Here is a 144179-nt window from a genome sequence, read left to right as displayed (position 1 = left end):
AATAACAAGTTGGGAAGTCATGTTGAGGATGTTTCTTAGAAAGCAAAACAAACAAACAAAAACAGATACAGCATGAAAACAGGAGGAAAAAAAGAAAGAAAACCAAATTAGAAGTTTCAACATCCATTAGTAAACATTCCAAAAAGCTACAGTATATTAAATAATAAATAGAGTGTGATTCAAGCTTTTACTGGGGGGATGGGGGCCTGGAAGTGCTGTTTTGACAGGGTAAAAATGAAACCGACAGATTACCTATGTGCTCAGTTCTATTAATAGGAGTTTTAAAGATCTAGCAAACAGTTTGGAAACAAGTTAACCAGAAGAACATAGAAAACAAGTTCATGAATAAAATTAGGCAACTTTTAGAAGTGAAGTCGTATAAGAAAGAAAATGTAATTATGCTACAATATATCATTTTACTGTGGAAGACTTTAATAATGTAGCACTGAAAATATTTTTAACCCAAACATGATATGATTTGAGGGGAATGAAGTAAGGGACAATGGAAGATGGTATGGGGTGGGGTATAAACTTCCATCCTCTACAGCAGAACCTCTTTATCAATAGATAATGTCACAAATTAGAAATACAAGAAATAGTATTAGTTTGTTATTAGAATATAGAATTAAAAACCAGAAGAAGGAGCCAAAAGAACTGAAATACCTAAAGGAAATGGGAATCAGATGTGTGGGAGAGATGAACAGAGGCCAGGGAAATGGCTCACAAATTTAGAAGTACTATTTTATTTTAAATACTGTTGTTATTTTGCTTAAAAGCTAATTTGAAAATACAAGTAACAGTGATAACAATGTACAGCAAGAACATGTGAGCAATACAGAAGTGTATTCAAAAAATTAAGATTTAGCCATGGTCCAGGGTGACATATTCCTCTCTATCTACAAAGATTCTAGTGTATAACTTCCAGCCATTTTTCTTTGAACTCCCAAACTGACAGAAAACTAAAAGCAATACCTCTGGGCTGGGCCTGTAGCTCAGTGGTGGACTGCTTGTCTAGCATGGTGAGGTATTGGGTTCCATCATCAGCACCACATAAAAATAAATAAAGGTATTTTGTCCATCTACAACCAAATATATATATTTTATATATATATATAATGTATACATTATATAATGTATATACATTATATATATATATATATATAAAATATATATACACTCATAAAGCAGTACCTCAGCACTAAGTAGCTGTAATGGTTAATTTTAAGGTCAAATCGGCTAGGCCAAGGTAGCCAAAATTTGGTTAAATAGTATTTTAGATGTTTCTGTGAAGGTATTTTTGGAATGGAATCAACATTTAAATCAGCAGACTGAATAAAATAGATTCCCCAAATAGTTTTTCATTGCTGTGACAAAATACCTGAGAAGATTAACTTAATGAAGGAAAGATTTGTTTTGGATCATGGTTTCAGTCCATAATTACGTGGGGTCATCATATTGCCTGTGGTGAGGCAAAATATCATGGACCACATTGTAGAACAAAACTGCTTCTATCATGATGATCAAGAAGCAGAAAAGGGAGTGGGAAAAGTAAGGAAAGGTCCAGGATCAACATACACCCTTCAAAGACACATCTCCACTGACCCACCTCTTCCAACAAGGCTTCACGTTCTAAAGTTTCAACCACCTCACAATAACATGACCAGGTGCAGACCAAGCCTTCAACACATGAGTCTTTGGAGGACATTCCCAATCCAAACTGTAACTCCATAAGCCTCATTCAATCGGTGGAAGACTTTAAGAGTAGGTAAACTGAGGTCTTCAAAAAAAGAATTCTACCTCTGAACTGTCTTCAAATTCCAAGAGCAACTCTCCTTCGGGTCTGCAGTCAGCCAGTCTATGCTGCAGACTTTGAACTTGTCTACCCCCATAATCACATAAGTTAATTTCATAAAAACTGTCTCTCCTCATACGGTTTGATTCTCTCTGGAGTGGTATTTAAACAGTAGTGTTTAAAGACACACAGAGAATGGACGACTGAAAGAAATGAGTTTGAACTGAGTAATAAGGAATATGCTCTAAAGAAACCTTTAGAGAGAAAATGGGAAGATTAACTGGTTAAGTGGTTTCCATGACCAGAGCACAGAGGAAGGCATAACAAGCCTCATTAATATGAGGCATATTAGTTGAAAGATTTAAATTTTACTACTTTAGAGCTGACATTTTGCTGGTAATTCTCACAGTAAAGGAGCTGCAATTCTTTTAGTCAAGTCAAAAATTAAGGAAAAATTTTGGAGAAAATAGTAGCAACTAGTAAGGAATCAGACTAACTCACTTTGAAATCCCTGAAGAGTTGGTTTCAAATCCCCACTGCCTTGAATTTGCCGTATTGTCTTGGACAGGTTATTTCATTTCTCTAATCTTGTGTTCCCACATCTATCAAAATAGGGATAATTATACCTCTCATATGGCTATGGAGATAATTAAATAAGAGGATGTATGTGAATATAAAACCCACATTATGTTGGACAAGAAGTCGTTAAAGAATAATGAATATTAGTTGCTTCTAGGGAGCAGTTTAAAGGACATCAGGTCTTAAAATGACTCTTTCTGACAAAGACAGTTTAATATCTCCCTCTCAATCACAGGGGAGGGAGTAGGTAGAAAGGAGAGAGGAGGTGGGGAAGAAAGAGTACTGATGACCCAGAAACCAAATAACAGCCACGTGGAAAGAAAATGTGGGTGGAGTGTTCTCAATGGGGAGGTACAGAGCTCCAGCTACAGAACAAGAAAGGAGAAACTGAAATAATTTTGTCTGTCATCGTATGGGTGATGAGGTTAAAATATTAGAATTTTAATGCACCAGAATTTCTCTTAGGAATAGAACTATCTTTGTTCAGGAAAATACCTTAATTGGTCACTTTTTCCCCATATGGTACAGACTATGGGTATTAACAGAAAATAAGATACCATTGGAGGCTCTGCAGAAGGGAGAGTTTTCTCATTTACTTGTTTTTTCCTCCCTGGATAAAAGGAGAGGAAATGAACAAAGGTCAGAGAAAAGAAGGGAAGAAGTCAGCAAGATAAAAAAAAAAAAAAAAAAAAAAAACACCTGGGAGGAGGCAAGATGAAGAATCAATGAGCCTTCAGGTAGGAGAGTACCCAAAGAACGGGAAACCAAGGGTGCGGGCTTTTGTTAAGCTGAAGAAACTAATGGATGCTAAGGGCTCACATCTGTTCATTGGCACTTCTAGTCTCAGGAACAAACCTTTTGAAGTCCCCAGCACACAGGTGTTGTTTGAATCCCTTAAGTGCCAAGGAACCCACTGGTTTTCAATGAATTTACTTTTCAAAACTTATTCCTTCTCAACACATATTCTCCTACAACTATTTTTAAGCACCTCATCAACTAAATGCATTCTTCCATTATCATCAGAGGTATTTCTACTGTCTTGCCCAATCTTCTGTTCCTTAATTTAATCCTGTACAAGATTTAGTTCAATGGTTTCTTCTTCCAGGAAGTCTTCTTGGTTACTGTAGCCCAGAGCTACCTTCTTTTTAATGTCTTTAGGATACAGTATGTCATTAATTTGATGACATTATCTTTTCAGATGCATGAGTTTTAGCTAAAAAAAAAAAAAAAATACCCTTTAAACTACTTCAGAGAAGTGGCTGGTAAATTCAGTAAAAGTAACTGGAAAAATCGGAGTGTCATAGCTTAATGTTGTAGGCAAATAACGAGTCTGCCTGAGTTTTTCAACTTTTTGCTCTGTTTTAAGCAGCTATGTGTTTTAAGCAGAACTACATTATGTTTAATAACATGCAATTTGGTTATCACTTCTTTGAAAACTTATACTAATGCTGGGCCACAATGACTAATAAATATTTATTATTAATTTTCATAAGCCATAAAACATTTAATTTTGGAAGGTCAGGACTCAGCCTCACCAATGAGTCAAGCATATCTATTGTGCTTGTTTATCAAATGCTCAATAAACTCTTTAAAGTATTCTCTATTAGCACTGTGTCCTGGGTACAACGTATTTTTGGCAGAAGTCTCCAATCAACAATGGAATAAAATTATTTTGTTGATCTAAGTGTAAAAATAACAGAATTTTGGAAACACCAAGTCATCCCCAAAAAACATTTTGCTCTGCTTTTTCTTGGTCAGTTGTTTCACATGTTTAAGAAATCAGGGTGATTGTGGAAAGATGTGCTCCCTACAGGAAATATTTTGGCTCCCTGTTTCATTGAAGATGGTTGTACTGGGGCAACACTGCCCAGCATTCCCAGTATTACTTGGGAGAGAAATATTCTTGACTAACTCCATAAAAACAAAAATAAAAAAATAAATCACCCAAGATTGCCACTACAGAAATATAATAATGCTATAAAAATTGAACCTCAGCATTTGTAACACAAAATAACCCTCTAAACTTCTAATCAGCAAAGGCATCCTTTTGGTGGGCTGTCCCTTTAACACAGGTGTGAAATGCAACAGTGATGCTTAGCAAATAAAAATGACAACTTCTTCTTTCTGTGCCCCTATCTCAAAATGTACAGAAGAAAAATGAACAACAAATGATTGTAGAGAAGCTATTTCTAGGGACCTGTTTTCACCTACTATCCTGGTCTCCCAGGATCCCCCTGCTGTTGAATAGCACCATATTGTAACAATGGGCTGTCTACATCTTACTCATCATTTAAAACACTAGTGTGTGTAAAAATCACATTGAATGTTTATTAAGATGCAGATTCTTGAACTGTTTTGCAATTTCTGTTACAGAAGATTTGGAGCAAGGTCCAGGCACCTATGTATTTACTATCACCTCAAATGTGAGTTGCTGGATCACTGCTTTGGATCTTGTACAATGTAGGTTCTATGTTCTTTATGATAGGAAATGGAAATTATGCTGATGAATCTCCTCCAGTATTGTTTAGGAGTTGGGCCAATTTGGGTTCTAAGGCAGTTAATTATGTCTAAAGCTACATATTGAACTAGGTTAAAAAAATTTGAATACAAAATTTCTAGGAAGGTTCAGTATATAAACCTTATGAACCTTATGAAGGGCTTATGGCTAGCTGGTCAGTATAGGAAAATCTGATACTCAGTTTCAAGGTCTGTAGGCAAATTAATAATTATCAAAACAGCAGCTGGGCATGGTAGTATACCCCTGTAGTCCCAGTGGCTCAGGAGATTGAGACAGGAGGATCCCAAGTTCAAAACCAGCCTCAGCAACTAAATAAGATCCTAAGCAACTTAGACCCTATCTCAAAATAAAAAAATTTAAAAGGCTGGGGATGTGGCTCAGTGGTTAGGCATTCCTGGATTCAATCCATGGTACTGAAAAGAATAAAGTAAAAACAGTAAAACACTTCAGGGCTGTATTTTTAGTGAATTGTGTACCTGCTCCTCTTTAAATATTCAGTGTTTGATGCAAATGAGAAAGTACAACTGATAGGTTGTTGCAGACAGAATCCTTGCCATGATTATTATTGCTTTTGGTATAGTACAGGTACATTCAGTAGATTTTTTTTTTCCCCCCAGCTGGGGCAGAGCACTAGCAGCATAAGCACAGGTCTTACTAAGAGTGGCTTACATGTGTGTTCACCAGGACATTGTAACAAAAGGCTCTGCAGTTAGATCTTCCAACACCCAAATTGTGGTTCCATGGCTTTATTTGTTAACATCAGGAATATTAGTCACAGTAAAATCTCCTATATTGAAATTTTTAAAAAGGAATCAAAGAAACCACATCCACGAATGGGCAGGCACAGTCATAGTTGAATTCTCTCTTTCCTGCACTCCCTCTGTTCCCAGTAATCCTTCCTTTCTTCAGTGATGTACAAGTCACCTGAACTAGAAGATTCAGGGTTATTTTTAAAAATCCACCTTCCTCTTTGCTTCTTATCTAAATAGTCATGAGATCTGTCTACTCTGCTCCTAAAAGTGACTGCCATCCACTGCATCAGGCCTCCACTTGATCCATTTTTTAATTAGAACATCATTCCCCCTCTATTCCTCCATAACCCAGACAGAAACGTGGTTTCGTGATTTCACAGTGTCACAAAGTCTCTGATTACTCAAAACCTCACAGGTTTCTCCAGGGTTACAAGGCAGCTGAGTGACACAGTGCTAGGCAAGACTGTGATCCTGTGCTTCTTGGTTACTCCCTACAGCTGTTCCTTTCTCCCTGGACCACTGAGGGAAGGAGTATAATCAATACCCAACCCTGCCCTCTCAGGTGCCCACTAAGACCATCTGCACAAAAAAGAAAAAAACAGAAAGTCCATTGCTAGCTCACCCTTTGGCAAAGATAATCAACCTTTCACAGGTATCATAGACTAGATAAAGTGAAGTCATTGTTTTAGTCTGTTTATCGAAGGGAATCAAGATGCAAACGATTGGAAATGTAGCTTAATAAGGAATGAGGAAGCCTAGAAAAACAGAATCTACAGACAATTTCAGAGAAAAAAATTCTCTAAAACAAAATAACTGAAGAATGTATTTAAAGATGAGTAACATTTCAAATGATGTACCTTAAAGAATAGTTACCCTAAGTTTCTTACCTTTGTTCACACAATTTCTAAAAGTTCAACAAAGACTACATATCACAAAACTAGTAACACTTATTAAATAAATGACTTCCAGAAATCAATGTATATGTTGTGATGGATTTATATTAAAGAGCACGATTAGGCAAACTATAAGGTGATCATCAAAAATCAAGGAATTCGTTGCCTTCTTCTTGATGTTGCCAATTCCAAGAACTAAGGTTTGAAGTTTTGATGTTGATTATTGAGAGCACAGTTATAAAATTCACAGTGGCACACTCAGAACTACTGGCAAAGGAAAAGCAGGGTGCTGAGGCCCAGAAACAGGATTGCTACATATGATCCAAAGCCTGTCCTCAGAAGCATTAAACACAGTTAGGACTTAACAGTGATTAACAGATTTATTCAGACATGTGCCAAGTACAAGGTAGTTTCATGAGGTTATCACAAGAACATGCTCTGGGATTTAGACAGAGCCATGGGTCCTTCTGCCTAAAGGACGACAAGGTTTTTCATGACACGTTACTTGACTGCTTGAATCTTTGATCTTCTATAGCATTTTGCTTAAGTTGATCTATGGTTGGAAATGCTTATGCCAAATTAAAAAAAAATAAGTCAGTGATAAGCTGAGAAAGTTTCAGTTAATCATGAGATTCTGGCAGAAAAAGAACTGGTCAGATAGTTAAAGAAAGAGAGCTCTATTTCCAAAAACAGAGACTTTAAAGAGCTGTTTAAAATTATGTTTTTATAATCATTATCCCATTTGATTCTTACAACCACTGCACGTAATAAGTATTGTTACTTGCATTCTACACATGAAAAATTTAATCCACAGAAAGGTTAAGCCATGAACCCAAGCTTAAACAGTCAAAGCAGAATGGAGAGGTTAAACTGTTAACCACCACCCTAGATGCCAAGGCTTAATCAGCAGCTTCACCTAAGCAAAAGTTGTCTCCTTCTCAGAAACTGGAACAACCAAACTCTTAAAAGGTGGAGGATAACTATTAGATCACTCTTCCTCTCAAATAAAACTAAAGAATTAATCCAGTTAAGTGGATTACACTGTAAAAAAAAATTCCATACAAATTAGACAAAAACCAGGATGGGGACGAACAGTGTTCTTAAGATCTAAACTAAAGTTGTACTTTCTAAAAACAAACTGTAGAGATGCTACAATATAAGACCTGGTTAACATATCTTTTTACTTTAAACTCATAAACTGTTAGTTTCACATCTACACCCCCCAATAACACCACTAAATGCAAAAATGAATTTGATGACAAATATTTGTTAGTATATATCCCCTCAATGTCACATTTTAAGATATGAATTAATGCTTCTATAGTCCAGAATGCTTTCTCCCACAGGAAATGCTATCAGGAAGTGAGATACACCAGGCTAGAAAGCAGAGGATACAAAACATGGTGAGGTAGCACTGTGGGAGACAGAGAATTCTGAGGCTGGGCTGGGAACAGGAAGAAACAGTTGGAGGACACCTTCAGAAGCAGCAGGAACAGTGGATCTAGATGGCCCCTTGTGATGGGCTCTGTGGGTTTCAAGTTTACCAGGGGGAACAAAATCAAAAATCTCAAGCTTCTGGCAGAGAAGCAGAAACAAAACAAAACAAAAAAGCCTCAAATACATTTTATGCACAAAAATGTATTAGTCACCAGGCTAGATGCTGATTTTTTTAATTTTATTTTTTAAAAAATGCAACCTTTTGTGTCTGAGGAGCCTATCTGGAATCCAGGATGAGAGGCACACAAGATCCTCAACAGTTCCTAGCTATGGAGGGTTACAAACTTGCAGGAAATGGAAACAGGGAAGTGTGGTTTCAGGATACTGAGGGGGTTCACTGTCTCATCTCAGTGTTCCTGTGAATATCTAATGGTGCAGGGGTGGAGCTCTGTGGCAGGTGGCAGGTGGCAGCCATAGCCTGTGAGTTCTGCGGGCCACTGATGGGAAATCAGACATTGTAATGGGAGGAACATGGCAGTTGGGAGATTTCTAAGCAATCACCCCTCCTTTATTTAAATAAGGGGGGAGAAATTTTGAGGGTCCTAGATACAAAATAATTGTTAATGCACTTTTTTTTTTTTTTTTTTTTTTTTTTTGGTGCTGGGGATCGAACCCAGGGCCTTGTGCTTACAAGACAAGCACTCTACCAACTGAGCTATCTCCCCAGCCCCTATTAATGCACTTTCTGATTGGTCCCCAAAGCTGACAGTCTAGGGAAATAATACCTGTTACATAAATGTAGAAAATCCTTAATAGGAAATAACTAATAAGTACTTATTGAGCTACTATGAAGTCAGACCCTGTGTGGGGCCCTGGGGATGTAATAAAGAATAAGAAGTCTTGGTTCTTGCACTCATGTGCTTCAGAAGTTCAGACAGGGAAAATAATGCAATCAAATAGTCACACACATGAGGAAATAGTAAGGTACAGACCTAAGTGACTTCTATTAGGGAGTCTGATTATACAAAAGAAATTGGTCAAAGTGGGAGGGCGTGAAGGAGGTTTCCCATTTAGAATTTTCACATGGTGACAATCTAACTTGTAATTGAACTATCAAAATTGAAAGCAGTAACTTAAGAGGTTTTTATAGGAGAAAAGAAAAAGGTGCTTTAGATAGATCTGTTGAGGATTGTATTGCTAAGTAGACCAGCCACTAACAAGCAATATTTGGTGAATCTTATTATACTTCTTATGTAGCACATGTTTATATGAACCTGTGGTTGCTGAGCTGTTGCTAATTCTAATACCCACCTGTGGCATGGGGGTACTTTATTAGTTGTTTCCCAAGTCTCCAATGAGGGAAGCTAATTTTCTTAAATATATACTGACTAAGAGAAATTTTACAAATCACAGAATACTACAGCTCAAATGGGATGGCTCTATATTAATGAAAGGTATAAAATTTCTTTTTAAAATGCACAAACATGTAATCACCACAATATGTTCAAATATGTTTGCAAACAAAATATTCAACATAATTAATCTTCCAGGCAAATTATCATACTGCTACCTGAAGGTCAAGCAAATCTAACTGTATTTTTTTTCCACAGTAACAGTAGTAAGAACAATATATTCAAAGACACTGAGGAAGAGAGAACTGATTAAAATTGAGAAGAAACTGGAGATAAAATTCTGAGTTAAGTTTTGTATTTTAAGCTATTGTAAAAATAAGACTAAAAATTTATTTTCATGCTAACTTATTTTACATTAAAATATTTCCACATTTAGCCCCATCTTTATCATTTAACAAGAATGGAATAAGTATTGCTCTAAAGAGATAAGAACTTTTTTCAGATGTTTCTCCTAGTTGCTTTGATATGTTTTTTCAATACATTTCCAGGTTCTTAAAATATTCCTAAGTTTTAAAAAGTTTTTCAAGAAAAGCCTGTAACATTTAAAACAGTATCATTGCCATCTTTTGCTGAATGTCCTTATGCAAGTTCTTGGATTTCCAACAATTCAACCCACCAGAGTCAGAAATTGATTAAAATGGTTCTGAAGCCCAGAGCCTACTAAAGTTCTTTTTATCCTTCTGATAATAGGTAAGTCATCAGAACATCTTGATTTCCTGCATGTGGTTAAGTTTACAAAGACAAGAAAGACAACATCACAGCTTGAATAGGTTTTGCAGGCTATTACTTTTAGCAACATAAAAATGCTGGCTCACCTTTCAAGCTGTAGCTTAGAGTGCTCAGGATTTCTATTTGCTCTCCTTCAAAATCCTCACTTATTCAACAACTCGCTTCAAACAGGGTAGAGGTATTAATTTTTGTCAGCTAAATAGCTTCTAGTCACTGATAAAACTATTGATCCTTGTAATATCAACATTAAAAGGATTTCTGAAGATGACTGTATTTTAAGCCAAAGAATGAATCTCTAATGGTAAAATTCTAAGCACAGTTGAGAAACTAGTAAACTAAGTTTTGTAGGAGCTGGAGTTTTGAATACTCTACAGATATATGAGGTAGGTTGGTTTGGTCTTGGTTTTTCCACCTGAATTCTTTCACTTAGATTTAACAAGAATTGAACAAAGAATTCACAGTCACTGACCTACCATCTAGATTTGCTTCAATGATGTAACTCCAGACTAGTGTAAACTCAGTATTTTAGGATTTTTAGCCAAATAACATTTTAATGGTTCTGGGTATCTAAGGGTTAACTTAAGTATTTGCCTGGTGGTGGTGTGTTGATTTAGAAGATTATATATGCACCAGTCAATCCTATATCCACATTAGAGCACCTTTAAAAGTCCTGGAATTGTAGAACACTTAATCCTCCATCCACCACTCACAAGTCTGGAAGTCCAGATTCCCAAATATGATTACATGATGGAGATGGTGGCAAGGAACACAGATGATTTTAAAGTTTTCTAGACAATTCTAATACAGGCCTGACTTCCTCAGCTGATAATCACTAATCAGATGTACAAGTTTTATTGTGCATTAAGTTTTCATACATGATTCAACAGTGGCTTCACTGTCATTTGAATGAGACAAAAGCACAAGTTTTCTTTTATACACAAAAGATGTTATAATTTTATACCTCAATTTGATTCATGCACAATTTGGCATACAAAAGTTTCAAATCAAAACATAGATCTAAGCATGCAAAAGTCAAGTTACTGTGATTTTGGTAATCTCTTGAGCTTTGCTGGTAACCCTTTAGACCTTACACCATTTAAAATAACACAAAATGAGGATGGTTATATTTTAAACACTTCAACATTAACTTTACACCAATAATGCACTAAATGCCATAGCAAACAGCCTTCTCAGATTAAGACATTAATTTATTTTCACTTAAAACTTAAAGTTTGAAAATTTGACTCTGTCCCTGTGCTGCTGCTAGATTAAGCCTCGATCTTTATGATTTAACTGAAACACTGGTAAACAAAACCACCATTAAATCCTTTTTCTTGAATTACATTTGTTTTCAATATACCTGGTTTGAGTAATCCCTTCTAAAACTGAGATTTGTTGTAGCAAATTTGCAAAATGTGGACAATAAAGAAGAAAACATTGTTTCTCTTTATTATAAAAATAATATTGTAGGGTTGAGTTTATAGCTCAGTGGTAGATCACTTGCCTAGCATGTGTGAGGCACTGGATTTGATCCTCAGCACCACATATAAATAAATAAAATAGAGGTATTATGTCCATCTACAACTAAAAAGATACTTGAAACAAACCCAACATTGCTACATCAAGTATCAGTTAAATTTACCCTAATTTCTTATCTGTGTATTCAAAAAATTTTTATCAACAAACATTTTTTACATTGTTACAAACTGTGTATGCAACTTAGGGAAAAATCACTACTTAAATTCTAATATATAGGATTATATATATAGGATTATATATATATTAGCTATAGTGTAAAACATGCAATGTGTGATATGTACCATAATCCCCAAATACCTAAGAATTTCAACCTTCCATTCCAAATCACACTTTCCTTTTCCCCTTGAATAAATGAACCAAGATGGGGCTCTTGTTAGTCTGATTTCACAATCTATAAAGCAGTACATACAGAAAATTATAATTGTCTTAGTTGGTTAGCAGTCTCTGTGCAATCATTGTAAAATTAAAGGGTTTTCCCCCCTTTGGTATAAACATCCTCTTATCAACAACTAATTATCTCAAAGGTTCCTAAATTGTATTCTACTCTTTTTAAAAATATTTTTATTAGTTGTTGATGAATCTTTATTTATTTGTATGCAGTACTGAGAACTGAACCGAGTGTTTCACACATACTAGGCAAGTGCTCTACCATTGAGCCACAATCCCAGCCCCTATGTTCTACTCTTACTGAACTTGTTTTATAGGGAAGGTAGGTAGTTCAAATGACAGGCTTCTCCAAAGAGAAAATGCACCTAAATATACTACAGATACCAGAAGAGGAGCAGGATATAGATGGAGTATCTTGTGGTTACAGAAATATCAGTCTGCATCCTACCACAGTGATCTCAGGACAGTCACTGTGTCCCTGCAATTCTGATTACTATAATATGAATGCCATATTCCATCTCTTCTGTGGATATTATGGCAAAAAAACTAGTAATATATGTAATAATTTTGAAATCTTCAGATGAATGGTACTATATTTTTAAAATATTTCTAATATCCAATAGGAAAAATAGGACTTATTTCTAACCAACACCGCTGGTTAGAAATTGATAATGAATTCACCTTTCCAATAGGTTTAAATACCAGTTCTGGAGAGCATGCCGAACTGGTTTCATTTAGTAACACACTGACATCTAGTGGAGATTTATGGTGTGCTATGGATTACCTTAGACCCCAAAATAACCACAGTTCTGATGGGGGTAGAGAAAAAATTAAAAGCACCTTTTAGTCTTTAGGCAAAGCATCAACAAGATACAAAACAAAAAAAACACAAAAATATCCACAAAGGTGCATTTTCTGTATACTTAAGTTCTTGATTAATTATAAATATTTTTCTTATTTAATTCACCAGACATAATCAAAATGGGGTGGTGGAGGTGGGAGAGGTGAAGCACTATTTAGTATTGTGATTTAAGAGGTTCCCCAAAACCTCCCCCTAACTCAGAATTTTAAGGAACCAATAATGTATAACTACGTGCTTACCTGCTCTTGTACTTCAACCGTGACTGCAAGCAAAGGTGGAGAAAAGGGAAAAGGGAAGGAGGGGCACTGAAAGAAGGGGAAGAGGGAAGCAAGTCTTACAGGTTTCCCACCACATCCTTTGAATTAATTTCTATACCTTTGTGTGGTTAGAATTTTGTTAATTTTGGAAGAAAAGTTCCTTTATGCAACTAACTGTGTAAGCTTTTTGGCATGTCACTAAGCACTTATCTAAACCTGCTTATTTAACACACTGTATTTACTCTGGAATAAAAATGTAAAATAGAATGTTTCTACTACCCTAAGCTTCCAAAATATCTAGCATCATCAGTAAAAACACAGCTTCTTTCTGTCCCATCCAAAGGTTGCAGTTAATAAATGATAAGTGACCCCAGGAGGAAGGCAACTTAACACTTACATATTTAACATGATTAGAAAAAAGTTTTAACAAATATTAGAAGACTGCCACAATCATGATATCTGCTACAGTACAAATTAAAACGAGGACCCTCCTCCCCCTTTAGTGAACCTGGGACGCACTCAGAGTACAGGTATCTATTTGATCTACACCAGCCTACTTCCTTGTTTTCTACTGAGCTTCAAATACTGGATGGAGCTTCTTTACACCATCATGTAATAGCTTCTTTATTCCAATGAACAGGAAAAGCTGAAGAGGAGGAATTCTGGAAGCTGGAATAAAGATTTTTTTTTTTTTTAATACATCTGTGTGTTTTAGCCTCTGGTTCTGGCAGACCCTTTTCCACCACAACTCTTCTGAGGGGGAAAAAAAAAAAAAGGAAGAAAGAAGAAAAATGAAAACATTTTACTGTTGGTCTTCAGGAAATATGGAACTAAAAGAAATTCTCAAAGACTAGGAAATGTGTGATTTTTCTCATGAAGAAGGTATGTAAGTTTGTTCCCACCACATCCAATATGCTTCTAATTCTTAACTCCTTCACTCTTTCATTGATGTCTGGGAATCAGAAGAATTACCTAGAAATGATTGGACAAGACCAGTTCCCAAGCTGAAAGTCCTAGAGGAATCTTAAGACAGCCATGTTGCTTAGTTACAAACAAAACATCCTTAAAACAGTCTTAAACAAATGTGTAACCATTGTTGGTGTTGTTAAATTTTTAAAAAGAAATATACTCACTTTGTTCTTCTTGGCAATTAATAAACTTCAATCTTCAGAGCCCAGAGACAAAAACAAACAAAAAAACAACAAAAAAAGATGCGACACAACCTATTAGCACAAGCAAAAACAATGTTCTAACAGTGAAGTTTCATGCTGCACTCACTCAAACATGTAATTATCCATACAAATTCATTGTATTTTACTGCTTAAAAAGTCTTTCCAAGTATTTCATGCTGCCTGTTTTGTCACTAAATAAATTATTCCCTCACTAAATTTTAACAGTGTTGTTGACTGCTTTTAGTTCAATTATATGATTGAGAAAATTCAGGCCTAGAAGTAGAAAAAAATTCCTAGTTGCAAAAAAGCAAATAAGAGAGATTTGAAAGATTATTATATGATGCTGATTAAATTATTTAAACTAATTTGACTCTAGAGTTTAGCATACTAAAGACTGAGAAGTCAGAATTGAAATATCAGTTATCGGAGTATTTTACTCACAAACTATTGTGATAAATCAATAGTCCCTAAATATTCTAAAAATACACGTGAAATTTTAAAGTTATCCTTTCTCTGTTTCAAGAGGAAGTGTCAAAAACATGACATGGCAACCCTTGGTAATTAGTTTCCATATATGTATAATATGTTTTTATTGGATGATGGGTTTTATTTTAGAAATGGTGATTTAAGGCTTCCTGGGAAGGCCCTCAATTTTGGCACTAAAGCTACTATCCCTACTGTGAAGAATAAGCAGATTTCAGTGATTTTTTTCAGAGAAGTCTTCAGTCATTTTGGGGAATGTGGGTGTGTATAACATGTTGTACTAAATCAGTCTTCTAGTTTCATTCTCCCAGGATGTGCAGCTATGTTGTAGACAGGAACTGAGTTTTCCAGGCATGTTCAAGGCTGCAGATGCTAAAGAAGAGGCGACTATTAAAAGATCAACCATGGTACATTATATAAAATGAATCTAGAGATGTGGTCAGAGTGCCTGTGCACAATGTTTAATCTCAAAGAGAATTTACAATAACACTACAGAATCAATACCAAAAGTTCTACAGCCAGAATGCACCGCTTTCTATAAAGATCTTGGCTTCCCTGGAATGTTAAAAAAAAAAAAAAAAACAGAAACAAGACTGACTTACAGAATCTGAGGAAACTTTATTGATCTCTTTATCCTTTCAACATTACAAGAACAAGCAAGGCAATATTTTTAACCCAAGTTCAAGGGAGTAAACCTTTTTCCAAAGCTTAAATAGGCTGGACGTTTTCCCCACAGCATAATACCCTCCCATAAATCAACCCTCCTCCTCCTCCTCCATCACTTTAACAACCGCAACTCAAGAGTACAGAATGGGAAACTTTTGCTCTTTCTCTTCAGGAGTTCCCACTGCTGTGTCTTGTCTTCTTGTGGCTTTTGGCTTCCTATATTTAACACTTGTGTTCCTCAAATGATAACCAGAGTTACCTTAATCCTACTTGGAAAATAAATTAAGAGAAAAAAAAAAAACATTTCTAACTAATCACTAAGAGGGTTCTAACAAGCTGCAAGTAAAAAGGAATACAAAACAATTTCTAATTTTAGTTAATAAAATGTAAGATTTCAGAGACACTAAAGGACTTTAGAGATGCTATTCTCTAGATACCATTTGAGATACTATTCTTGTAATCTTTCAGCCAGCCTTAAATAAGGAAATGCTGTTTAAGCAAAGTGCCTGAGAAGAGGCATTAACCAAAGGAATGAAATGACCAATGTGTGATTTAAAACTCTGTTCCTTTAAATTCAGTTTGAAAGGACTCCTTTAAGCTTAGCTAACAATTAACTTTAAACCCAGATTGTTTTGTGCCCATGTTTAAACATAGTCAAATACTTTATTAGTTTTAATGGAAACATCACTACAATAAAAATAAAAACAAGTGGCACCATATGCCAAACTGAAACATACATGTCCATGACTGCAGTGCCATTTTATTACAGTGCTTAGGTATAGTTAATGTTAAGCTAAAACACTTCCAAATACTCAAATCCAGGGGGGGAAAAAAAAAATCAAAGTACAAAGTTGCCCACTCATCACTGAATTATTTTGGACTGAACAGAAGGCTCAGTTTCAGCACTGCCAAATGCTCTTAGGCACAGAAGCAATGCACCATCTGTCTTGAAGCACAAGTGCATCAGTTCACGTTTAAAATACTGGTGTGCCTAGCAAAGAATCTTGAGCAATCCATTTTCGGATGCTTGACTGAAAATTAACATGGCAGCAACAAGGTTACATGAACTAATACTTTGAACTGATGGTAACAAAATAAATTCTAAAAATGTTGGTGCATCAGAGTGTTGTAGTCCTGTGAGCAGAAAGCCTTAAAGAAGTCAGTGGTTTAAGGAGTGTTTGTCACTACTGCTATTTCTCTGAGAAAAAATAAATTTTTTTAAAAGCAGACTTTTTTTTTTTTTAATTTGTAGATGAACATAGAACCTTTATTTTAGTTATATATGTTGCTGAGGATTAAACCCAGTGCCTCACATGTGCCAGGCAAGTGCTCTACCACGGAGCTACAGCCCCAGCCCTCTGAAGAAACATTTTTAAGTGATAGATGCAACTGCTGCTATTGACAGTGACTCTGGTATGTCACTACAAAACAAGTGTATCTTAAATTGTGACTTCCATAGATGCTGCTTCATCATGCAGCACACTACAGTCATGCAGTGACAGAAAGCCAGGTTTCTAAGAAATAGGGACTTGAATTTGGTAAAGAATGGGCAACCACTGAAGTCTGTGAGCAAGCAGACTGTCCTGGCAGAGCTTACTCTGGGAAGATGAATGTGACAGTTGTGTGAAGAATGGATTTTAAACAGTTCCTATAGATAAGGGATATCCAAGCACCTGGATAAAATAGGACTGGAAGAAAAGAACAAAATCAAGACTCGAATGCCTTTACAAATCAGGCAAATTTAAAACAACTACCACCTGTCATTGTGTGAAATATTCTAAAGAATACTGTTATAATCAACTTATCTTAGGAAAGAACACTCATTCTGTAAGTTGAAGGGGAAAAGTTTAGCTTAAATGTGCAATAATCACAGCAAAAGTACTATCTCAAATTTTTCTCCTTTGGTGCCATCTCCAATCAAGCTTGGATCTCATCACTCCCAACAAAACTGTGCTTGTATGGGTCACCAACTACCACCCTGGTATTGCTAAGTAACATGGTTATTCCGGCCCTCATCTTATTTACCAGATCATTCATACTTCCTTGGAAGTTTTCACTTCTATCCTAGGTTCTTACCCTCCTGGATTTCCTTTTATTTTTTCACTGTTCTTTCCTGGGTTCCTTGCTAATTCCTCATCTCCTCAATATTGCAGTGCTAAGACCTCTTTCTTCTATAGCAGCACTCAGTCCCATGATAAGCCTATACACTCTCAAAGCTATAAATGCCATTTACTGAAGTCCCAAATGTACAACCCTGGACCAGAACTAATTCCTGAATCAGATTTGTATATCCACTGTCCTGGCACCTCCATTTCAATGTTTAATAGGCATTTCAAACAACCTGTCAAAAACTAAGCTGTTAATTTTCTCCCAATCCTGTTCTATCCCCAAGTTTCTCAGCTTATGAAAACTATACCCTTCAATTTGCTCAAGTCATACATGTGTGATTCCTTTTTCACACCAGGTAGTCAAACTATCACCAAATCTTGTTAGCTCCATCTTCAACTGGAACCTTACCATTTCTTATTACCTACATTACTGCCACCCAGGTTAACGTCCCCACTCTCTCTTCCCTGGATTACTGCATTAGTCTCCTGATCACCTTCTTCCCAATTCCCTATCCTAACCCCAACCCAAGTCTCTTCCCTAAGAGTAATATAATTTTAACTATACCTAAGTCATATTCTGTCACTTTTTGGCTAAACACACACTGATGGTTTCCATCTTATTTAGAATGCCAGTCATACTCCTTACAATGGACTACAAGACCCTACATGATTTGTCCATCTGCAGCCATCCTGACCTAGCCTTCCACTCCTATCCTTGTTGCTCACCTTGTTCTTTTTTGAATGCATTAAGCTTGCTCTTTACATGGAATGCAGTCTTTCACTTGCTATTCCCTCTGCCTGGAATACTCTTCCCCTATTTGGCACATCTTTCACCCTATGAATTCTTGACTGCTCTGGTGAGGTCTTTCCCGACTACCCTTTTTTATAAGTGAATAGCAACCTCCCCTTTTTCTCACCCAGCACATACTCCCTATTTCCCTTCCCTGCATTAGTTTTCTCCATAGCGTTTACCATCTAACACACACATACACAAAATTTAGTGACTTTTGTTTGGGGGGGTCTGCCTGTACTTCAAAGTAAGCTCTACAAGAGCAGGGATTTTTGTGACCTCTACTCATTGCTAATCCTGTAAAACAATATTTGCCAGAGTATACAACTAGTAACTTATTGCATGAAATGAACTGGATCCTTTATTTCTAGGGCTTACGATTAAATTAAGGAGATGATACATATAAATAAAATGTAATACATTTTTTAAAAACACTGTCATTTAAAAAAACTTGAGAAGAAACTCTGCCACATACAATTGACTTGAGTTTGCTCAGCTGGTTTTCGTATGAGTGAGAAAAATGAGTAGTTAGAATTATACTTTGGAATCAGGGAGCTCTTACCCAGTCACCTTTCAGTTTTATCTATTGGCACAAGAACATTAGGCAATAAAGAAGTGATCCTTTAATTTTTTCTCTTATTCCATTTCCCTGTCATTTCAGAAGCTAGTAATGGGGGAAGGGGACTTGGGTGATAGTTCAATAAATGCCTTTCAGCACTCAAGGACAGCCCCCTCCATACTATCATATAATATGCTAGTTCTTGTTTCCTAAAACATTTATCTTAGAATTTCCTCAAAGGTCATCAATTTTTATTTTTCCTATTTCCCTAAAAGCATACCATAAGCAGATATAGCCATGTGCTATTTAATGATGGGAATACATTCTAAGAAAAGTGTGGCTAGTCAAGTTCATCATGGTACAAACATCAGAATGTACTTGCATAAACAAAGATAACACAGTGGTCTATATGGTCCACTGACCAAAATGTCATTATGCAGTGTGTAAATGTACATGTATTTTGTTTGCACCATTTTTCTTTTGTACCAATAAATGGGAAGAGAAGATATATATCAATTTTAGAGGATACTAACAATAATGGGAAATTCTGTCAACTTTGTAGGACAGGAGAATTCTGATATATTTACAAACCTTTAAATAAATTTTAAGATTCATTCTCCATTTTAAACAAGCAGACATTAAGTAGGTTATATGAATAAACTATTGCTAATTTTCCATATTTCAGTTTAGCAGGAATATAAGCAGCACTGATCACATACAGAGCACTTAATCAGGATGATGGGGAACTAAGAAGGCATGCCTGTTAAGCTTCACATAGTGTCTGGACAGCATTAAGGCAGCTTATTCTCATGATATAATAATCAGTCAGCAAATACACAACACATTAGATACTGGAAAGGTATTAAAATACAGAAATGAAAAGTATAGATATTACCTTATCAGAGTTCATTACCCAGAAATAGTGAAAATGAATATAGTAATATGCCAAAATGCAAGCTACAGACATTGGGTACTAAGAGTATTTTGAAAGACAGTAATTATTTTAAAAGCATCAACTAGTGTTAAGCATGTTTTAATATTATAACGATTGGGTAAACTTACCAAACATTATACTAATATTTTCATTGCTAAATCAGCAGGGGCATCTGTTCAATTTCTCATTCAACATCCATTTGTAATGGATACACATTAGCAAAGATGTGTTCTCTTCTGCTAGGAAGAGGGAAAAATCTATCAGGACAGAAAAATGATGAACTAAAAGAATGTGAAAATGTATTCATATTTGTACATACCACACTGCCCGAAAGAACCTTTCAATTGGCACTTAAAATATGTAGAATTAACTCATAATGAAGATCAGTTAAAGGATTATGTAGTATATATGCAGTATAACCCCCTTCTATTTCCCTACTACTTCCATAAAAAAAAAAAAAAAAAGAAAAGGGAAGGAAGGAAAAGAAGGAAAGGAAGGAAGGAAGGACTGATTGATTCTTGGCTTTAGGGCAAACATTATCAAGGAGGGCACCTGGCTTGTTGCTGATAATGGGAAATATGCACATGCTTGCTTGATTTCTTTTTATTATTTTTGATGTTTATTGTAGATGGCATCTTAAAAAAGAAGATCAACAAACATAAGGTAAATGAGAGCAGAACAAGAGGAAGGAAGGTGTCATTTTGAAAGGGGTCTTGAGAGAAATCTTAGGGATTTGTGGCAAAAACACAGCCTTCAGTGACCTGTTAGGTAGATTTGCATAATGACTTTAGCTTCACCAGATTCAATAAGATAACTAATAGAAATGGAAACTCTAAAGTGAATTTAAATTTATCTAAATACAAGATACTGATAAAAACTAGATTTGTCAATCCCTTTTACTATGTCATAGTTCTGTTTATTTCAGAATATACTCTGGATCAGAACCTGCTCCCAGCTCTGCTTCCTAATCATAGTTAAATCACTACTTATGTGTATTTACGTCAATGATGAAAACTTATAAAAGGATGTTTAAACTGTCCTTGAGCCTGAATCTGGGTCATCAACTATTTAAAAACTTTCCCCCCCAAAGCTTAGTGCTTCTCTCTCTCCCCCCAATATGTTGAATATATCATTTAAAATTCACCTTAAGACTTCCAGTCTCCTGAACTACTGGAAGCACACATAGTTGACAGTACAAAAGATGGCAAACTGAAAAAGAGAATGCTGGAATTCTAGAAGTAGTACTCATAAGATGAACAGAAAAGAGGAAAGTGAGTCTGGTGCGTATTTGCCTTAGTTAGATGTGCACAAACCTCCAGAGCATCATTCCTGAGGCTGTCTGACAATGATCAAGGTTTTAACATGATTCATTACTGTTGACAATACAGTTACATAAACCACTCTCAGCAATTCATTTTATGACTATCAGTCAACTGTGCAGAAACACTCCATTACACATTGGATGGATACACACTTAAATTATCAAAGAACTTTATAAGAAAAAGCTGATAAAAGTAGGAAAAAAACCTGTGTTTCATTTCACATAATGTGTATCTACTAAACTGTAGTTATAAAAGCTTACTTGCTTAGGTATGAAAAATGGAATTTGTACATTTTATTTACCTAGAATAAGAAACATTAACTGAAATATAATCTAATAATGGAATTACTATACAATCACTTTCTCAGTCTTTAAAAAAAAATGTGTAATGATGTAAAAAAATAACTGATGTTTCAGGTCATAAGTCTGTCCAAAGACCAAAATATAAATGGTGACTAAAAATGTGTAAATGTACTGCACTAACATGACTATAACTTAGGTTAGGAGTTGAAATTGACTTAAAATTTTACTACACATTCTTATACTGTTTTAAGAATATACTTATGAGTATTCATATAAGCTAGTGGGTTGATTCCAACTTCTTAAGTAGACATTAGAAAACAATACCTCAGAATTCTTGTTAGAAAAGGTAGTACACATACAGGTCAAACTGTAATATACACTGAATGTTACCTGTTTTAGTTAACATTTCCTTGGTCTTAAAAAGCCAGTGTCTACATAAGTAAAACACCTTGTTGTTTTGAAAAATGATTATTTGCCAATATAAGTTTCTTGATGTGATTATGTGTGATATGTGGTTAATTTTAAATAACATCACTTGTCTCATTTTCAAATTTTAAAAAAAGGGGAAATTAGTGACATTAAAAGTATTATCTATGACAAATGTCTGAGGGAAAATATTAAGAATCCTACCTTATATTCACAGGAAACAAGTTTGATTTTTTGTTAAGTTTCCACTTGAAATTAAAATAAGAATATAGTAAAATGTAAACTGCAGTTCATTTTGTAAACTTCAGAAATAATAATTAATCCATGAATGTCCCACTTTTGCAGGAAACTATTAAGTGTGTATTCAATAGTAACCTGTAATGTTATAAACAAAAACTCAGCCCAGTGATAGAACATGGGGACTGCACCTCTGAACAGAATTGGCTACAAAATCTTGAGCAGCAAGTTATTTAACTTGTCTGTATATCAGTTCCAACTCTGCTGAATGAGGACCATCAGTGTCTACTCTCCTAAAGTTCTTCAAGAATATTAAACAAGATAGAGCACATCAACCTCCAAACTATACTTAGCACATAGTAGTACATTATTGCCCAACTACTCCAAGGGCACATGATCATAGTGCAAACACTTTAGGTTCAATAGGATACCTGGTGTCACTGTCTTTCTCAAGGACTTCTAAATTACATTTGGTATTGTAAATCATAAAATTTGATTTTAATGGGTAAGAAAAAGTTTGGGTTTTGTTCAAAATATCACAATTTACATCTGTAGAAAATTTCATTATGAAAATAATTCCTATGATAACCTATATAACGATGAAAAAGATCTATATAGTTTTTTAGAAATAGAGAATGAGAAAAAAATCAAAACTTTAAGGCAACCTATGACAGGAAACCAAATGAAGTTTATTATTTCTTGAAAATATATCCTTTTGATTATCTTCTCTCAAACTTAGAAGAATGTACTTTCATGTTATAGGCAGGTTGATTTATTAGAACACCTAGATACTATTAGCACCCATTTAAAAATGTAGACAGTATCTGAAGAGAGAAAGAACAAGCAGAACAAAAATTTATGAGACTAGAATTACTGAGTTTGAGGGATAACAGAAAACAGGGAAATTAATTCAACTCATATTTCATATATGAATAAACTAAAACTCATAGAAGTATACTATTCACGGCCACAAAGGTAGTTTGTGGGAGAGATACAAATATTTTAAGTAACCAATTCCCTCAACTTTGTCCCAGGGCAAGAAAGCAAAATAGGCTGGTGGTATTCATTAGATATATAGTAACCCAAGAAAATCCAATCCTAGTATCTATCCTCAAACATCCTACTATGTAGCATGATGAAAGATTTTCTAGAATCTAAGAAAATGTTTACTACTGTAGAACACACAATGGACAATCTTGATACTAAGGAAAAACTACTTTCTAAAACTCACCCAGTTGATAAAAATCCTTTTGTTTACATAAAAGGTCTCTACTCTCATTACACTGATTTGGACTCTATTAGATGTATTAGCTTTTGCTTAAAATAGTCAGAGCTTAGAAGCTTTCAAAGACATAGGCCTCAATTCTTCAAAATAGTACCATATTTTGGGGGGGTTTTTCTTTGTAAAAGAATAATTTTGGGGTATGGGGTATTTAAGTGAAAAACACATATGTAAGTTAAATTTTATGCTACAACTTCTACTGACAAATACTCAAGTAGGAGTCCACTATTCTTAGTGATGGTATATGCAACTATATGTGTTTTGCTTTATTATCTGATAGCAACATATTTTTTAAGCTAATGATTCAACTCTATAATTTTAAGATGGTACTCTATTACCATATTGAGGACTAAAGAAGATACCTGCCCTATATACTACAATCTTGATTATATAACCAAAGATAATTACACCAGTCATGGGGGGGGGTGTACAATTATACTGTTTATATCACATATGAAAAGTTTGATAATTATAAGCTTAATAATATACTTAATAATTATGACTAGGAAGAATGAAATTAAGTCAAAACTGAGAAATAATGCTACATCTGCACACTAACACAGTTCTCTTCTACCTTTAGGGCAGACAAGGATTCTGTGTTCAACTCTGCCTCTGGCTATATTGGTTGGCCATGTGTCATAGTAAGAATGGTAATGAACCATAAAAATTCAAGACCAGGATTAAAAGGAAAATGTACCACAGAATAGCTATCAGATCAAAGTTATTATCTGACAATACTGCCCAATGCTGGGAAGAAATCACCATTTAGAAGCAAAATATTCTAGAAGATATTTCCAGACTCCTGAGTGAGCCACAGTTTTGTCTTCTTTAGCTCAAATACCATATTACCAAAGCTAACTTCAAGGTTTAAAATTCAGTTTTGTATATTTAATTTCAATTTATTGTCTCATTAAGGTTTAAAGGAAAAATTCTACACTTCTAAGATTTTAAATGCTTTCAATTGAATAATTCATTCATTTACACTAGTCTTTAGTAGCCCATTTTCATATTCACAACTTTATTTCATCAACAATCATCTCAGACACACCTTCTGACAAGACTGACTTGAAACATTACGACAGGAAACTGGGCCTTCAGGAGCATGTTTATTGTGTTTGAGATGATACATCAGTGCTCTCTGAGCTACAAAGGGTAAAAGGAAATCCTCTCATTACAAACTGACAAAGGTAAAAGGTAAAACATTTTCACAACAGCATGAACCACATACTCAGAAATAGATCTGGGTTTAATACAAATGACATAATTCCTAGTCATCTACAGCTACTTTTATAACTTCATACAGATAATGAATTAGGCTAAAATGCACTATAATATTTGGTAGACTTCAGGACCAGTATCCTTAGTACATCACAAAATACATTTTGATATCCCAAAGAAGCAAGACTTGCAAGTAGGCGTTTTAAACATAACTAATCTACAGCTACAAAGTTCTACTCTTGATAGCATTTACCTTTTTGGGGAGTCTCCCAGTCTCCAAAGGATAAAAGCAGAGAGTAGAATCAGTATAACATATACACAGAAGTCCGTATTGTAAAGGCTATAAAGATTTGCAGCACAGTGAGAAGATGCCTTCTGCTCCTTCACACTGCATACAAATTATGTGAATTATGTTGCGTATCTCTTGGTCCACTGTCTGGCTATCCTGTCATGTTCTGCTCTGTTGGTCAAATACTGAGTGGCTATGCTTCCAACCAGAGGATCCGCTGGAAAAGTGGAAACAACATTAAGATATTATGTGGGGTCTTAATAGTACAATTCTAACATTAAAGTAAAATATTTCAGCAGCATCTTTATGTCTGACATTATATTAAGGTAAAGTCAGCAGCATCATTATACATAACAGATTGATTTTTGAAAGAAAAATGTTTAAGGTAATATGTTCATATGAATATATTAATATTCAAATTAGGAAAGATTCACTAAAAATGAAATGTTGAGTTAATAGATATGATTTTTATAAAAGACACGCCTTTAGTATGCAAAAAATATTTTATAGTCTTGGCATTTTATTCAACAATAAAAGTGCAGGAGTGGTTGTATTTCTGGTTTATTATGGATATTAAAAATCACTTTTACATAGAACCCTGATATAGAAAATAATGCTATTCAGAATGAAATTTTCCTTTATTCTATACAATAATGATGCTAATCACTGTGTATATCTCCATTTAAAAACATACTTGCTATTTTATTTTAAATGAAATTTTGAAATAACTGTATCTGAGATGTAAATCTTTAACTTATGGTTTGAATTTTTTAATGTACACATAATATTTGAAGTGTTCCAAATGATAGCGAAGTAAGATTTAAAAACTGCCTTCCTGACTCTAACTACTCAAAATTTTCTCTCTGGCAAACAATTGTTACTCATTTACAATATTTCTTTCCAGAGATTTTATATGCATTTAAAAGCATCTTAAAAACCTTCCCCGGTTGTTAGTACATATAGAGCTGCTTCATTCTTTCTAATAGCTGTATCTTCTACTAATGGATGCTCAGTTTATTTCTAATCTTTTGCTTTAATAGGCAATATAAAAACATCCACCTATTTATCCATCACATATATCTAATTGTTGAGCCTAAGGTAATAATAATAGCCTTTGGTTACTTATCAAATATTTAAAAAGGGTTAGCAATTTCTTTAAAAATGACCAAGCAGTAAGATAACATATATGAAAATTCACGTCTGTTTACCAAGTTAGTCACCCAATTAGATATTTCTGAAAAAGCTACAAATGACATACTTATAAAGTCTGAGTTCACATAATCATAATTTAGTCCAGCTCTCTTATCAGCTATATCATTTTAATGTCCATTACTACTACATTTAATATAACTCATTTTAATCCAAAAAGGGAGAGAGAAAAAGCCCTTCATTACTGAGTGGTTAAAACTCATGGAAGCAGGAAGCAGAGAAAAGGAGGCAACAGTGTCAAAGACACTGCTTCCTTCCTGACAGAAATCCACTGTGTATAGAAAGGAGAGATTCTATGAATGATGGTGAGAAAATAATTGTGGAGTGGCATGCCATTTACGAACTAAATGAAGTCAGAAAAACTTCTGACCTACTCTAATGGATATGGCATTCATAATTTCCTCATAAAATGTTTTACACTTATTTTTCTACAAATAGCATTTATTTCTTTATCAACACTTAAGCTAACCAAGAAAATGCACTAGTTTTTGTTTATGCTTATTAAGATTGCTTACCAGGGTTGCAGTCTGTCAAAAGGGAACAAATAGACAGCAAAACCTTTGAAATAGTCAAAGCAGGACTCCAGTTGTCTTTAAGGATGTCCAGACAGATGACTCCCTGACTGTTGATGTTGCAGTGATAGATTCTCGTGCGGAAAGTAACCTGAGTACAGTAACATTAAAAACAAAGAAAATGAATGCTCTGTTATCAACTAAAATTCTCACCAGTAACACACCATAGATGATTCTAAACAGCAAATAATTTAACTCTAGCTAATCTTAAAACAATAACAAAGTTAAATAGTTTTGATTCATTTGAGTATCTTTGTTTTCACCAGATATAAGAAGAACTGCACTGATTTTAAAAGAAAGTGAGCAACTGATCAATTAAATCTAAACAAATGATATGGTAATTCTATGCATGTATGCACATACACATACAGAAAGTGAGGGAGAACAGACATGTTTTGGTGCCAAAATGGGAGAAACTGATGAAGACTTTTCCTTAACATAAAAGTTACATTAATTTCTTAGTGGAAATGACCACTATCCCACACATCAGAAAATAATGAAGAAGAAAGTTGAAGATTTTAATGAAGATTGAGAAAGTTGATAAAACCATCTATATTACCTGGCTTTCTATTTCTCAGCCTTTCATTTCCACAACTGGTTTACTGCCTTGTTAAAAGACTAAAACATTAAAATAAAATAAGCACAGTTTTTAGCTAATGGATAAAGGAAACTAATATATCCCTGACATGTGTGAGAAAAAAAGATAAATTACTGGCAAGTTTCAAAACAACCAAAAAGATAATTAGGTAGTTAATTCATAATCTATAGTTGTAGATTATCTCATACAACTCAAAATTATCTCATAGAACTAGTAGTGTACTATGAACTTCAAAATGGAATCTGGGAAGAAAAGCTGTTGAAAAGAATGAGGGAGAGAGAGTAAATAAGGAAAAGGGGAGAGAAAAAGGGACAAGACACAAACACACTCTCGAAAGACCGTTGGCTAGTGAGGGAGGAGGAGGAAGGAGACCAGCTCCTCTAGAACTGCTCTAATACAATACATAGAAGTTATATGTGCACCTAGAGATCTAAAGTACAGCTAGTCAAATTAAGATGGGCTAAAAGTGTAAAATACATACCACGTTTCAAAGACTTGGTACCAACACAGAATGTAAAAGATCTCATTAACAGTCTTATATTGATTACATGCTAAAATGTCAGTATTTTTATTTACCAAGTTAAATAAAATATTATTAAATTAACTTTACTCTTTCTTTTTACCTTTTTCAATATGGCTATAAAAATTTAAAATTACACAGACAGTTTTAAATAATATTTTTATTAGTGCTGCTCTAGAATTTGGGAGAAATATACATTCAGGTCATTAACAGATGACTACTGAATAGATAGGAAAGTAGTTTACAAATACAATTACTATTTTCTTTCTGTTATTAATGAATAAACAGAAGAGTATTCATGAAAAAGAGATAATTAAATTTTTATTATTTTTCATGAAGTTCAACACCTTATGTAAACTTCAAAAAGAACAAGTACAGTAGAAAAATAATTGTTCCTAACACTAAGATAATTTGTCTCACTTGTCTAACTACAGACCTCAAGAATGCTTAAAACTATATATCACAGCAAAAAACCCCAACATTAACAAACTAAAATATTGCAATTTCAACAAATATTATTAGTATACTAAATTTATAAATAACCATTAGCCAAAACAATTATGACAAATTATATATAAAACTGTATTCTGAAATTTTTATGTTGGACAATTTCTATTTTCCATTAAAAGGTGATAAGAAAAGTATAAACATTTTAATTTAGTTAATTTTCTCAACATAATAAAATTGTATAAAACACACCTTGCTAATAACTTCCCCCCTAATTTTGCTAACATTTTAAACCAATTTCCAATATGAAAAACTAAGCATATAGAAGTACCAACTATTTATAAATACAGTCCTGAGGTTTGCTAAGGTTTTTTTTTTCCATAATAAAACTGAATCACTGAATGCAAATTGAGCAGCTAGTAGATACAATGATATTAAACAGGTCAATCTAATTTATATAGTTGTGGTATTATCAATCTTAAGGTTTTCACTCTTTATTTGACTAATTCAGCAAGATGGACTCTACAGACTTGGGTGCATTAAAAAAGGCAGCAATTTCAAGATCTTACATTCTAATAGGATCACACACACAGTGAAGCACTTAAAACACTGATAGCCTTAAATGGGAGTAAGGGGCCTTAGTGTCTGCAATTTGGGGTAAACACCACTAGGGAACTATTATAACTTTGTAAAATGATGCTTATTTTAAACAAAGTAAATATTTTTACGCAGAGAAGTATTAATTCACTATGTAAATAACAAGCTGTATAGGGAACTTAAAGGAACCATGTCAAAAAGAAAAAACATTCCATCACAGACTTGATAATACTTTTTCTTGGCATGTTGGACATTTATGTAACAAGGGCAAAATTATGTTCAGGTTTCTCATGATTTTTATCCTTAGGCTAGATCATTTTAGAATGAGCCATCACAGGAGGAACCCATTCAACCTATTCAAGTAACTGTTATGTCTTATGCTTTCTAGTTTTTGCTTACCTATACAGACAAAATTCACATTGTTCGACTACTACTTGTAGAAACTGTTAAACGTGCTCCCCCCAACCGCCACCCGCCAGTCCTGGGAATTAAACCCAGGGGCACCCTACCACTGAGCTACAGTCCCACCTCATTCGATTTTATTTTGAGACAGGGACTTGCTAAACAGCCTGTATGGCCTCAAACTTGGGATCTTCCTGCCTCAGCCTCCTGAGATGGTGGGATTACAGGTGTGTGCCACTCCCATTTTATCCTAATGTATTTCTTAAGGAAGGGTCATAGGTTATTTTTGCTCATATCATAAATCCTTTTATTTTTGTACAAGGTAGAGTTCTATTAGTATTAATAAAATTGCATAACCAAGTGAAAAAAAAGTATAGCTTTATTTATAATTAATAAACCCTCTGTTGAATATGAAGGTGCCTGTAAAAGAGTTTTTAAATCTTTGGTTCTGTGAGCTTCCCTATCAATTTGCAATTAATATATTGATTATTATACATTTGAATTCTCTGATAACCAATTCTGGAGAAGGACAAATATTAAAGATCTTACTTCTAGGTTCTTACCTTTGGTGGCTTAAATGGATAATCTGATGAAAATGTGATATCCAGAAAAAACACACCACCTTCATATACAGAACCTGGTGGACCAAGTATGGTTGATCTCCACTCATAAATGTTATCTCCTTTAGGCCCAGCACTATGTAAAAGAAATTAAAATTTATCAATACGTACTTTTATAATAAATGCATGCCAGTATCTTAAAACCAACAAAGTTTAAGTTAAAATATTTTGTAATTGAGAGCAACAAGGGATAAGTTGTTTCTAAGTCACTTCAAAGTAGCCCTTTTCACATAAATCTTCAGTGTGCATTTTCTAAAACCAATCTCTTATGAATCTCAACACAATACTTTAATCTACAATTTGCATTATGAAGTTGTCAGCTATCTCAATAATAGCCTTAATTTTTTTTTTTTCCTCCAAACACAAGAACCAGTCTTGGTACCAATTATATCCTGTCTTTGGAATCTTCTAATATGGGTTCTTTCGGTCTTTCTCTTTTGTAACTAATATTTTTTTGCATAATATATTCCGATAAAAACAAACAAAAAAACTCTTATCACTTTAGCTTGTCTGGGGCTTCTTTGTGACTAGATTCAAGTAATGTTTTCCTGTTCAGAGTAGTATAAAAGTGATGTGTCCTCAGGGTATCACATCCACAGGCACATGATATTCACCTGTCCCTCACGGGTAACATTTCATCATGAAGACAAAGTGCTGTCCAATTTCCCTAATGCTTAATCACTATCTTTACCCTGGAACCAATAAGTAATCTTTGGTCAGATACTTTAAGATCATGCAAATATTTTGCCCTTATCAAAATTTCTCCCCTAGAATTCACACCTACTTGTGAACTCTTTGAACTTTACTAAAATGGTGGCACAATCACTTTTCCACACTTGATGCGTTACTGGTATGGTCTCATGGATTTCTGTTTTCTTCCAATGCTTTATTATTATTCACTACTGTTTTTTATTACTTTGATGCTCGTATTTGGCCAGTCGGAACTCCTTCATTGACTCCTTCTAACATGCCACCATTACTTTCTGGTTTAACAAAACATTCTAGGCTCCCAGCACTGGAATCAGTTATTTCTTCAGGGAGTCCTGGTTTCTTTTAGGTGAATGTTGTTAGGAAAGTGCTAGATGACTCTAAGTCATAGTTACACTTTGATGCAATGTGCTCAACACCGTAATTTTATAAAATACAAATAAAAGAGTTCAAACAAAATCTAAACTCCCAATTACTTGTGGAAAGGCAACTCTAACACTTATTAAAGTATTCAAGTCTTACTGACTTCTGTTTTTCTCTAATCATTACATCACAAATTATCTTGGCTTCCTAAACATATGTATGTATAAAGTTTTTCTTCTTTTAAAGTACTTATCATTTTAGAAATCCAAGTCCTACATAAATCAAACTGGCATTGATAAATCAACCATATTGATGAACAACAGGACATTAGTTAAAATGACTGAACTAAAATATTAATTCTGTAAAACATACATTATAAACTGTGAAACCTCAGGTAAGCAATACCATCAATTATCAATTATCAAATGTGTGCTCTGATAAATGATTCACACAAAAAATGTATAAAATTTGGCTCTATAATAAAAGGTACAGGTTGTTTCAACAATCTATCTTTAAGGCAGATATATATGGAACAATAAAACCTGACTACTGTGGCCTATTTAGAGAAAATATTTATTTGAAAATAAAAAACATTTTATAGTTTTTAAATATACACAGCAACTGCAACTAACTATAATAATGGCTCATTATTCTGTCATTTGAGAATCATGTATACTTCCTACAAGTGCATACTAACTATAACAACATAAAACTGAGAACCAATTTTATGAAAGAAAGAAGTTTAACTTCAACCAATGGCATTCCTTTTCCAAGTTAACATTTCACTTGGTGATTCAAGGTAATCATTATAAAATTAAATTACAGTGTCAGAGCTTTTACCATCACCAGCTGCTCTAGTAAAACATTTCTAAACAACACCTTTTACACACTAGTAATACTAACAATGTTAACAACAGTTTACTCCATCTTTATTATAAGTCAGACATTGTTTAAAAGAACCATAGTACATAATTAATTTAATTCTCCTTACAAACCTTTGAAATGGGTAAAATATTCCTATTTTCAGATAAGGAAACTGAGCACAGAGTTAAATAACTTTCCATATACCTCAGAGTTATAAAATGACACAGAATTTGAACAAAGTATATGAACTAGTCTATATTTTCCTCTAAGGTTTTAATATATTTCCTATAAGTACCCAAAGGAAATTGTTCTCCAAAGAAACCAGACTGCCTCAGAGATATTTTTCTGTGTTATCCTTCAGATAGCTGGACAAAGGTAAGTTGGAAATCACTTAATTTTAATGGATCTCAGAATTCTTGACTAAAAAGGATGCAGCTGAAGCCAAAATCCTCCCTTTACACTTGAAGAAACTGTAACACAGAGAGTATAAGATCCATGTTAAATCCCTTCTGCTAGCTGGTAGAAGAGCTAGGATCCTCATACCAAAATTAGTTCTTCAACTTGCTTTCTTCCCACTTAAGTTATTTGCCACAGGACATGGGGTACATTTAACTAAATTACACCAAGATATTCCGTGTGACTTTTCCTGTTATATTGAAATAAACTAGGCGGAATATAACTATGCTACTGCAATTCCTTTACAGTACCCAAAAATATCTAGCCTAAGGGGAATGAGTTAATATGGCCTTGTGTTGGCTACCTTGTCTGGAGTAAGGGACCTCCCTCTTCATTCTGGAAAAGGTACCATCAACTACTCAAGGCCTGGGGAGAGTGGGAGATGAGTAGAAAGGGATATGGGGTAAGAGGAGCTACAGGACTGACTTCACTCTATCCTAACAAAGCATTTTATGGACTAACAGCTGATCTGCCACTGAGGTCTCATAGGAATAGAAAATGAGTAATAAAAATGCTAAAAAGTTTCAAGACAGGAACTATTCATACCTTTTACTAGTTCCCATTCTCTCTCTCTTCCACAAAAGCAACATTCCTGCAACCCTGTCTCTGATCAACCACTTTTCCCTCTGCTGAATCATGTCCACAAGAGTCTGACAATACCTTTTCTCTAAGGTTTAATACCTAGTTAAAAAACAAAACAAAACAAAAAAAAAAACCTCTATTTCCCAACCCCTTCCAGAGTCCATCTCAATTATCATTCCTTTATAACAAAATACCCTGCAAGTATTATCTACCTGCTATCTCCCACTTCTTTCCTCCTGTTTTACTTGAATCCAAACAGGCTTTTCCACCCCATCCCTCCATCACAAAAGAGCTCTTTTTATCCAAGGTCATCAATATCCTCATCATTCCAAGATCAATTTTCAATCCACATCTCACTTGGTCCATCAGCATTTGTTAGAATCAATCATTTCCTGCTTGAAAATTTGTTATGTTGCTAGAATAACATAATTAGTTTTTTGCCCAACTTTCCTGGACCCTCCTCATTTTGTACTGCCATTCATTATTTCCCCAACCTCCAGATATTGCTAGTCCTTCAAAGCTCAAAACTTGGACCCTTATATTTTCTATCTACATGTACTCTTTTTGGTAATCCCACACAATTTTATTCCCTTCAAACATGCCAGCATCCTCTTAACTTTTATTCTGAATCCCAAATTATGCACCTAAATACTGACTTTATTTTTAAATTTAAATATTTAAATCTAATAATTTTTTAAAAGTACCACATCTCAAATCAAATTCCTAATATTCCAACTATAATCTTTCCTATTTCCTAAAGGCGTGTTCACTCGTAAAACAATGGAAGCACTGCTTCAGCTAGTTATAATTTGCCATTGCAGCCACCATCTTTTTCAACTCTTCCTTGTTCAACTGGCTGAAGCAATGCTGTTTTCTCCAACACACAGGTACACTTCTACCTCATAGTCCCCACATCATATTCCCCAAGGTATCCACATAGTTTAGTCCCTCATCAACTGCAGGTTTCAACTCAAAAGTCACATTCTCAGCAGTACTTCCCTGACCATTCTGTCCAAAATGTCACACATGACTTTCACACACTTATCCTGCTTTTCCTCCAGAAGCATTTATCATGCTCTAACATATTTCTATCTTATTGTCTGTCTCCTCATTAGGACACAGCTCCAGAAGCATGAAAGTCCTGGATGGGGCTCTTTATTTTACAGCAGCCTGAACTTTGTATGCCATCAAAGTAATACATGATTTCTTAATAACACAAAGTGAATGAAAGGTGGTAGGATCTGCCCAATGAGACAGGAAAGCAAAATGTCACAAAGTGAGTTTATAAGTAGTGGTAACAAAAATAAATATATAGAGATAAAGCTGTTTTTTATATTAGTTTCATAAGAAAGGGTAAATTTATTTAGTAATTTACTTCACTGACATTGCAAAAGTAAAATTCATTCTAGTTCTGGATCAAACTGTGAAAAAGACAAAATAACAACACAGTTTACTGAAACCTCGGTATAAGCTAAAAAGGAAAGATCAATTACTAAATTGCATAACTCAATTTTTTTGTTTAGATATGATTCAAGCCAATGAGAAATATCTTTATTCTGCTATTTTTTTCCATGCAAATCATTTCCCCTTTTAAACATCATGTTTACATAAACTATTATATCAAAGCAAAATGTAAAAGTAGGTAGAAAGTATAGATAAAATGACAAACTAACATCTGGGAATATTCTGCTACCAATGACTCTTACTGTTAAGTGATATTTCAAACATTAGCATCATTAGGACTAACACCTTACAAACTCCAGTTTTGCACTGCTTGAATGCTAATTTGGCAATTATTTTTCCTACTAAAGTCATAAAACACTCTCATTCTACAGCACAGCAGTGATTTCCTTTAAGAACTTTCAAATACTTAAAAGTGGGTTCATTTTTGCAAATATGCTTTTTTCCCTAACACAATGCTTTTTGTAAGTCCAAGTTTTTAATACTGTACACTAAACCAAATACAGAGATATATACTAAATACCATACAGGCTGCATTTTTATCCGTAAGGCAAGAAGTCTTAAGATGAGATGAACCAAAAGCAAAGAGAAAAGAATATATAACAAGAACTTAAGACCTGGCATATTTTTGGGTGAAAAATGTGGTGTAATAGTGAGCACTCCATTTTAAATAAATTATTTAAATGAATATTCCTATGTACTATTTTTTGAAATGGGAAAAAATTTCAGAGATACAAAGTTATTCTTTAATGAATGGGACTGATTTTAAGATTGCAAAAATAAAGTTTGAGCTAAGATGATATCGATAGAACTTTAATAGCCCTTATCATTTTGACTAAATTTTAAGACAATATGTCTACTGGTAATAAAAATAAAAGTTGTAAATAGATATTCCACACATCTATGCATAAGAACAGTAAATCTTGCGAAGATGTCCATTCTCCCAACTTCATCTATAAATTCGAGGCAATTCCAACAAAAACCCAGCAAGTTATTTTGTGAATATCAAACAAACTGATTGTAATCTTTACGTAAAAAGAAAGTCTCAGAATAGTTAACTCAGGAAGAAGAAAATAAAAGAAGAATGACAGTACCCAACTTCAAGACTTAATATCTACAGAAGACAGTATAGTACTGGTGAAAAGAAAGACCAAGATAACAGAATAGAAAGTCTGAAAACAGACACACACAAATACAATTAACTCTTTTTGTTTGTTTGTTTTTGCTATGATGGGGATTGAACTCAGGTCCCTGCACATGAGCCAAGTGCTCTGCCTCTGAGCTATCCTTTTTATTTTGAGAAAGCCTAAGTTTCCCACGCTAATCTCAAATTTGCAATCCTTCTGCCTCAGTTCCCAAGTTGCTGGATTATAGGTGTGCATCACTATATCTGGCTTCAGTTGACTAATCTTTGAGAAGGGAGCAAAGGCAATGTAATGAAAGAAAGACAATTTTTTCAATAAATGGTGCAGGAAAAACCGGACATTTACCAGCAAAGAAACGAATCTAAATATTGACCTTACATCCTTCACAAAAATTGACTCAACATGGGTCACAGATCTAAGTGAGAATGCAAAACTATAAAACTCCTAGCAAATAACCTAAGAGAATATGTAGATGATCTTGGGCATGGTGATGACCTTTTAGATATTAACACCCAAATCACACAATCTATGAAAAAATAACTGATAAGGTGGACTTCAATATAACAAAAAAACATTGATCTGCCAAGAAAAATGTCAAAGAATAAGACAAAGCATAGTCTAGGAGAAGGTACATGCAGAAGAGAAAATATATGCAAAATGAATTTGATGAAGAATCCTTATCCAAAATTTACAAAGAACTCTTAAAACTCAACAATAAGAAAATGAATAATCCAATTAAAAAATGAACAGACAAAAGACCTGTACACCTCATCAAGACATATAAATGGCATGTAAACACATGAAAAGATGTTCAATGTCACCTCATAACAGAATTACAAATTAAAACAACAACATAACACCACTGCATATCCACTGGAATGGCCAACAACCAAAACCCTGACAACACTAAATGCTGTTAGGATGTAAAGGAAGAGGAACCCTCATCCATTGCTGGTGGGAATGCAAAATGTCTAGTCTCATTTTTAATGTGTGTGAATATGCACTTTGTAAGATAGCTTGGAATTTTCTCACAAGATTAAACATCTTATCAGATGATCTAGCAATTACTGTATTTACATACGAGCTGGAATTTTTTTAGAACCCCAAGTTTTAAAAATTTATTCTTTTTAATTACATATGACAATGGGTATATTTTGACATATATGTATAAACATGGAGTACATCTTATTCTAATTAGGATCCCAGTCTTGTGGTTGTACATGATATGGAGATTCACTGTGGTGTATTTAAATATGTACATAGAAAAGTTATGTCAGATTCATTCCACTGTCTTTCCTATTTCTGTCCCGAATCCCATCCCTTCATTGCACTGTCTAATCTACTAAACTATTCTTCACCTATTCACCCCTTGTGTGTTAGCATCCACATATCAGAGAGAACATTTGATTGATCTTTGTTTGGCTTATTTCTTTAAGCAAAACAGTCCCTAGATCCATCCATTTACCAGCAAAAGTCATAAACTCATTCTTTTCTATGGCAGAGTAAAATTTCCTTGTGTGTATATATATAAATATGTGCCATATTTTCTTTATCCATTCATGTGTTGAAGGGTACCTACGCTGGTCCCAGAGCTTCGCTATTGTAAATAGTGCTATAAACACTGATGTTGCTGTGTCACTGTAGTATGCTGATTTTAAGTCCTTTGGGAATACAATGAGGAGTGGGAAAACTGGGTCAAATGATGGTTCCATTCCACGTTTTCTAAGAAAGCTTCATACTGCTTTCCAGAATGGATGCACCAATTTGTAGTCCCATTAGCAATGTATGAGTGTACCCTTCTCCCCAACATCCTTGCCAACATTTATTATTGCTTGTATTCTTGATAACTGTCATTCTGATGGGAGATGAAATCTCAGTGGTTTTAACTTGCATTTCTCTAATTGCTAGAGATGTTGAACATTTTTTCATATATTTGCTGACCATTTGTATTTCTTCTGTGAAGTGTCTATGTAGTTCCTTAGCCCATTTATTGATTGGGCTATTTGGTTTTTTGGTGTTACGTTTTTTGAGTTCTTAATATATCATGGAGATATGCTCTATTTGAAGTGCAGGTGGCAAAGATTTTTCTCCCGTTCTGCGGGCTCTCTCTTCATGCTCTTGATTGTTCCCTTTTCTGTGAAGTTTTTTCGTTTGATACTAATCCATTTACTGATTTTTTATTTTATTTCTTGTGCTTTAGGAGTCTTTTTGAGGAAGCTGATTCCTAAGTCAACATGGTGGAGTGTTGGGTCTACATTTTCTTCTTGTATGTGTAGGGTTTCTGGTCTAATGCCTAGGTCTTTGATCCATTTAGATCCGAGTTTTGTTCAGGGTGAGAGAAAGAAGTTGAATTTATTCTGCTACATATGGACTTCAGTTTTCCCAGCATCATTTGTTGAAGAAGCTACCTTTTCTCCAATGTATGTTTATGGCACCTTTGTTTAGATAACTACTTATGTGGGTTTGTCTCTGTTTCTTCTATTCTGTTCCATTGGTCTTTATATTTTTTGGTACCAATACCATGCCGTTTTTCTTACTATAACTATATAGTATAATTTAAGGTCTGGTATTGTGATGCCTCCTGCTTTGCTTTTCTCACTAAGGATTGCTTTGGCTATCCTGGGTCTCTTATTTTTTCAACTGAATTTCATGCCTGCTTTTTCTACTTCCATGAAGAATGTCATTGAAATTTTAATGGGAATTGCATTAAATGTATATAGCACTTTTGGTAGCATGGCCATTTTGAGATTAATTCTGCCTATCCAAGAACATGGGAGGTCTTTCCATTTTCTAAGGTCTTCTTTAATTTTTTTTTAGTACATAAACTGGAAATTTGTGTCTACACAAAGACCTGTGCATGGCATCGATGCTCTCAGCAGCTTTATTCATAACTGTAAAATTATGAAAGGAACCAAGATATTTGTTATGGTTTGGACATGAGGTATCCCCCCAAAGCTCCTGTTAATGCAAGAATATTCAGAGGTAAAAGGATTAGATTGTGAGAGCTATAAATCAATCAGCTCATTCTAGTCTGAATGGACTTGACTGGGTGGTAACTGTAGACCGGTAAAGTGTGGCAGCAGGAGGTATGTCATTAAGGGCATGCCCTGGAAGGTCACTTTTGTCCTGCACCTCTCCTCTCTCTCCTCATCCCTGCTACCATGAATGGAGCAGCTTCTCTCTGCCACACACTTCCCCCATGATGTTCTGCCTCACCTTGGGCCCAGAGCTATGGAGGCAGCCATCTATGGACTGATACCTGAAAGCGGGAACCCCAAATAAACTTTTCTTCCTCTAAGTTGTTCTTGTCAGGTGTTTTGGTCACAATGATGAAAAAACTAACTAAAACAATGTCCTTCTGTAGATGAACAGATATAGAAACTGTGATAAAATCAGATGATGAGATACTATTCAGTGTTAAAATAAAAGGGCTATCAAGCCAAGAAAAGACAAAGAAGAACTTTAAATGCATATCACTAAATCAAAGAACATACTGCAAAATTCTAAGCACATAACACCCCAGATGAGACAAAATCATGAAAATGGTAAAAAGATTGGTGGTTGCCAGAAATTAGGGGGAAGAAAGGGATAAACGAGAGCAGCACAGAGCATTGTTATGGTAGTGGACCTATTCTGCATGATATAAGTGATTGTGTGTGTGTGTGTGTGTGTGTGTGTGTGTGTGTGTGTGTGTGTATATATATCACTGAACATTTGTCAAAATCCAAAAGTTGTACAACACCAAGAGTGAACCCTAAAGTAAACTAGGAAATTTTGGTGATAAGGATATGTGTCTAAATAGGTTCATGGATTATAATAAATCTACCACAGTGATGTGGAATGGTAGTAGGGAAGGTTGTACATGTGTGGGATCAGAGAGGGGGTAGCGGGAATTCTGTATTTTGCACTAAATTTTGCTGTGAACCTAAAGTTGCTTAAATAAATAAAGCAATCTTATTAGCTCAAAAATACAACTTCTAAAGAAAAGAAGCAAATACAGAACAAGAAATATTTATGTATTAAAACAAGAAGCAGCAAATGTTTCTCTAAGTGTGGGTTTATAAAAGCAGTTTCTAACTCACCAAGGTGTGTGTTTCTGATATTTGTCTTAAAACCAGGTATTCTGAACTTCAGACACATTCAAACCACAATAATATAAATCGTGGTTTCAATCTTGGCCAAAAAAAGTTTACTTAAGCTATTTCCCCCATAACATTAAATGAGTTAATGCATACAACACTGCAAATTCCAGAAAGATACTAAAAAGTAATGTTTATTTATCATGGTATCAGACTAAACATTTTAAAAATACATAACAGTCCCCTCAGCTGAACCTGTATGGCCCCAAATTCATTTAGTTTCCAAGTATTCTAATTCTGGCCCAGTTTTTGGCCTATTCTTTCAAATACAGCTTTATAACCAAGGGGAAAAGAGGGGCAAAAGAAAGATTCGGTCACAAAAAAAAAAAAAAAAAAAAAGCAAAAAGAGATGATTATTCTTGGAGAATTAGGGTGCTGAAATGATTGAAATATGGAAAATAGAGGGAACAGGATTATAAAAGTGATGAATAGGTGTGCTCAAAATCACAGAAGCAAATGAACACCCCATCAATCAGTCTAATACAGGCGGAAAGTCAAGACAAAACAGAAAGCAAGATAGAGAAGTGAATTGCAAGCATGAAAATGGAGAAAAGGAGATTCTCCTGGGCTAGAGACAAGGCAAAGAAAATAAGGAAAGAGACATCCCCTGCCCCAACAATGGGTATTCTCTTAAGCAACAATGATGAAAACTAGGTATTAATGACTAGGAGCAGAGATCTGGGAGGTAAATAAAGGAATTTCTGCAGTTGTTAGGAGACATATAAAAAGGATTAATCAGTGTTAATGCTGGAGTTCAAATAATATGTAAAAATCAAATGTTCTCAGTTACCTTGATTATTTTGCAGTTTGGGCATTATATTAATTTTCTTGTAAGATGTGAATGTATCAGCTAACTTTCTTTATCACAGCTCAGGAAACAAGACAATTCACTAACTACAAATCAGTCATAATTAAGTAAAATCATGCAATTTTTACATTGAGCCAAACTATATGGAGATGATTCAGTGATTCTGAAATATATCTAGTGTCTATAGATTGCATGCAAAATTTTTTATGTGGAAACTGTATTTTAACTTGCAAACAGATAACTGAACATTTTAGATTATCAATCCTCTAAAGAGTAGCAGAGAAAACAGTATTTATAAAGCTAATTCATCTATTCACTGTAAATACATATTCAAAGAGAAATTCCTACATATAAAATGTTATTACTCCATTAGACTGGATTAACCATTGTATAAGTTATCAGAGTTGTACACATCTTCTTTTGAAAAGACACTTCAGAATTGGTTCATAACATTTAAAAATGGGTAAGGGTAGAAATTAAAATCAATCACTTAAATCAATAAAATAAGCAATACTCCTAACAATGATATACCTGTTCCTACAATGAATCTATCACCTAGTATCTTAGCATGAATATTATGGAGGAAGGGGATGAGAATTTTTTTTTTTTTTTTTTACCCCCCAGCAATACTGATTTAGTTGATCTGTAGTGGGTAAGGTGTATGAGTATTTCTAAAAATTCTCTTAGAAGACTCTAGCATACATCTAGGAGGGAGAACCATTTCTATACAACACAAAGTAGATCTCAGAAAATTTTAAAGATTTCATTCATATTGAATATATTCTCAACACTTTGCTATAAAATTTGAAGTAAAAATTTTAAAGCTAAATATTTCAGAAATCTCATATAACACACTTTTAAGTAATCCTGAAGCCAAAAAAATCATTAAAAAATTTAGAAAATACTTAGAATCAACAATGAAAATGTTGCACTTCAAACTTGAAGAATATTTTAAAAATCTACCATGTATTTGTTTTTGCTCTTCTATAATTATTCTTATTTTTTGGTTTGTCTTATATTAACTAGATGATTTTATTTTTTTGATTCATTGTACACAAATGGAGTTCAATTTTCATTTCTCTAGTTGTACATGAGCTAGAGTCACACCGTTTGTGTAATCATACATGTTCAAAGGGTAATGTTTGTCTCATTCTCTTTCCTTCCCCCACCTCTTCCCCATCCCTCATTTTCTTCTGCACAATCCATCCTTCCTCCATTCTTTCCTTACCCTTTCTCTCCCACCCCTATAATTTATCATCATCCACTTATCAGAGAAATCATTCAGCCTTTGGTTTGGGGGGATTGGCTTATTTCACTTAGCATAATATTCTCCAACTCCATCCATTTACCTAAAAATGTCATAATTTTATTCTTCTTTATGGGTGAATAATATTCCATTATGTATATTCTCTACCTGTGGGGAGGAAGAAGTGGATAAAGACTGGGGAGGAAACACAAAGAAACTTCAACTACACAGTTTAATTTCCTTTAAAATATGTGTTTGAGCTAAAATATGTGAGGATTATCAGATTATTAGCACATATTTATTTCTGTACTGACATGAAAACAAAAAATGTTTCAAAGTACATCAGAGCTCTATTTCATTATAAGCATAAGTAAACTAAGAAGAAACATTTTATGAAGTGCTTTAAAAAGTAGAATCTAATTTTTATTATTTTCCCTCTCTTCCCCATATTCTAGTTGGTAAATATAAAAAAAGAAAAAACACTAAAACTCATCTTGTTACCTCCCTACTTTGTTCTCTCAGGGTCATAACTCCTAAAATGGGAGGAATTAAAATGTAAACAAATAGTGCATATTTATGAATACATACATACATAAATAGGTAAAATAATGTAAACTTATTGACAGGCACTCATATATCTTGACCCTTGATCTGTGAAGAATTTCCCAGTAAAAAATACGAAGGGCCAGGAAGGTTAAACAACTTTCCCATGGGTATATGTAGCTAAGATTCTCTTTTAAAATGTCTTCACCAAACTGGGTACAGTGGTGTATAACTGCAATACCAGCAACTCAGGAGGCTGAGGCAGGAAAATCATTAAGTACAAGGCCAAGTTGAGAAACTTAGTAAAACTCTGTCTCAAAATTTTTAAAAAGAAATTTTTTAAGAGGGCTGGGGTATAGCTCAGAGGTGGAGCACCCCTGGGTTCAACACCCAGTACCACAATCAATCAATCAACGTCTTCATCATAAATATTAAAGCAGTAAATTCAAATATTTTAATTACTCAGCTTCTATCCCCACAAAAGTTAACAGATTCAAAAATAAAAGTATCTGATGATCCACACTAAAGGTGATTCTATAATAGCGTCTAGTACTAAGCACTTAAAAAAATAACATATTAAATGCTTCATATAATTCAGATTATTAACCTTTCTGCTCCATCTCTGTTTTAAATGTCTACTTACAGAATTTTCTCCCATTTCAGGAGTTATGACCCTGAGAGAACCCTATTGAACAAAGCAGGGAGGTAACAAGATGAGTTTTAGTGTTTTTCTTTTTTTATATTTACCAACTAGAATATGGGGAAGAGAGGGAAAATAGTAAAAATTAGATTCTATTTTTTAAAACATAAGGGAAAAAATCCATAAGGCATCACTTTTAAACCAAATACAAGTCATCTGCATTACATCCTACAGTGGTATGTAATTCTCTTCTAAAACATCTTTAATAATTTTCAAGGAATTGTGATCAGCACACTGTACTGGTAATAAAGCAGATTGTTTTTGTAAGATTTTTGTTAATCAGATTCTAACTCCTTTAAAAGAAAAAGTTTTAAAACCACCCCTTAACAGATTAACAACTTTTACATAAATGACTACAAAATTCTTGTGTAACCCACTGGCCCTTTTGTAAATTATAGTGACAATTCATGAAATTATGATTTTTAAGGCTTAGTCTTTCCAAATATTGAGAGAGTAGCAAATAAAAAGATTTCCTTTTTCTGTTCATCTCTGATGAGGTTACCTCATGGTTTACAGAGATACAAGCAATATTTGTTTTCATGGTCTTTTAATTTAGACTGAATTAAAATTGGATTAGATTGAACACATTCCTAAAAAGGCAGTGTGTGTATATCATATATGCACATAAATAATTTTACAGTTCGCAAAATCATGTTTGCAGAAGAATTAATGAATATTTCTGGCAGTTAAGAATATATATAAAAAGACTGATGAACTCAAAAAGTATTTAAGACACCTGCCTAAACATTTTTAATGCAAGGCTTTCTTGATTCAGTAATTACCATATCGTCATCTTCACAACTACTACCATAAAGTTTGTGCTCTATGTTAAATTCTCTTATGACATTCATCATTCAAATGCAGTCAGGTTTACTGTGTATAATCACGGGAAACACTCTGCAAACAAATAAGCATACTAGTCCAGACATTTATTTATTGCAAAGAACACTTGTATAAACACAGGTGAAAACATTTCTAAAAGTACAATGAGACACAAGATGAAATAAGTTTTTTAAACATCCAAGTTCAGTTAGTTGAACAATATTTTGAACATCAGCAGGTACCAGTCACAGTGAAATTAAGTACACATTGTGAGCCCAGTGAAATTAAATATCAATATTAATAAATAAATCATCTTCAGCTAATACTCGGTTCAAAATCTTACACTTAAGTCCCTCATTTTTAATATTCACATGCACTGTGGAATGTAATACTAGATTTAACTAAAATACTTACACTCAGAAAGTTGCCCTGTCCAGCACATCCCTGACTTCTACTAATGGAAGTATCAAAAATACCTTTTTTCTCCTAGCATACTCAACTTTCTCTCAGCTGATGCCTATTGAGTTCTACCTTTACTGGGACACAGGAAGAGACAAACAGGAAACTTAGCTATCAATGAGTTGTTCACTTAACAAAGATATTAATAGTGGTTGGAATTTTGAAACATCTCTAGCATACAGAACAATTTCATTACATTAAGTATATCCAATACTAGACAGACATGTTCAGTGAGCAAGACTGGAAACCTAAGCAGCCTTTTTAACATTTGTATAAGGGAAACCTCTATTTCTATATTTCTCCTTAAATTCCAAACAATTGTTTTACATGTGAACAGTTATGACTCCTGGAGTGTTTTGGAAAAAGTCCCATTTCTCTAGGTTGAAGTAAATTAGGAGTTCATCATTCATACAGACAAAAGGGCGGGGTGGGGGGGGGGAGGATGGCACAGGGAAATTACACAGGGAAATAACTCTAATAACTAAAAAGGTAGACCTAATCATCTGCTAGTAGTTCCCAATTATTTTATATTTCTACTTCCCTCCCCCAGAATGATCTTTTTTATAAACCTGTGAATTCTGATGAAGAGAGAAATTAATCTCTACTACAATCAATCAGGAAATGGTACTGCTTATTAATCCATACTGGGTCTTGTGAACATGAATTCACCTTGAATTAAAAAGAGGTATCTAAATTTCTGCAATCTGCAAAATACAGTACTTGTTAGATTCAAAGGAGAAAACAAATTTATTCATTAAAGATTTGTTGAATCTATTTTGTGCTGGGCACCTGCTCTAGAAATGTTGCAATGGTCATTGACTTCAAAGAGATTATAGCCTATTTGAGGATACAGATGTTAATTAAATAAATTTACATAAAAAACATAAAATAGAAAAATGTGACAAATGTTACTAAGGAAAGGTATGCCTTGTCAGGGAAATGTGACCTAGTTAGGGAGATCAGGGAAGATTCAAAGGAAGCAATGCTTGAGAATATATTTGAAACACCCAGTGGGAGTTAATTAGGAAACAGTGAGAGAGGAAAAAACTGTGAAAAACTGAACAACATATGCAAATGCCCTTAGGCAGTAAGGAGCAAGGTGAATAGCAGTGCCTGAAAATAAGGACAATGTGGCAGAAGCAAAGAGAATAGCAGGAGGTAGTGCACAGGGAGAAAGAAGTGATGAGCAAAGCAGTGACAAATGTCTCTAGGGGACCTTGTCAGGTTTGTATAAAAATATTTGTCTTTAATATAAAAACAACAAGTGTATTAGTCATAACACCAAAGAGAAGACCTATATAGTCATTTTATAATGAAACACCTGAGATAATAAACTTATAAAGAAAAAAGGTTTACTTTGGCAGTTTTGAAGATTCCACTCCAAGACTGGGAGAGCCAATTGCTTTAGGTCTCTGGTTGAGGCGCCAGATGGCAATGGCAGGGAGCACGTGGCAGAGTAAACTGCTCAAATCATAAGCCGGGGGGGGAAAGTCAGAAAGAGAAAGAAACCGGAGTCTCACAAACCCCCTCTCAGGGCATGACTCCAATGACCTAAGAAGCTTCCATAAGGCCCCACCTGCCAATGGAGTCACCCTGGGACCTTTCAACATATAGACCTTTGGGTTACATTTACAAAAACCATAGGAGAAAGTAATCAAAAAGGTTTTAAATAAGAGAGGGTCATACTATTATTTACATTTTGGAAAGCCTCCTCAGGTTGCTATGAAGAATTTGTTCTACATGCTAATCAAAGTGAAAGATGACAGTAGGCTAGACTATAATGGTAAGAGAGATAAAAAGTATGGAGCTGAAAGATTCACAGCACAAAAAAAAAATCAACTAAACTTACATGTTTGAAACATGAAAGGTCAGAGAGAAGAGGGCATCAACAATAGCTTGAGGTTCTGTGGACTGTACAACTGAGATGATATATCATTCAATAACATATGAAAGTGGAAGAAGATAGCTTTGAACGTGATGGGATTAAGAAGTCTTTGAGATATCCAAGAAATCAAAAATGTCAGCGAGACATACACACTTACAAAAATAGGTGTTATGTTCCTGTGGGAACTGGGCTGTAGATATAAATTTATGAGAACCTGGTACATGGGTAGTAATTAATGTACCACATATGGCATGGGACAGGCTAGGGAAAGAATGTGAAGTGAGAAGAGGAGATGATGTCTGAGGTAAGAAAACTTTACATAAAACAAATACATGGCAGACCTGTGACTGATGTATAACAGAAGGACCCCCCCCCCCCGCTTCAAAAAAAGAATATTAGAGTAAATACAGTAAAGCAGAGGAGCTATGGGAAGTACAGCTGGGTTTGATAAGGGTGTAACAAACTAAGGAAGACTTCAATGGTAATATGGGGTTCATGCCAGTTCACAGTTACAAAAAAAAAAAAAAATTCATTTGGAATAACCTAAGAAACAAAGTGAGTAGGAAAAAAAAAAAAAGAAGGATCATATACATCAGTAGATATAAATGTTCCTGATAGTATGATATCTGCATGTGTAAGCTGGCAATATATATATAAAAATATATGTAAATAAGCTGGCAATATATATAAATATATATTTATATTAATTTATATGTATGTATATTTATATATATATATATTTTTTTGGGGGGGGGGAATACAAAAGGAAATGCTAGTAGTTACCTCAAAGAAGAATCTGGCATACTCTAGTAAAAAGGAAGCCTACTTTCTAATGTCAACTGTTTCTACTCTGAATTGCTTTCTGTGTTTTAAAAAAAAAGAAAAGTTATTTAATTTTTAAAAAATGAGAGTAATAAAACACTCAAGAGTGTTATGGAGGAACTGACGAAAATCTAACTATGAAGGATATTAGAGTGAATGTCTATTACATGCTCTTATATCCTAAATCCTAAAACTAGAACTCCAAGAAGAGAGATTTCTTCTTTTTAAAACAACACATATTAATAAGAGTTTTCTGGATATCTTAACTAGAACTATAAACACTTTCTTAGGTAACTTCCTTCTCATTCTTTACACAGTAAGGTTTAAACAGGCTCATCCAAAATTTAAATCGTTTTGCCAATGTACTGTAACTCCATTTGACAGGTATCTCATTTTTATTTTCTACTTTCTATTTAAGACAAACTCTTGTTGTAAAATACAACTGAAAACATATCAAACTCTAAGTTTAGTTTATCATGAAGCCTAAACTAAACATGAACTCTAAAAGCACTGTTTGTACATCAGTCTTTTATGTTTTGTTTTAGAGTTTGATATGTGAGGACCAGATATGTCACTCTACCAGGAACTATTTCTGTTGTGTGCTGCATTTCTGTTTCAAATTTAATAATGCCTAAACAGAACTCATACCATGCAAAAGATATTCAAAAATTCAATAAATCTATTTCCTGCTTAATCATCTGCTTCGTGGAAGATCTTTTCTCCTCAGTAGTTAATGAAATTATAAAACTTCATAATATAGATAGTGTACACAGATAATATGTGAGGTATTTCCATTAATTGTGTTAATGATTCATTCTTGTGATATCTACCGAGTACCTACCATGTTCTGGGCATTGTTGGATATTGAAAATATAATGATGAACAGAACAGATGCAGTCTCTGCCCTCACAGAGATTATACAAATACTAACAACACAAAATTATCAACATAAAGTAATACTAGATAAATGCAAAGCCACTTACATAAACTGGTTACCTCCCAGAGAATAATACTTAAAAAATGGCTCCTGTGTGTTTTTCTCCCTGACATATCTAGGGCAAGGCTATACTCCCATCAATTAACACTTGTTCACTCAAATAATAAGAGAACGGGGAAGGAACAGTGTGGCGAAAATCTGCAGGTGATTCTAATAGGCAACTTCCTTTATTACTACTAAGAAAATGAATGGTGTTACTACATTTGAAACCAGAGACCTCAACCTTGGCTCCTAAGTAGAATCATATTTGGACTTAAAAGAAATACTGAAATGGTCCACCCCTGCCCCAAGTTTCTTATGTTAAGTCTGGGGTGTGCCTGAGCTTTTAAAGAGGTTTAAAGACTCATCAGATGATATAATGTGCAGCCATGATTCAAAATTACTCAGGGAAGGAGATCTAACATAGGGAAAGAATGGGAAAAGAATGAAAACGAAGTATTCCAATCCTCAGACATGACATAATTACCTAGTCTCTGAAACTGTTACTCCTCCTGGGCAGAAAGATGTAACAAGCCATAATGTTTTGCCAAAACTCATTATCGTCTTTGGATTGTAGTGAATTTATTAAGGTAATGCTACTCTGTTGGTCTTAGCCAGGGGCATGCCAGCCTCCTTGGAAAACTTCCCTATTATTATCTCAAAAAACTCCAATGAGTTTTTTACTAGCCTAAAATTCTTTTAAATTAATTGATCAAATTAAAAAAAGGCTTGACAACTTTTTTACTCATAGTTCACAAGTAATTTTGCTTATATCAAAGTAGAATAGCATGTCAGTTTAAGGTCCTTGCTCTTCCTGCTTTATGCATTTTTGCCTTTTCTTTCCCTTTCTGCTTATAAAGCAGAAGCAAACTTGAAAGCATAAACAGGCATAACAATTAGGTAAAATCTTAAACATACAATCTTATTAGACATCTAACTTTAAGAAATCTAATATTAAGAAATTTCTAAGTAATGGGAAGATAAAAAATATACCATTAATTACATTTAATTAATTACAAAATATTAACCAGTACACATCAGTAGGCATTATGAATGTTATGCTATAAAGTACTTTTTAAAGTGGAACTTTAACAGTTTGAGACCTGTAACTTTGAAAGTCCTGTAAAATAATACCAGAAAACACTGGGCAATGAACAATTTTTATTTTAACATAGTGGTTAAGATAAAAATCACTGAAGGATTTCAGTAATGTGTTTTCATCTACAAACATATAAAACAACAGAAAGTTCAGTGAAATAGAAATGCATGAATCTATGTAACATAAAACACTTCTATTGGCATAATAGTGGAATTATGCCAGAAATTGAAATTACAAATTGACTATTCCTCAGGATGAAGTCTTATAGAACACACAATGTCCTATTAATGTAAATTTGCATCCTATATTACCTCCAGTATTCTCTAGCACCACTAAAGGTCTCCCCCTACCACCTTCATTTCTATTTCTTATGTTCTACCTTTGCCTTTAAGGTCAGTTTTTAGCACATTACCTTTTGCTATATATGATGCCACAGATATCATCACACACTATATATATATATATATATATATAGATAATTATCACCTTGAGATTTCTCCTGTTTCATATAAAGTACACAATGTCAATTTCTAAATCTTTAGTTGTACATTGTGTATTTTGCAGTAGGCAGTCTGATTCTTCAAGTACTTGCTAAACATTATACTTGTCTGTCCAACTGTAACCCAAAACAAAAACAATCAAAGTAATTTTTAAAATAAAACGTGGTCCTAGCAAAGACCAACAATTTAGTACTTAAGGACAGCAAAAGTGTGGAAAAACAGTCATCCCCAAACATTACTGGTGAAAATAATACAAATTCTTAAAGATTCCTCATCACATAAATCACAAACTATTTGATCAAGTAAACCTAATTACAAGAAGTACTCCTAAAGGAATAAACAGAGAAGGGAATAAAGGGTTTTGTATAAGGAGGCTCAAAGCAAAACAGCAAAAAACTTAATTCCAACAAAATGGTAACAGTTAAATCATTTTTGGTTTATGAATCAACAATGACATAGTTATTAAAAACCAAGATTCTGAAGACTAATGATATGGGGAAATGTTCATAACAGATTAAGGGGAAAAAGCAGTTCACAAAATTGTAAATACTAGTTATTCAATTGTGTAAATATGTATATATAACCTATTTTAAAAATGGGTAGAAATATTAATAGTGGTTATCTCTACATTGATAGAGTTGATTTTTATTTTTTTGCTTTTATGTCTTGTCAAATATTCTACAATTATTACATATTTATTAACAAATTTTTAAATGGTACTTTGAGTTGTTTCCTTCATATAGGCATAAAAATGAGGTTTAAGTCCTTCTCCTTAGCAGCCCCCATATCCAATCATTTTGTAAGTCCTTTAGAATAATCTTTCTTATGACACAGAAGAGAAGTAATAACTGTACTTGAAAAGTCTGGATATCACACAAGACCTAAAACCTAGTTTCATTTACTGGATTTGTGACAGGTAAATTATGTAACTGTACCCCTTTCTGAGTGTGCTGGCACCTAGCTTTATGGATGTAGTGAAGATGGCAGCTTCACTTCCAACTCTAGTATCTGACCTGGACTGAATTATGGGCATGAAGAATTGAAAGGCATTTAAAAATTATTTAGCACTTATTCCACATTTTATAAATGTGGAAACTGAGGCTGGGACTTGCTCAAAGTCACAGAGATGGTATGTGGCAAAACCTGAATTCTAACCTGTTTACTGACTCCAAGTTCAGTACTGTTTTTTGTTTCTGCACTGTTTCAATGGCATCCTTGGAAAATACCTTAATTCTTGGTGACGGCATTTCTTTCTACCTCACTGATCATTGCTGTCTCTTTCAATATTCTTGATCTGAATTTAAGTAATAAATAGAAGGCCCTCCCCAAAGCCAGACATGACATTTTTCTTTTTGAAGTTACCTAGTACATTCTGATGTTTAGCTTTTTGGTAAGCCACACCAATGAGGGCCAACTAGAAGAGCACAGCAGCTTGAGATCTAGTGAGAAAACAAACATGTTAAGAGTCATGGAAGGCACAGAATAGTAACTTAAGTTTCTCAACAGCCTTCAGTTTACAAGAAAAGACAGTGATATTCAGTATATATTCTGTTTCCTAAAATATGCAAACAGATATTAGAAAGCTTAGAATATGAAAACTTATGGGTTAGACTAAAGAAACATGACAATTAAAAGCAATATGGTATCCTACAATGGGATCCTGTAAAAAAAGACATTAGTGAAAAAAAACTGTTAAAATGTGAATAAAACCTAGAATTTAGTAGTATTTACCAACCTTAATTTTTTAGTTTTGATAAATGTAACAAAGTTTCACAGATATTTCCTCATTTAGATATGCTTTCTCTCATCTAAAGGATGGGTGCCACATGATGTTTACAGTAAGTAGGTCAGAGAAACTAAGGTTTGCCTGGATGACCCTCCACTTTGTGACAGTGGAGATGAGGTCTTCTGGCTAATATTCAAATGCACTTCCAAACCACATCACCTCTTATTAGTTTGGTTATCATTCAAGTCACCAAGTGAAAGCATTGACGATTAATGTAATTCTTGACAAAACTTTACTGCAATTTGTGGTATTAAGAATCCTTATGTCGCACAGCACTCACAAGGAACAAAAGAAAAGAACTGACATCTATTCTAACCATTAGTATGGAACTACACTGATCATCTATATTAAAAAATTATAGTCAAAGCTTTTATTTGTTCAGTGTCTCTAAGAGAAGAGATGAGGGTTTTGGTTTAAGTGCTATTTGACACTCCATTCAAGGACTAAAATCTACTTGGAAAAAAGTCAGTCAATCTTTGAAGAATTACTCTTCACTTTATATCTAGAGAAATGTGCTGAAGTATCAGAAGAAACTTATAAAAGCCTACTTAAGAATATCTAAGTCCTCTATTCTTCTAAGGTAAAGAATATTTCATTTACTACATAACTCTTTATGATCCACCAACAATACAAGGGGAGTAATATTTTAAAAATCCCAAGGCCTCTATGTTAAATGACATTTTAAACTACAATTATTTTTAATATCATAGCTATTGAAGTGACTTTGTCATCAAACTAAACAGTTTTTTTTTATTTTTAACCTATGATTCATCTGAAAGCTCTGGCGCTTACCCACTTTCATCCTTTGTATCTTATACTAAGTAGAAATAACATTTTATTCTAACCCAAAATTCAGTCTATCTTTTTTTGGGGTGGGAGTGGCACTGGGGATTGAACTCAGGGCACTCAACCACTGAGACACATCCCCAGCCCTATTCTGTATTTTACTTAGAGACAGGTTCTCATTGAGTTGCTTAGCCCCTTGCCATTGCTGAGGCTGGCTTTGAAATAGGATCCTCCTGCCTCAGCCTCTCAAGCCACTGGGATTATACAGGACTGCACCATGGCGTCCAGCTACATTCTATTTATACATCCCAGAGCAACTAGCATGTTTACCACATAACAAGTTACCCAATAAATGCTTGCTGAATAAATGTCAAGCATGATGAAAATGTATCACAACACAAAATTGATTCTTTATAAAAAATGTTTCCTATCCACTAATGTTTGTTGTATGCACTTAAGTTGGTCACTGAAGCTGTGGTATGAATAAAAGCAATAAGATGTAAGAAGATTAAATTTACAGATATAAAAAAAGAAGACTAAATGTATTACAGTGTAACATACAGAACTAGAGATTTCAATGTCCCATGGAAGAAGGAAAAAGGCTTGCATCATCAATGCTCAACAGACTATACCAGAAAATCTGAATGACTAAATGTAAGGCAATCCTCAATTTTCCCCACTAACAAGATTTGAAAAAAAAAAAAAAAAAAATTCTCCCATACATTATATGTCAGGGAAACAACATGGATGGTCTAAATAATGGTCTAAAACCATTATGCTAAATAAAGAAACACAGTCACAGGTCTACACATTATACACTTCAATTGACAGGACATTCTGGAAAAGGTAAAACTACAGTACCAGAAAACAGGAGATTAGCAGTTATCATGGGCAGGGTTATGCGGAAAGGAGATTGACCGGACCACATAAAATATCTATTAGTTTAGCTGCAGGTTATTTAATATCACCCAGTAAAACAATAAATTAATTTGTAACTAACTAATGATTTTTCCATAATCATGTTTCACCAAAAATGTACTTCATTCTTTTAAATCAGTCCTTATCATTACTAAGTTAATGAGACACAGCATCTTCTTTTTTGCAACTGACACTGTCATCAGAACTTTTATCACAGGAGCTGGGGTTGTGGCTCAGTGGTACAGCACTTGCCTCAAATGCATGGGGCACTGGGTTCGATCCTAAGCACCACATAAATAAATAAAACAAAGGTATTGGTGTCCACCTAAAACTAAAAAAAAAAAAAAATTTAAAGACAACTTTTATCACAGCCCAAATTACAATTTGTATAATCTTTAAACAAATGTTTCACTTTACCTAAAAGTTTCTTCTATTTTCAATGTGACCATTTACTCAATTCTTTTAAAAATGTTTTAATCCGTTTCATTGTGGCATGATGTACTTATAATAAAATTCACCACTGTGAACAATTTGATAAGTTTTGACAAATGTACACAGTTCTGTAACATCACCACAATCACGATATAAAACATTTCTATAACCTTAACCAAGTTTCCTCCTGTTCCTTTATAGTCAATCTCCCGCTCTCTAACCCCTTACCCTTGGCAAGCAATCATCTTCTTTCTAACACTAGAACTTTGCCTTTTCTGGAAGGTCCAATCTATGCAAGTATACAGAGTGAAGATTTTTATGACTACATCTCCATCTGTAATAACATATATTACAGTGTAGATCTGGACTATCCCTCAAAGGTTCATGTGTTGAAGGGTTGATCCCCAGCTGTGGCACTGCTGGGAGGTAGTAAAACTTTTAAGAGGTGAGGTTTAGTCACAGGAGGTTGGTCACGGGGGTGTGTCCTTAAGAACAAATCTTGTCTCCTGCCCCTTTGTGCCTCTCTTTGCATCCTGGTAGCCGTGAGGTGAGCAGCTCTGCTTTACCACTAGCTCCCCACAATGATGTTGTTCTGCCTTACCAAAGGCCCAAACTGAATGGGGGCAAGTGAATGGGAACTGAAACCTCTGAAGAGGTGAGACAAAATAAATCTTTTATTCTTTAAGGAGTTTTTCTGGGATATTTTGTTACAGTGACAAAAAGCTAACATCCTATTTCCAAATCAGATCACATTCTGAGGTACTAGGGGTTAGGACCCAAACATACCATTTTGGGGGACATAGCTCAACCCATAACACTAAGTCACATGGTAAATACATATTTACAAAAAACTGCCAAACTGCTATACAAAGTGGCTATTCCATTTTTGCCTTTTCAACAAAAATGGATGACGGTTTCAACTTAACCCAGGGGTATGTTACCACTTTCCCCCAACACTTAGTATGGTCTGCTTTTTTGTTTTGCTCTGTTTTGAATTTTAACCATTTAAGTCAGTGTGTAATTGTATTTCATTGTGGTTTTAAACTGTATTTTCTAAATGAATAATCCTTCACTGAAGCCACATCTGTTCAAACCCTTTGACCCTTTGAACTAATTTATCTCACGATTAAGATGTTAAGAGTTAATATATGTTCTGAATACAAATTATTTCATCAGATACAGGTTTTATAAGCTATTTTCTCCCAGTCTGTGGTTTACCTTTTCATATTCTCAAGTTTATTTTGAAGAAGTTCAATTTACCAATTATTTTCTTGTACTTTATGCTTTCTGTCTCATAAGACAGTTTTGCTTAACTCAAAGGCATAAAAAACTTGCTTTTATGCTTTATCCTGTAAGTTTTACAGCTTTAGTTCCTACATTTAGATCTAGGACCAATTTTGAATATGATGTAACAAACAAGGTCCAGTATTTAGCATATGAATTCTCGGTTATACAAGTACTTTTTGTTGAAATAGTCTCCCTTCTGCATTAGTTTGGTATTTTTTCTGAATACCAATTAACCATTTGTGTGTGCATCTTTCTCTGGTCTCTCTGTTCTGTTACCCGTGATGACTATGTTCAACCACAGGTCAATAACACACCATGTTGATTACGTTGCTCTGGATAGTTCATCACAGAATCAGGTAGTGAGCCCTCCAAATTGACATTCACCCCCCAAATTAGAATGTTCAAGATGTTCTCTGATGTGATCCAAGTCTTTCATCCCTATTTCAATCAGAAATTTGGTATTTCAAAGACACCACTTAAGAAAATCAGTATTTTTATTGTTTAAATAATGTACTGAGTGGACATCTCCTACCACATTGGGGTATTACTTCAATATATGGCATTCAACATCACATGAAATATATCTAGCTTTTAGCTATTGAAGAATGAAAAGTATTCATTAAAAGCTTATATATCTATTATGTAACCTTCTTCCTGCCCCCAAGGCAAAAATCCTAGGAACATGGAATAAAAGAATGCATTATACTAATAGGAATAATATAGTAACATATTACTACAATATATATTTAATATATTAGCAAATGAGCAATACACTATTACTAATAAGAGTAATATTATTAGCACTGATAATTATTTTAAAAGTAACTCATTATTTGGAACATCCCCCTGTTCCCCTGCCCAGTAGTGGAGACTGAACCCTGCGATATTTTATCACTGAGCTACAAACATCCTCAGCCCTTTTTATTTTTTAATATTTTGAGAGAGGGTCTCACCAAGTTGCCAAGGCTAACCTTGAATTTGCAATCCTCCTGCCTGCCTCTGGTATAGGGAAGACATTTCCTTTAATCAGCAAAATGATTATTTCCATGACAATGATAAAGGCTGGGCTTAAGTTCAACAAGAAAAATTAACAGAAGGAAGAAATACTGTAACCCCCAAAAGAGTACCTTGGGAAAAGGAATATATATATATACATACACCCTGACATTATACAAAGTGGAAGACAATAGGCACCTCAGAAATCTCTTACTTGTAAGTTTCACTTGTCAATGTTGAAAATGTTGTTGGGGCTTAAACAGAATGTATACAAATACTGAAACAAAGTTACTTTGCCATATTGTATAGGAATTAAAATTTTAAATACCATGAAGCAACTAAGTAGCTTGAATGATTTATGATATATCTTATCATACATAATAAACCTTTCAAAACAGAGTGTGTCGTTTATCTAGATAGAATTACCAAAAACATCAGTTGTTTTACTTTTCCCCTCTCTCTAACCTTTCCTAAATTATATTACAAAGCAATTCTTCCTCTGAAGATGTTATTATATTCTTTAAATATGTTAACTTTAGGTTTTTCCATGACTATGATAAAAACTGTGTTACTGTTTAGATATGAGGTGTTCCCCAAAAGCTCCTGTGTTAATGCAGGAATGTTCAGTGGTGAAATGACTAGATTTCTGAGAGCTATCACCTAATCAGTCCATCCTAGTTTGAATGGACTAACAGGATGGGTAACTGTAGGTGGGTGGGGCATGACTGGAGAAGGTGGGTCACTGCAGGGTCTGCCTGGGAAGGGCTCATTTTTCCTGTGGACACTTCCCCTGTTTCCTGGCCAACATGCACAATGGCACAGTGCTCCTCCACCATATCCTTTTGATATGATGTCCTGCCTGGTCTTGGGCTCAGAGCAATGAAGTTGGTTGACCAAGGAGGAAACAGCACCAAGTTGTTCTTGTTGGATATTTTGGTCACAGTGATGAAAAGCCAACTAGCACAAATTATATTTAAATTCAAATTCTAATTTTTTTCTATTACTCAAACCCTTTTACCTATTGAAAGTTACATTTTGTCCTCTCAATACCTTTTTGAAACTTTAAATATAAACAGAAATGAAATACAATTCAACATACATATTGAACTTTGTGATGGGCATAAAATAGTATTGTGACATGCTTATTTCAGAAAATTTAGTGTACTTGCCCATAAATTTCAGTGGTTCTGAATCAGCTAAGGAAAGGGGGGATACATTTAAAAATTATATTCTGTTCAACTCTACTTTCTTTTTATGTCCAAAGTATGGTAATCAAAAAATCTTTATTCTTTTGAAGACACTACATTTTTCATACTTAGAAAAGAAATTATCAATTAACTGAGCATGAAGGCACATGCTTGTAATCCTAGCAACTCAAAAAGACTGAGGCAGAAGGATCTCCAAAGTTCGAGGCCAGCCTCTGTACCTTAGTGAAAATCTGTATTATGGTTTGGATGTGATGTGTCCCCCAAAAGCTCACATATGAGATAATGCAAGAAGTTCAGAGAAAAAATTAATGGATTATGAGAGCCTTAACCCAATCAGTGAATTAATCACCTGATGGGATTAACTGAGTGGTAACTGAAGGCAGGGGGAATGTAGCTGGAGGTGGTAGGGCACTGAGAGTGTGGCTTTGGGGTATGTATTTGTATCTGGCAAGTAGAGTCTCTCTCTGCTGCCTGGTCATCAAAGGAGTCTCTTCCCTCCACTACACCCTCCATGATGTTCTGTCTCACCTTGAGAATCTAGGAAAGGAGCCTGCTGTTTATGGATTGAGACCTCTGAAACCATGAGCCCTCAAATAAACTCTCCCTGGCCCCCGACAATTGTGCTTTTAGGTCTTTTAGTCACAGTGGTAAAAAAGCTGACTAAAATACCCTGTCTCAAAATTAAAAATTTAAGAGTAGGAGATATAGCTCATTGGTAATGCACCCCTGGGTTCAATTCCCTGTACCACAAGGGAAAAAAAAAAGATCAGTTAAAAGAAAATAAAGAGTTGACAATAAAAATGGGAAATGAGAAAGACTTAAGCTACCAAAAAGAAAACAAATACAAAATTACTAAAAGACTCACACTGTTTCTTCTAAACTTGATTATCTTATCTATATTATGTACCAGATTTTCTTCAAAAGGACTCAGATAAATAACTTACTCAAATGATTTTTCTGTAGTCTAATGTATATAAAAGGACAGCAAACAATTTTATCAGAGTAGAAGCCAACTTGTGAAGAAATAAATACCACAATTAAGAATTAATGTTAAATGTGTTATTTTATACAGTTGCTACCAGATGAATAAACCATATCCTATTTTTCTTTTCCTGTGAAATAATGATGTTTGCTTATAAAATTACTTCAACAAAAAGTGCATTTTGTCAGAATTTAGACTTCTTCCAAGTAAAGCTGGATACAGAATCTGCTCAAAGAGGCATTTCTAGAAGCTTCTTCACAGAACTAAATCCTCAGAAGAATGATCAGCAGCAGCTTTTGATTTCCAGATTTTGCTAATACAGAACCCTCTTCCCTCAAGCTGGGTTCCCATTTCAGCAAAGAACTCTTGGATGATAAGAACAGGTTACACTGCATTTCCACAATGGCATTTGTGAGAGCTTGGCAAAGTTTTAGTGAGACAGAAACAATGGCATTTAAAAAGTTACTATGGTGGAAACATTTAAATCAGTACAGGAACTGATTAAGTTAAACTATTACACAGTGCTTGATGTTGTATGAGAGGGAGTTAAGATAATAACTTAAGACTTCTGTAAGCAGACAGAGTAAAATTCAAGGGAACCACGAAGAAAGAGGAATAGTGTATGTTGTCCAAAAATGGACCTAGAGGAAGAATGTAATTGAAAAAAGCAGCATACACCAAAACTATCAAAGCAAAAACCATCATCCATCAAAATGGTGAGAAAGGGGGATAGGAAAAAACGGAAAAAGTATAGATGGTAGAAATGAGTCCCTATCACAACATAACATCTTCAGATGGTAAAACTGAATAAAAACATACACATTAATAATAGTATTTTTAAAGGATAAAAGTTATAAAGGTAAATGTTTCAATTTACTGAAAAATAATTTGAATCATGCTTCACATAACAGTTTCAAGATATACTGCTACAGCAGAAATTAGACAAGTACCCACACATATTTCTAATCATCATCATGTTTTAATAAGTAAGGCTAAAAAAAAATAAAAATAAAAATAAAAAAAAAAAATAAGTAAGGCTGGAAAAAATTAAGTATAAAATATTTGAACCACACGCTTAATAAATTTGATGTGATGGAGACATAGAAAACTCTATACCAAACAAATATAAGACACGTATTTCTCAGGCACACTGGGTATTTAAAAACCCAACAATAAACTATATAAAAAAGCAAGTGTGATCAAATTTTTTAAAAATTAATTATCAGGGAAACCACAAAAGCAGTACTTAGGAAGTAAATTTTTCAATTTTAAGATTGCTTACATTAAAGAAGAAACGCTAAAGATTGAGTTAAGCATCCAATCCAAGGATACACACACACACACACACACATATATATATAAAGATCAACAAAATAAGCTCAAACCAACAAGAAAAGAGGTAACAAAGGTAACAGTATAAAGGTAAGACAGAAAAAGTAGATTTACACACACATTCAAAAATCATGCAATGGGTACAAGTTTTAGAAAAACATAACTTACCAAACAAACAAAGTAAATACTTCTACAGTTTATTGAAAAAAAAAAAAAAATTGGTTGATTTCTTTCTCACCCTAAATACAAAACCATATTTTACAGAAGAACTCCATCAGATTTCAAGTTGGAGCTTATTCCACCTCAAATTCTTCTGTGAACCAAAAGATTTCTTCTCTGAGGCCAATATAACCTTAATATTTTAAAAAGCTAGGAAAAAGAGTTGAAAGCCAATCTCACAAACATATGTAAAGTCTTACTGGTAACAAAATACATCCAAAAGTTTATATTAAAAAGAACATATGATCAAACTGCATGTGCAAAATTAACTTAACATTAGAAAAATAATACAAATGCAAAGCATTATATTACCAGATTAAAGCAAGGTGATTACTTTTCTTTAGTAAACAAAGTATTTGTTAAACTTTAACACCCTTAATGAAAATTTTCCATATGACCACCAACAAAAACCAAAGCACCTTCTTGGAAAAACAGAAAAAGAAAGGGATTCACTGAATTGATAAGCAGTCATCTTTCTAACATACACACAAATTTTTTTTCTTTTTTTAAAAAATTTGTTCTAATTAGTTACACATGACAGCAGAATGCATTTTGACTCACTGTACACAAATGGAGCACAACTTTTCATTTCTCTAGTCCTACAAGATGCAGTCACACCATTAGTGTAATCATACACATACATATGGTAATAATGGCCATCTCATTCCAACATCTTTCACGAAATATCATTTTTAAAGATGGAAAGGTTCTACCACTCAGTTTAAAATTCAGAACCAGACAGGAAGTTCGCTTATGACATGGTTTTACTGAACAGAAGAATCAAATATGAAACAAAAATGAACTTTTTTTGAAGACTTAGAGATGATAAAATTGTATATTAAAAAATATCTAAGCAAATTATTAGAATTAGTAAAAGCATTTAGGCCATGTTTCTAGATCCAAGACATCAATTTAAAATTAATCTCCATACAGCAGAGCAGAAATAAACAATTTTTACATGATGGGATTTACAATAGCATAAAAAAAAAATACTGAATACCTAGGAATAAATCTAACAAAAGACAAATTATGCTTACATGAAGAAAGTTATTTTTTTAAAAAGGGATGATATGCTATGTTTATGGACAGGGAGAATAAACATTTTATACAACTTTACTCCTTATTTTGATGAATTCAATAAAATTCCAATTAAAACCACAAGAAGAGCTTTCCAAGTTACTTGATGTTTTAGTCAACTTTTTTGCTGCTGTGACTAAAAGAACTGACCAGAACAATTTTAAAGGAGACAAAGTTTATTTGAGAGTTCACGGTTTCAAAGGTCCTAGTCCATAGAAGGCCAGCTCCATTCCTCAGGGCTCAATGTAAGGCTGAACATTATGGTGGAAGAGTGTGGCAGAGGGAAGCAGCTCACATAATCAGGAAGCAAAGAAAGTCTCCATTCAACAGAAACAAATATATATCCAAAGTCATACCGCAATTCCCACCTCCTCCAGCCACACCCTACCACTTCAATTAATCCCATCAGGGATTAATTCACTGATTGGTTAGAACTCTCACAACCCAATCATTTCTCCTCTGAACCACCCTGCATTGTTGCACATGTGAGCTTTCGAGGGACACCTCACAATCGAAACCCTAACACCTGATAAACTGATTCTCAATTTATATGGATGAGTTAAGCAGCTCGATGAAAATGTAGATACTTCCTCAGCCAGATATCAAGACTCATTGGAATTTCAGTAATTAAAACCACCTCATATACTTTGTGTAGGGGTAGGCAACTTAACAGGAGCCCACTATAGAACCAGGCAAAAAAAGAATCATGAAATCACAGAACTGGCACTCTCCAATCACTGGAAGGAAATTCGATGAACAGTATTAAAACAGTTATCTATTTGGAGAAAGAGGCAGCCAGACCACTACTTTACACAATCAATTCCAAATAGATTTAATAAGTACGAAGGGTAAACCTTTAGAGACAAAATATAAACATTACCTTCAAGACCTTGGACCATGACAAAGAGATGCTCACCATAACATGAAAAGTGCTAATCATTAAGACTGATAAATTTAGCTATATGATAATTCAATTCTCTTCACCAAGATACCATAAAAACACAAATCATTAACAAAGAGAAACAATTTACAACACATATAATCAGAAAGTACCTGTGCCCAGAAAACACAAGAGAATACATAAGGAAAGAAAAGCAAAAAAAGTAAGGGTATTGGGGGCAGGGTGACACAAAGCAAAACCACAAAACTCACAAAAATGAAAACAAGATAAATTAAAAAAATGTTCAATCTCATTATTAGTCAGGAAATATGAATCAGGAGGAATCAAAATGCTCCATGAGAGACTGCATTTCTCTTTTATGGGAACTGAACTGAAGTTTAGTTGTTGCCTGGGGTTTATTCATTGTCTTCTTAAATTAAAATAAAATAAAACCTCAGATTACAAAAAAAAATTACGAAACAATCTACAGAACATGTAATTTATATTATAGTAAAAAAAAAAAAATCCTGTTTCTATAAGAATACCTAAAGTATAAACCCCCATCATTATTTTCAAATTCTGACTAAATCTTCTGAAAGGTTACCAAGTGTTTTCTCAAAATTTCCTGCTCCTTTAATTAAAACTAAATATTCATTATCCTAATAAATCTGGATCCCACACCCAAAGCCTCATCAGTTCCATCGTTTTATTAACTACTCCGTTGATCCTGAAGTTTACACGAAGTCAAACTGCTTCTTGGTATTATTCAAAATTAAGCAGACTTTTTGAATAAAATTAGGAAAATGTTTTTACACATTTTAAGTAAAACATGGCTACATATTTATATACACATTTCCATAAATCAATTTCCTGCTCTTTAGAAAATTATTTACATATAAAGCTGAACCATCTCAGGTGGTTTTAAAAAATAAAAAAAAGGACTGGTGTTAGAATTGTTCTTACACAGAACTAAGTAGGAACTCAAATTTTCTTTGTCTTTTAAAGTCTATCAGATTGTCACTAAAATGATTCTTCACTGCTAATATATGAAGATGTGATCTGGAAGATTATTAATAACCAGTAACAATTCAAATTCAGTATTAATATAATAGCCACATATTTCCCTGTTCTGAAAAAAAACTTCAGTAACAGCATGGTGGTCACTTAAAAGCAGAAATGATATGTGAAATTTAGCAACTATGATTAAAGGTACTTCAAACAACTTTTCCAAAACATATCCTTAAATGACATGTCCCAGGCAATTATACCTGCTTTCACAATAATTTCAGAAGGAAAATACAAAGCTATATTTTGCCTAACAAGGCTAAATATATTTTAACATCACCAATCAGGGAAACAATAATGTGTTCAATTACAACATCAATATTATAGCACTGTGAGAACTATTTTTATTTACAAATAAAATACTGATAATGAAAGTGAAAGCATTTCTAGAAAGTAAGCCCACTTTACTATCTTACATATTATTAACAGCAGGGTTTCTGGTGTATTTAAGAGGCCGTGTAGGTCAGTGAACACATTTAGGAATTCAAATACATTGGTCAGAGAGAGCTTAGAAATTATATGATATTTTTAATTCTCTGAGAATACAGGTTGAATACCCTTTTTACAGGATGGTTGGAACTGTTCTGAATTTGAGATTGTGAAATATCTGCATATATATGATAATCATTCATATATATATATATATATATATAAAAATATATAAAATGAAATATACTGGGGATTAGACCCAAGTATAAACACAAAATTAATTTATGGTTTACATATACCTTATATACATATCCTGAAGGCAATTTTACACGATATTCTAATTCACCTATATTTTGACTATAACCCATCACATGTCGGGTGTAAAATTTTCCTCTGGTGGTACCATATAAGCACTCAGAGGTCTAGATTTGGGAACATTTCGGATAATGAGATTAGGGATGCTCAACCTGTACTTTGAACTCTGGTCCCAGAACTCACCCACATATAACTACCAAAAGACATAAAAAGTCTGACTATTCTACCAAATAAGATCATAAAAATTATTTTGATATTTGTTCTTTTGTTAATAGAACTGATGTGATATGAATATAATAATGTAACAGAAAAAGCATACTTTTGAATTACTACATTTTAATCACTACAATTCAAGCAATATTATCTAAGCAAAAAACTGATATCCTTATTTCATTTCTAGAACTCTGGAGAACTCTAGAGATCACAAGCAGGGAGTGGAATGATGCATATACATGTTAAAGAATGCCAGTAAACACCACAAGCCAGAAGAGGCAAGGAAGAAAAGCTCCACATTTTAGAGGAAGCATGCCCTGCCACACCTTACAATGGAGAACTTCTTTCCTGCAGACCTGTAAAACAACAACTTATGTTCAAAGTCATCCAGTTTGTGGTACTGTTATAGCAGCACTAAGAAATGAACATGTCAACTTTCCTACATAAAACAGTATATAGACTTAAAAAAAAAAAAAAAAAGAAAGGAAAAAATTACTGGGACATTATGCCCTTCAATGAAAATACATCTTTGATACAATTACAGATGAAGTTCCCAATTCCTGACATTTCAATAGCTTCTTATTATTCCTTCAAAATGAAAAACAAAAATAAAATTTATTCTGTGCTTTCCAAATAACAACCTGAAACAAGAAGTTAAAAATGCCACTAACATTTTTAAAGTTTGAAAGTTTATATTAGGGGGAAAGAGATTAATGTAAAGTTAATAGACCTCTGAATGACATTTATGGGCAGCAATTCTTGAGCAACAGCTGAGTATATTCCAATGATTTAATGTCTGCCAACTAAGAACTTCATGAACTCACATTCTCATAAATTTTAGACCTGGAAAGGAAGGTAAGAGTTTTATTATTTCCATCTTCCTCATTTTTACAATGAAATATCTGAGACCACAGAACCTAGATCTCTCCTTACACCCAGTCTAGATAACTGGGTAACAGAAAATCATTTTCTCCTATATGAAAAACATGAGCTTTTCTAGACCCTCCAGATACTAAAGAAAATAATTATATGTTCATTACTACACTATGGCCATTCATCTAGATACTACCAACTATATCAAATCAAAGATGAAGAGTCTACCTGGACTGGAAAACCATAATGAAGAAGTCTGAATTCATCCTTATAATTAAAATGAATTTCTTCTTCAAGTTCTTCAAAACTAGCTCATTAAAAGATCTAGTAAAAGAACAAGGATTAGAAATAAAACAATATCCAGGTGTTAGCAAATAAGGGCACACAGTTTTACCTCTACTCTTGAGTCCTTTGGCACAAAAGCTAATCAAGAATGAATCATCTGCTCTGAAATCTATGTCTGTGCATATATATATAAACACCCCTGTAGATATACCACATAGTACATATGCCATGTCTTCCTATGTCAAATATTTATGTATATATAGATGAAAATATAAGCCACGTGTAAACACAGGGGCGTGTATATCTATTATATATGCACATACACATCACCAGAACAGTTCCTCCCAAGAGGGGCAAACTCTCTAAATATAATGATCTGTAGATTTTATTGGCAAACATTGCTGTTGTAATATACTCCTTTTTTATGAGTTTGAACATTTTAGAAGAAATGGCCAACAAAGTAGCAAGAGCAAAGCAAATGAACATCCAACAGGCATAAATAAAATAAAGGTTTAATTGTGTAGGTCTCATAAAACTAAGTACAAACTAAAACATCAGAATTAACTAGGCTAATCTGAGTAGAAAAATAAAGTGGAAGTAAAGGTAATGTGAAAAGGAAGGGAGAGAAAAGTAAACCAAACCTGAAGACATAAGCAGAAAAATGATGGCTGTCATGAAGACAGGATTCCGCTAACTAAGAAAACCTACAGTAGCAGTATTTCAAGTGAATTACACTCATTAAAAAGCAGCCTGAGCCAGGGTGGTGGTAGCAAGACTGTAATCTCAGCAACTAGAGAGGCTGAGGCAGAAGAAACACAAGTTCAAAGCCAGCCTCAGCAATTTACTGAGGCCTTAAGCAACTTAGTGAGATCCTGTCCCAAAATAAAAAATAAAAAATAAAAGAGGTAGGGGATGTGGTTCTGTGGTTAAGTGTTCCTGGGTTCAATCCCTGATACAAAAAAAAAAAAAAAACAGCCTGAACCTTCTGTCCAGTAGTTATCAAAGCACCTTGTTTTAGTTGGGAACTAAAAGATAAGGCAAGCCAGAAGAATATTGGACATAATTATTATTCACACACATTTAAAAGAAGTTTCACACTGCTATTGTATGACACAAGAATAAATAAAGTATCACACTTCTACTCAAAATAGATAAAGGGAGACTCCCAGAGCTGGAAGGATGATATGTATATATTGTCATGCCTTGGAGAAAACTGCCCAGAATTACTGCATTTGTAGTCCAGTCTTAGAAGAAAAACTGTAGGCTTAATACGCTAGGGAGTCTATGCTTGGTTTTCCATTCCACACCCCCAATTCATCATCTACTGGTCCTAGTCTCAGATGCATCCACTCCTGAGTTTTCATATGAACCCCACCCCCATCACCCCTGGGGGACGGTGGAGACTTTCTTCTCTTTTCAGGTTTTCATACTAGTTTTTTATTTAGTTGTTTTTAATTATCAAGTACTTTCCTTCTGAAATAAATACAAATACGTGAATACAAATTTCAAGAAAATCGTAGTAGTGACACAACAACAGAGCAACAGTTGCTAAAATGGTATAAAAATTAAACGAACTTTGTAACAAACAATTGATGCCATTAAAAAAGCATCATTTTGGGGGTCAACAGACTTCAGATGGAATTTTGCTTCCTTCAATTACTAGCCAGGTAATCTTATTAAATTACCTAAACTAAACTGTTAAATGGGTTTATCACAAGCAGTTCATAGGGTGATTGCAGATTAAATGTCAAGAATTAAGAAAATTATACATTCACATAGTTGGTGTTCAAAAAAAGTGAGTTTGATCATAGCTATACCTACAATTCCACCATTTTACTGATGAAGACAAAACGTTATAAAGTAAATGTTATGCGTCTTATCCTGGCTCCCAGAACTAAATCAATGGCAGATTTGAGATTAAAACTTCATCTCCCAACAAAGTCCACTATATTATTCATCACCACCTATTTTAAAATCTGCCTTATAAGTGCCATGGGTAGCATGTGGTTATTTACTTTTCTAAAATTTCCTCTTTAACATTATAAAGCTAGTTTAGTAGGATAAAATTTAATCTTTGTTATGAATTATTCTGGTCTTGTTCTCATTAACACCATGGTGTATGACAAAAACAACACTGGCTGCTGAGAAGAGGACCCAATTTCTAGTTTAGGTCTTACATATAGCAGTAAATTACTTGGAATATTGACTGAAACTTTGTGAATCTCATCTACAGTATTTGAGAACAGAACCATGGGATCCCTTAGCAAGTACACTCTGGTCCAGACTTCTATAAATTTTTTTAAGTACATCTCAATTTTCTGTTACCATTCAGCTTTGATGGAATTTGTAGCATCTCTTTTAAAAATGTCTATTATTTCTTGAGGACTTCCTAAACCAATTAACTTAGTTTTCTTCAACTTATCTGTTGATATATTAAATTCAACATAAAAAATTCTTACTTTTATCATATAATGAAAATTGCTCATTTTCCTAGGAATTCTAATACGGTCTTTTAATACTGCCACTAGTTTAATACTGCCACTTATTTTGAGATGGGTCTTCCTAAGATGCCAAGGTTGGCCAAGAATGTGTGATCCTCTTGTCTCAGTCTCCAGAACTGCTACGATTATAAGCATGCACCACCATGCCCAAAAAAGTATGCATTTTAAAATGGCCTCATTCATTACATGTAGAAGTGGATTAATACACTGGGCTACAAATGTCTTGTTTTTTTGACTTTTAAATAAGTATGCTTATCCATTTCCTGATTTTGAACCTAGGGTTCTGCCCTTATTCATCTCTCCTGATCTTTAAATGAACATTTAAAGCCAGGCAAGGTGGCACACATCTGTAATCCCAGTGGCTCAGGAGGGTGAGGCAGGAGGATCCTAAGTTCAAAGCCAGCCTCAGCAACTCAATGAGACCCTGTCTCTAAATAAAATACAAAATAGGGCTGGCGATGTGGCTGGATGGCCGAGTGCCCTTGAGTTCAGTCCCCAGTACCTCCCAAAACAAAGAAACAAAAAAGTCCACATTTAAATTTGCTGAGTCCATTCCAATATGAAAGGCAAAAATATTAATAGTTAAAGTGACAACGTTTTAAACGGAGTCTCACCATGTTGCCCAGGTTGGCCTAAAACTCCAAGGCTCAAGTCATCCTCCCACCTTAGTCTCCCCAGTAGCTGGGACTGCATCGTACCCCAACAACAATTCTTTACTTCAAACTCCTTTGCAGCTATTGGCCTCAACCTCTCTATTCCCCTCTCTTTGACCAATCATCCTAATTAAGTTGCTTTACCACGCATCTCCATTCTCTTCCTCCCCACTCACTTTTCACACCACTCCAACTTGTCTTCACTTCCGCTTCTCTTCAAAAACAACTTTGTTTGAAGAGTCAATGTATGAAATTGGAAAATGATGGAAAAGAGGAAAGCTGTATTCCAAGTCACACAGTGGCTGGGGACCAAAGCAGTGGGTGTACACCTTCTCAGGTAGGTGAAAGAGGGATTTCACTAAAATTCAATATGGATACTCAAAGTGACTTAGGGACTCAAATTTGGGTACAATAAACAAAGAAGACAGAATGCATTGAAGCTGACCCAGCTGCCCACCAGTGCCGAAAAAGAAACAGCAGTTGCACAGATTCATTACACAAGGAAAGAGAACACAGATTTAGTACAGAAAAACCTAAGATCAAAAATCTGCCTATATGTAGCTGATCCAGAGGCTGCAACACACACTGGTGCTTGAAAAGCGCACTCTATCTAAACTAGCAGGGCAGAGCTGAGGAGGGAGCCATCTTGGGGCTATTTCACTGCTGCAGTGGCTCTGGGAGACAGGCGATTAGAGCAAACTCTGTCACAGTATCCTGGCAGGATGTGAGTGAAACAGAGGCCCAGAGGACTATACCCAAGGTGATTGACTTGGAAGGGGAAAGGGGAGCCCAACTCGCTTCACCTTTGAGTCTGGCTGCTCATTTGACCAGCTGAAGTCAGCCAGGAGTCCGAGCGCGCAAAACTGAATTCACTCAAGCACTAACACCAGGCAAACTGTTGTGACCAGCAGTGAGTAGAGGATCAGATCCCCTGCCACACTATTGGAATTCTTGGGAGGTTCCCGAGAACCAGAACCACATCTGAGATCTGCTACTTTCAAGTCCTAAGGGAAGGTCAATCTAATCTCTCCAAAGCATACACCACTCAATGAAGGCCCTGAGGCCTGATTAGACCTAAGCCCAACCTGCTAGAATGCCCGGTCACAGAACAGGGAAGCTGAGTCTTACATCAAACAGTTTCTCAATCTTAGGTCATTCCAACTGGTAGCTCGGAAAGCAACACAAAAACAGGTAAGGGATAACAATCCCCACCTCTTGCTCTATCAATACATAACTCAAGAATTGAAAAGGAAGATCATTGGCCAATAGATAGTGACAACCATGGTAGGGATGGTTCCTTCATTTTTCATTAAGAATTTTTTTTTCCCCTGCATGCACATCTGCGTGCATTGTGCTGTGCTGAGTGGTTCAGGAACAGGTATACATACATTTGGTTTTTTTCCTCTCACTTTTAGCATTTTAAAAATGTAGCTGTTTTTTCCTTTCCTTGTCTTTTGAGTGTTCAGGTTTTTTTTTTTTTAATTGTATAGTTTGATTTGGTTTTGTGTTATTTTAATTTTTTAATTTATTTCCCCTTTCTTCTCTCCCCCTACTAACAAAGAAATTCTATTGTTCTTTTTCCCAATACTTTCATCCTTCTATATTTCCCCCTCCTACTGTAAAACATCACCTGCTACATCTCCTCTGCAGTCTCTCTGCTCATTTTAAAACTGTTAACTCTTTTCTAACTTCCTAACACATTTTCTTTTCCCCTAATTAAGTGTATCTGTACTACCTTTCAGAACTCAATGGTTTATATAACTCCTGTTCCCACCATTATTGTTGATGCAGTCATTACTGCTGTGGATGATATAGCTGGCACCCTCTCTTTGCTTTGAAGCCAAATCTAATTCATGGTTATTGTTTTCACTGTTGACAACTGCTTTACCCACCATTTCTGGGTTTTGCTGGTAATTAATGTTAAAGATGTCATAAGAAGGAACTGGGTATTTAACTTTAATGTTGTATACTGCTTGTAACTGTTGCTACTATTTCACCCAATTCTGTGAGGTGCTAGGAATCTACAAGTACACTAAAAGTTCACAGATTAGAGACTGCTGCTGATCCAAACTCAATCAAAAGACAGTACACCTTGCTCTACACAGAAACTAATGGCACTTGACCTTCAGCCAAACTTTAATACAAACAACAGAAGAATAAAATGACCAAAACTACGAATTAGACTATGTAATTTACAAATTACTGATCTAATTCATGTTTTTTAATTTTTGGTAATATTCTTAAATGTTGACCCCACCATTCCTATACAGGTGGCAAATAGTATTACAGACATCAAAGTAGACACCAGACATTTAACAAACTGTACATTTGTTGCTGACATTAGTGTCACTTCAGACTCACCCTCCAAGAAGGGTCAGAAAGAGATTGGGACACTTCAATATCACAGAATAGAGACCGTGCAGCTGTGAAATACTTACAGCTCAAGCAAACAGTAAATCTTACTTCACACACAATCTACTCCACCTGAGCCCTGAAATTAGCTCAAAGAAACAGGAGACAAAAGCCCCCATTCCAACAACAAGGACCCAAAAAGGAACAATCTGAGAGGGACCTCAGGTCTCACTCCTTAAGCATCTACTCTTATATCACAGAGAGGAATTCCAGAACAAATAAGATAATTACACACAAAGTACATGCATAAAAAAGAAGTAGGTAAGGGAGTCCACCTCAATTGGTGCATAAGTCCAAGACCTCTAAAAACATGAGGGAACAGGCAAACAAATCCTCCTCCAAAATCTACAATCCTCCAACAAAGGATCCCAACAGTGAAGTGGATGGAATCCCAAAGTTTATAAAAAATGTAAAAAACTGATTATTAAAATGTTCAATGAACTAAAAGATCTAAGGAAGGAATTAAGATGAAAGGTCGCTTTAAAACAGAAATAGTAAAAAGTAACAATGCAGAAGTACTAGAAATGAAAGTACTAGAAATGAAATTGAATTAAAAATTCACTTGAGGGCATCACAAACAGATTAGAATGCATAGAAAATAGCCTTTGAAGAGAGAACTTCGGGTCCTCAAAACAGGTGTATGATCTTGAGTACACAGAATGCAATAAAGGGAAAATAATTATAGAACTTGACCAAAATATACAAAGAATCTGGGACAATGTTAAAAGACCAAACCTAAGACTCACTGGGATAGAAGAGAACACGGAGACATAAACTAAAGGCAAAAAGAACATTTTCAGTGAGACAGTGACAGAAAACTTTTCATTTTCCCACATCAGAAATGAGATAGACATCAACATACTTGAGGCTTACAGAACCCCAAAGAGACTTATTCAAATAAGAAAGTCACCAAGACCTATCAAAATCAAAATGTCTAAAATAGAAAATAAGGTAAGAATACTATCACTTCTGATTTTTAATTTAGAATATAAGTTAAGGAGGACCTATAATGAGATATTCTAAGACCTAAAAGAAAACAACTGACAGCGAAGGTTACTAAAACCAGAAAAGCTCAGTTTCAAATTCAAGGGGGAAATAAAAACTTTCCACGACAAAAATAAACTAAAAAGAATTCATGAGCACCAAACCAGCACTACAAAGAATACTCACAGATAAACTGTACACAAAGGAACTAAAAAATGATTCCCGAATCCTCCAAACAGAGGACAGTCAACAGAAGAATAACCCAAAAAATGAGAAACAAGACAGGATAAAATACAGCAAAAACTAAAATGCCAAGAAACCACAAATACATATCCATACTAACACTGAATGTTAATGGTCTCAACTCCCCAGTTAAACAGACCAGAGGAATAGATTAAACACACGCACACACACACACACACACAACTATTCACTGTGTATCAGAGGTTCATCTTAAAGGAAAAGACATTCACAGGCTGAAGGTAAAGGAATAGAAAAATTATTCCATGCATAGTGACCATGAAAATAAGGAATAGCTATTTTCATATCTGACAAAGTGAATTTCAAGCAAAATTTAATCACAAGAGATAAAGAAGGCCACTACATCCTGGTAAAGGGAACAATCAAACAAGAAGATATAAAAATAATAAGCATTTTTGCCCCAAATGTCAATGCACTCAATTACATGAAAAACAAGAAACAAACAACTCTAGGACATCAAATTCCACAAAGATCCACACAACAGTGGGTGATTTCAATACAGCCATATCACCAAGAGATAGGTCATCAAAACATAAAATCAACAAGATATCTCAATGTAAATAACACTGTAAATCAAATGGAATTAATGGATATCTATAGAATATTTCACCCCCAAAAAGCTAAATTTACATTCTTCTAACCTGTGCATGGAACTGTTACCAAAACAGAACATATTCTAGGCCACAAATTAAATCTCAGCAAATACAAAAACAAAGAAAAATGATATAATTCTATGTACCACATCAGATCACAATGGATTGATCTGCAAGAAATCATCAGCAAGAAAAATAACAGAAACCACATAAACACACGCAGATTAACCAATACTCTCCTAAATGAAGAATGGATCAAAGAAGAAATGAGAATAGAAATCAAGAAATTCTTAGAAATGAATGAGAACAGAGATAAAAAATGTCAAAATGTCTGAGACAGTATGAAAAGCAGTTCTAAGAGGAACTTGTAGCATTGAGTGCCTACATTTAAAAATTACAGAGATCCCAAAAATAAGCTTTTGCTCCACCTCAAGGGCTTAGAAAAAGAACAAACCAACTCTAAAACCAATGAAATACAGGAAATAATTAAGTTCAGAGCCAAAGTCAAAGAAATTGAGAAAAAGAAAACAATATACAAGATCAATGCAACAAAGAGTTGATTCTTTGAAATGATAAATAAGATTGTCAAATGCTTAGCCAAACTAACCAAAAGAGGGAGGGAGGACCCAAATAAACAAGAGATGAAAAAGAGATATAAACACAGACCCTTCTAAAATTCAGAGGATTATCAGAACTTACTTTGAAAACGTATATTCCAATGAACTGGAAATTCTTGAAGACAACAACAAACTTCTAGACACATACGACCTGTACAAACTGAATCAGAAAGATACAGAAATCCTAAACAGAATGAAATCAAGTAATAAAACTGAAACAGCAATTTAAAACCTTCCAAAGAAAGAAAAGCCCAGGACCAGGAGGAGTCTCAGCTGAGCTCTACCAGAAATTTACAGAAGCACTAACACCAGTCTTTCTCAAATTATTCAATGAAATTGAAAGGGAGGAAACACTCCCAAATACATTCTTATAAAGGCAGTATAACCCTGATACCAAAGCCAGACAAAGATGCAGCAAAGAAACAAAACTAGATCAATATCCCTGGTGAACTCAGATGCAAAAATCCTTAATAAAATATTAGTAAACCATATTCAAAAACACATCAAAAAGTTAATATACCATGATTAAATGGGTTTCATTCTAGGGATGCAAGGTTGCAAATCAATAAACTTAATTCACCATTGAAACAGAATCTAGGACAAGAACCACATGATCATCCCAATAGATACAAACAGGGCTTTGATAAAATCCAGCATGCATTCATGTTAAAAATGCTGGAGAAGCGAGGGTTTGAAGGAACTTACCTCAACATAATAAAGGCTATTTATGACAAACCCAAAGCCAACATCATACTAAACAGAAAAAAATTAAAAACATTTCTTCCAAAATCAGGAACAAGACAGGGCTGTTCACTCTCATCATTCCTATTCAATAAAGTTCTTGAAATATTAGCCAGAGTAATCATGTAAGAAAAGGAAATCAAAGGAATACAAATAGACAAAGATGTCAAACTATTTGTTTGACAACAATATGATCCTATATCTAGTAAGACCCAAAAACCTCCACCAAAAGACTTCTAGAGTTTGCAAATGAGTTCAGCTAATAAGCAGGATACAAGATCAACACCCATAAATCAAGAGTTTTCCTACATTCCAACGGTGATTCGGCAGAGAAAGAAATCAAGAAAACCATCCCATCCACAATAACCTCAAATACACACACACACACACACACACACACACACACACACACACATAATACAAAACACTTGAGAATTAATCTAACCAAGGAGGTAAATGAGCTCTACAATGAAAATTATAGAACACTTAAGAAAAAAATTGAAGAAAACCTTAGAAGACAGAAAGACATCCCATGGATATGTAGAATATTGTCAAAATGGCCATACTACCAAAAGCAATATAGAGATTCAATGCAATCCCCATCAAAATAATAATGACATTCTTCACAGAATTAGAAAAAAGCCATTCTTAAATTCATTTGGAAGAAGAGACCAAACAGCCAAAGCAATATGAAGCAAGAAAAGCAAAGGACGAGGCATCACAATACCTGATCTGAAATGATACTACAGAGCTATAATAACAAAAACAGCATGTTATTGGCATCAAAATAGACATGAAGACCAATGGAACAGAATAGAAGACACAGAGACAAATCCACATACCTACACAGTCATCTGATATTTGACAAAGGTGCCAAAAACATATTTTGGAGAAAAGACATCCATTTTAACAAATGGTGGCAGGAAAACTTGATAGCTGTATGTAGAAAAATTAAACTAGAACCTATCTCTCACCCTCCCCAACTCAAACTGAAATGAATCATAGACTTAAGAATTAGAGAAGAAACTTACAACTACTAGAAGAAATCATATGGCCAACATTCCATCATAGCAATACTGGCACCAACTTCCTTAACAAGACCCCCAAAGTACAAACAAGAAAACCAAGAATCAGTAGGTGGGATGCCATCAAATTAAATAGCTTCTGATAGCAAAGGAAGAGGTGTTGGCGAGGATGTGGGGAAAAAGTTACACTCATACATTGCTGGTGGGGTTGCAAATTAATGCAGCCACTCTGGAAAACAGTGTGGAGATTCCTCAGAAAGCTTGGAATGGACCAACCTTTTGACCCAGCTATCCGACTCTTTGGCCTATACCCAAAGGACTTAAAATCAGCATACTACAGAGATGCAGCCACATCAATGTTCATAGCTGCTCAATTCACAATAGCCAGATTGTGGAACCAACCTAGATGTCCTTCAACTGATGAATGGATAAAGAAATTGTGGTATATATATACAATGGAATATTACTCAACCATAAATAATAAAATTATGGCATGTGCAGGCAAATGGACGAAATTGGAGAATATCATGTTAAATGAGACAAGCCAATCACAAAAAACCAAAGGACAAATGATCTCGCTGATAAGCGGATGATGACACATAATGGGGGAGTGGGAGGGGGACAAGAATGGAGGAAGGAGGGACTATATAGAGGGAAAAGAGGGATGGGAAGGGTTGGGGGGAAGGAAAAAATAATAGAATGAATCAAACACCATTACCCTATGTAAATGATTACACAAATGGTATGCCTTTACTTCACGTACAAACAGAAACAACATGTATCCTATTTATTTACAATAAAAATAAATTTTAAAAAAGGAGTATGAATAGAGAGCCTAAAGAATGGTAGAAAATCTTAGCTAACTCCTCTGATAGAGGATTAATATCCAGAATATACAAAGAACTCAAAACACTTAACACTAAAAAACAAATAAGCCAATCAATAAATGAGCAAAAGAACCAAACAGAAACTTCTCAAAAGAAGAAACACAAATAGTCAACAAACATATAAAAAAAAAATTTAACATCTTTAGCAATCAGGAAAATGCAAATCAAAACTACACTAAATTTCATCTCACTCCAGTCAAAAATGGCAATGATCAAGAACACAAACAACAATAAATGCTGGCAAGGTTGAGGGAATAAAGAAACACTTGTGCACTGTTGGTGGGACTGCAGACTGAAAAGCACCAAGAAGATTCCCCAAAAAACTGGGGACAGAACCACCATATGACCCAGCTATCCCACTCCTTGGTATTTTCCCAAAAGATCTATTATCTTCACTCTGCAGCAAAGCAAACATCTCAATGCTTATAGCAGCACAATTAACAATATCTAAATTATAAAATCAACCCAGATGCCTGTCAGTAGATGAACAGAGTAAGAAATGATGGTGTACGTATACACAATGGAGTTCTACTGAGCAAGAAAAAAGAACAAAATGATGGTATTTGCTAGTAAATGGATGGAAATGGAGAATATCATGCTATGTGAAATAAGTCAAACTTAGAAACTCAAAGTTCTCTCACGTATTCTCTCATATGTGGAAGCTAGAGTAAAATAATGGAAAGGGGGAGGGAAGGATAGGATAACAAAGATAAAAGAACTATCAATAATGTAGGAGGAGGAGATCAAGAGACAGACCAGAGGGATGGGTAATAAATTCTTAAAAGACCATGTTTTGTCTTTTATGGCAGGGAATTTCACCTTTATGTACAGGTAGAATGAACTAATCAAATATAAATTAATAGATGAACAAAAGGAAGTAGAGTAGAAGAAGCAGAACGGGAGAGAAAAGGGGGAAGTCAAGAACTGTAACTGAATTACATGCATGTATGTTTGTCAACATGAACCAAACAACTATATATATAATTATAATGCTCTACTAAAAAAAGTCAATGTAAATTCATAAGGTCACAATGAATGTTGTAAAAAGGAGGAAAAAAAAAAAAATGTTGCTGAAGTTACCTCAAAAAGGCCAAATCTGTTAAATGCTTAGTCCTCTGCTTGACTTTGATAGACCCTTAAAACAATAGGTTTCTATGACATATAACTTCTTCCATTTTCTTCCAACCTTAAGCCAGACATCCTCAGTCTTGTTTGCCAGGGTGGAAAACTCTAGTCAACCAATTAAAAAGTTCACATTCCTCAAAGGTTTTTTTCCCCCTTTACTCATCTTCTCAGTTTACATTCACCAAAGTCAGCTTTAGTCATACTTATTGTTTTCTTTACACTGGGATTATGAATTATTTCTGATGCAGACTACTTCCCTCAGTTAGATCAGCAACCTTCTATTTCCACTGAATGCCCCTCAAGTAATTCAAACTCACATTGTTCAGAAATGAATGTAAACTCCCACCCAAGCTACCACAATTGTAAACATTAAAAACAAAAACTTTCATTTCCACATCTCCTAGGATTTCCTATTCCAGAGTATGATGATACCACATTCACTTCATTACTCAGGTCAAAATCCTGAGGGTAATCTCCAATATTTTCATCAATTTCACCATCCACATCTTTCAATCAATAGACTCTGTTTATCTTTTGGTATATATTTTGTATTTATCCACATCTTTCCATTCCCACTTCTGCCACCATCATCTTCCTAGAGTACTAGATGCATGTTAACTGGTTTCCCACCATGCCCTTTAGTTCTATTTTCTACAGAGACTAAAGTTTTCCCAATACAATCATACCAATACCTCTAGTCCAATGGCTCTTTCAGAACCTTGCCAATTCCCACACCAAGAGGCCTAGTCTATTTTTCCTCTGTTTGAAGTTGTGCAGCACTTTGGACTCATTTCACAAACAAAATGCAGCAGAAGTGATGCTGTATGACTTCCAAGACTAGCTCAGAAAAGGCAATGCAGTTTCCACCTCTCCCTTTCTCCCCACCAAATGCTTGCTCTTGAAACTCAGCCATCAAGTTTAAGGAAAACCATGTCACACAGAGATAACCCCCATTCTGCTGCCCTAACCTCCCTCAGATCACTTATTCTGGAGGAATTTAGCTGCTATGTTATAAGTTAGATAATAAACTTCAGTCTAATGTATGATGCCATTAAATGGTCTTTAGTACCCCAATTTGAAACCTAGATTATAGTTACAAATATACATATTATTTTACATAGTAATTATGTAATTATAATATTAATATTATATATTGACATGTAATTATAATATATAATAGAGAGAAATACAGTAACTGTGCATATCTTCAGCTATTGGCAAGGACAGAACAAAATGCACTTATTTAAGGTTTACTCCATGAGACTCTAAGATCCCCTGCCAATGACTGTGTGTGAGCCATCTTGAAGACAATATAATCAAGTCTTCAGAAAATTACAATCTACTGATACCTTGACTAATTTCGTGGAGGACTCTGAAACAGAACTACCCAGCTAATCCTCTCCCAAATTCCTGACTCACAGGAAACAGAGGATAATGCTTTCTAGTTTAAGCCTCTAAACTAGAGTAATCTGTTAAGAAGCAACAGATAATTAACACAATTCCTATGGTCCCCTATCATAACAACCAATACTTTTCCACTGTTGCACTTAACATATTTGCAATTTTTAAAAATTAGTATTTATGTCTTCCTGACTCCTTTTAAGAAATGAACAAAAGCCTCACTTGTTCACTGTATATTATATTCTTGACACCAAGTAATGTCTAAAACATAGGGGATTTATAAACAATGAATGAGAAAAATCAACAATTGCCACTATCTTTATATTCATGATTATAAATGTGTTAGATAATAAAACTTAGTCTAATGTATAATGCTATCAAAATGGCTTAATACCTGGACTTAAACCTAGATTTTATTTATTTTATTTATGAATGTTTTGTACATATTTGTTGTTTGCAGTACAGGGAACTGAACCCAGCGATGCTCTATGCACTAAGCAACATCCCCAGTTCTTTCTATTTTGAGACAGGGACCCACTAGTTGCCCAGGCTAGCCAACCTTGTGATCCTCCTGCCTCAGCCACTGAAAATTTCTGGGATTACAGGCCTGTATCGACACACTCTGTCAAAGCAGACACACTCTGTCAAAACAGACACTGAGAGACACACAGAGAGAGAGAGAGAGAGAGAGAGAGAGAGAGAGAGAGAGACAGACAGACACTAGCATATGTGTGTGCACTTCTCAAACTATTGGCATACAGAGCACAGTGCCCGCATTTTACTGGATGAACCTTCCAAACTGGGTTCAGACATAAAGAGATTACTGTGTTATTTATTACATGTTAAACATTTTGTGTCCTTATCCTTATTGACAAAGTGTGGTTGTCACATTAAAAATCAATTACTTAGAAACTTGATTCCACAAGTATACTTACATACATGCATGTATACACCCACCCACCCACCTTGACCATGTTTCTTTTACTTAAAGAGATATTGAAGTACCTAGCAAAACTATCTGAGAAGTACTGTAAATAAGACATTACTAATTCAAACGACAATTGTTACTGACAAATACCCTATCAAATGAATACAAAAATTGTTTTAGTCATAAGTGAAAATTTACAATAGACACACTGCTTGTAATAGATTAAACCTAATGTAATCAGTGTTGCTAATCTTGTTAGTGCTGTTGCAGGAAACATGAATACTATTCAAAAACATCTTTTTTGAAAAGGATAAATATATGGAGCTAGTGATCTATCTTTGCTCCCTCCAACAAGATCAATTTTTCCCTTCCAATCCAGGAAACAAATTTCTCCGCAGTTGAGCAAAGTAAAGCTGTCTTTCCACATAAAATGCTAATTTAGTTTTAACACTAAAGTGACAGGAAAACATGTTATAGTCTATGGAATCCATTTTTTGTTGATAACACTCAGGGAATTTAAAATCAAATAAATAAAAATCATTGTTTTTAATGTGAAACTACTGAAAGAAAGTTATAGTCAATCCTTTGCATATGCTCTTTCTAAAAGCAGTTAAAATCAGGACTTGTTCATTCATTTTAAAAATAAAAATAAAAACAATAACCCAATTTTTATAATACTATTTGCCAGAAGATCTCAGTGATTATATTGTTATAGTTCACTGAAGGCTGGCATTTAGATGAAAGATGAAGAATGGAAGAACAAAACCTAGCAATTAATATAAATGACACTTCTAAACCATGGTTCCTATGAAGTCACTGGGTTCTTTCTGAAAGAAAATTTTACTTTTTTTGACTGAGGTACACTAGAACGAGCAAGGGGCTTAGCTATGGTTTGAATATTTGTCCCCTCCAAAAATTAGGCTGAAATTTGCAAGCCCTCATGACAGTATTCAGGGGTGGGACCTCTGAGAGGTACCTGGGCTGTAAGGGCTCCACCTCATGAATGAAGGCCCTTATCATAGAAGTGGGTTGTTATAAAAGAATGAGTTCTACCCTTTTGCTCTACAGGTACTTTTCTTTCTCCATCTCCCTCCTCCCAATCTCCAATTCAAGAGGTGACCCTGTAAGAAGGCACTGGCCAGGTGCCAGCACTTTTGACACTGGACTTCACAGTTTCTAGAACTGTAAGCCAATAAATTCCATTCATTATAAACACAATTTCAGGCATTCGATAAACAGCAACACAAAAAGAACTAAGACAGAACTAGAGCCTACAGATTTAAGATTTCCTCTGTTCAGGCTCTTACCCCACCCGACACCACCACCAAAAATGTCAATTATCCTGTCACTAAAATTTCTCCTCAATTTTACTAAGTGAGAGGTTGGTAAATCTGTAAAGGTCATATCCATCGTAAGATGTAAAGCTGAAGCTAGAAAGCCATCAGTAGGAAGTTTTAACTAAAGGCACTCATTAATAAAGAAATCAGTAGGTTGTGTTTTGCAAAGAGGTATTCAAAGTACGTGTGCAAACTAATCCAAGGTAGATTTGAATGCTGCTGAGAAGTGCATCCACACAGAGGTAAAATGAAGGAAAGGAAGAGAATATAGTATAAGCCAGCAGGAAGTAATGTATCCAATCTTCTACAGCATCATACCTCTTTTTAGCAAAAAAAAAAAAAAAAAAAAAAATCCTCCAAAACTGGTTTTATCCCTCACAGTCTCAGTTACTTTGAAATCTCACTAGGAAACTGTTATGCAAATGTAGAAAAAGGAGAGTATGAGATAAAGTTCAGAAAAAACAAGCTACTGACTTCCTTTTAAATTTAACCATAAAAACAAGTTCATATGTAACTTCTGAAGCCATTTTGTTAACTACAAAACAATCACCAAAATCTAACTGAAATATTGCCAATGTAGAAACATTGCATCAGAGCAAGGAAAATTTTCAATCTGGTATAAGTATTAAAACCCTGCAGCCAGGCATGGTGGTGCACAGCTGCAATCCCAGCAAGGAGGCTGAGAGGATTGTGAGTTCAAATCCAACCTTAGCAATTTAGTGAGGACCTGTCTCAAAATCAAATATAAAAGGGCTGAGGATGCATGTGACTCAGTGGTTAAAGGTCCCTGGGTTTAATTCCTGGAACCAAAACAAATGAACAAAAAACAAAACACACACCCTGCAAATTTTCTGCAGATCATCTTCCTTACTCAAGAGCATACACAAGCAGATTAGGGCAGATATGCATAACCCAAAAATACAAAAATATTCCTTGAACTTCTACAGCTGAGAATATCAACCACTACAAGAGAAAGAACTAAAAGGAAAAAAAAAGGAAGCTAAAAGTAACTATGTTGAAAAATAATCTTCAATACAGGATGAAACAAATAAATAGTATTATTACCAGGTCACACAACCCATAGCAACTCAGGTTGACAGGCGTATCCAAGTTCAAGGCCATCCTCAGCAACAGAGAGACCCTCAAGCAACTTCCAAGAACCTATCTCAAAATGAAAAGTAAAAATGACTGGGAGTGAAGAAGCACCCCTGGGTTTGTTTGCTCCCTCAATAATCCCCCGGTCAAAAGAAAGAGTAACATATTATTAGCCTATGATCAGCTCTAACACTCCTAAAACTTATTTCCCTGAATGAAAATTAGAACTACATAAAGAAATGAGAAATATAGAAAAGCACAATTAATAATATAAAAGAATACAAAATATATATTTTCCAATTATAACACCAGTTTTATGGTTTGGATCTTAAATGCCCCGCAAGAACTATGTGTTAAAAGCTTGGGTATTAGTTCAGGATGCTACTGGGAATTGATGGAACTTTTTAGAAGTAGGAAGGGGAATGAAGATATAGCACTGGGGTGTACCACTGAAGGTGATATTGAGAATCCAGCCCCTTGCCTTCTCTGTTTCCTGGTCTCCACAAGGACCATGGGTGCTCCACCAAACACTCCCAACCATGATATTCTGTGACACCACAGGCCCAAAAACAATGGAGGCAAGCAATCGTGGACTGAAATCTTTAAACCGGTCAGCAAAAGTAAGTATTTCCAGTCAGGTGCAGTGGCGCATGTCTGTAATCTCAGCAGCTTAGATGGCTGAGGCAGGTGGATAGCGAGTTCCAAGTCAGCCTCAGCAATTTAACAAAGCCCTAAGCAACTCAGGGAGACCATGTCTCTAACCAAAATATAAAAAAGGGCTAGGGGATGTGGTTCAGGGGTTAAGAGCCCCTGGGTTCAGTCCCCAGCACCAAAAACAAAGGTTTTTCTCCTTATACGTTGATTAATATCAAGTGTTTTGTCACAGCAACAGAGAGCTAATGCAACCAACACTGAAGAAGTTAATACTATTAGATGGACATTCACCTTACTCTGTTTCTAGATGGTAAAACAAAACTGCAATCCAGAATGAGTAAAAAGCAGATGAAACTGGAATCTGATTACACTCACCACCTGTACAGAACGGAATAAAAGTATTTACACTATCAAAACACAAATATGTTTTAGGGTAATCAATGAAGAGTAAAAAATGTGTTACTGTCACTGATAAAGTCAGTTTACCAAGAAAAACGAGGATACCCATTTAGGATTTAAAAAAAAAAAAAATAGCACTTATTCAGCAGATACCTTATAGGCCAGGAGACAATGAAATTATATAGTCAAAGGTGTGAGAGAATCAACAATTTAGACTTAACCGACATATATAGAATATTCCATCCAACAGAGAACGAATACACTTTCTTCTCAGCAGCACATGAATCCTTCTCTAAAATAGACCATATTTTATGCCACAAAGCTACTGTTAGCAAATACAAGAAGATAGAGATACTACCTTGTACTCTATCAGATCATAATGGATTGAAATTAGATAAATGACAGAATAAAAAACAGAAACTTCTCCAATACCTGGAGATTAAATAATACACTATTATATGATGAATGGATAACAGAAGACATCAGGAGGGAAATAAAAAAATTCTTAGAAGTAAACGAGAACAAAGACACATCATATCAAAATCTCTGGGACACTATGAAAGCAGTACTTAGAGGAAGATTTATTTCATGGGGCGCATTCAACAAAAGAAGTAGAAATCAACAAATAAACGAATTAACACTACAGCTCAAAGCCCTAGAAAAAGAGCAGACCAACACCAAAAGTAGTAGAAGACAGGAAATAGTTAAAATCAGAGCCAAAATCAACGAAATTGAAACAAAAGAAACAATCATAAAAATTAACAAAATAAATAGTTGGTTCTTTGAAAAAATAAACAAAATTGATAAACCCTTAGCCACACTAACAAAGAGAAGGAGGGAGAAAACTCAAATTACTAAAAGTCAGAATGAACAAGGAAATATCACAACAGACACGAGTGAAATACAAAACATAATTAGAAGCTATTTTGAAAATCTATACTCCAACAAAACAGAAAACCTCGAAGACATCAAGTTTCTAGAGACATATGAATTACCTTACCTAAACTGAACGAGGAGGACATACACAACTTAAATAAATCAATTTCAAGCAATGAAATAGAAGAGGTCATCAAAAGCCTACCAACAAAGAAAAGTCCGGGACCACATGGGTTCTCAGCCGAGTTCTACAAAACCTTTAAAGAAGAGCTCATTCCAATACTCCTCAAACTATTCCATGAAATAGAAGAGGAGGGAACCCTACCAAACTCGTTCTATGAAGCCAATATCACCCTGATACCTAAACCAGACAGAGATACATCGAGGAAAGAAAATTTCAGACCAATATCCTTAATGAACATCGATGAAAAATTCTCAACAAAATTTTAGCAAATCGCATACAAAAATATATTAAACAGATAGTGCACCACGATTAAGTGGGTTTTATCCCAGGATGCAAGGTTGGTTCAACATTCGGAAATCAATAAATGCCATTCACCATATCAACAGACTTAAAGTTAAGAATCACATGATTATTTCAATAGATGCAGAAAAAGCACTTGATAAAATACAGCATCCCTTCATGCTCAAAACACTAGAAAAAATTGGGGTAGTGGGAACATTCCTTAACATTATAAAGGCCATCTACACTAAGCCCATGGCCAATATCATTCTAAATGGTGAAAAACTGAAAGCGTTCCCCCTAAAAACTGGAACAAGGCAGGGATGCCCTCTTTCACCACTTCTATTCAACATCGTCCTTGAGACTCTAGCCAGAGCAATTAGACAAACCAAAGAAATTAAAGGGATATGAATTGGAAAAGAAGAACTCAAACTATCCCTGTTCACTGATGACATGATTATATATTTAGAGGAACCTGGAAATTCCACCAGAAAACTTTTAGAACTCATAAGTGAATTCAGTAAAATAGCAGGTTACAAGATCAATGCTCATAAATCCAATGCATTTTTATACATAAATGATGAATCTTCAGAAAGAGAAATTAGGAAAACTACCCCATTCACAATAGCATCAAAAAAAAATAAAATACTTGGGAATCAATCTCACAAAAGAGGTGAAAGACCTCTACAATGAGAACTACAGAACACTTAAGAAAGAAATTAAAGAAAACCTTAGAAGATGGAAAGATCTCCCATGTTCTTGGATAGGCAGAATGAATATTGTCAAAATGGCCATACTACCTAAAGTATTATACAGATTCAATGCAATTCCAATTAAAATCCCAATGATGTACCTTACAGAAATAGAGCAAGCAATTATGAAATTCATCTGGAAGAATAAAAAACCCAGAATAGCTAAAGCAATCCTCAGTAGAAAGAGCGAAGCAGGGGGTATCGCAATACCAGATCTTCAACTCTACTACAAAGCAATAGTAACAAAAACGGCATGGTATTGGTACCAAAATAGACAGGTAGATCAATGGTACAGAATAGAGGACATGGACACAAACCCAAATAAGTACAATTTTCTCATACTAGACAAAGGGTCCAAAAATATGCAATGGAGAAAAGATAGCCTCTTCAACAAATGGTGCTGGGAAAACTGGAAAACCACATGCAATAGAATGAAATTAAACCCCTATCTCTCACCCTACACAAAACTCAACTCAAAATGGATCAAGGACCTCGGAATCAGACCAGAGACCCTGCATCTTATAGAAGAAAAAGTAGGTCCAAATCTTCAACTTGTTGGCTTAGGATCAGACTTCCTTAACAGGACTCCCATAGAACAAGAAATAAAAGCAAAAATCAACAACTGGGATAGATTCAAACTAAAAAGCTTTCTCTCAGCAAAGGAAACTATCAGCAATGTGAAGAGAGAGCCTACAGAGCGGGAGAATATCTTTGCCACTCATATTTCAGATAGAGTGCTAATTTCCAGAATCTATGAAGAACTCAAAAAACTCTACACCAAGAATACAAATAATCCAATCAACAAATGGGCTAAGGAAATGAACAGACACTTCACAGAAGAAGATGTACAAGTAATCAACAGATATATGAAAAAATGTTCAACATCTCTAGTAATAAGAGAAATGCAAATCAAAACTACCCTAAGATTTCCTCTCACCCCAATTAGAATGGTGATTATCAAGAACACAAGCAACAATAGGTGTTGGCGAGGATGTGGGGAAAAAGGTACACTCATACATTGCTGGTGGGATTGCAAATTAGTGCAGCCACTCTGGAAAGCAGTATGGAGATTCCTCAGAAAGCTTGGAATGGAACCACCATTTGACCCAGCTATCCCACTCCTTGGCCTATACCCAAAGGACTTAAAATCAGCATACTACAGAGATACAGCCACATCAATGTTCATTGCTGCTCAATTCACCATAGCCAGATTGTGGAACCAACCTAGATGTCCTTCAGTTGATGAATGGATAAAGAAACTGTGGCATATATATACAATGGAATATTACTCTGCAATGAAGAATGATAAAATTATGGCATTTGCAGGCAAATGGATGAAATTGGAGAATATCATGCTAAGTGAGATAAGTCAATCTCAAAAAACTAAAGGAAGAAGGATCTCGCTGATAAGCGGATGAGGACATATAATGGGGGGTGGGAGGGGTTAGCGTTAGGTTTAGGGTTAGGTTTAGGGTTAGGGATAAGGAGAGCGGTAAGAATGAAGGAAAGAAGGACTGTATAGAGGGAAAAGAGGGGTGGGAGGGGTGGGGGGGAAGGGAAAAAAAATAATGAATCAAACATCATTGCCCTATGTAAATGTATGATTACACAAATGGTATGCCTTGACTCCATGTACAAATAGAGAAACAACATGTATCCCATTTGTATACAATGATAAGAAATAAATAAATAAATATAGGAAATGTTAAAAAAAAAAAAAAAAGGTGTGAGAGAAAGAGTTGCCAAGAATACTATAGCCAGCAAAGACATTTTTCAGAAATGAAGAAGAAATAGATACATTCTAAGACAAAAACATTACCAACAGGCTGGATCTACAAGACATGCTTAAAGGGGACTCATATTAGAAGTAACAGGATGAAAACTACCACTTATGAAAACACACAAAAACACAAGCCAGAACAGCAAATACACAAAAGAGAAAAAGAAGAAAATCAACCGTATTCATTACAGAAAACCACCAAACGACAAAGATGAATAGGAAGAAAGGAACAAAGAAACAAAGAATATATAAAACACAGGAAAAAAAATATTAACAGAATGACAGGAGTATGCTTTTCTTATCAGTAACAATTCTGTATGTAAAGAAATAAAAATTTCCTAATTAAAAGATACAGAATGGCTGAGTGGATTAAAAACTAAATGAACAATATTGCTACCTTCAGAAACCTCATTTCATCACATAGAGACAGACTGAAAATGTAAGAATGGAAAGAGATATACCAAGCAAACAAGCCAAAAGTGTGTAGAAGTGACTACACTTACGAAAGAAAAATTAAAGACTTGAAGTTGAAAACTGTAAAGGAGATTAACAAGCTATGTAATAATGATAAAGGGATCAATTCAACAGAGGAAATAATTAAGTAAACGTATGCATACAATATCAGAGCACTCAATTATTCAAAGCAGACATTATTTAGATGTAAAAAGGGACATATAGACTCTAATGCAGTAATAGTTGGGGAACTTCGATACCGTATGTTCACACATAATGTCCAAACAAAAAAGTCAGCAAAGAAACAATGACATTAAACAACTGTAGACAAAGGGAACCTAACAGACATTCATCCAATAGCTGCAGAATACATCTTTTACTCATTAGCACGTGTAATACTGTGCAGGATAGACCATATGTTAGGCCAGAAAGTTTCAAAAAAAAAAAAAAAAAAAAAAAAAAAACCACTGAAATCATAGCACTTATCTGGCTACCATGGAGTAAAACTAGAAATCAACAAAAGGAATTTTTTAAGTCATAGAGATATCTGGCTATTGAAAAAAAAAGTCATTGAAGAAGTCAAAAAGGAAATTTAAAAAAATTCTGGGAACAAATAAAAACACAATATACTAAGATCTATAGGATACAGGGAAACCATACTAAGAATGAAGTTTATGGCAATAATCACCTACATAAAAAATGAAAAGATTTCATATAACCTGATGATGCAATTCAGAACCAGAAGAACTAGAGCAAATCAAACCCAAAATTAGTAGAAGGAAAAGAAAAATGAGATCAGAAATTATGATATTAGACATTAGAAATAAATGAAACATTTTAAAAAATACAAAAGATCAAAGAAACACAGTTGAGTTGGGCTTTTAAAGATACAAAAGTGGCAAACTTCCACTATATAAATCAAGAAGGGGAGGGATACATTATGAGGGATATCACAGATATACAAAGGATCATTAGGGACTATTATGAACAACTATAAGTCAACAAACTGGAAAAGGAAGAAATGAGTAAATCTTTAGATACATATACCCTACCAAAATTAGTATGGAAAGGACCCTGAAAACCTATATATATATACCAAATACCAAGTACTGAGATTGAGTAAATAGAAAAAAAAAAATCTCCCAACAATGGCTTCACTGTGAATTTTACCAAACTCTTAAAGAACTAGTGCCAATTCATCTCACACTATTCCACAGTATTGAAAGGGAGTTTTCAACCATTCCATGAGGCCAGCATTGCCCTGATATCAGAACCAGAGAAGGGCAAAACAAAAAAAGGAAGCTACAGACCAATATCAAGGATGAAGACAAAACACCAACAAACTGAATTCAGTAATATAAAAAGAGTTATATACCATGATACATGGAATTTACCCTAAGGATGCAGGACGGTTAAATATATACAAATTGATAAGCATAACACATTACATCAACAAAATAAAGGATAAAAAAATCATATGATCTTCAATATACTCTCAAATGGCATTCAATAAAATTCAACATCTCTTGTTTACAGATGGTATGAATTTATATATAGATTTTAACAACAACAAAACCACACAACCCTGTTAGAAGTGACAAATGAATTCGGTAAGATTGCAGGATTCAAAACCAACATACAAAACTCAATAGTTTTTTTTAATACACCAATAACAAAATTGCTAAAAAAAAAGTGATCAAGAAAGCAAGCCCTGCCACAATAGCTATCCACCCCCACAAAAAAACCCCAAAAACTAGGAATATATTTATCCAAGAAAGTGAATGAGTTCTACAATGAAAATTACAAAACACTAATGAAAGGAATTGAAGATACCACCAAGGGAAAAAAAAAAAAAAAAAAAAGACATCTGGTGTTCATGAATTAGAAGAATTAATGTTATTAATTATTAACCATACCACCCAAATGTTATTATTAACCATACTAACCAAATGCAATCTACAGATTTAATGCAATTCCTATCAAAATACCAATGAAATTTTTCACAGAAACAGACAAAATAAAGTAAAATTTGTATAAAACCTCAAACGATCCCAAAGAGCCAAAGCAATCCTGAGCAAAAAAAAAAAGAAAAACCAATTCAGAGGCATCACAATACCTGACTTGGAAGCACACTATATGAGGTGACAGTAACCAAAATAGTTTGGTACTAGCATAAAAACAGACACAAAGACCAATGGAACAGAATAGAGAGCACAGAAATAAATTCATATATTTATAGTCAACTGATTTTCAAAAAGCAACACACACGGGGAAAAGAAAGTCTCTTCCATAAGTGGTGCTGGGAAAACTAGATAGTCGTATGCAGAAGGAACTAGACCTCTGTATTTCACTATATACAAAAGTCAACTCAAAAAAAGACTTAAATGTAGGACATGGAGATATAAAACTGCTGGAAGAAAATACAAGGGAAAAGTTTTAGGACACTGGACTGGGCAGATTTTTCGGACACAATCCTCAAAGCAGAGCCAACAAAATTAAAAATTAACAAATGTCATTACATCAAATTAATAAGCTTCTTTAAATCAAAGGAATCAATCAACACAGTGAAGAAACAACTTACAGAATAAGAGAAATATTTGCAACTATTCATCCAACAAGGGATTAACATTCAGAACAAATAATGAACTGAAAGAACTTAACACGGACAAAAACAACAAAACAAACAAGAAACCCCTTCAATTAAGTCAGTTAAAAAATGGGTGAATGATCTGAATAGACTTTTCTATAAACGAGATATATAACTGGCCAACAAGTATATAATAAAATGTTTGATATTACTAATCATCAGGGAATTGCAAATCAAAATCACAAAAATATACCATCTCATACACTAAGAATGACTTATCAACACGACAAAAATAATAAATGCTAGTAAACATGCAGAGAAAGGAAAATTCTGATATGCCATTGATGGAAATATAATTAGTATAGCCATGTGGAAAACAGTATGGAAGTTCCATTAAAAAAAAAAAAGAAAAGAAAACTACCATATGATCCAGCAATCCCACTAAAGAGTATATACCAAAGGAGCTGAAATTAGTATGTCCAGAGATACATGCACTAATGTTTATTTTCCAAGATATGGAATCAACCCAGGTGCCCACTGATGGATGAAAAGATAAGAAAAATGTGCTATATATACACAGTGGAATATTACTCAACCATAAAAAAAGAATAAAATTCTGCCTTTTGCAGTATCATAGATGGTACTGGGGGATGTTAGGTTAACTGAAATATGTCAGTCACAGAAAGATAAATACTACATGTTCTCACTTATATGTGGAAACAAAAGAATTGAACTCAAGGAAGTATAAAATAGAAAAGTGGTTATCAGAGCCTATCAAAGGTGTGTGAGAGGGAGGTTTGGAGAGCAGATGGTCAAAGGGTAAGAGGATGCAACTAGATAGAAGGAGTAACTTCCACTGTTCTAAAACACGGTAGAATAACTATGGCTGACAACAATTAATTGAAATTTTCAAAATAGCTAAGCAGAAAACCGTAAATGTTCCTACCACAAAGAAATGATATATATCTGAGATGACAGATGTGCTAATTACCCTGATCTGATCATTATATACTGTATACATGTACTAAAATTACTGTACCTCATAAATACATGTAATTACTATTACCAAAAATAAAACTGTAATTTCCAAAAGAGCATTTATAAAGTAAGTGTCAGTGTGTTTTTTATCACCTCTTTATAATTCTACATGCTAATAAACCTTAAAACCATATCTTTACATTTCCTAAAGGAATTAATCAACTTTTAGAGTACGGCAATTAGAAGAAATGTTCACAACACTTTAGAAGAAATATAAAGTATTTCTGAAAAGAAACTTGTACTTGTTCATTGACTTCATGTAGTTGTATACATTAAATAAAAGCAGTAAGACAATTTAATAATTCAAAATTGGTTTTATAAACAAATAGAAAAAAGGGTCCTTACTTTTCAGTTATTTGTTTCATAATGTGCTCAATCTCTTTATATCAAAAATATCATATCCTTATGAAAAACACCACACTGGTATTACATTAATAACCGTGGAGGAAAATCAGGGACTAGACAGAAGAGTCTAAAGGAGGAAGACACACACACAAAAAGAGCTGGCTAAAAGAAGTAACTGTCCTTTACTTTTACTTTTTAACTGTTGTATACAAACAGCATCTGTAGATGCTGTCTTAGAATAACCACCTTTAGCACTGTTATAATATTTAATGCATCAAGATCCAACATTTTTCATTCAACTAATTTTATGTTCCCATTTGAAAAGCAAACTGGATGAAGAAAGAATACTGTGAGACTGAATGACTTTTCCAATGATGGAAAGGGAGAATCATGATCAGAATCTAACCATTTCAAACTGAGCTCCCAAGTAACTGTATAATGTTCCCATAACTGTTAAATAATGTTCACCTGTAGAACACTGACCTGACTTTAGCAGGTCCAATGCTCTTGGATAGTCCCTGTTACCAACCCAAAGCCCAACCAACCTAAGAGAGAATTCCTCCATCCTCCTCACCACTAGATAGTCCACCATGAACAGTCCCAATCTCTCACTCTGCTGTTACCTGCCCACTGTGGCTTGAAAAAGAATCCTTCCTTTACAACACAATCAGGGATGCAATATAGATCCAGCTAGATCTCATCTGGAATAAGAAGGCATTATTTCCCAGAAGTGAACTTCTATGCATACAAATGAAACGTCCATGGTAATTTTAAAAACACCTAAAAGACCAGTGCAGTGTAGCAATTAGGAACATGAACTTTGGAGCCGGACTGCCTGGTTTCAAATCTTGGTCCTACCTTCCACCAATCTCATGATTCATGTGATCATCTCTGTACCTCGGTTTTCTCAAAAGTGAAGATAAACATTCATACAGTTGCTGTGAGACTTAGAATAATGCCTGGCACATAACTGCTCAATTAACATTAGCAGAACTATCTGCAAAGCTTTACACCTCATGTAAAAGACACATACATACACACACACACCTGCAAAATAACTGCCTGATAAGTATCCCTATCATATATGTCTAAACTGCAGAGACCCCATGTCACAACTGATAATTTTATCATAACAGCCAAAGTTTAATCTGAATAAATTTCAATACCCTTCAAGTCATATTTTAAAAAAGCCAGACTGAATAGATAATTCAAAACACAAAATGCTGTATTTAAATTTCAGTTTTAGTGAATACTTGGGGAACAAGGATAAACTGACTAGTTCGCTGCTGTAGAAACTTTGATGAGGGTTAAAGACTATATGATATGCTAGCTACCAGTCACATGTGGCTATTTAAATTTACAATAATTAAAATTAAATTATAAATACAGTTCCTTTTTCACACTAGTCATATCTGAAGTGCTCAATTCCCATACATGGCAGGTGCCAAACACATACTGCAGAAAGTTCTTTTTGAACAGCACTGGTTTGAACAGATTCCTGCAGCAGAATATCCTCTGCTCTACTGACCTCTCCTCACTGCCCTGATTCCTAGTGAGTGGTGGCAAAAGGAATACTCGGATACAGTGCTCCTTCAGTGAAAGTAAAGCAGGAGACTGAAGTTTAACCCATGAAAGGTCAGAGATTAATTAAGTTCAGTTCCAATGTGCCTCTCCTCATTAGAGAACAATGTTTTACAGCTATTTGCCCATATATTTCCAAGTATAAAGGGGAAAAAAGAATCAGGTTTACTTAGCCAAATTTTACTTAGTTCCATACTTCCTCTCTTTTCCCCAATCCAGTCTACTGTCTTTATTAAACAACAAAAGTACTAACAAGTTTAACAATGGAAAGTAAGAGCTACAGTTGATTAAGTGGGTCATGCTTCTCCCCAAGCTATACCAACTCTCTGGACAAGGAAAAGGAGAAGGAAGCAAGCTATTCTAATTAGACTCAAACTCTGAACATGCACGGTCACTTCTTTTCTTTTTCTCTTTCAAAAGGGAGGTATGCGTACAGGATCTGACTTACCCAAATTATAACTACACAGTTATGAAATCATCACAAACTACTAGAAAAGTGAGTTATAACCCTCTTGCCAAATCTGGGTTAAGAGAGTTGAAAAGAACTCTGACAGACTAGGGGATAAAAGAGACCTAAGAATACCTGGCTCAAAACATTACTTACTCAGAGATGCCTCAAGTTAAATTAGACCATTGTTTCCTAACATTTCTAGTGCTGGACTGTGCTAGAAAGATGATTAGATTATTAGATACTACAATTCTGCCTGGCTTTTAAAGTAATTTTATTCTGAAATTTTGAATACATACATTGAAAGAATTTTATTAGTGTCGTACTTCAGATTATTGTTTCAAAAAATCAGTCTTCTCTGAAGTATCAAGAAGACCCCAGAGGGTTTCAAACTACTATTTATTATTTGCAAAACACAAATGTTTAGGGGTTGGACTGCCTTATAAAAAAAGACCCGGAGAGAATTACCACATCAAAATACAGGAAAATCTCTCTGAACTATTTCTTACAACTACATATTAATCTATAATTCCACTTAAAAAATTAAAGAAAAACAGAATACTCAGTTAAACTTGAACTTCAGATAAGCAGGAAATATTCAGTCAGTATGCCCCTAATATTTAGTGTGTATAAACATGTCCCTATGTATACTTGATATTCATACAAATTATTCAATGTTAACTACAAATCCTGCATTTTATCATATCACCACTCTAGACCCATAAGTATTAGCCTTTGTGGGATACAGGGAAGGCAACAAAATCTGAAATCACAAACGATAAGGACAGATTAAACGTATACTGGCTAGAGACGTACACCTACAAAACAAGTGAAGGCATGCCTATGAGATTCTAATGCCTTTGACAGGTCTAATGCCAGAGCAAGAGAATCTTGTCAGAGGAACTATTCCTAGACTAGTGTCCAAGTTTGGCTCTCACTCTGTTCCACCTCTGGCAGTCTCCTCGTCCTCAGTCCAACCACTAGTGTTTAGGTTGGTCAGATCTTGGTTTAGTTTTAACTATTTACCTGAGCCCAAGTCTTAGCCTCAGGCTCTTCTAAAGTAGTTCAAGATGTCTAGCTGAAATTTAACCAATAAGTAAGCTCATTCTGGTAAAGTTATTTGAAAAAACTAATTAACCAAACCTTTCACAAATATCTGTCATTTCACACTCAAAAAACTAATTCATAAAAATATTTAAGACATAGATATCCAAATTATTAAAGCTATAAAAATACATCTGTTAAATGGAACAGAAAAATGTATAGTTATATAACCATAACAAACTGCTCAAAAGTTCTAGATATTAGGAAGTTATAAACCAGGAAATCATGCCAATGTCTCTAAGGTATGAAGCAGGTAATGTAAATCAGTTAAGTGAGCCACCCTAACAGAGAGATAAGGACTACGGTGAAACAGAAAGCCTGTTTCTCTAAAAGAAATGCATACTAATTTTGCTACTCAACTACATTCACAGTTACCTTGTGGTAAAGCATTTCACATGTGTACCCCCTTTTTATAGCCTATATGCTTACAGTGAAGTTAAAGTCACCTCAATCTTAGGACAGAGCAATGACCTAGACATGAACCAAATGCTCATAACACTTTACCTTCACTGTGCTCATCTCCCTGTGATTGGCTCAGTGATAAACTCAATGAGAGTGGACGGAATTAGACAATGAAAGAACTGGGGACAAAAACTCACACTGTTTAACACTACATCTCAAAATGAGGACGTAGCTGGGAGGTAACAGCAAGGAGAAAGTATGCCTAAAAATGGAGTCAACAAAGAGGGAGAAGAGCTAGCAGATGAACACAAGTGTACTCTGAAACTGACAACACTGATGAAAATACAAGAAAGAGGATCATAATTACAGATTCTAAACAAATAATGAAATTCTAAGTGTAAAACAGACAACATATATGTCGTTGTTGGAACAAACTAAAATACAGTTGAACCACTTGGCAAAGTTCAACCACAGAAAAAAGAAAGAGTAGAGTCAATGTGCCTCAATTATAAAAGTGGATACTTATGACAGTTTCAATGGTGGTGTGGATAACTATAAATGGTTGGTTTCAAAATATTCCACTTCTAGTAGTGGTAAAAAATGGTATTAGCCTTTGTTCATACAAATAATTGATAGGTATATCATAAAAGCATGGATTACTTAAAAATTTGTTAGTAACGACAAAGATCTTAAAAATTTGTTGGATTTCAAAGGAGACATTTGTTTAGCATCCTAAAACTATGAATGAGAACCCATCAGAGGAATACAGTGTAATGCTCCTGGACCTACTACTGTCCAACATTAATATCAGACTTGAAACCATATTATTCTCAAACAGCAAAAACAATGATGTCAAAGCAAGCCATTCTGTGCAAAACCAACAACATATTATCAAAATATAATGTGCAACCCTTTGTTCTAAGTGTTTTGCTCTTTTCCACCAAAATTAATTGCTGAACAGGTCATGAAAGTCACCTTTTCATGTAATGTATAAAAAGATAATGAATGTTACCAATTTCCCATTTATAATATGGTTTATGATTGCATAAAAGATACATATTATCCCACTGTTCTATTTATAGGACTCTGGATTATCATTCTTAATGATAATAAAGGATATATAAACTCTAGATTATGATTTCCAGCCTATTTTAAAGCACCTGTGTCAATTTCATTGATATATCTGCAGAACTGAAAACTTGCAACTTAATGGGTTAACATAATTATATTGCTTAAGTTAGAGCTAATTATGTAAAGTTTTTGTGTACAATTAGAGATTAAAAATATTAACATATTGCGTTTTACAACTACTACACATTACTACAGGCTTCAACTCTAACTTCCAAAGTGATTCCTTTAAATTCTTAAAAGATATTTTAAGTCAATTAATTTCAAACTCTATATAATACAAAGGAAAGTGAAGAGAAAAGCAAAGTATTGCTAAACTGATTAATTTCACAGTTATTAGTTATTAGTTATTATTTTCCTCAACTCTCCATCCTACCCTCAAATACACAGTTCCCCAAATATATGATTTATACCTGATACTATCACAATATTTCAGGCAATCTGATGAAAAGCATCATCTTCCAAGTCAGAGAGACCTGAGTAGGAATCCTGCTTCCATTACTTATTAATATGTTTTCAGACTAGGTATATAATTTCTCAGGCTTATTCTTCTTTCTAAAATTATAATAATATCTTCCTGGAAGAACTGATAATATACCTAGAACAGTATCTAGCATGCACAACAATACACTTAAAATTATATTCAAATGGGTACCAACAGTTGCAATTAACATATTAATCATTAAAAAAAAGTATATGGTAATAAAAATGCTCAAGATGAAGTCTTAGAAAAACATTTTCTGGTTCAATTACATATTATGTAAAAACCAGTACAATTTTTATAAAAATTTTAATAATCATACATAGTGTTCAAAAACAGCAAAATGTATTTATGACATTAGGATGGTGAATTAAACACAATCCAAAGAAACAGAAACTAACCATACCTTATTTAAAGTCCATAATTAAACTGTTAACATCTTCAAACAGTAACATTCCTCCTGAAAATGTATTAGAAAATAAAACACAAATAACTTGATTTAAAGTTATTTACAAAGTCCTTCTGGAAATGTCCAGAATAAGAACACCACATCTGCTCATTAGCATTTGTCTGAAACATGAATGTTGCTTATGGCTAGATTATCTATAATAGGACAGTTACAAATATATTGGCTCATGTTTAGTTAGAAGGTGTTGCTATTTTTTTATAAAAGGCTCATAACAAATGGTAGTTCAACACAGAACACCAATGAAGATATATTTAAGTCCAATAGAAGCTCCTTACTGAATAAATTCCACCATTTAGGAATCCTAGTTAAGCCAAATATACTTCCTATCATAAAAAAATGATGCTTAGTATATACTCTCCATCTCAAAAGTAAAGAGAAAATTCTCAAAACAAAAAGTATACACACACTAAGGTATCAATAATAAAAAGACTCATGGGCAAACTTGATTCAAAACAAAATCCTCTGAAAGCAGCCTGCATTTCTTTACTGAGTATTGAGGCTTTCTTCTGAACCTTTTACATCTAATTACCTCTAGCCAAGGATTGTTAATCTTCCTTACAGAAACTGGGGTGTCCCAGTTCTTGAAATCTGCACAATAAGAGGTATGAGAAAATAAAACACAAACCATGATGGGTGGAAGAACACAGGGCAAACATTCTAATACAGTAGCCACTGTTTTACCTGTGACTGTTCTTAAGCCCTTAAATAATGGCTACTCTGAACTGAAATATGTTGCTAAGTATATACTAGATTTCAAAGATATTTTGTATTAAAAAAATAAAAATATCTTATTGCTAATTTTTTATATTATTTGTTGAAATTAGTCAATCTGGATATCTAACTTAAAAATATTGAAATTTATTTTACATCTCTAACTTTTAATGGAAATTAAAATTGAAAGAAAACTGAAAACTACATATGTGGCTTGCATCATATTTGCGCTCTAAATTATGGCATCTAAATCTACGACCTTAGAGGATTTTCTTCATTTGAAATCATTCCTAAATTACTCTTTAAAAAGAAGTTTTGTGAATTGCTAAGTGCCTGCCTTTTTAAAATTCTGTATTTCTTGTTAACCTTTTCATATATTTTCATATAACATCTTAAAATGTCTTGCTAACAGCAGCAAGCAATATAAACATTGATAAATATAAGTAATATATGAATACAGGTCAGAAAGCAACACAGCTCATGCAGCCAACAAATGCTATACATTTGCATTAAAACGAAAACTCATTTTTAAGACGAGGTGAATGGCAGACTAAGCATAAAGTCAACCTAATCCCTAGAACTTTCTTTACTAGCCAGAAAATAAATGCTACATGTGAAAGGCTACATGCATTTTCAGCTAATACCAGTTGAGTGTTTATGATACTGTAATGTTTGACACTTGTGATTTTTAAGCCTTTGGATCCATGTGCAACAGCTAGAAAAGAACAGATTAGTAAACTTCCATTATTAAAACATAAAGAGATAAAACACATTTTTATAGTCACCAAATATTTAACAGGATAGTACTATCTTATTAGAAGATGAAATAAATTTAAATCCCCTAAATCAGATTTGAAAATACTATATTAACAGATTTGAAAAGTGATCTCTATCCAGATTGTTGTCCTGATTCAATCACCCATTTTTCAGTTACCCAGGTCTCTTAACTACCACAACTCAAGTTATAGGATGTTACCTTCTAAATTAATTCCTCTTTTCAATACCCTGTAAAGATTTCCTATGACCCTTACATGACCGATCCTTACCTTTAGTTTTAAGAGATCTGTTTAGGTCACTTCAGATTTCTAACCTCCTTTATTAATTTTTCCCTCCTCTTTTCTGCCTAGTCCTTCCTTTGGGCTTGAGCAAAACTACTTATCTCGTGTTATCAACACACCCTTTCTCCAAATTGTCTCTTTTGTTAGATTTCCATTTCTTGTTCTCCCACTCTGCAAGTTCACAGTGGGGGAGGGAGAAGACTTTCCTGATTCAAAGCAAACCATACTATTTCTTTACTTAAGCCATGTGAATTCTTAAAATTCTACTTCCAAAATACAAACTCTCAACTTCCTGGAGGAAGTTGGTATTTGTCTCCTACCTTTCCTGCATAAGTGATATATTTTACCTGGTAGTTTCCTTTCCTCACACTAATTTATGTTAAATGTGATTGTAATAATCCACACTTAGAAAACTAGAACTTCCAAAGCCAAAAATTTTAAGTATTTTTCTAAAGAGTTGGTTCAAAGCTTTCAATAAAGTTTCTTAGTAGTCCAAGGAGTGTAATCCTTCCAAAGCTGTTTATAAGTTTTGTAAGTGATCCTATAATTTCATTACTCTTTATTCATTCATAGTGAATCTTTATTATTTTACTGCAGATGAGTTAATTCTTTAAAAAATAATACATATTCTTTGTAATGTTCTCGTAAACATTTTTTCCTGTGTTTCTTTACAAAGCACAAGAGTTCTTACTATACATACCAGAATTTCAATCACTTCCTTTACAATTTGCTTATGGATTCAAAGTTAGAGTTATTCTTCAAGGTTTAATTACAGCTAACACACTGCATAGATCCAGCAAATATCATTCCCACTGCACTCTATTCAACACAGAACAGAACGAGGTGAATGGCATCCCTGGAGTTGTACAACATGAATGTTCTGAGACCAACTAATAACCTATATGTGTCTCATACTTCCCTTTTTCTACATTGTCCAACAGTTTAACTTTTTCCAATAAGATTTTCATTCATCTAAGCTTATATTATAAAAGTTCTAATTAACAAGGTCTTAAATCACTACTCCTCTATCTCAATTTCATTTAATAAATAATTTTAATCCTATGTTTTAAAAAGCTATTTTAATAGATGTTTTTAAAGGTGATTGCTTAATAAATTATCTATCTAGTCAAAAAAAAACTTTAAAACAATACACATGTATTCACTAGGTGCTAGAAACTGGACTAAAATAACTGCAAAAGACAGCTACTAAACACAAAGGTCTTAAGTCTAACCAGAGAAACAGCTGTAGTATCATATAATATTTTTTAATTCTATCCTGATTATTGCTATTTGTGGGTCAGAAACACTTTTCAGAATTAAGTTTTGTATTATAATTGGTTTTAACACTTTTTCAAAATGTTCTTTCATAAGCATGCCTATTTATTTTCCCATATCAAGACTACTATTCAACATTATGTGTTGCATTCACCAGGTATGTAATATCTAAAACACTCCAGAAAGGATGAACTAGGATTATTATCCACATTCCTGAGTGTCAGAAGAGATAAATAAGTTGCTCAAGTTTTCTGTTAGTTGTTGAAGCTAAACTTGAACTCAAATTCATCTAAATCCAAAGCCCTTTATCTGAGTCATTTGGATGTCCATGATTTCAGAACAGTTTTATGTTCTAGAATTTTTTATTTTATTTTGTTTCGTTTTGGGGGAGTGAGGGGCTACTTCAACATGTCTTTATCTTTCCTTTTTCAAACTCTTCATTATAATCAGTCATTCATTATGTAACTATAATTAATGGGGCATCCCAGCCTTCTCCCCCAACCAAGATAAGAACTGTTCACATAGGCTTTTGTTATTGCTGCTGTTATTAAAGAGAAGAATAATTAAGGAAGAATTTCCCTCTATGTTTAAACTGTAAGTCAACTAATAAATATCAAATGATGCTGAACATCTCTCCTTATTAGAGGGACGCGAAATTAAAACCACAATGAAATGCCATTTCACACACAAGAATTACTGTGAAGAAAGAAAAAGGTATGGTGAGATGGGGACAAACTGGAACCCTCCTACACTGTTGGCAGGAAATTAAAATGATGCAGACTTTGTGAAAAGAAGTTCAGTGTTCATAAAGTCAGAGAAATTGCCATCTGACATGGCAATTCCACTGCTAGGAATGGAATACATAGGATACTGATGGTTACCCCAAAGGGGTATTCAAACAAATGCTTATACGCAAATGGTCATAACACTACTATTGACAGTAGCCAAAATGTAGAAATAGCCCAAATGATAACAAATAATGAGTGGATAAAATACACCAAATGGTTCTTCATGGTACTGTGGTATTTTTTAAAATGCTCAACAATTTCTCTTCTTCAGCATATTGTTATGTCAGAATACCAGAAACTGTCATTCTTAGCAGTCTTATAACAAAACTTTCCTTGTGGAAAGGGATTTTCTTATAAAAAAAGAATTCTATTTGTTTTAGAATTTCAATAGTCTTGTTCATACTTGTTTGATGCTTGGGATTTGAACCATATTTGCCTCAAAATGTTTTTTTAAAATGTTATTGTACTTTTTATTCCTTTATTTTTATGCGACGCTGAGTATCGAACCCAATGCCTCACAAATGCAAGGCAAGTGCTCTACCTCTGAGCTACAACCCCAGTCCTTCAAAATGTTTAAGGTAATCTTCAATCTTGTGTTCTCAAATAAAAGATAACATAGGAAATATCTATCACTTTGAAGCTTAAGACATCCTAAATCTATAGGGAAAAGTATTTAACATATAAACTATAAAATGAAAAAAGTTTTTTGTTTTTTTTTTTAAATAACCTGATTCATGTTTTCAAATACGTCATCCTCTGATTATCTGAAGGAACAACTGTTAAAAGATTTTTGGACAAAAACACACATTAATGAGATTTAGAGATAAATGGTACTCTGAATTCACTCCATCTTCCTCTAAAGTTGCATTTTACTAAGTTTCAATTTACTTCTATTTTCAGTTGTTCACACTAAATTTTCATGGTCTTATTAAATCACTAAACACACATAAAGGATGTACAACTAAATGTTTTAGTACAGACTTCCCACACACACATACAACACTACCAATAGCTTTCAAGCAAACATAGGAGGGTGCTTAGGTTAAGAAACAACCATTAAAATCAAGAAAGAAATATGATCTTAACTGTTTTCTAGCTTCAGAGGATAAACAGTAAGTTCTTTTGCCCATGTACCTTCTACACCTCAACCAAGACTATAAGTCTTGTTTTTCAAAGTACTGTTTTTCAAAGAATGGTAAGAGGGTCACTTGTACTTAAATCTTTAGGCATACTTTTTAAAATGAACATTCTCAGACCATACTTAGGCTACTAAATCATAATCTCTGGTTTGGATAATTGAGGATTATAAAGATCTTTTGATTCACAAAGCCCAACCAGAAAACCATCCATTTTAGCATCAGAGAAAGATGATCCAATAATTATCATAAAAACTGGAAATAAAATACTTTAATATTTCCACAAAGGTAATAGATATAAACCAAGGTACGAATTCAAAGCAGGATTTCTTGGTGCTAGCCTCAACTAAGTTTTAATTTAGAGTATTCTCATATTTAATACAAGGACATTATACTAAGAACTGCAAACATAAAGAACATAAGATCTACCCAGTCCTAGCACCTAGTTCAGTTGGTTAAAAAGGGAAGATAACAAGAAGTCCTAAGGACCAGTGAATTAAATAATACATAAGTCTCTCAAGAGGAATGTAAAGGAAAGGCTTTGCAAACAGATATAGGATTAAAATAAGCCTTAAAGAGGATAAATGCTATTCTAAGCAATGAGAGAAGGGAAACAATGATGTACAGCACAGAAAACCTGTTATACCCAGGGACTAGGAAACAGACCACTTTTGCTAGAGTACAGTGCTTTTATACATAATGGAAGATAAAGATTGTTAAGAGCAAAATGCTGAATATTTTGATAGACAACCACTAAGATTCTGAGGAAATTCTATAATCAAAAGGCAGCTGTGGGGGCTGGGGATATAGCTCAATTGGTAAAGTACTTGCCTCGCAAGCATAAGGCCCTGGGTTCAATCCCCAGCACCGCCAAAAAAAAAAAAAGGCAGCTGTGATACAAGGTGATATCAGTGCCAAGCAATGAGAAGGGATAAGATACAAGGATGAAAAAAGAGCAGATACCACATATAGGAGGAAACACTGAATACTAAAAAGTAATGCAAAGAAAGAAGACATTTCTGGAACATCAAAAAAGAAGCTGAAGCTAAAGAAAAATAAGAACGGTGGGTTCCCAAAAGAAATTAAGAATATGTCATATGAACAAAATATCAACAACAAATATTACCAAATGACCTTTCAGAAAGAACAGATGAAGACAAGTCAGATTACAAAAAGATAAGAAAAATACAAGACAAAAATGTGGAGAACTGGCCAGATTTATACATACATACACACATATAAATCTAAATAAACTAAAGATAAATGGAAAGCCATACTGGGAGGGATTAATAAGGGGATAAGACAGGACAAAAGTTAAATGGGCTTTTAAAATACCTCTTAGAACAGAGAAGAGGTTAAGAATCAGAGATTACAAATAAGAGAAAAGGAAAAATTCAGTTTGAGGTAATGAACTAACACAAAAATCCTATCAAGAGGCCAGGTTTTCCTGTAAAAAAAATAAATAAATAAAATTCACTAATAATAAAAAGAGCAAAGGAATACACAAAGTCACTATACATACATGTTAAGCTCACGCACAAAGTTCAAACTTACTATGAGATTTCAGAGTAAAAGGAGTTAGGTAAATTGTTGGTTTTACATTAATAGTAAAAAAATCAGGAAAATCTGGTCATAACATATCATAATAGACTTTACATTAAAAAATTTGTTACAAATTATTATAGATTATTCAAAACAAAGCTATATAAAATTAATTTATCAAAGCATTATTGTTATCACAGCAATGTAGAATCTAGATCAGTAATTTTCAAGTGTAAAAGATAAGCCTTTCCCCAACCCCAGATATAGGGAATTGGTGGGGGGACAGGGATTGGTAGCCACAACACAGAGAGGCAGCATTTACTCAGCAGGGTCCAAGGATATTCAGTATCTCCCAAAGCAAAGCAAAATCTAGCCCACAATGCCTAAGGTGCCCCATGAGACATACTAAACAAACAAAGTTGCTTTCTTTATAGTTAAGAGGGTGAATTTTTTAATTCAATTCTTGTGATAATTTGATTCTGTTAAAGGTCTGACTTCTACTTTAAAATATTGCTTCAGTCTAATTCAAACCGTAAGAGATCCCAGTTCCAATGAAGATATTTCAGGTATTCTATTGCTAAGACTTAATTATTTCTCGACAAATGACAAAGAAGTGACTAGGAGAATGTCATATGTTTAAAACAATAGCTTTAATAAATATTCAGTTTCTAAAATAATACCAAGGGCAACAGTTTAGCTGAACACACTCATTTGCATTATTTAACCACTAAATGTATCCAGGCAATTTTTGTATATCTAAGATTTCCCAAGGCAAAAAAATTTAACTTGAAATGTATTTAAAATTAAGAAGTTCTATAAGGGAAATAATGGCAATTAAGCTAGAATACTACAACAGACTGGAACACAACAAATATGAATTAATTCTAAAAAATACTAGAAAATCAACTCATTGCTTTGAAAAGAAAAAGAATTATGCATTTATTCTGCTTTTTACTGGGTAACCAAACAGAAGATGAATGTAAGTTTCTCTTTAGAGATGTACTCCAATGGCTGATAACATCAAAAACACAGTCAAGTTTTAGATGTCTCCTAACAAAAGCACAGCACCACCTAGGAAGCAGTTTTGTCAAAAGAAAGAAGTAAAAAATTCTGCCTGAATTTGATCAAGCCATTTGAGATCTCAAATTTATAAGAAATATTGAGGATAAAGACAGACATTATACCATAAAAAAAGTAAAATAAAGACTGTAAGGAAACAGCCCAATTTCTTCAAAATATAAAAAAAGAAAATAACAGGAAACTTACAAATTAGAAGATATGAAAGTAATAGCAACCTATCACAACATATCTACTTTATTTGGATCCTGATTCAAATAAATTTAGGAGGGGACAAGACACTCCATTAGACATCTGTAAATTTCAACAATGACCAACTACAGTAAAATTTTCAGGTATGTTAATGACACTGTAGTTAAGTTAAAAGCAGTTTTTTTACCTTTTGAAAATGTACACTGAAATATCTACATCTTTAAAACTACAGATGAAATAATGAGAACTGCTTCCATTTTATAGGGAAGGATGAAATGCATGGGGATACAAATGAAATTAGTCAAAGATTCGTAACTATTACAGGATGAAGGCTACATAGTTCATCATACTAGTCTGTATTCTTCTTGTATATTCCATGTTCTCCATAATAAAAAGATAACTGAAAAATTTAATAAATTTCAGCAGAAAGGAAAAGTGGTCATTTTGCAACCTGTTTATTTCAGGGTTTAAAAAACAACAAAAATGAATATTTTTGTCAAAGTCCTCTAACTGAAATGGGGATATTAAGCATCTGGAAAGACAAAACAAAGTGTCTTTAAAATTCTTTTGAAGATGCTAGTGTAAATAAAATAAAGAAAAACTAAAGGTATACTACTAGTAAAAACTGCCACTGAATTCCATATAACGCATGTACCTCTCATTTTGTGTTCAAAGTATTCCAATTCCAGATTTTACCTCACCGTGCTTATCTTACCTGATTCCAGGTAAATTAAACACAAGTATTTATAACACAAATACAACAAATAGCCCAATGCCCTTAGAAACTAGTGTGAAGCAAGAATAAAATAATAAAGTCAATGCCTTATGGTGCCCTCTGTATCTGTTGTTGCTACTGTTTAAATTGAGAAGACTACAGAAAGCAAAAGGAAGCCATAAAAAATATGTAGCCACAATATTTTGAGATTCCTTCTCTTGGGGACTCTGAATAAACGGATTCTTGACCTACTAAAATTTAATGTGAAAAAATGATCCATTTGTAAAGGACCTATAAGATTTTAAATGGCAAAACTACAAATAATCACCTTCAGAAATGGAATGAATAGTGTTTATAAAAAGTGAGACACATGGACGTAAAGGGAGGATCATCATGATGATTTATAAGTAAAAGAAAAGAAAATAAAAAGGTAACAAAATTCATGTTTCCCTAGGCCTTTCATTCAGAGCAAAAGATGTGGAGTTATACTCCCAAAAGCAATTTCGGACTAGAGATGTCTTTATTTTTCCCCAGACAAGGCAGAAGTTAAACAGAATGACAAAGTATATTTGCTCTGGGACATTGAAACAGCAAAGAAACTTTGGAATGATATAACTGGTCAGAATCCCTCCAAAAGAGGCAGACTAAACCTCAGACAATAAATGAACACTTCAATATCCTAAGTCCTTTCAAAGTTTTGGTTGTTGCAAATAACCATAAAATTGAAACAATTATTGTATATACCAAGGACCAAAGAATGGGATTTTAAAAACTTTAATAACCCTAGAAATCTGACCCTCATAGTGATATTACTCTTTAGGTTAATTACTACCTACTATCACATCCAAAAGAAGTGCCATAAATAAGTTTATACTGTTTACCTATGCACCCTTATAAAACCGATGAAATATAATGAAAAACAAGTCTCAAAGTCTTATAATTTTTTTTTTTTTTTTTGTGGTGCTGGGGATCGAACCCAGGACCTTGTGCTTGCAAGGCAAGCACTCTACCGACTGAGCTATCTCCCCAGCCCTCAAAGTCTTATAATTTAACTTTAATGCAACATTTAGATAGGATCCAAGGTACAGATCTGAGTAAAAAAACTCATTAGTTTCACCAACCTAAAATGAGCTATCTAAACATGGCAGTTCACCCTGATAACATTAGGTCACTTTTGATAAGAGACCTAGCTCCTCTTACAAAGAGACTTCTTAGGGAGAAAAAAAAAAAAAAAAAAAACAAAGCACATCCCAATATCTGAGTACAATTTTTGTATAAAATCACAAGGTTAGCAAACACCAATATTTAAATAGATTATGAAACTATATGAAACAAGATAAAGTTAAAAGGGACCTAATATACAGTCAAATTTCTGCAAAAAGTCATATCAGTATTAAAAGATTTAACACATGTGCATGGTGCTGAGATTCCCACTTTTAAAAATCTCCTAAAATCCTGTGATTTAAGCTTTCCCTCATCAAGCACAGAAATTCTTATCTGCAGAGTTTTTCCATCTTCAAAACAACAGATAGATATGGAAGGTTTCACAATAACCCAGAGAAAAAAGTGGAGGTTAATTTTCTTATAGGCTTTTTCTTGCCCACAAGACAGTTCCACACAAAGAACTTCAAGTCAGAAAAGATTTACTTTGTCCACTATGATCATGTTCAATCCCTTTACTCTGTCCTTACAAGGAAAGAGAACAAGAGAGTTTCCAACTTGGGAATGTCCCCTGAAAAGAAAATGCTTCTGAATGGGGGGGGGGAGGCGGATAAGAAGGGATGGCACCCTCCAACCATGCTCTCTTCTTTCTTCAAAACTCACTATTGGACCTTGCCAGATGCTAAAGTCACGAACAGTATTTTGGATGCTTTAAGAAATAAGCAAACCAATGGGATATACTTAAACTAAGCATGTAACCACAGGCCCATTATTAACTCTGAATGCTTTTATCAGGTTTTTCAAACAGTACTGTATAAAAGCAAAAATGATTACTTTTATATCTAAAGTAAACCTAAATTTATGTCCTGGATCTGTCATATATATATATTACATAATGACATTTGGCAAGTTTCTGAACAACTCTTCCATTCTGTTTTGAAATCTAAAAAAAGCTATTTACTTCATACATTTGTTTTGAGAATTAAACAAAATATTATATTAACAGGTTACTGTACACACATGGAACCTAGTACAGTGCCAGACTAGTACTCTATTATTTCCCCTTTACTGTTTTATTGGTACCAGGGATTGAATCCAGGGGTGTTTAACCAATGAACCATTTTCCCAGTCCTTTTCTACTTTTTTTTATTTTGAGACAGGATCTTCTTAAGTTGCTTAGGTCCTCGCTGAATTGTCGAGGTTCGCTTTGAACTTGTGATCCTCCTGCCTCAGCCTCGAGTCACTGGGATTACAGGTGTGCACCACCACGTTCAACATTTCCTTTACTCTTGAAGTGAGAGAATAAGTCAACTATTCATGGAACTATATCCTTTGTAGCACAGAAATTGATCTCTCAGTGAATCAATGAATACCCACACATTTTTGGCCACCTTGCAGTTAGTCTAGGCTGTATGACTAATTCGTGCCTTATTTCCAGACCAAAACACTGAAATTTGGCACATGATTCTCCAACTCTCTTTCCTGGACACATGCTCCAAATGGCAGAGCTTCAAGAAATTAAGCAGCATGGATCTGAGCTAACATGTAGAAGAGATACCCAGAAGATTCCCTGGACCCACCGCAGAATTCATATGAATCAGAAATAAACCTTTATGTGTTGAGCCACCAGTCCTTCTAGGTTTATTTATAACCATAACACTAGCAAAATTTAATATCTCCTTTTATAGCTTAATTGTACTTAAATATTACAGGACAAAATACACACATAGAAATGACGTTTTATGTTTAAGTATTAAAGTATATCTTCCTTTCTGCATAATTTTATATATCTAGAATGAATAGAACAATTAAATAAGATAACTATTTTGAAAGCAAAGTAGGAAAGTAATCCAATATACACAGAACTTAAAGAAAACTGATAGTTTCACCTCAAGAGGACAAAGAACTCTAAAACCCCCTAGTCTAAAATTTGCTTTAATTAAGCATACAGGTTATAAAACAAAACAAAACAAAACAAATGGAATGTTCTAAAAATAACAACTGAGAAACTGAAATCGGCTATTAGGAACCAGATGAAAAAGAATGCAAAGCAAGACTAAAATACCCTTTCACCATAAGTCATAGTTCCAGTCAATGATCACTGTACAGAAGTGGGATAGGGTCATAAATATTTATTCACACATTGTTGAAATCCCAAAAGCTAAGAAAATCAAGTTTGTTTGTTTATTAAGGCTGGCACAAAATAACTTGATAGCATCACTAAGTACAAACTGAACTGAAACTATCTGTAGTTTCTATACGTCACACTTACTATAAATACAGATAAATTCTCAATGAAGAAATATTAATGCTTGATTATGGAGTAATCAAGTAAGAAATATTAATGCTTGCTACAGGAGATATTACATAAAATAAAACCATTACATTATATTACCTTTCTAAAACCTGAAAATTTCTGCAACACATTTCAGCAAGAACAATTCTGAAATACATCTGGCCCCAAGAGTTTGAAAAAGAGAATTGTGGACTTCTGAGTTCAGAATCAAGTAACCTCTGTATTGTCTTAGTGATGAAAATAAAAACCAATTGAAGAGGGTGGTTTTCTAACCAGTGTGTAATTCAATCAATGTAAGACCTGAATTTTGGTGATTTTTCCAATGGTATTTCTCTTTGATGTTACTTCAATATTCCCAGTAGAACATAACAGAAACAAACAGCCTACAGATAGATCATGCAGAGGTATTATTAAACTGGTAGAAGACCTGAAAACAATTAAAATGCTGTTATAAGAATTTCTAGGCTCAAAAGACCATAAATGTAGCAGGTATTCATGTTAGCCATTTTGTGGTTTCAATAAAAATAAACACATACCAGACAATAATGATATATGTAAAATATATCATGGGACATTGGTTAAAATATTAAGCAGACATCACTAATAAAACAGGAAAAAAGCAAAAATCAAAATATTCAAAATTAAGGAGTCAAAGTATAGCAACAAATATCCAAAGCAGGGTTTTTCAACCACAGCACTACTGATGCTCCTTTAGACAATTCTTTGTTGTGAACTGTAGGGTATACAAACAAGCAGCATCCCTGACTTCTATACTAAATGGAGCAGACCCCTCTTCCTCAAGTTTTGAAAAGCAAAATGTCTCCAGGTATTGTCAACTGTCTCCTAGACTATGAATGTAGGGGAAGAGGCAAAAACTTCCCTAACCAAGAACCACTGATCCAGATGCAAAAGAAAGATTAAAAGTTTATGAACATTTCATCTTCTAAGTTCTAATGAAATGCCCAAACATGATTCTTGTCTAAAGAAGTATGGAAAGGAAAAAATCATCACTTTTTATGCCTGTAGATCTACAAGTGATTTTATTATGTTATATCATATTTGTAGACAAGAATAGAATGGAACATCAAGTTTTCCATCTCAATTTGAATGCCCTTATACTCTAAGCAAAACCTGTTGATTTTCCTCATAACTAAACATAATCTATCTGCTATTACAGCAATGAATTCAAGGAGAGAATAAGGCACCAATCATTTACCTGCAGAAAAGAAAATAACAATTTGTTGCAAATAGCTATGAAATAACCATTTAGCTTTTTAAAAAGTACCCAAGGTTTTCACCCACTTTCCTCTTATATTATTCATACGGTACGTAATAGATGTCTAATAAAAATGTAACCTTTGGGTGAATGGGATATTTTCAATCAATTACTCCTTTGGAAAAATGTTTTTAGTCATTCAATGGTACTGAGTCCTTCTGCTGTACCGGCATATATGGGAGAAATAATTAGGATTACTATAATTAACAATTTCTTTTTATAAGTAAATAAAAATAATAGCTAAATAATCGTTGAATAATATTAAATATCACAATTATGAAAAAAAGTAAAGAATATGAGTTATTTAATTTTTTTTCTAATTTAAACTCACTATCTTGCCTGGAATCTCACGTTATGTTGAAGTAATTAGTAATCTATACATTATGAGTCTAAATTCATAAATACTGATATAACTGCATTCTCAATAAAATCACAAACCCTTACAATGGGATATTTTAAAGGGGGGCAAACATAACTATTACCACTATCTAAAAATTTTTATTATACTTTAATGGGCAGTCATACTCATAGCATTCTTTTTAAAGTATCGTTAACCTTATGTGTATTTTCTGGAAGAGATAAAGTATTTGCTCATTTATGACCAACATTTTTAGGCCAATTTTCTGTTTTAACTCAAGTTAAAAAAAATGCTTTTACTAACATTAAAAACAGACTATTTGATACATACTCGATAATTAGATGATGAATTAAGATGAAATTGTTCCAACAGTAGGATGTTGATACACTGGAGCAAACACCAGCAAGAGTGAGAGCATGCTGCTAAACTGCCTCGCCTACTTTTATCATGCTGTGGCTACTTTAGAGATCCAATTTATGTGGTTAACAAAACTTTCAACATATTCATTTCATCCTCACAACAACTCTATAAAAGGGAGATCATTTTAATCTTCATTTTACAACTGGGCAAACTGAAGAACAAAAATCCCATAACTTACATAAGATGACACACCAGTGGTGGCACAGCATGGATCTGAACAGAACTAGGATTTTTCAAACCTTAATATGCACACAATTCAGTTGGTAATCTTATTAAATTCAGATTCTGAGTCAGTACTTCTGGTTAGGTGAAAGCAACATTCTGACTAACAATCACACCTGTGATGAAGATGCTGCTGGTCTGCAGATCATCACCTTAAGTAGCAAAGTTCTTATTTAAGCTGGACAATGGTGAGACACATGACAACCCTCAGAAAATTAGTCTTATGAGCAAGTTAAGGGTTCCCAACTTCTGGGTTAGAACTTATGCTTCTTCTTTGTTTTAAAAAAAGGAAGTTAACAAAATTTGCAAGTATTATAGTACCTGATTTCACATTTTGCTAGTCAACATATTAATATAAACTGGAAACTAACATCTACCTCCCAATAAGGCCTTTTCCTCATTCGAAAAAAATTTACAAACATCCCTGAATATTTTCTTTTAACACAGATTCAATTTAAACCCATTAATATGTAGAAGTGTGCATATTTGTACCTTCTCATATAGGAAAAGAAATCCAGGCTTAAGTTAGATATCCAGCACCTTTCTAAACTTTTGCTGTTTGCACAAATGCTGACTATAAGAGGACAAGGAAAGATACCCTTTGAGCAACAGAATGTAAATGTCAACACATTACTGAACAATTAGGGAAATGTTCGTAACACAATTTCCCTTCACACTTATTGGTATATTGATTTTTTATACCCTAATCTAAAATACAGGATATAAAGAGTATAAATTTAAACCAATAAATATATATTACATCCCTGTGTTTAAGATGCACTGGCCCACAGCCCTCCAATACTTAAATCTTAAAATACCATCAAATCATTAGAAATGACATCTTTATCAACCTTTTTTACTGTAAGAAAAAGAAATATTCCAACTGACATATAATCAGACATGTTTAAAGTCATACATTTAATTTGACAATTACATCTACACAAAGACCACCCTGGACATGTGTATTAGACCTAATTATATAACTAAAGACTATTTTATTAATTAAAACAAAGGAAGAGATTTAAGAAAAATCTCCCTAGTACGAGTAATTTTAGTTTTAGTGAGTTTTCTTGTATTTCATTCAACATTTTCCTGAATGTACCCAGATACACTTTACACTTCTTCCCTGAGGAAGAATTAACACTGTCACATACTTTGACAAGTTTATTTAAAAAAAAAAAAAAACATATTCAAAACCATAGTGGAATCTAATTAAATAACTATACATGAAAGTAGAAAGTATTAGGTTTCAAAGGTCTCAAGCAATATGAGCCCACAAATTCTAAAATGTACTTATGAATGTGAAATCCCATATTTAATTACAGCACAAACTAATAAATCTAAACAATACAACTACCATAAAACTAAAATTCTCATTTATACAGTTATGAATTAAAAGAATATAATACCACAATCTATCATATTGTCTGACATGAAATTTTCTACCAAAATTTTAAAATACTTCCACTAAATACTCAATACTCCAAATTCCTCTCTAGGACAAGAACTAAACCTTCTACCAAAGGAATCCAAAGACACACAAAAGCATCTGGATTATTTTACATATGAGGTGTATGGAAAAAAGCCTTTCCCCAAAGTAATAAGAAACAACTTCTAGTTTCTTTCTTCTAACTTACATTTTACATTTATTTTTCTTGACTCACTTACACAGTCACAAAGAAACTCTGATATTAAAGAACTAGAGAACTTAAAGATGTCATCTGCATTAGTCAACAATCACCAAAGACTGTGACAAAGGAAAACAGAGATAAGTATTCCATATTATTGTGCACAAGCAAGCCCAAAGTTTCACTGTTTCACTAAATCACTAAATGTTAAGCATTATTTCATGAACTTAAATGAAATCTGATCTATAAAGAGAAAAATATACAATAAGTGAAACTTACTTCTATATCACAAAGATTCTACTCCCTCTAAAATAATCCTGTGACCTTGTGGAAACAGTCCTGGATTAAACACGTCAAGCAGATTTCTTTAGCAAATATGCCAGTACATTATTGCTCTGAGGGCATTCAATACATCTACTGTGCTCTCTAGATGTATTTTCATACACTGGTTTAAGCTGTTTGCAGAAAATCAACAGAAACCTTTAAAAATGCTTGACCTTACATGCAATTTTAAGACATTCGAGTTTTAAATTGATAGATCTTTACATCTTTTATAATGGGAAATATCAGAATACACTCTGCGCTGAGTTAAGTGATTCTTCGACAGAGCAACATTTTTGATCTCCCCTTAAATGGCTACAGATTTGACACACCGTTTAGAAGGTTAGAAGGAAATGGTGATTTACTTCTCTAAAGTAATACTCTTCAACAAAAATATAATCAAGTCATGTCAGTAATTTTGAATTTTCTAATAACTATGCTAAAATGGTAAAAAGTACAATTTTTAAAACATTTATTAAACATGTCAAATATTACTATTTCAATATGTAATAAGTGTGTTTAAAATTTTTATTCTTTTAAAACTTGTACTAGAGTTTCAAAATCCAGTATGCATTTCACACTCACAGCACATCTCATTTTGGACTGGCCACAACCCCAGTCAACAGCCAGATATGGCTAGTGGCTACATTATTGGACAGTACATCTCTTAAGTAGTATTTTGAGATCTGACATACCACTCTTTGTTTATAATTAGTTCACAATCACATCTCCTTTTTGAACTGAAATAGTTGTGACTACAAATATAAGCAAAACTGTTAATTCACTGGATAAATCAGGATCAGATCACCTTATATGAGGATCTGGTTAACACACACAATAAGAAGCAAATGGATTATGCCTTATTATGTCTCAAGCAGACTCAGAGATAATTCTGATGAACATAAGCAAACACAATTTGCAGCAAAAACACAAGTTAGACACCAAAACATTTTTATATCAAACCATAACACTGCCTTAAATCTAGCATTCCTTCCCCTCTCATTCTCAAGCACATAACATACTTCCCTGCAAATTATTTACAATACTGCTCTCTGAATTTGATGAATTTTGTCAACCATACAGTCACCATTCAAAAATAAATCGAACACTACATAAGACTCATGAAAAAATTATTGAGAAAAGAATTATCAACCAGTTACTGTTAATACAACTTATGCCAACTAACAATCTTAAATTATTTTGAGTTCCACTGAAATTAATTCTTCCCACAATTCCAATCCATTTACTGCTTACTAAGAATTTTCCCAAGTCATTAGGACATTTGCTTAAAATGTAAATAATTCCAACAATGCATTCTCTAGAAAAAAACAACTAAAATCATTAGCTTAGCACATAAAATTTGTCCTTAAGGCAAGTTACTGAATAAATCAAACAAACAACTATACCCTTGTTTACTGCATTTACATTTTGTAATACCACATTCAGCAATTTCTAAATTTGGAAGGTCAGTTCAGATTGCGCACAAGCAATAACTTTAAAGTTTAAAATTTTAGAAGTTTCTACAAAATACTTGTGAATAAACATGTTCCACAGAAATACAACAGAAAAATCAGCACCATTCAAACTAATCCCAGCAAGAAGCACAAAATCAGTATATTCATAAATCCAGAATGTATGATACATGCTAAAGAGTATTTTTCTCCCAATTTTATTTAATTCACCCAGGCAATTTTTGTTTAATGCACTTGCAAAGCTGTAAGGAAGCAAACAACTAGCTAGTCTCTTCTGCTGCACGTATATACAAGGACAATACATTCATCTCCTGATATCTTTCCACAATTTGAAATAAAACAACAAAATTTATGTCTTACCTGCAGTTAGGAGGAGGATCAAGGGTTATTTCAGCTAGCTCCTTCTGAATTCTGTTAGTGAAATGACAACAGACAAAAAGGATTTGAGATAGTCTACAGAATAACCGGGGAATTACACTGCCCTCTACCACCATGCAGTTAAATGCAAGGCTGGCTTTGCCTTCAGTAATGCTAACATGGCTGCTTCCTCTTTGTTCTCAGAGGCATAACCCAAATCCCTTAACAGAAACTTTGCAGCTTTTTTTCTCACTTGCTACTGTAAATAGGTAAGTCATTTACACCTGATTTGAGAAATAGTCCTCCACTACTACTCAACAAAGGATATAAAAGCTATTTTAAAACACTTTTTACCAAAGAAATTCTCTTTTCAAGCTTATATGCAAATGAGACAAAAAAGGGAGGAGGGAAAGCTCTAGAATATTTGACAATGACTTCAAGTCACTTTTACTGTGATAAAAATTAGCAAGCTACTGCAAGAGCACATTAATAGTTTTCCCAATATTTTATCTGATTTAAAAAAAGTTTAAAATTTACAAATATCTTTACCAATGAAAAACTTCCAAGGACTATTTTGGCAATCTTATTTAACCATTTGCTTTCTCTGATCTTAGGTATAGCACTTAAATTTAATAATCTTGGAGGAAAGAGGATCAGATGTATAGCCTTGAGGTAAGAAGGAAAAAGAGCATTTCTATGATTTTCTTCAAATTTAAGATGTTTTCAAAACTTGTTTAGTTTGTATTTAATATGTTACTCTCCACAAGATTATAACAAATTGAGAAGAAATTTAAATTATTTCAAAGACTGCTGCTATTCAATATAATATTCTCAAGAGAATTAGTTTGATTAATGGTACAATGGTGGTAAAAATAAGAGTATATGAGTCACTACAAAATAATTGATTGGTTTTTATATTTTCTTTTTCCTTTAGTTGTGATCAATGAAAATCAACAAAACATCAATACTAGGTAATGCCAGAAATACATTTTATGTATGATTACAAGTTATACTCAATACAACCACTATCACTGATGGAGTCCCATTGATGCGATCTTTTTTTTTTTTTTTTTTTTGCCATCATAGAAAAGTCAGTAGGAAAAAAATAATCTTTCACTAACACCCAACAAAATGTTCTCCCCACTGTTTAATATTATTAGTATGTCAAGAATATCCACAAGTTTTAAGAGTAAAGAGGTATAAAGACAACACAAGTTTTCAATAGTGAAGTGACAACTGAAATAGGTATTTTTCAGTTTTTTTTGCCCTCACAGGAACAAGAAGGGATAACTATAATTTAACTACAAAAAGTTATATCTGTTATGCAGGATTTAAAGCCTTGTTTGTAAAACTAAGCAAATTTAAAATCTGCTTTTAAATACAGCCAACACCTGGCATTTAAAAGAATTTTTAAAACTTTTTTGATCATTTCCTTTCATGAAGAGTGACAGTACTGGTCTCTAGAAGTGTCAATTTCATTCTAGTATGACTCATAAAAAGAAGCATCCCCAATGTACCATCTAATTCAGTTTCACCAAATTTTCCTTGCCAATTCCTTAAACTGTCAGAATGAGAAAGTTCAATCTCTACTCTAGGACTCTTCCTGAAGTTACCAAAGTATAGAATAAGTTTGCTTAGAAGTATAATTTTAGTGAGGACGTTTATAGGCCCCCTAAAGGATGACAATTCATTCAAGTACAACTGAAACAGATCATGAAGTCTTTCTGGACTACTGCTCTTGATGTAAAAACACAAGCCTCCAACTGCTTAGAAGACAACCTGACAATGTTACCTTTTAGCACTAGTGGATAACTTAGCAGTGGTTTTGCTAGAGAGTTTGGTGTTCTTCTTCTGCTGGGTGGCAGAAGGTTTTCTTTCTTCTTGTTCTTCAGGCTCTGGAGCGGCCGGGTCTCTCTGGTCCGCATCTGAACTGCCACTGCTGGTGCTGGGGCTCTCATCATCGGACCTTTGCCTATCACTGGACATCTTGATGAAGTTATCTCTTGAAAAACTTTTAAAGAGAAAAGGGAAGGGGGGAAAAATGTTAACTTAAGAAATTAATCAACAGCATTTTCTTGTCTTAATATTAACCTAACAGCATATCTTAATAAAAAGGCTTCAAAAGTGTTCACGTTTATCGTACGGCAAGGTTACTGGGGAGAGGATGAGTCTTACAACGCCAGCGTTCAGGGATTTACCGAACTCAAGTTAGAAAACCCACTCACATTTTTTTCCATTCCTTGGACAATCTATCAATTGTCTACTTTCTCAGAAGGCATGAAACAGATTTGCCAGGGAACTTAGGCAACGAGCATTAATAACATATGACACACTGTAAATAACAGATCTCGCTGAAAAATGTTAAAAAGTCACTAATAGCGTCTAAATATTTACAGACTGACATTGGTCAGAGCTACCAAATTCCCTTTCCGAGAGGAAAACATACCCTGTTAATCGTCCATATGCTTATTTAAGGTGGCGATTCCTCCTCTATGCACGTAAAACCCTTAAACACAACACTCAGAAATTTAAAAATCAACTAACAAGCTGCCCTAGCCGTTTCCACCGCCAGCAGCGAAGATTCATCCGGCCAAGACCGAGCTGCCACCCTGGGAAAAGCAGAATCCAAACTGCACCTTCTGCAAAGCTCTCCATGCCACCAAGGTTCCTCGTTCAATTTTTACATCACGGACGGACATTTTGTCCAAAATAACGAAAAAGGGGGGAAAAGCCCGAGGAAAAACAAACAAACAAACAAAGCCCCAAGAAGTGCAACAAATTTCCGCGCCCGCGGAGGCGAGCCGCGGCCGGCGGCGGCGGCCACGCAGCTCCGCGGCCCTTTGTGGGGAGGGCCGCGCGGGGGCCGCGGGCAGCGCTCGCCGCGCCGGCCGCCAAGTGATGCGAGCAGCCGGCCGGCCCCGCCGCGGCTCGCGGACACCGGCGGCGCGGGCGCCCGGCGCGAACAAAGCTGCCGCCCCCGCCCCCTCCCCCACCGCCGCCGCCGGCCGCGGCCGCCCCCCACGCGGCCCCCCGGCCCCGCCGCCTTACCTCGGCCGCCCGCCCGGCCCGCTCGCGCGCCGCTACGGTGTGGGGGAGGGAGAGAGAAAAAAACCCTTCCTTAAGGAAATGGAGGCAGCTGGGGGGGGGAAAGGGGGGGGAGGGAAAAAAAGAAGCCGAGGAGGCTCTGGCCGGGGAGTGTGGAACATTGAAAGTCGGAGGGGGTTGTGCAGTGCCGGGCTCCGGCCGGAGGGTGGCGCCGCCCAGCGCCTTCGGAAAAAAGGGGGGGTGGGAGCTCGGCTGGGCGAGGGCGCGAGCTCCCGGCGAGGCGGAGGGGACGCGGGAGACCCCCGCGCGCTGTGGCCTCCCGCCGCCGCCGCCCGGCTCGGCTCCTCCCGGCCGCGCAGTCAGCAAGTTCCGAGGCGAGCGCGGGGGGAGGGGCGGGCGCGGCGGCGGCGCGCGTGCTCGCTGCTTGCCTGGCGGAGGGGCGCGCGCCGCCGGCGCCCGGCGGGCGCGAGCTGCTCCCGCGCGCTCCCGCGCGCGCTCTCCGCGCCTCCTTTCACCCGGGGGGCGCACGCGTCCGCCCGCGCGCGGCCAGGACAAAGAGCGCGGCGGGGACCCGGCGGGCTGGCCCCTGCGCCCTTGGCCGCGGAGCCCGTGCAGGAGAAGGCGGGGGCGCGGGCGCCGTCTCGCGGGGCCGCTGTGCCGCGGGGTGGCTTCCGGCCTGGGCCCGCCTCCGGGGCGAGGCTGCCCATTGGACTACCCGCCCCTGAAGGCTGGCTGCATTCCCTCTGCCTGCGGTGAGGCCGCGGTGCACCCCTGGGCCCCCCACAACTGGCAAGGGCCCTGGGCGTGTGGTTCGGAGTCCCTGACTGTCCTGGGAGACTGGGGACTAATGGGTGTTGCTGAGGAGGCCAGGCACACAGGCTGAGGAAAACTACCCCTGACCCCTCATGTGAGCTAGAGGAAGGGGCAGGGTAGGTCGTCGGCTTGAAGGAAGGTAAAAAGGATTTTGAGACGAGGGGACTGGCCTCTGCTTATCTTTGGCTCCCAGACTGCAACTGTCGCTGCAAAGGGGACTGCCCTTCGGATGCATTGAAACTTAAAAATCCAGAACAGTTTTTTAAAATGTCCCGCCCAAGATTTTAAGAAGTGGAGGCGGAGAGTTTGGGGGGCTATAACCTGACAGGACAGTTAGCCCTGCACTCGAAACGTCAGGGCAGGCGTGATTCTGGGTCACAACGTCCACAGAGAAAAGGCTTTAATGCGGATACTGAAGGTTAGAATCGTTCCATCATCCTTTTTGCAGAATCTTCAGGTGGGCTCCAAAGTTTTTGCCCCAGGCACAAAGTAGATGGAAGTACGAAAACTTCCTGTTTGCAGCCCGGTTCTCCAGCTCCTGAGAACTTGTTCCAGTGATAGAGCCTCAAAGGAATTTGTGGATTCCTCTCCCACAAGTATCCAGGGGCAGGGGTGCTGGGAGAATGAGAAGTACACAGAGGAAGTGAGAATGGCAGTCATGATAAATGAACCAGAGTTAAGGGAAAGAAGAAAAGACTGAGCCAACATACTATTTTTTCCTTCAAATAGAAAAGTTTTGGTAAAGGGTTGGTCACAACTCTAAATAATAAGTTACATTTCTGTAGCTTTCAAGAGGGAAAATCATTCAGTGAAGATTACTGAGGGTATAGGCTGCTAAATGCTAGACGCGCCCACTTCATTCATTCAGTTACTGTGATCTAAAACCAGATCTCTACTTCTGCTAGGAGTTCCAAGCCCGAAGTGAAACAGATTATTAAAGTTCATCAGGTTGATAAGAAGGAAGGATATTCCACTCAGAACGAATAGGAAGAAAGCCTCTCGTGTCTCAAGAAAGAGTATGATCTGTGTGTGGGCAAACATTTTGATTTGGATAGATTAAAGGGTACTTTGTGGGAAGAGTTTAGTGGTGAAAGCATAAGCAGAGGATTCCCCCTACTTTACACCATGTGATACCACAGCAACAGCCAGCTAATCTGGAGTTTGAGCATTGCTTTATTTGGAATGGGAAACCGTTCTGTTATGATAAAGGTAACGTTTTAGTCAGCTTTTTTGCTGCTGTAACTAAAAGATCTGACCAGTACAATTTTAGGGGAGGAAAATTTTATTTGGGAGCTCACGATTTCAAAGGTCTCAGACCATGGACAGCAGGCTCCATTCCTAGGGACTTGAGTTGAGGCTGAACATCATGGTGGAGTGTGTGGTAGAGGGAAGCAGCTCACATCATGATCAGAAGGCTGAGAGAGATCTCCAGTCCCCGGAAACAAAATGTATACCTCATAACCACCCCCACCCCCAGTGAACCATTTCCTCCAGCCATACCCCACCTGCCTCCAGTTACCACTCAATTAATCCCATCAAGTATTAATCCACTGGTTAGGTAAAGGCTCTAACCCAATCATTTCTCCTCCAAACCTTCTTACATTGTCTCATGTGAGCTTTTGGGTGACACCGCATCTAAACCATAACAGGTGAATTATTTTAGGAAATTTACTGTCATAGAATTAGCCTGAAGACCCCAAAAGCCAAATGCCGGTAGAATTTGAGTGGGGTCAGGAGACTGGGAAATAAAGATATTTAGTTATGTTTTAGTAGACTCTTCTATAGAAGAAATAGTATAGAAGAAAAGTAAGGGAACTGGATTCTAATCCTCATTCTGACAAATTTTTGTGACCTCATACAAGTTAGATGTTCTAACTTAATTTTTCTTGTATGCAAAAGAGCATATAAAAGGTTGTAAGTCTTCTCTTGCTCAGAAATTCCATAATTGATTCTCTGGTGAGTTTGGAGTCAAGGAATTCCACTTCAACAGACTATTTAGGAACTACTAAATGTTTAGGACATTGGAGTGAAAAATGGGCAATGCTCTTACCAAGTTCAACATGTAGGAGAGCAGCCAGAAAATAGACGGCAGAATGAGACGTGCTGCATTAAAGGAGTAAACAGAATGAGTGGAGCATTATTAACTATCATTTAATAACTAGTAATTGGAACTATTAATGTAACTTGGAGCTTTTGGCATGGAGTTATGGATCTAAAGAAATTAGCACTGGACTGAACCTGGAAGGATCAAGAGGCCTAGTGATAATGTAGATAATATAGATAACGTTTTTGGCAAAATACCTGGAACTTGTTCAATAAGTAATATTTTCCATATTGCTAAAGTTACCATAGAGAAAGAGTAGACCCATAAGTTTAGGGAAAATAGTGGCCTACTCTACAATATTAATTTCCCAACTACCTCCATTCAACTGACTGTTCAAATGATTCTTTCTGGTGCACAGCTCTCCTTTAAAGTTACATACTACCTTGATCAGAATCAAGAAACACTAGAATTGTTTCTAGTGTGAAGTTCCTCCTCACAGGACACCTTGCTTTATACTTATTTTATCTCTTATTTTTGCTTTCTATTCTGAAAGTCAAGGATCATGTTCTGTATTCACTCCCAGGAGCATATAAATTTAACCTAATGCTAATTATTCCATAAAATAAATAATAAAAAAATTGTCCCATAAGGCTCCTAAAGATAGTACCACAAAGCTGACACTAGCTACCACAAGAATATTGTTCCTTCTCCATCTCTTTTTTTTTCCCTTCTTGGTAGGGAACAACAACCCTGAGAGGACCCTGTACCTAATTGCAACCAATATTACCATAAGTACCTCCTCTCCTCTTTCTTTTCCACCAAATGTTATGATCAAAAAGGACCTTCCTTTAGTATAAGGACCGACAAGTTGGACTTGACACCTGTCTACTTTGGGAGATGCTTTTTTCCTGAGCATTTCGATGAATCTGAGTGTTATCCAGTTATAGGGAGTGGAGGGTATACACACACACACACACACACACATGAATATGTATCATCATATATGGTAAGCTGCTGAAGAATTTTCTAAATTGAGTATATAATCTAGCATGAGGCTTACAGATCAAAACTCACCCTCAATGACCGGCAATATACTTTGCACATAACAGACATACAATAAAAACATTATTTTATTAATTTTAGGGCTTTTGTTTGTTTCCTGCTATGCAATAACTTTTCTCAGTGTCTCTTCATTTTACCCCTTTCTTCTTTTTCTGACTGTTTCTGATGCTTTCCAATTGTTTGTATCCTCCTGGCTATAAAGGTTTCTCTTTCTACCCCTAAAAACTGGACTAGTTTAGTAGGAAAGAATTTCTTGTTCCAGCTTTAGTTTATAGAGCTGAATTTGTCATTGTTAGTCCCTGTGTCTTTGGACCTCCTAAGTTCAATGCACTGCTTAACATCTCAGTGAGGCTCCTTGGTGTCTTGTGTGAAAACCTGCTGGATGCCAGACCAGGGACTGGATTCTGGGGGTGGGAAGATTCAAAAGCCTTGGTCTGACTTCAACTAACTCAGTGACCATTTCTGGCTTTTATTCTTTGCAATAACTCTGAAGGAGGCTAAATATGAAAAGGGCTCATGTTTTTATTTTATAAAGAACTCATACACATAAGCTAGGCCCAGTGATATACACCTGTCATCCCAATGTCTGGGGAGACTGAGGCAGGAGAACTGCAAGTTCTATGCCACCCTCAACAACTTAGCAAGATCCTGTCTAAAATTAAAAAATAAATAAATAAAAGGAATGGGCTATAGCTCAGCGCTAACATGTCCTGGGTTCAATCCCCAGTACAAAAAAGAGAAAAAGAACTCATACACATGAAACAAACATGAGCATCATAGCAGTGCAAAAGACATAAACAGAACTGTTTAAAAAAAAAATAATGTGTACTCATTAAAAAAATTTCAGCCTTGCTAGTTATCAAAAAAGTGAGATGCCTATCACAATAATAAAAACAATTTTTAGTGATTATAATCATTGCCAGCAAATTGCTTAAGAACAAAACAACAAAACTTTTTGTTGCAGAGGCAGCGAAAGTTGGTACAACCCTATTGAAAAGCAATTTGGAAGTGTCATCAAGAGCCTTAAATATAGTCATACCTTTCACCAAATTTCCCCATTTTAAGAAATTTATCTTAAAGGGACCTTAAATGTGGGAAAAATTAAGAGTGAAAAATTGGAAATGTCTAACCATAGAAAAATGATTATACCAACTGATTCACCCACACAATGAAAGTTGAAGTTATTAAAATAAAATGTATGAGGAGTAGGCATAAACACAAAAACATATTATGATAAAATGTTAATGAAGGCAGAATTTTGTCTATTTTCTTTTGCTGTGAAACCAGAATCTAATAAGACTAAAACACAAAGTAAGTGCTTAACAATTATTTTCCAATGAATACGCTTATACTTTTATACCAACAAAGGAAAAATAATCTGAAAAGAAAATACTCCAAGCTGGGCACAATGGCACATACCTATAATCCCAGTGACTCAGGAGGCTGAGACAGGAGAATCACAAGTTCAAATCCAGCCTCATCAACTTAGTAAGGCCCTAAGTCACTTAGCAAGACCCGGTCTCAAAACAAAAAAATAAAAAGGGCTGGGCTTTCTTTAATGAACAAGTACTACTTTTACGAAGGGGGAAAAAGGAATAAATGCAGAGGTATAGACTTAATGAAAATAAATGCTGTTTTGTTCCAACAGTTTTTAAAATTAAGTTCTTTAATGATTTAGAAGAAAAGATGAAATTTCAAGCAAACTCTCTTGAAGTTGTCAAAATGTTAAAGTTGATACAAGAAAAAATAGAGAAGACCATACTTTAAATCCTGAAAAAAACCATAAGGAGATTCCACATTAACTAAAATAATAAACTCTGGAAAATAAGTAACCAAGAATTAGATAACTTAATACATAATAAGTAACATTTAATATAAAACAGAAAAAATAAGTTTATGCAATTAGTGATATTGAGGTAACTAGTCACCAGTGTGGAAAAAGATTACTTAGAATTACACCTTTTATCATACATCAACATAAATTACAGATGAGTTAAGTTTTTAAAAAGTCATTTCATAGGAAAATTGGAATAATTTGAGTGCTTAATATAAATGGAGAGGAGTTATGGTATGTTATGCTACAAAGCAATAGAAAAATGATCAAAGGAACAAACATGTATTTGTTCAGGTATAAAAACTGAATCCTCAATATGCCTTCCCATACATATACATGTACCAACTTGAAATGACAGATTTGAGAAAAGGGTTTATACTATGAAAAATATTTAGTATATATTACATATAGTTCTGAATAGGCTTATAGTAATATCAAAACATCATAGGTAGTTAAAGGATGTATTAGAAATTCAAGGTTATTAAACTGTATATAAAATACTCATCTATGCCTTAAAATTTAAGAAGTATATATTAAAATGAGGTAGTATATTTTTGCTCATAAAATTTACAAATTGAAAAACTGTGTAATGCCAAATACCTGTGAGACTATTATGAGAAGGGCACTTTCCTATATTGCTAGTGGCATTGTAAATTGATATAACATTTTTGGAAAGCAATTTGGCAATGGGTTTCAAACGTCATAAAAATATTCATACCCTTTAACCTAGTAATTCTACTTCTGGGAATCTATCCTAAGGAAATAATCCAAAATATTTTAAAATGCCATATACCTGACAATATTTATCTCAGTATAATTTATGCTGTATAAAAAAAGTAAACCACTCAAACTGTCCAACATAAAGGCTATGCTTTAGTAAATTATGATTCATTCACTTGATAGAATATGATACATGAATATAAAATGATGAATATCATAACTATCATTTTTCATCAGTTCCTCCTTGTTGATGAATTCTTTTCTGTAAGATCAGCGCATGTCCTACTTAGTTAATAAGACTAACAAAAGATGTTATACATCATTTTTAAATTATATTTTAACTTAATGTCACTTAAATTTGTCTGAGTTGCTTTAAGTTATCTCATTTGTAAAATTGGATTAATGTATGCTTCTGCTTCAGAAAACAAAATTGTAAATACAATGATTTTGTGGATTAAAACATAATAGAGATTTACTTGTGATCCTGGCTACCTTTTTTATATTGCACAAATGGTTATCTCATTGGAAAATAGTCAATAAGGAGCAATGTGCTTTCATTTGGAGCTGCAAATAAAATAGTTCAGTTTGACAAAATGAACAAATTTACATTTCAGCAAATGTCTTTATAAATAAGAACAAAGAAACTAAATACATTTAAAATGTGATGTGTTTATGTCGAAAGGAATACTTTTTTCAAGTTTGTTCTAGACATGCATCATAATTTATAAAATCTCTCAGAGGGATGTCTAGTAAAATGCTAAGTTTCATATGATCTTAATTTGCCTGGATTGCAATATCCAAAAATAACTCAGAGAAAGTGAACAACACAAGGTGGGTTAAAACAAAAGTGATAAATAACTCTTAGTAAGATATACTCAGTATGTGTGAGCTGGAGGTAAGGAAAAAATCCAATGTGGGCTTACCATCTAATGACTATTTAGTTCTGAAACTTGTAAGCCAAAAGAGAATGTTGAAGCACTAGACTTTTTTAACCAAGGAAACTGAGGAACTGAGACACTAAAAGACTTCCCTAAAGTTCTAACAGTAACTCCTTTGGACAGAATTTTGGAATCCATTCCACTATACTGTTATCTCCACCATGGCATACAGTCCAGTCTCCCCAGTCATCAGTTTATAGAGAGATTGTCAATTTGGATGTCATCAGGAAGTTCTTGGAAATCTTAATAGTCTTTTCTCTCCCTTGTCCAAAAGTGTGAAAGAGAACATTTCTGATATGGTAGTAAAATTTGGTAATACTCTTATAATCATTCATAATATCCTATTTATTTTTGATAATACTTATCACAGTTCTGTAAGTCAATACTTGTGTAATTATTTCTTTAATATTTTTCTCCTTTAACTAGAATGAAGAAAGGGTCCATATCTCATTTTTGTACCTATGACAGTACCTAGCATAAAATATTTAGTGAATAATTCCTGATGATGACTGAGTTACCTTCACATTGAAAGCTAACAGAATTCCTTCTGTTACAGAAAAGCAAGAAGAAAAAGGTCTTTTCTCACTGCCTATTATATTTATGGAAACAATTTTCATGAAAGGTACCAAAGGCCAAGCATACAGGAAATGAAAGTACCTAGAGAAATTAAAGAACAATAGGTTTGTACATTTGAATAAATTAAGGGTGTTTGGTATATTAACCTAACCTCTGAAATAAATGTCAGGGAGAACAATGACCACATTTTCTCTTCACACTTCTAATAGAACCATGCTCAGAGAATGAATATTGGGCTACAAGCTTATTCTCTTTTCTAAAAATACAGTGGGGCAACAAAATTTTCCTAACCTACTTAATAAAATGTCTGCCCAGATGAGATCAAGTTATGTGATCTATAAGCTAAATGCTGGCAATTAAGATTAAAATCAGTTAACCCCAGTCAATCTCAGACTCATTTGGAAGAAGGATTTAAAGGTATTGATGGAGAATAAAGCCATTACTTATTTGAACCAATTTTCTCCACTGTCATCTTGGGTTCTAGTTCTGGTTGTAATGCTTTAGTCTTCTTTGATTGGAAAAATGAAGGAGTTGGAGGGTCTTTCCAATTCTAAAATCCCAACAATTTATGTTCTTGTTTAAATGAATGTTATTGAACAAACTGAATTAACTAACATGGTTGGTAGCCTTTTTTTTTTTTTTTATTTGTTTTAAACACTAATAGTGCTTAAAGGCCAGACTTATGCCAGCAGTGATGTAAGGTCATATGTGTCTACATGAATTGCTTACCTATTAAATTCAACTTGGCTTTACATTTTTTAATGTCTTTTTTCTATAAAGGTTACCATAATTAGCCATCCCCTTTCCTTCTGTTATTCTCGCTATTGAATATATCTGTGTCCAAACCAGCTATCAATTTAAATAGGAAAATGAATACTGGTAATTCTAGTTGTTTGGGTTTTGTAAAGAAAATAATTGATATCATTATTCATTTTTAATAAGGTTGTTTATATCAGGCAAGATTTCTACTTCCTGATCTGATTAATTCTAAACTTTATTTTTTTTTTCTTATCCTTAGAAAAATATCCTTTAAAAAAAAAATCTGTGACTTACATTATGGCCATTGCTTGCTTTCTCTCTCTCTCTCTCTCTCTCTCTCTCTCTCTCTCTCTCTCTCTCACACACACACACACACACACACACATACACACACAACTGATTTAAGAAATGTAATTATTCACATATGTAACACTTTATTTTTTCATTTAAAAAATTTAACAAATGACTTCTAAGGGGCAATGCATGGTGCTAGAGGGATATGTGCCAAACAAGATATACTACCATTTCTGCTCTGAAGGGCTTGTAATCTCAGAGGATAGTTAAAGAGGGAGATCCTCAAAGTCCTAAAAGAGGAGCTTCCCACCTAAAACAAACAAACAATGGCAGAATTTCATCCACCCATTCTTTATATAATAAGCAGCCCCTTAGAATTGTGTTTTTACTGACCTCAAATACATTAGAGGGAAGGCCAGAAGATGTAAAAGGCAGCTTTATATGCTTATTCAATAAACAAATTGAGTACCTATTCAAATATGTGAAAACTATTTTTGAATGTTGGTGACATGTCCTCCCAAACACACATATGCGTGTGCGAGCACACACACACACAGCAGGCTCTGAAGAAGTAAGCACTGGTTGAGTAGATGGAAAACAGTTCTATCTTAGGATAATTATATGGTTAAAAAGCAGCAGTTGAATTATTTTTCGCATTGTGGTAAGTTATCCTTTTTTAAAAAAGAAGATTAGAATTCAGAAGTCAACCTTCCAGCTGAGATACGTCAGATGTTGGGCTCTCCCACCCACTCCCTGCCATCACGATCCCATCACCATTGCCTAGCACTCTGCTGGAACTCAGTAAATATTTGTTGAATAAATATAGCAAAAACTTCTGTAGCACTTACTTTTATGCTCTATTTTACATACATTGACTCATGTAATGATCTCAAAATATACTCTTGTTACGTGTTCATGTTCTAGACAAGGAAACTGAGATAGAAAGAAAGCAACATGCCTGAGGTCACGTGACTAATAAATGATGAACTTTGACCCTGGAACCCAGTACTCTTGGCTATTATGCTGTGCCACCTCTGAAGAAAGAAGTGACATTCCAAGTGAAGGGATGGAAAGGAGGAGAAGGAACTAATAGCATCATTGGCCCCATAGTTGGCAAGGAAAAGATTGGGACCTCTGGGAGAGGCTTGGGATGTTGACAGCCAGTGAAGAATGAATAGTGCTGTGGTTTCTGGAGACCACAGAGATGCTTTGGAATAGTCTTTGGATTGTGGGGTTAACAGAGACTGTCTGATAAGGAGAGGCAGTAAGGAAGCTCCAGTAAAAATTACAAATGATGGTGGTCCTTCTGGGCATTTTTTTCTTCTACCAATCTCTGTCTAGTTCATTCTCTGCCTTTATGCCATTTCGTTTTCCCTTCTCTTTACTATCCCTTTTAGCCTGTTACAATGTTGACCTAAATTTTAAATTATTATATTTGTTAAATCAAATATATGTAATATCCCACTCTCTCTCTCTCCACTTCCATTAAAAGAAAACAGTTGAAGTTATTTCAAAATTGTTCCTTACTGGTGTGGAACAAGTCAGTGACTCTTAACAGAATAAAAGTCTTCCAAAGGGGAGTAATTCTTAAAAAGTAAGAGATTGTGAAAAGTAAATTGTGGTACTTTGGCATTTCAGGATTAGAAAAAAAATGGTTAAATATTAAATAATAAGTGTATCTTATTGAAATATAACATATTACTTTACATTTTAAAATATCCCCAAATTAGAATTTTTTTAAAATTGTTTTGGTTGTCCATGGTCCTTTATTTTATGTATTTTTATGTGGTGCTAAGAATCAAACCCAGTGTCTCACACATGCTAGGCAAGCACTCTACCACTGAGCCACAAGCCCAGCCCCCAAAAATTAGAATTTAAGAACGTTTTAACATTGATTAGACTCTTCACTTCATAACGGGAACAAGAAGTTCATGTGTGCCTAATGTAGGTTGAAGAATAGTTTATAGAATTATGAAATTTCTTACTCTCTGTAAAGAACATAAGATACTAATAAATTATAACTGTGCATTAACTATGTGAGTATATAAAAATAATAGTCATTTAAGGTTGTTGTCTGGGGAAAATTCCAAGCATCACCTGGCAATCTGTGCCTAGTCTGGTGTAAATAATATTTGAATAACAACTCAATCTGAGTATAATTATTCTAGTAAAGTAAAGTTTGTATAATATGTCTGCATACACATACATGTATATGTGTGTGCACAAGTAGTCAATTTGCTACAAAAACATGCACCTGCTTACTAAAGACACTGCAAAGGAAAATCACAATTGGAGGATTAACAACCACAAAACTTGATACACTCACCTAAGTTGTGTGTTGCAAATATCAAATAACTTAAAACAGCTATCAGGGACTGATATCAGGAGCATATGCACAGGCTCTGTGTTGCCTGAGTTAAGTAACTACAGTGTGTTTTAATGTAGTATGTGTGATACAAAATCCAAACAAAGGGGTCCTATTATAAGAGATTGATTGGGGGTGAGGGAAGGTGATATGATATTCATCTCTGTACAGCTCCTTAAAACTGATTTATTGCAGTGGCTTGTGGAAGTAACAGATGTTTATTTGAATGAATATTCATTTGCTAACATCAAGTCCCAGTAGATGACTCTTTCCTCTTAAGAGGTCATATTTTCCTCTTATGCAGTGTTTACTATTGCAGTTGCCAATTGTCTATTTAGAGGACATAACATTAAGGAGATATGTAAAGTGAAGTACTGAAGGATAATGATGTAGAATCTGAACCAGAGGTAAATATGCTAATTAGAAACAGCAATAATGCCAGATATAAACATCATAGTGACTTACCTTGTATTTCCTGACAGCATGATGATCACTTCTCATCAACCAATCATGAATTCTCTCTTAAATTACCTTATTAGCACACTGCTTGAGCTATAAAAACATTTATTTAAGAAAGAGCATTACCAGGCTGGTGATGTGGCTCAGTGGTAGAACAATTAGCTAGCATGCATGAGGCCCTGGGATTGATTCCCCAGCATTGCAAAAAAAAAGGAAAGGGAAGGGAAAGAAAAAAACATTACTAAGAAGTGAAGTGACTTCTTTAACCATAGAACCCAAATGAAGAATTTTGTGAATAATCTTTAAAAGCTATAAAATTCTATATGAATAGAAATTATCATCATTTGGAAACCTGTCTGCATTTCTACACTTGTACATAATATCTCTTTCTCCCATGTATACAAACAGCAACATAAGAACTACAAATAGCCTGTTACAATTGTTTGTTTCATAAATTCATGAATTGAGGCCAGTTTATCATACCTAAAGTTATTTTGGCTCTGCAAAAGATTATTTTGGCAGAAGTTTTATTAGTGTGTCAAATTGTCTTTTAAGAAACTTGGCTAAGATTACTGCCTAAGATGGCAAGTTATAAATTTCAAACCTTATTACTGCATACTCCCAATCCCCTCCCCCAAGACAGTAGTACTATTGGATTTTCTGGTGCAATGATCCAAACATAAATTTGTTACAGAATTCCATAAACAAATAAAATAATTTTAGGAGCAGAGTTATAATGAGATAATGATCTGGCTTTAGTTTTTGGTCCATGAAATGCCTAGTATATTTGACAGCATAACTAAGTCTCCATTATCTATGGTGTTAGAAGAACAGATATAACATATACATTGAAATCTGTAGCTAATTCAAAAGCTATTTGAGTCAGCCTTCTTTCTCAAACTTACAGATGTGTTTTCTATTATCTAACTCTTTATATTAGTGGTTCTCAATTTTGGCTGCACATGATCATTATCTTGGAATGGTTGGGGAACTTAAGAAAATCCTGATGCATAGGCCATACTGTAGATCAATTAAATCATAAACTCCGAAGTGATACCCAATCATTAGTGTATTTTTTTAAAGTTCCCATTGATTCCAATAGATGGTCAACTTTGAGAACCACTTCTTCATCTAACTCATTGGTAGGGATGCCAAGAATCAGTCATGGTAAGAAAATGTCTATTTGCTAAATTAAAGAGTGAATGTTAGGAACTGGGGTTGTGGCTTAACCCCAGTAAACTGCTTGCCTAGTATGTGTGGCACTGGGTTTGATTCTCAGCATATCATATAAATAAATAAATTAATTAATTAAGGGTCCATCAACAACTAAGTATATGTGTGTGTGTGTGTATATATATATATATATATATATATATATATATATAAAGTGAATGTTAGTGATTGTTCAGATTAGTATATCTCAATGATATGTGGAAAGAGATTATAAGGTATTATTTCTTATTGATTTGAATATCATAACTTCAGTTACATCTATGAGAGCAAGTTTTCAGATAATAGAAGTATGTATTTATTAATACTTATATACACTAGAGAAGAAGTTGCCCAGTGTTCTGACAATAGCTATTTTGTTTGTGGAGTTTCTTCAATAACTATTTTTAATTCATGGTTTTTTTTCAAAGAAGTGATATACATATGTGTGTACATATATATTCACACACATGAGCAATATCTATACATATAGTGTGCACATTGCTGTTTAGTCATGATATTGAATATGTAATTTTTAAATAGTAGTAGGAGATGGCATGTGTCCTTGGGAAGCTGATTTTAGGCATTTTAATTTGGGGAGAAAAATCAAATCTACATTTTGTGCTCTTGTTCCTTAAATAATGTTCATTTTCTTACAGTATATTTTCCTGAGGTGTCTTATAAGAATTATCCAGTAAGACAGATGAATTATAGAACAAAGAGAAAAATTCCCTCTAACTTAATTTTAGTAAATTGAAAGCAGTACTTATTTGCTTAGATGTAATGTATCTAATTAATAATAGACAATATAATGTAGTAATAAAATTCAAACAAATGAGGGCTCAAAACTAGCTCAGCTCTTCTTAGCCATGTTTCCTAAAGCACATCATTTACCTAGACCAGGAACTGACTCACTTTTGTCATCTATAAAATGGACATATATATATTTATATCTTTTACGTAAAGTTATTAATTGTGGGAAATTAAATGAGGAAATGTTGGTAGAGCCCTCATGATAGCATCTGACACATAGTAAGTCTTGGAAAAAATGTTTTCTATCTTTAATTAAGTAGTTTTGCTTGTTTGTGTGTAACTACCTCATACTAGACTTTTGTCATTTGTGAGGACTATAGGAAATCTTTCCATATTCTTACATTTAGGTGTGAAATGGCAAAGAGAGTGTTACTTTCTGAATGGGTGCACTTAGCTATCTGAATTGAGTGCTTAACCCACCAGTAATTTCATTCACTAACCGAAGAACCATGTCCTGTGCACCAGACAGAAAATGTGCAATATGTATCTCAGCAAAGCTGACATCATCTCCCATCACAGACCGCCTCAGCTACCATGGAAGGGTGGGAATCAGGAATCTTCATATTCTAAAGCTCTCTCTATTGTACGTAATATATAAATATATGTGATTTCATTGATTCTAATGTGCATTTTATCATCTCTAAAATCAAGATGTACCATCTAATAAATGATGTTTTAAATCACTCTTAGCCAGGCAGCATTTGCCTGGGACTGCATGACCTTGTCCATTGCTCTTTATATTATGATGTATGATAAAAATCCTAGCCCAAATAAATTTAAGCAAATTATTTCAATAAATATAAAATAAAAATTCTAAGTAACAAAAAATATGGTCATATTTTAATTGGTAGTGATTTTTCTTCCATAGCAGCACATTAAATAATGTTGCATCTTTGAATTAACTCTTTAAATTTGTTATAATTTATGCCAGTGTTTAGCTGACAACAAATTTTCTTAGAAGCAGAATAATGATGTATTTTAGAATCAAAGTTTCAATTTTGTGTCATCTGGAAAAAGTACATACTAATTTTTCCTAGTCATATTTATCAAGTTGTTGACTGTGTTAAAGAACTCAGAATTATTAATATAACTAAATGCAGTTATTTATTAAGCTAGGTGTTAGACATTACACATATTTAGACTGAACTAGATTTGGAAAGATGATTATAGCTAATAATTATTGAGCACTTACCACATCGAGCACTATTCTCAGTTCTGTACATGTCCTAAGACTTAATCCTCATGCAGCCCTACAAGATAACTAGTATAACTATCCCCATTCATTTTATAGATCAAGAAACTAAGACACAAGAGGTCAAAAATTATCCAAAGATACATAATATGTGTGGAGCTAGAATGTAGATAAAATGTGATCCCACTTAGACACTATAGTCACAAATGTTTGTCCCTGCCCTCAAGTAACTAAGTCTAACAAGAAGAAAAAATACAACAAGCAATTAAGTTTAAGGAAATTGTCATAATGGAGTTAGATATAAAGTTCAAGGGATGTGCAGGAGAAGGATCATGTAAGTTAGTTTGTCACAACATATTTGTGTGTAGTTATCTAATTAATGTTTGTCTTGTTAACAAGTCTAGAATCTCATCAAAAGGCAGGTCTTAACAGAGTGCATAACACTTAAATTGTTTTCATTTTCCCTCAGGGAGTAAGGAAGGCTAAAGAGAGGTAATATTTGAGTAGACACTCAATGAATATACTGTACGGATTTTGTAAATTTAACAATATGCTTCAAAACCTTTATGGTAGGCACATAAGTTAGCTCAGCAATTCCAATACTCATAATTTGTCCTAAGGAACTTTATTTGTATTTATTTATATGTGGTGCTGAGAATCGATCCCAGTGCCTCACACATTCTAGGCAAGTACTCTACCACTGAGCTATAACACCAGCCACCTCACCCGAAGGAAATAATAAAAATTAAGGCATTTTAACCCTAATACTTTTGTCCTAGTTACTATCAAGGCTAGGTTTGTTAATGTAGTACATCAAATAATGTACCTCTTCCCATGAATAGGTAGGGGTATGTGTCCTAATCCCTGAAGTTTATGAAAATTTCAGATTACATGGCGAAGGGAAATCAAGGTTGCAGATGGAATTAAAGCAGTCGATCAGCTGATCTTGAAATGGGGAGATTATCCTAGATTATCAAGGTGGACCCAGTTAATCATAAGGATCATTAAAAGTGAAAGAGGGAGGCAGACGAGTAGGGGCGGAGAAGGACATGAGGCATCAGAAGGACTCAGTTTGCTGTTGCTGGCTTTGAAGATGGAGGAAGGGGCTACAAACCAAAGAACGCAGAGTCCTCCAGAAGCTGAGAAAAGCAAGGAAACAATTCTGCCTTGAGCCTCCAGAACGGAGCCGTCTCCTTGAGTGAGACCCATCTCAGACTTCTAATCTGAGCAGAAAAATAATAAATTGTTGCCCTAAAATCATAGTAATTTGATACATCAACAATAAGAACCTAGCATAGTTAATAAGGTAGAACAATTTTTGCGACTGATTGATTTAGGTGAATAGTTACTAAGCTTATGAATTGAACTGCAGAATTTCAAAAAAGTGTTGGGGCCAATTGTTTTTAATTTTGCTGCCTTATTCCAAATTTACTGCTTGAAATTATTTTTTAAACTGCATATTATAATATGCTTTTATAAAGGAACAACAACATATAAAAGCAAATAATTAAATAAATTTAATTTTGAGAAAACTCATTACATTGTCTTTATTTTTCTCACTTCATCCAAGGACTGATTAAAAAAACAAACCAAATAAAACCAAACCAAACGAAGCAACAACAACAAAAAACACATCCAATACCAGTACCATGCCCTGATCAAGCATTTGGGAACCCCTATACAGGGCACATTTTGTTGATTTCAGAGTATGGATTTTAGAGTCACCAAAAAAGATGAAAATTGGTACAATAATAACAACAATAAAAATCTTCAGATTATAAATTTTTAGTCTAGAATTCTCAAGAGTTTGCAACTTTACACTGTAATAATTTATTTTGTAATTGCCTTTTCTGTGATTTTTAAAATTCCTCTTTTTTTTTTTTTTTTGCCATGTTTCTAAAGCACATTGTATTAGTTTCCTATGACTGCTATAACAAATTACCACAAAACTTGTATCTTAAAACAACAAACATTTATTCTCTCATAGTTTTGCAGGTCAAAGTTCTGAAATCAATCTCCCTGGGATGAAATCAAGGTGTGGTAGAGCCATTCCCTCTCCAGAGCCCTAGGCAAGACCTTGCCTTTTCCAGTTTCCAGAGCTGCAGCCTGGCGTTCCTTGGCCCACAGCCCCTGCTTCACCTTCAAAACCAAAAGCACAGCATCTTCAAATCCCCCTCTGCTGACATGGTCTCATAGCCTTCTCTCTATTGAGTCAAATCTTCCACTTATAATAATAAGATTTAGGGCCCACCAAAGATAATTTAGAATAATCCTCTCATTTCAAGAAGCATGATTTAATCATATCTTCCAAGTTCTCTTTTGACACAGAAGCAACATTTACAGGTTCCATTATTTAGGACCTAGATATGTTTAAGGGCCATTATGCAGCCTACCACATGTATTTACTTTATATATACATTATATAGCTGTTACATTTATTTTAAATTTAAGTAGGAAGATTTCTTTGTAAGAATCCTCCTGAGTTTCCCATTAAGGTTGTGACAAGTTCTATGATGTCTAGATTTTAGAAGGCCATGCTTAGAAAAATCAAGAAAGGAGGGTCATAACACAATTAAATGGTTTTGATGAATATAGTAACCTATGTTTTCTGAAGTGTCTTACAGAAAGCCTTCTCCTAGGCAGAGGAGTATAAACTATGGGTGAATATTCTACATGCATTTTGAGACATTCTTTGAAAATTCTGGTACAGAAATGACACTCAGATTGCTAGTGCAGAACAGGCAACTGAGAATCTCTCAACAGATGCTCAGTCACCCCCCCTCCCTTAAACTAGCAGCTTATTTCTGAGATCAGCTGTCACTGAGGAATATAAAAATGTAATTTAAGAGAGCTTTGAGGGCCTCTTCTTCCCTTCTACTGAATTGCTATCAGACAACTGGAGGATCAGGTGTACTGTAGGGAAAAAAACAAAACAAAACAAATAGGAAAACCCAACTGTGGGACTGACACTGGTGTCCCCTTCAGGCCATTGCCACTGAGGTGCAGTAAACAGGATCTGAGTGACCCTGACCTGCCCAATGTCCAACAAAATGCTGAGGAAGAACTTGGGTAAAGGGAGTGTTTGTAAGTGTCAGTTTCTAGAAAATAAAACAAACACCTTCTGTGTCTCTAGAAAAGGAGAGAAATACAAAATCAGAGGTATAAGATACAGTTTCAGGCACTGTGGGATTCCTAGGTACCTGAAGGTGGGTACCAGGACAGGTGGAAAGTATAGAACAGATCCAGTCATGGGCCATCTGTCCCATATAAACCAGAGCAATCACTTTTATCTGGTCTACTTATTGGGGTCTGTGTGAATTTTTAATTTTAGGATTGACTCAATTACTTTTTTTGAAAGTATAAAAAAGCAATTCTAAAGAAATATGAATTATTTTAGCTTTGGGTTTTGTAAACATATACACTTATGCATGCAGCAAAGGCACACAGGAAACAGAGTGGTTAGAATCAACCTGGATGAAAACTCCAGCTCTAAAACTTGAGTTGTGTGATACTGAGCCTGTTTATTTCAACTCTCAGGTACAGACTGATTCCTGTATCTGTACAATTGTGAAAATAGTAATTGCCTGCTTTCTCACAGAAGTTTTGTGAGCACTAAAAGACATCTTTCCAGTAAAAACTTGATCCCTTTAAAATCAGGAACAGGACATGGTGACATAGAATAATAGCTTGTGCTCAGTATTGAGTTGGAAATTATAGCAGCATAAGAAAAATGAATGCAAGGTGTAAGGATAAGAAATATAATGAATAACATTGTCATTATTTACCGACAATTATCGATATGAAAATGAATGGAAAAAAAAACTCAACAGAGGAGTATGATAACCTAACGATTAAGAGCACAGACTCTGGAACCAATTAACACAGCTTCAAATATTGACTCTGCCACTTACTCTCTGTTGGACTTTGGGCAAGTTTTAAATACTCCCTAAGCCTCAGTTTTCACATGTGTAAAATAAGGATGGTAATAGTATCCACATTATCATTGTTGGATTATGATGGAGACTGAATTTATATGTGCAAACACATGGACCTCATGTAAGTGTTGGCTCACATTATTAGCATTTTAACCAAATTTTTAGAGTTAGTGAGAAAAGTCAACAAAATGGGTTAGACTTCTATGTATCAGTAAGAAATAATTTTTTCAATTATTAAAAATAATTTACTTACAATCCCAACACATTACATAGAAATTTAACAAGTATGTGCAATATTATGGGAAAATTAAAAGAAATAACAAATAAGTTCTAAATAAATGAAATGGAATACCATATTTATGGATTATAGATTCAACAGTGTGAAATACCAGTTCACTTCAAATGATCCTATCTTTGCAATTCCAATTAAAATCCTGACTTTCATCCTGCTGTGGTACTTGAGAAACCAATTCTAAAATATGTCTGAAAAAGCAAAAGACTGGAAGTTGCCAAGACAATTTTGAAGATGAACAAGTTGAGAAAAATGTACTCTACCAACTCTCGGACCAAGAGCTATATTAAAACAAGGCAATGTCAACATAGGGATAAACAAATACTATTTGATATAGACAAAGATGAACAAGCTACCTGTTCAGAAGGGGGGAAAGTAAGTAGATCCAGATTCCACTCAGTAAATAGGTGTAGGCTCTAAGGACAATGGAAAAACAGATGTCTGTGCTATATTGTAGCAGTTGGCAAATTTGATATATCATATGGAACAAAAAGAAGTTTGGTTGCCCTTCACCTAAACCACAAAATTAATCTTTGAGTGGATTAAAGACCTAAGTGTGATTAAAAAAAAAAAAACCTTTAATATTTGTTGAAAATTATCTAAAACTCATTTAATATGAAAAACTTCTTTTATCAAAAGATACCTAACAAGCTGTGTACAGTGACTCATGCCAGAGGCAGGAGGATTCCAACTTAGCAAGACCCTCAGCAGCTTAGCAAGACCCTATCTCAAAATAAAATAAAAAGGACTAGGAATGTAACTTAACCCCCAGTACTACCCAAAACAAAACAAAACAAATCCACAAAAATTGAATAGGAAACCCACTTCCAGATAGAAGATATTTGTAATACCTGTAAAAATGATGAATTTCTATACTATCTAGATGGCACTGAAATCAATAAAAATTTTTAATTTTACTAGTAATCCTGTTCATGTTATGTAGCTGGAAAGTGGACTATTAACTCTGAAGTTTGGGCTTGTATAACTAACACAACAGATTGTGTAAAAAGACAGAATACACCATTAGAAATTGGACTTGGAGGTAAAATCTTACCTGCTTTTGCCTATTGCACAAAGTGATTTAGATAAGAGAATGAGATAATAGATTAAAAAATACTGTGAAGACTTTAAAGTGCTATTTAAATCATTTATTATAATCTATATCATAACAAAAATGAAATTAATGCTTGGCTCCAGTCTTAAGTGAGTATGTCTTATAGTAAATTCAGACGTTCCTGTACTTATGGATGGCAAGAAGTTCCAGACAAAGGAGTTATTCAAGTAAGACAGGGAAGACTGTGGTTCTGATCAGTCACCCAGCCCTAACTACTGTTCATGACACCAACCTACTTTAAAATGAACTAGTGTACAGACTTAGCTATGTTAGCACATCCAAATATTATTAATGATAGGCCAAATAAAAATGAAGGAGGAGTACACTACCTGTATTTTTTATCAGAGAACATTTCCAGGATTCTATTAAAGTCATGTGTTAGCTAGTGAATCTATTTTTTTTTTTTTTGCCTCATAGCTTTCTTGTGTAGCTTCAAATATTTTCATTAAAATTGTTAACTATTTTTTAATTATGAAAGTACTACATATTCAGGCTAAAAATGTTTAAACAGAATGAAGGGGTAAAGATAAATATAAATTAAAGTTGTTTGGTACCTCTCTAGCCTACCCACACTGAGTCCAAAATAACTAAGAAAATCTATTAACACTTTTTATATTTAAAATAATGTAATATTTCAGTAAAAATATAATAACCTTATTTAATAAAAGTAGAAAATGATCGTGTGTCTTAGCAATAACAAACATTTGAGGTCCCAGGAGAAAATGGGGATCTTGAAGAATTCTAACATTTTGAGTTTTCATCCTGCATATTTTCAATTGCTTGACATATTTCTTGGTGTTTCCACATTTCTTTTTTTTTCCCCACAGTGCTGGAGACTGGACCTAGGATTTTGCTCACACAAGGCAAGTACTCTAGCACTGTACTGTATTCCCAACCCTTTTCATTTTATTTTGTGACAGAGTTTGGCTCTGTTGCTCAGGTTGACCTCAAACTTGGAATCCTGACAGGTGGGTGTGTGCTACCCAGTTTCACATTTCCTTTTTCTTTTTCTTAGGTTCCCATCTCAGACATAGGAAAGAAACAAATTTCTCTTTTGGGGTCACATGAGAAATAGCAATATTGGACTGGGGATATAGCTCAGTGGTAGAGCACTTGCCTAGTATGTATAAGGCCCTGGGTTTGATCCTTGGCTCAAACAAACAAACAAACAAAGCAACATTAATCAGAAAATATCAGAATATTGATAATTGTATAGCCCAGAATGTCCCACAGTGTGTTAGTCAGTCCTGCTTGCATCACTGTGACCAAAATACCTGATAAGAACAACTTAGGGGAGGAAAAGTTTATTTTGGCTCATGGTTCCAGAGGTTCAGTCTTTGTTATTGGAGTCCATTGCTCTGGGCTCAAGGTGAAGCAAAATATCATGGCAGATGGGTATGGTGGAGGAGCACTGCTCCTTTCTTGGCAGCCAGGAGCAGTGTGTAGGAGGAGAAGAGGCCTTGGGGAAGATGAACCCTTCCAGGGTATGCACCCAGTGACCCAACTCTTCCAGCCATGTCCCACACTTGTCTACAGTTACTTTCCAGTCATTGGTTCAACTAGAATGGACTAATTCGGTTACAGCTCTCAGAATCCAATCATTTCACCTCTGAATATTCCTGCATGTACACAGAAGCTTTCAGGAGATATCTTGTATACTAACTATAACACACAGTTTATGGGAAGGTCTCACACAGCAAGCATTAACTATTACAGCTACCACTACTGATTCTCATAGCAAGAAGACTAAGGATACTATTCAGAGGCGCTGCCATTTTTTAATCTGAGCTCTTATAGTGTGTTGTGGGCTTTGCCTGCTTTTCACATGTCTCCCCTGATTCTACATGTACAACTTCCAGTAGCATTTCACAGAAAAACAAACTTTGAAGAAAGATTTGAAGTAACCAACCTGAGGTCCCATAGTAAGTGCTACAGCCTACCTTTGAAACCAGGCAGGCATGACAACACACAGTGCACTTTAAGCATTAAGCCTCTCAGTCTCACACTCTACTGAATGGAACTTCTGAAAGCACATTGTAACCCAATTAGTAACAATTTTTGTGCTTATTAATATTATGATTTAATGAGAATTATTTGAAATTATTTTAAATCTGATGTAAAAATGTAACGGATACTCAGAATAAAATTAATCAGAGTAGATGCTTTGAAAATCTACCTCAAAAAGCACTCTGATTGAAATAATTGACAATTTGATGGCTGCCTACATTTTCTCTTGTTACTGTAAAGGGAAGCTATGAGTGTGACTAACCCAAATATGCTGATGACTCCCAAATCTTTTTTTTTTTTTTTTTTGGTACTGGGGGCAGTGAATAATCCAGGGACACTCAACCACTGAGTCACATCCCCAACCCATTTTGTATTTTATTTAGAGACAGGATCTCACTGAGTTGCTTAGGACCTCACTAAGTTGCTGAGGCTGACTTTGAACTTGTGAATCTCCTGCCTCAGCCTCCCAAGCTTGGGATAACAAGCATGTGCCACTATGCCTAGCACAAATCTTAACTATGATGGCAATTTCTCTAAGTTACATTGTGTATGTATAATGTACTGTGGCTTTTTAAGGGAAATATCTCATAATTATTCAGAAAAATAGAGTCTAAAGTGAAAATCACTCCTCCAACAAAACTATTACATTTAAATCTCCTTAAAGTTTCTTATTTAGCACTCTGGCTTCTTTCTTTATTCTTTTTGACACAATTGATAATCCAGTTTGCCACAGTCTATAACTTCATATTTATTTGCTCATGTATTTTCCTCCATCACTAAATTGTTAGTACCAAGAGGGCAGGGATTAAATTTATTTTACTTACACAATATTCTCAATACATGGAACAATGTGTGACTTACAGTTGAAACTAAAAAAAAAAAAAAAAAATTGGTAAATTGGCAAATGAATGAATGAAAGAGTAAATGATACCTGTAGCTCCTCCTATATTCAATGACTTGATAAATAGCAAGACCATCCATATCCACATGGTCTAAGTCTTAAAATGTAAATACACCAGATTCTCTCTTTCACTGAAGGTACACTTTGGCAACCTGGCTCAGTTACTAAATTTACCTCTTCCTTTATATATCTGCAATAGTATCTTTATTGGACTTCACACTACTGGTTCATCTTTTTATAGTCTTGCCAGTATGATCTTTCTAAAGGATTGATTGTCAGACTCTTTAACCCATGTCTTCTAAAATATTTTCTTCTTTACCTTTTGCTCAGTTCCACAAAGATCTTATCAAAGTTTACTTTCTCCTGCTTATATTTCAAAAACAAGAGGTATACTGTACAGCTTTTAAAAAATGAATCTTCCAAATAAACTCCTCTCATTTTGAGAACTAATATTATTCTTAACATAAACTTAGCTAAAAATTCTTTAATGGTTCTACATTGCCTAGCATTGATTTTTAAATCTGGCTGTGTTTTAGACTCACCTTAGCAGCTTTGCTCAAGCCAAGATCCCATTTTCTCATGGATCCCTTGATTAAATAAACATTTTTTTTCCATTTTTATTTTCACTTCCCTGACTATCTAAGACAATTACAGCCAGTGTATTCTGAATGATCTCACTCACCATCTTGTTCATAGTCCTTGTTTATTTTCAGGTTTATGACAACATGCGTGAAAACCAGTATTACTTTTTGCATTGTGTAAAATAAAAGAATGAAGTAATTGGTCAAAAATATATTGTCCCCTTTTCCTTAGTAAAAAAATCACTTGACTGTTTCTAATGAAAGCTATATTACCTAGCATCCCTTGCAGCTAAATGGGAACATGGGATATAACTAAAGGAGGCATGTGCAACTTCTGGGTAGCACCTTTAAAAAGAGAAAGTAAGCTTTCTCTCTTCCCTTTTCTCTACTGTGGAATGTAGCTTCATTCCTGGTGCTCAAGTAGACTTCCGACTGGGGCAATTTAAACTTCTTTAGGTCCATTCAGACGAAACAAAAAATAGTCTACCGTAAATCTGAGGTCCTCACACTGTTCAGACTATATATCAAGCCAATGTCACCTTCACAGACTTTTATGAGAGGGTAATAAATATCTATCCTTTTAAAACTGGTCATTTGTGTTTTCAGTCACTTGTAAATGACCTTAATCCTAGTGACTGCATGGACTTAACACCCCAAAAAATCTTAAGTAAAGATCAAATGACATCAAAGTGGGCTGTATAAATAAGAATTCACAGCAGCTCAAGGAGAAAAACTGGTGGGTGAGCTGAGTCACCACATGACACACAGTTGCATCAACATGCTAAACTCTGAAGATCTAGCATTATAGCAGCATGCCATCATACTCACTATGGAAACTGCACCTTAGTTCAGCAAGCATCAGTCCTCACTTTAAAATAATGTTATTAGATTTAAATTTCATTGATTTCACAACTTTTTTGTTTGTATTTTGTTTGGAAATACTGGTGGTAGTCAGTTACAGTTGGTTTTTCCCATTTTTTTTAACACCAAGTTTACAAATCCTGACTAGGAAAACGCTTATTGGAATGTCTCATTTTCAGTCCCCAGATTCAGATTCAGTGGATCTCCAGTGGGATGTGGAAATCTATAATTTTCATTTGCCAAGTGATTCTAATGTAACTAGTCTGCTGGGAGGAAATTGGCACATTTGAATTCTTAAGTTGGTTCACAAATCTTTTGAGGGTACCCCCTTTACGTCCCCCTGCTTTATTTCTTACTGCCACATCATCACACAGCTGTAATAAACAACTTAAAGTGTCTGCAAAGTTCTAAACCCTATTTCTACTCTGTGCCTTGATGCCCAGAGCTCTTCTTCTTGAAATACTTTCTTCATGCTTTCTTTTATTTGACTAAATCCTATTTATCCTCTGAAATCAGGCATGACTTCTTGAAAGAAACATTCTCTCATCCTCCTAAGCTCCTCCTCTGTTCTAACAGCACCCAGGGCCAACCGCTGTTTCTGTAAATTATTGTCCTATATTATGATTGCTGCTGGTTTGTCTACCCTATTAGACCCTCAATTTTGGAAGCTGGAATTAGGAATAGTCCACTTGGCATCCCCACTTCCTAGTATAATACCTGGTCATAATAGGGGTTCAGAAAATACTCTCTAAATGAATTAATGAAAATTTGAGTGAAGGAATGAATGGACATATACTATATTCCAAACATATGAAAGTTCTTGATATTTTAAGTTATATGCATCTAAGAAAACTTGCAACTTTACATAGTAAATACTAAAATATTCACTTTTTCTTATTTATTTTATTTACATTGTTGGGAATTTCACAAAGATCTTTGAAATAAATTTACATACATCACACAGAACACAATGGGGCCATTGTAGTCTACTATGGTTGATTATGAAAATCTCTACTGAAAATCAAACTATTTATTTAACCACAGAAGGCCAAATTTAACTTAATTAACAACACCACTCCCTATACCCAAAATATGATTGAACAAACTTCAAGACAGAAGGAAAAATGATGCACACAATGTTGTAAAAGGTATTTATTGCATATAACAAATTACCCCAAAACTTAGCATTGAAAACAATAAATATTTATCCATTCACAGTGTCTGTAGGTCAGGAATCTGGAGGTGACTTGACCAGATAGTTCTGACTCAAGGCCACTCATGATATTGCACTCCAGGTGTCACATAGTGCTGAAGTCTCATCTGAAGAAGTATCCATTTTTGAGCTTAGTCATGAAGCTGTTGGTATATCCACTTCCAAGATAGTTCACATGTGCATTTTCACAGGACTACTTCACAATATGGTAGCTAGCTTCCTCCAGAGTAATTGGAGAGGAAGTAAGAACAAGGGAGTGAGCAAGAGTATCTAGGACAAAAGTTGCTGTCTTTTTACAACCTAATATCAAAATTGAAAAAACATTACTTCCGTCATATTACTTAGAAGTGAGTAACTAAGGTCTCCATACACTCAAAGGGTGGTGATAGGGTGTGAATATATAGAATATAAGGGGGAACATCTTACAAGCTGCCTATCAAAAACATATTCTCTCTACTTTAGAAAAAGATACAGAACAAAATAGTAGCATATTGCAGGTAAAATCGCACTGAAATTTAGGGGCTGGAAGACAACAACAAAGAAGAATGTCTAACCTGATGTTTAAACTTCATGTTTGAAATGAAATGTTATATAGAAGTGGCCTTTGAGACTGCATATTCTGGGCACAATCCATCAAATAATTATTAAAACTGTTATGGTTTGTGCTTATTTTGGAATTGGCATTAGTTAATTCTCCAGTTCTAGACACAATTCAGTTTCTACTTTATCAAATTATAACAAAAATCAATCATTTGCTAAAGATATTGCCTACTCTATTTAATTATTACTATTAGTATTTTCAATTTTTCCTCTTAACTAAAGGAAAAAACTTACTTGTAATTATTGGATTTACCATATTTTACTTACACACTAACGTGTTCAGGTGGGTCAGTGGGTTAAGTTAATATCACCGTGCAAATTTAATCTACTTCTATCATGCTTTAATGAATAAATATTAATCTAGTTAGAAAGAAAAGATTTTGAATCTATCTTATAGCTTAGAAAGTCAGAAAAAATAGATTAATATCCATGTCTGTATGGTGGAATAAATTTCTC

General features: G+C 34.6%; 1 protein-coding gene across 4 annotated transcripts; it reads right to left on the bottom strand.

The window, feature by feature from the left end:
• Window positions 1-24523: 24523 nt before the first annotated feature.
• Ube2e3 (ubiquitin conjugating enzyme E2 E3) lies at window positions 24524-117753 on the bottom strand. Of its 4 annotated transcripts, none has more exons than XM_047547334.1 (7): window positions 117145-117541; window positions 116641-116705; window positions 115889-116107; window positions 114100-114150; window positions 29854-29986; window positions 26670-26817; window positions 24524-25162 (listed from the first exon to the last, which is right to left on the bottom strand). In XM_047547334.1, the coding sequence occupies exons 3-7, from the start codon at window positions 116080-116082 to the stop codon at window positions 25065-25067; spliced, it is 624 nt and encodes a 207-aa protein (XP_047403290.1). In that variant the 5' UTR covers window positions 116083-116107; window positions 116641-116705; window positions 117145-117541; the 3' UTR covers window positions 24524-25064. The 4 variants fall into 4 exon arrangements, with proteins under 4 accessions (XP_047403290.1, XP_047403289.1, XP_047403291.1 ...); XM_047547333.1 differs by having other exon boundaries at window positions 116543-116705; window positions 117145-117540; XM_047547335.1 differs by lacking the exons at window positions 116641-116705; window positions 117145-117541 and adding an exon at window positions 117570-117753.
• Between the last annotated feature and the right edge of the window lie 26426 nt (window positions 117754-144179).

This window comes from Sciurus carolinensis, chromosome 3 (assembly GCF_902686445.1).
Source record: "Sciurus carolinensis chromosome 3, mSciCar1.2, whole genome shotgun sequence".
NCBI lineage: Eukaryota > Metazoa > Chordata > Mammalia > Rodentia > Sciuridae > Sciurus > Sciurus carolinensis.
Note: the sequence above shows the minus strand (reverse complement) of the source record. Positions and strands in the feature narration are given on the sequence as shown.

What these genes read in the sequence shown, in the direction of transcription:
- Ube2e3 (XM_047547335.1), bottom strand. Translation starts at nt 116,082, where the DNA reads ATGTCCAGTGATAGGCAAAGGTCCGATGATGAGAGCCCCAGCACCAGC. An exon ending in TTATCCACTAGTGCTAAAAG is followed by an intron (nt 114,151 to 115,888) that starts GTAACATTGTCA and finishes TTTCACTAACAG; the next exon opens with AATTCAGAAGGAGCTAGCTG. An exon ending in TTTGACAGACTGCAACCCTG is followed by an intron (nt 25,163 to 26,669) that starts GTAAGCAATCTT and finishes CCACTTTTCCAG; the next exon opens with CGGATCCTCTGGTTGGAAGC.